At 44.4% G+C, this 117,032-nt stretch overlaps 1 protein-coding gene across 2 annotated transcripts; it reads left to right on the top strand.

Annotated features, from left to right (window-relative positions):
- The first annotated feature begins 28,929 nt into the window (after window positions 1-28,929).
- ASMTL (acetylserotonin O-methyltransferase like) lies at window positions 28,930-91,873 on the top strand. 2 transcript variants are annotated; one of them, XM_083172535.1, is made up of 15 exons: window positions 28,930-29,107; window positions 29,393-29,438; window positions 42,173-42,296; window positions 44,170-44,301; window positions 46,734-46,781; window positions 52,149-52,213; window positions 52,402-52,466; window positions 55,084-55,192; window positions 57,325-57,721; window positions 68,573-68,735; window positions 73,474-73,655; window positions 81,980-82,097; window positions 82,896-83,039; window positions 91,201-91,323; window positions 91,419-91,873. In XM_083172535.1, the coding sequence occupies exons 3-15, from the start codon at window positions 42,204-42,206 to the stop codon at window positions 91,622-91,624; spliced, it is 1,845 nt and encodes a 614-aa protein (XP_083028661.1). In that variant the 5' UTR covers window positions 28,930-29,107; window positions 29,393-29,438; window positions 42,173-42,203; the 3' UTR covers window positions 91,625-91,873. The 2 variants fall into 2 exon arrangements, with proteins under 2 accessions (XP_083028661.1, XP_083028662.1); XM_083172536.1 differs by lacking the exon at window positions 29,393-29,438.
- Window positions 91,874-117,032: the final 25,159 nt, after the last annotated feature.

Here is a 117,032-nt window from a genome sequence, read left to right as displayed (position 1 = left end):
ACAGACAGGGACAGTGGCGTAACTAGATATATGTAGGCCCCATAGTAAAAGTTTGTAACGGCCCCAATTTACCATACAATGGTTAAAAATGTATATAGCACATTTTACTTTGACAGGGAAGGTGGGCTCCTCTCCGCTCTGGGCCCCGTAGCAGCTGCACCCCCTGCACCTATGGTAGTTACGCCCTTGGACAGGGAGGGTTTTTTTTTTTACTAAGATGGGAATTCCTTTTCAGATGGGATGTTTCCCATAGCCACCAATAAGAATCTACTTATTTATTTAGCACCTTCCAGAAGATAATAGATATAATCTGATTGGTTGCCCATAGCTACAGTACATCCCATCTTCAATAGAACTCCCATCTTATTAAATAAACCACTGGGAGTCTGTACCTGCACATTAAAGTTGATACCTGTCAATTTACTACAAAGAATAACTAACTAAATTAAACACCTAGCTGGAAAATGTTACTGATAAAATAAAAATGACAATCTAAATTTGCAGCATTTATATATATATCAGACATAAAGATCCACTGTACAGTTTATATTTGTTGGCATGTAATATACAGCTTGATGTGCCTAACCACTTTTCTATAATGTTGGAAATATCATTATAGGATGCTTGTTCATGTTATGTTTATGAAACTTTTGACAATATAGGTTGAGTATCCCTTATGTGAAATGCTTGGTACCACGAGCATTTTGCATAAGGGATTTTTACGGTTTGGGATTTTTTCTTTTACCTGGTCCCATGGCATCCCCTGGCATCGTCAGCATCCCCCAGCGTTCACGGCGGCCCTCATCGGTCCCAGGGGTGCATTGCAAGAGTTTGCAAGCAGTGGCGTAACTATAGCTCTGCAGCCCCAGCGGTGGCGGGGGGCGCAGAGAAATTGGGGGCGCCGCCGGGGGGGCTGCGGGACTATAGTTACCCGCGGTCTGCGTCTCGCCCGGCTCTCTGTCGGGACCTTCCTGACGTCACGGTCCCGGCCGGAAAATTGACAATTAGAAAATGGCTGCCCCCATACTGCAGACAGTTTTCTGTCTGCAGTATGGGGGCAGCCATTTTCTAAGAGTCCGTTTTCATTGTAGCAGCAGGAGCCGGCCGGGATCGTGACGTCAGGAAGGCCCCGACAGAGAGCAGGGCGAGAGTCGGACGCAGACCGCAGGTAAGAAGGGGGGGCAGGTTAGGTGGGGGGCGCCGAATAAAAGTGCGGCGGGGGGGCGATAAATAGTTAGTTACGCCCCTGATTGCAAGCTTGCCAGTGACGTCACCGGCGCACCCGCGCAATGCACGTCTGGTTCCGCTGAAGACGTTGAAGAAGATCCTGAAGGCCACCGTGAACATCATGGGACTAGGTAAGTATGAAAAAAGGGGCAGGGGGAAACAACAAAACAAAAAAAAATCCAGAATATTCAATAAAACCATGGTTTTTGGAATATTCCGGATAAGAGATCTCTGGATACGGGAGACTCTACCTGTTTAAAGATGCAAACTTAAAGCAAACAATGTATAAAAAGAAAGGTATTATTGTGTTAAAACTTAATGTATGTTTATCAAAATAACAAATGCAGGAAATGTTTTTGCCAGTATTTGACTTGCTAAAATGTTCCAAACCTTCAAAAGTAGGCAATGTTCTACATTAAGGTGTTAAAAATATGCCCATGTGCAAAACTGTGAATCATGTTGAACCGCCATCCCTACAATTTAAAAGTGAAGTTAATGATTCAAATTGAAACCAAGTTCCTAGCATTTACAATAACAAAAAAAAAACCACTTGGAACATTTACTAAGAAGCAGGTTTACAAAATAACAGTGGTGCTCTTTAGTGTCAGATTACATTCTACTTATTATTTCTAGAATACTGTATACCAGATAAGTGAGAGACATAGGCAACCCACACTATGGTAAACTGTATTAACACAGTGGTTCTCAACCTCGGTCATCAAGTACCCCAAACAGTGCACATTTTCCAAGTCACCCGGCAGGTGCACAGGTGCACTCATTACTCACTGACACATTTTAAAAGATCCACAAGTGAAGCTAATTATTTCACTTGCAATTTTATGTGGAGACCTGGAAAATGTGCACTTATGGGGGTACTTGAGGACCGAGGTTGTCAACCGATTTTAAAACCCTTACAATGTAACATTTCTGACAGTTTACTTTCACTTAAGTGGATTCAGGTTTCCTGGCAACAGAGGAATATAAATAACATTACACAATGAACATCTTGATCAAAATGTGATCGCAAATCAATGTTAGAATTAACCTCTGTATAGGTTTATAATTTGACATGGAAAGAAACAAGGAATAATGACTAAAAGCATTACAAAGACCGATGGTGCCAATAAATACAAAAACAATTCAACAAAACAGAATACACACATACATAAAACCATACATATTCATCTTGGGAGAATTATGAACAACAATGATACACTGTGGCAGTATCAGCTATGATCATTAAATTGTTGCAAAAAAATGATTGCCACACTATATCAAAGCACTTCAGAGTTGGCATTTCAATGCATGGTTGCAAGGGGATACGGCAGTGGGCAGGGGTTCAGTGGGGTGACAGGGTGGGCACTCTGGGACTCGGTAGGTTGCGATCTTCACAGCTTACCGTGTCAACCAGAATCAGGCCCTTGGTCCACTGACCAATTTGGTTAGTATGTGGCACTGGGTACACAGTTACCAATTGGCTGACCAATTTGTCTGGCAACTGGAAGTGGTAATCTCAGTGTTGGTGGCTCCTGTGACTAGATATATCTATCACTCTCTTGTACACACAGATGTGTACAATATACTGTATATCTAAAAGATATACTACATCTGCCATGCTGCCACCCTGCCACCCAATATATCTATAAATCGCGTGGTTCACATATATATTGGGTGTACACACAAGCAGATGGCTCGCACAATATATAATTCGCCAAATGTATGAATAGAATATTGGCAAGTGTGTTCCCAGCATAGATCTAACAAACACCCATTTGGCCCATGCATTCATGAATTGGCTTAGTCTATGAGTCTGATGCAGGAAAACTATTACATGGATCTATCACATGGTCGAGAGCACCTACCATGCAGAAAATGAAGGGGGCGGGTTATGCCGCTGGCTGCACCTGACATGCAGACATTCCAGATTATGATATGTCAGCAGTCAGCCATAGCACAAGGGTTGGCAATGCAGAACATAAGATCCACGCAGGGCCGGCGGAACCCACTCAGCGAGGGATGCAAAGCAGGGAGGTGCCGGCCAGTAGAGGCGCTCTCTCTGCTCTGCACCCTGCTCCTGCCGCTGCCTATCACACTACACGACAGACAGCGGCGCCGGCAACATGAGGCACTTACCCGCCACTTATGTCCTGCACGCAGGAAAGGGTGAGGCACAGACACGTGATGAGATCTGCAGAGGATGGCTCCGGAGTTACTGCTGACTGCAGTACTTCCAGGAGCCACTAGATGCCCCCGGCTGATCCCACTGTGGAGCTCTGCCCTTATCAGTGGAGAGAGACAGCCCGGGGCATGGCTGGAGAGAAACTGGCAGAAGTGAGTTTGTTTTTGTCTGTCTGTTTGTCTGTATCTCTGTCTGTCTATATCTATATCTCACTGTCTGTATATGTATATATCTCTCTGTGTATATAACTACAGTATATCTCACTCTGTCTTTGTCTACAGTATATATATTTACCTCTGTCTATTTCTATCTATCTGTCTGTCTGTCTGTCTATATCTGGGGTGGATATACATATAGGGGGCTTTTTATAGTAAAATGGCATTTTTATTCCAAATACTGACACAAACACTTATCAACCATTTAAAATCCTGGGAAAAGGATACTGTACCAAAAAAAATAAATCAAATCGAGTTATCCCTTTATGGGCAACGGAAGGGAGGGCGCAAAATTTCAGTTTGCCGGGGGGCGCCAGGCACCCTAGCACCGGCCCTGGATCCACGCCCAGTAGGGCATGCCCCTATAGTGGTAGCAAATAGAGGCATGGCTACAAGCATTCCTGTGAGGCCACACCCCTTCTTGAGTGCTCTCATGGATCTCGATTTACCAAACATCAATGTTGGGAGGTATGTAGGTACTCACTTTTTTGTGTATATTAATATTTTATCATTAAGTGGAGAGGTTCAAACACAGAACCAAAACTTTTCCTACAAAGTGGTGTCAAATTATATAAAAAGAATCAAAACAGAGAAGTGCAAACTATTTTGGGGACTGGCCTACAGAGCAGAAGAAGGAACTGGTTGAGACAGACTGCAGCTTACAGTAGCAGACAAGAAAGTAAGGAAAATGTTGTGTCATTATAAAGACACTTAATTGACTGCAAATGTAACCTTACACATTGACTTAACCATTTGTTTGTGCATGCTTTGTGCTATACTGTAAATGTGTCATCCTGATATAATGATAATGAGAGCTCATTTAATGCACACCCGCAGCCAGGGCCGGTGCTAGGGTGTCCGGCGCCCTCCTGCAAACCATAAATTTTGCGCCCTTTCACATTGCCATTGCAACAAGCTTCAGCCTGATTGTGGGAGCGTATATGCAGCATGCCATCCTATGGAGGATTTCAGGTGCATGTACATGTACACCATCTCAGTGCTGTGTCCGCAAAATATTGCAGGCACAAAAGGTGCCCATATACGCTGTGAGAATCGCATATGTTATGGGCTAGATCGCATCGCACGGCATGCATGCAATGTGTGTGGGATGTGATCCGAAACCAGTACAAAAAGTATGTGCAGCACATACTTTTTGTACTGTGCGATGCCCGCAGGAGCGCACATCACGCGCTGCTATTGCAGCGTGTATGGCCACCTTTAGGCACATAACCCAGCCCATTATTTAAAAAGTGTCTAAAATAATATAAAAAAATCTACAATTATTAAAAAATTTGTAATAAACATGTATAATAAAAGTCTCACTGTTATTTTGCTGTTTAACTGTTGTGCAGTCCCTCCTCTTCTATCTGCGCAGGCAGGACGCTGAGGACGCCATTACACCCCTCTCGTGACTTAGGGGGAAAGGAGGGGAGAGAAGGAGGAGATGGAAGAAGAGGGGAGGAGATAGAGGGGGAGCGGAGTGTTGAGGACTGGCAGTGGCACTGGCACAGCACACTGAGAAGAGGGAAGGAAGGGAGGCGCTGCTGCCTGTTCGTCATTTGATTTACAGCTGACAGGCGCAGGGAGCAATGGGTAAGGGGCGGATCCGGACATGTCATCCAGGCATTCACAGACAGCGTTACATGCCTCAGCGCAAGTGTCCGTGAGGAAGAGGGGGCAGGTCGTAGGAGGAGGACAGTGTGTGCGTGATGCAGGGAGCTGCTCAGCCTCCCCATATTGCCGTCCGCTGTCAGACAGGCACTGCGGGCGGCATGCAGGCTGTGTGCACTCGCAGTGGGAGCAGCTCTTTATACTGCCGCCCGCCCGCTGTCAGACAGGCGCGCAGGAGGCAGTGACAGTGAGGGCTGAGGCAGCTTTAGCAGAGCAGGGAGGGAGACAGCGCCTTTTCAGCATGGCGCCTCCCTGCTTTGCAGGAGCTGCTGAGTGGGTAGCGCCGGCCCTGCCTGAAGCTTCTTGTCTACATTACATACTGTATGCCTAGAATATGCAGCATGGACATTATTACATTTTGGGAGCTGAGTGGAAATGTAACTTAAGTAACTTATTTAATTTCAACATATGGTTGAATGATTAAAAAATAAAATAAATATTTCTTGTCACCGTACAGAAAAATTGTAAATGTTGTATACATGCATCACTCCAACACCGATCAACAGCATCTTCAAGATCACCACCCCCACATCCATAGAACAGCAGGACTTCCAGTATCTGCCCAATTAGAACAGCAGCACTTCCTGTATTCCCCACCCGCAAGTAGAACAGCTGCACTGTCAGAATCACCTCCCAACACACACACACACCACCATATAACAGCAGCACTTACAGTATCACCATAGCCACCCTCCCCCCCCTCATACACACACACATGGAACACCCTCCCTGTAATCTCCGCCTCCCATAGCAGAACCTTCAATCATGAGATTTCATGAGATTTTCGTTAAGGAACGAATGCTTACTAAATAGTCATTTAAGAGCGGTGCAGACAGTTCTGGACAGAATGTCAACATTTAACATGTGTACATTCTAATTATGTCAACATGGTGTCAACATCCTAATGTTGACATTGTGGTGCCATTGATTGTATAATCAATACTTATGATACACCTGAAAATATGTTTAATTTAGAAATTACTCAAATTAAAGTCCAATATAAAACCGCATTATGGGCAGTACAGTGTAATGGATAGCATTACTGTCTCACAGCACTGAGTTCATTGGTTTGATTCCCACCATGGCCCTAATTGTGTGGAGTTTGTATATTCTCCCCACTCTAGCGTGGGTTTCCTCCAGGTACTCCGGATTCCTCTCACAATCCAAAAATATACTGGTAGACTAATTGCCCCCCCCAACCCCCCCCCCCCCCCTAAAATGTCTGTGTGTGCGTGTACATGTGGTAGGGAATATAGACTGTAAGCTCCATTGGGGGCAGGGACTGATGTGAATGTTCAAATACTCTCTGTTAAGCGCTGTGGAATATGTGTGCGCTATAAAAGAAACTGTTAGTAAATAAATAAATAAATTCCACCTTCTTCATTCAGTTTATTTTTTTAATTAATCTCCTAAACTCCCACTAAATCTATTCTCATTTACAGTATTTCTTAAAGGAATCATGTGAGATCAGAGAAATAGCACTGTACAAAAATATGCAAAAGCAGCATGAGGTGTCTTGAGTTTAGACACCAACTGCCCGCTTGTGTGATCCGCAGATGAAGCATTAGAATACTTGCATAAACATCGGGAATGTGAGTAACCCTCTGGTTAAGCAGGATGGCTGTTCCCTTTGCTGGGGCCAGGGAATCTACATCCGGAGATGCAAATGGAGGCCACGTCACTACCAGATTCTAGTACAAAACACATGCCAAATGAAAAAGTACTCTGTATTACAAGGACAATACCTACATTTGGGGAAGGGTCTTCCTGGGCCCATGATCTGTTGCCAGTATAGCAAAGCAGGGGCCTCTTTTGGGTATAAAAGCATTGAAGCACCAAATCTGAAAGGAGAGTAGGAGTCCTGAGAGAGAGAACTTCTATGTGGCATGTGTACATGAGGGTAAGCATGAGCAGTGGCAAAACATAAATCATTGCAGGGGGGGGCAGCTACTAGGCCTCTAGATGCGGGCGACACATGAACATTGCACACAGAGGCGTACCTATATATTCGTGGGCCCCATAGCAAAAGTTTGTAAGGGCCCCCTGTTTAGCAACTGATGGTGATAAATGTATGAAAAACATATTACTAGACAGCAAAGATGGGCCCCCTTCAGCTCTGGGCCCCATAGCAGCTGCACCCCTTGCACCTAAGGTGATTGCACACTTAGGAGACACCAGTTGATTATTCCTGAAAATCGTAATATGCCTATTGCACCCATTTTCCAATTACCACAGGTACCTATGTTCCTAGTTAATACGTTATGGAACTGAATAAAAAGCAGGCAATATATTTTTTCTGGCAAAAATGTGAAAGATTTTAATCTTGACTTGGAAATCAAGTTGTATTTCTAAAACTTACAAATAAATAATGGGTAACAAACAGTATAGGTTTTTATTACTGTCCCCAGGGCCGGTGCAAGGCACCGGAGCGCCCCAGGTGGGGGGGGCGCCCCGGCGCTCACCCGGTCCACGGAGGAGGAGGGGGGTGCGAGTATGCGGTGGCCCGGCTATGTGCTACACAGTAGCCGGGGGAGGAGAGGTGTCGGGCGGCTGCTACACGGAGCGGGGGCGAACGGGTGCCAGGCGTGCGTCGAACCCGGCTACTGTGCTAAACAGTAGCCGGGGGAGGGGGGTGTCAGGCGGACACTACACGGTGGGGGAGGAGGGGAGTGCCGGGCATGCGTCGGACCCGGCTAGTAGGTGTTTAGCAGCTGGTACACGGGGGTTGGGAATGCTCTTGCGGACTTACCCCAGCCTGGCGTGTCACTCCACGGGGGGCGGCGGTGGACGATGCGGCAGCGACAGGGGTGGAGGGGGGGACAGCTGTTCCAGCTTCCGCCCTCCAGTGGCCGGCGCCCTAGGAAAATGCCTAAGGCTGCCTAGTGGTGGCGCCGACCCTGACTGTCCCAAATACAACGTTTTGAGCTTTAAAATTGGCTAGTTATTGCATTAGAAATAAAAAAAAAAAATTCCATTTAAATAAATATCTCAGTTCATTTTGGGCAGCATAAGAACAAAACAAAACAAAACATCTAAATACATTTTCTCTAATATTTGGTTGTCCATAAACAAAATCTCTTAACCACATGAATGAACAGTCTGCAAATGTCTTTTCAGGTTTTATAAACAGTAATCCATGTGATAAAGGTGGCATGACTATTTTAGTTTAGACATAAGCTGACTACATATACTGTATTTCATCGGCAAAGGCAGGAACCAAGATGTCATATTAACACTACAGTATTTATTTAAATATTTATTTCCAATAGACAGATCTTTTTTGTTTGCAGCCTGGCTTTTTTCTCCAGGAGCTATTTGTTCAGAGTCTTATGGCTACAAAAACTAGGTCAAGAACAAATCTATTAAACATTCTCAAACAAAAAAAATGGTATATGTTATTTTAATCAGACAATGGCCAATTTAAATATTGCTTAAATGAACAATAAATATTACCATAAAATATTCCAAGTAGTGTGCAAGAAAAATATACATAACATTTATCAATTAATTATTAAATGCTATAAAATTCATATTTTTTTACATACAAAGTTATGTGGTTTTTTTTTTTTTATGATAATGCTGCAAACATTATGTAACTAATATCCAATCTCACATGTTCTTTCATTTCTTAATTCAACTACATCTCAAAACTGCTGATGATTGGCCAGGGAGTTTCATGGTCAACAATAATATTAAAACATACAAAGAAACAAAAAACTACTTTTAAGCACAGTGGGGAACATATTAAATAACACAATGAAAACCAAGAACGAGAACCAATAATACCCCTTTCACACTGCACTTTTAAAACGGTATATTGCCGTTTTTTTTTCCATTTTAAAACGTTTAAGGCTGCAGTGTGAAAGTGCCAGAGTTGATTTACCGGTTAAAGTTAACTGGTATTTCAACACGTTTAAAAAGCAGAGTCCTACATGTTTCGAAGCCGTTTTTTAGGCAGTGTGAATGGCTCTATTTCTATGGCTTGAAACGTGTCCCTTGGGGGTTAAACGGGTTGAATGTGTGAATGGTATTAAATGATTTTTAAAACGGTTTTCACCTGCAATATGAAAGGTCTTCAGCTTCAGACCCGTTTTAAAGTCCCATTTAAGAATACAGGGTTAATACCCGTTTCTGCAATGTGAAAGCAGTATAAGTTACACTTCGTTTCTTACTTCTGTTTGTTTACGCTTTAGGGGAGAATAGCATTAAGTATTCAGGTCACATAACCAACTTTTTTTTTCAATTTCTGTAATAGGATATGTGTAACGTTTGATGTTGTATGAGGTTAGTTAATTACAGTAGATAAGAGCGTGGCAAAACTTGTCTGTATCTGACCAAGAAGAGAAAACACATTGAGAAAGCCTCCGTGGCGAAACGATTGTCTGTGAATGATATGCTGATTTACAGCACTTAGGAGACACCGGCTTACTTACCCAGTGCCTCCTGTCACCCATACCCGTACATCCCGCTGATGTAATAGACATGCTGATTCACAGCACGTAGGAGACAACGGCACATTTACCTAGTGCCTCTTCTCACTGGCACAACCGTGCACTCCGCTGAGGGCTTCCCCGGCTGACAGTCTCTGACTTGCGGCAGCTCTAGAGACAGACGCTGATTGACGGCGGCTCTGGGAGACGCACACACCCCAAGCGGCAGAGACAGCGGGGATCACGCACCTCCTGACACAGCGGCAAACCCGGCGGAGATCAAGGACTTGATCCCCGGGGTGAAAGTAGAGGTATTCACTGTCTCCTCCACTCCTCTCTTCCCCTTCTCCTTCTCCGTTTTTCTGTACTTACCTACACTTCATATCTACCTTAAACTGCTAACAGCCAAACCATAGGCTGCATGCCGCTCATCCTCCACCTATACAACTATTTGCAAGTGGGGGACAGCAGCGCAATCCAGCCCTGAGCACCACAGCTGTACTTATCCTACCTATCTTTTCAATGGAAACACTCACCCTTGGGGATAAGGGAATGATTCACCCTGCACTGGTTTTATTCTAATCAGGGGAACGTACCCCACCCCAGGGACAGCAGTTTTCTATACATTTTCTTTTCTTTTTCTTTTGTTCCTCTCTCTCTGCAACCCCTATAACCAGGACTCGCTCACCCGCAATACCTCTTACGCCCCGGGGCATCATATGCTAAAGGAAGCTAACCAACTTGAGGTAAACCTGAGTACATAGAGGGGGGAGACCCCACTGAGGAAACCGGTGTACCCCCATTTGGTCATAGGTATATAGAGCTGGGCAGCAGCAGCCTTGTGGGGTAGAATCAGAGAATAAGCTGTTAAAGAATACCAAAACCAAAGTTTTCAACCTAGATTGAAACACCGTCCTCAATTCCTCCACTGACAAAAAATTGGACAACAAGATTGTGTGGACCCAAAAGTACACCACACACAGCCAATCCCTTGTTAAATCAGCTAGAAGAGTCTGGCCAATTATCGCCTTAAACAAAACTTTGCCGAGTCTGAAAGACAGCCAGTTTTTGCCATCCTTTAGGAGAGGCAAAAATCTCAAAGATTTTGTCGTCCATAACGACATTGGCAACTTTAACCCCAGCCCGCAGACACATTTCCTCACCCGAAAAAATGGCAACTACAAATGTTTAGGTTGCACCACTTGCGCCAATCTTGAAACAGGTGAGAATTTCTTCCATCCCCGGACTGGAGAAAAGTTTAAAATCAGATACCCTTTAACTTGTAGGTTCGTAGTCTACTACATAAGATGCCCGTGCGGCTTATTCTATGTAGGTAAGACCGCCACACAATTCAAGGAACGAATTGCCAACCATAGATCCGCAATCAGGGCGGCATTGGATGGCAAAGGTTCTGAACAACCGGTGGCGAGGCATTTCAGAGACTCCAAGCACACCCTGCCATCCCTCAGGTATAAGATGATTGATTGCATACCAGCAAACAAAAAAGGAGGTGATAGGAATAAAATGCTATTAAAATGCGAAGCTAAATGGATACACCATCTGCAGACAGTGCACCCGCTTGGTCTGAATGAGCAGCTCTCCTTTACCTGTTTTTTTGTAGTACGCTGACATCCCCGTCCACCCTATATTTCTTCAGCACCATTTACCACAACATAACAGCGACATCCTGCTGTCGTGTCATTTCCTTATCCATCCGACTACAGTGACAGTAGTCTGCCCACTAATTGTGGAGTTACGATTTATAGTCAACAGTATTTGACTCAATGCGTTTGTCATTACTTTTGCTGTCCAGGGATGCATCCTTAGTTGCCGTTCATTATTACAATGTTGTTATATTTATTAATCAGCTTATGTAGCGCTAACATTTTTTGTTGTTATTTTCTCTTGATTGAACATCATGATTTATGATGTTATTACGTGGGTACGTGTGTTTGTTTTAACCTTTCCAAGTTGCCGTATATTACTTTGAGTGCCGGGCATTGCAAGCAAATATATATATATATATATATATATATATATATATATATATATATATATATAGCAGTCCAATCCCCAAGGGGGGAAGCAACGGCATTCAGGAGATGATATACAGAGAATAAATTGTATTGAAAGTTACATGGGGAACGTTTCGGGGGATAATCCCGTCCTCAGCCCCAACCTACAGCAAGGAGGTATACATCTGAAATACAATTTATACTTACCAGACCCCGGCATCTTACGGACTCGTCGGTTGCATGCGTCCAGCCACCGGAAGTGGTCAGCGCACTACTTCCGGGAATCGCCGCCGCCGGCTGGTTGCCAAGCAACCTCCAGTGTGTGTCTCAATTGGCAGGAAGCATTGCATTCCATCCTCTCCTCGCAGCAGACCAATGTAAATCAGCGCAGTACGGGAGCACCACTGGCGCACTAGCTTTTAGGGGTCCCCCTTCACTCCCACCCCTGCTCCTGTCGTCCCCCCTCCGTTCCGGCGATTGTACGCCAGAGCTCCCCTGCCGCCAACCGCCAATCACTATTTGTATCAGTGACATAGGCGACAGGCTCGGGGGATGGTCGGCGCAGCTTGGGGAGGACTCGGGAGAGTTCAGGCGCCAGAGTCTTCCCGAGCCGCCGCAAAACATCCCTGAGCCTGCTGTCTGTGTGATGACTGACAGGCGGCAGGGGGAAGCGGCGGCAGGGGAGCTCCAGCGTACTAACGCCGGAGCGGAGGTGAGGGTGGGTGAGGCAGCTTCCTGCATCCTGTGGTGGGTTTTGCTGGGGCAGGACAAACCTGCCCAGGTAGGTTTGTCCTGCCTCAGCAAAACCCACCACTCAAGGGGTTAAAGCTCCTGTTTTGACAAAAAATCATTCCGTGGGACATACAAGTCAAGCGCCATAATTTCCACGCTTGTTCTGGAAATATCTGCAAGTGAGATTACAAAGTGGTCCTCCATTTGGATTTGAGGCTGCAAGGACTGATAGCGCCTTGGGACTTTTTTACACTTTTTATTTTTGCCTACCCAGGATTATGTTGTAAAAGTTGTATGACAGTAGGTATGTTATTCTTATAATGTACAATATGATAAGCATCATTAGACACAGTAATCATTACCACATCCCTTAGTGCGTTGAAGACAACATTGCACAAACTGAATTTCCTGGCACCTGCTCCCATCTATGAAAATGCAGGAACTTCTGCTTTCATTTTGCCAGTAAAATGTAAATAGTGCAACTGGCACATAATTCTTCTTCTCAGATGTCAGCCTAAAAAATCAACTGAAAACAGCAACCACAATAATACTTAATTATGTCTCTGTCAGTAATAAAAGGGGTCAATATACACGAAGGTCAAATAATAGGCATTTAGTTTAAAGGTCATACTGTAATTGGCAAGGGGGTGGGCGGGTGATAGTATGGTGCATATGAGATTGGGTAAGGTAATACATATATCTCAGCTGTCCTTCATTGGATTCCAAACTTCATTCCGATCAGTCCCTATTATTATCATGGTATAAATCCAATGGATAATCTCATTCATTCACTGTGAACTGTATTGGTGTGTAGCAGACTTTGTTAGTTAAATAGGAATTTAGGGCCTTATTCTGGATTTCTGCGCATGTACATATGCTGGGTGCGAGCGGGCATGGTGAAGTGCTGGTTTTCCACCCCATTCGCACCCATCAGTGTAAGCATGGGGCGGCAGCGATGGGCTGCACCCATGGGAATGCCCAGCATTTCATTGGTGTTCCCATGAAAATGCTGGGTCTTCCCATGGAAATCAGGCAGTGACGCGGTTGATAGGGGTGGACAGCTGATGTCAGCTGCCCACCCTCTTCCCCTACAGGGAGCACACAAAGCTAAGACACCAGAGAGTGTCTTAGTTTTGCATGCTCTTACCAAATCATTCGATGGTCGGTGAACATTGAATGATTTGGCCCCTGCACCCAAGACTGCGAATGGATGTTTATGCAAAACATCCATCTACCGCAGTGCGGGGAACTCGCCGAGCGATAGGGCGCAGCTGTGCAAGCAGCCGATGATGTTTAATCTGCACGCAACAATGCGAAATTTGCAGCATTGCGTTTGGACCAGAATAAGGTCCTTAGTGCATGTGTAGAGCTAGAGTGTAGTTTACAGGATTGCAGGCTTTTGAAAATTTTTGCACATGAGGCCAAATAATTTGTAATGGTGCTACTGTCTCTATACACCTTTCTATAGGTTTCCTGGTTAATGTTTTAATGACAACAACAGTACAAACAAGAAATAGTTAAATACTGTATGCAATCTACATACTGTAATTCTATATTTAGTAATCTGCTGCTTCCAATAATAGTAGTTGCCATTCCTTTATAACAAGGGTGGCCAAACATCCTCCCGCGATGGTGGGGGACTGTGCATGCACATAGGTGCTAAGGCGCATGGGCAGACACCCGCTGTAATAATCATTTGCAGGGGCGCTTGCTGCCTGATTGACAGACCGGGGGGGGGGGGCGTTTTGGGTTGGATACAAAGCGTTTCATGGGTGTGCCCACGAAAACAATGGGCGTGCCCATAGAAATGCTGGGTGGGCCCCTGTGAACACAGGCATTCCGCGGCCTGCTTGAGGCAGGCGGATGACATCACATGACAGAAGCGCACACCCAAAATCGAAGGAGAACGTGCAGCAGAAAAGTAAGTCCTGGGTTACTTTCCTGCTGCGAACCGAGGAGAAGTCATTTGATGGTGAGCAACCAACTTATGATTTCTTCTCTGTGCGTCAGCGTAGTGAGGGGATTTGGGCACGCATTCCCTGGGGCGTCAGGACCGCGTTAACATGCTCGCTAGGCTCTGAATATATGCAGCCTAGCGAGCAGGTCTGAATCAGGCCCTCTGTGCTGATTGTATTAGCATAAGCTAGCCCATGCCATGAGCATTGGTGATTGGTTCACTAATCGGGGAAGGGTATGGGTTATAAGATAGACCCAATTAAGGTTGACAGTCAATCGATTGACCACTATTCGTCGACAGGCCATGGGTCAACCCACTTAAAATGTTGACATGGCTTAGGTTGAAAGGTTCACCCAAGCAATAGGTCGACATAAAAAAGTTGACCTATTGACTGTCGACCTATTTATTGTTAGCCTGCTGACTGCATCCCTGGCGTGCTTTTTTTTATAAAAATGACATTTGTGATAGACTGCAAATGTATTTGCTGATGACAACTCTCATCAGCACAGATTTTTATAACATGATTATGCCATAGAAATGCCTCAAAAACAGCTTGAGGCATGTAATACACAAGAGAAATTGGGGCGGGCGCGGACTTCATGTGACGTCAGCTGCCCAATCCGAGCAGGCATCTACACGCCTGTGTTCACAGGGAAACATCCAGCGTTTTTATGGGCGTGCCCATAAAATGTTAGGCATTCCCTTGGTCCAGCCCCTTGCCTGCCTCTTTGCCACCCTGCACAGAACGAACACCTCAGCAGGCTGACCGAATGTAGCCCACTATGGGCGGTTTGACCCCCCCCCCACAGTCTCACGTAGGAGCTTGCATATCAGGATTTCCTAGCCTGCGAGTTGTTGGCAGAGTATATAGCTGTGCTTGTGGGGTTGTAAGACGTTAACCAGGAAGCTTAACCAGGAATGGGGTTTATATGAGTGAGCATAGAGTTAACAGTTATCAAAGTGTTAACTTTACAGGTAAGCAGTATATAGCATGTATAACATCGCAGACAGGTGTACACAGTGTATGGTTGGATGGAGGTAATGGAGGTCTCTTTTGAAGCAGGGAAGTCTGCACAGCTTGCAGACTAATTGCTGGTTTGTGAAAGTTGTCAATTGGGCTAGCGCTGCAGGCGCTATCTGCAAAAACTCTCTGCTGAGGTAGTGATTGACAGGTCAGCTCCCAGCGAGGATGGCTGCCTGGGGGTCAGAACGCGCTGAGGACTGTGGCGCCATCCTCTCTCCTCACCAGAACAGCACTGTCACACTCTGGCACACACTATGCTGAGGCTGCAGTGCGGGCTTCTCCTCAGCAACATGGGACACACACAGGTCTGACAGTGCAGGCTGCTCCTCACCACTCGACGCGCGGACACACAGTAAAAGGAGCGCTAACTGCTGATGGGCTGAGCGTGCTGTCACTCAAATGAAACAGCATGCAGGGAGACACTGGGAAGCAGCCTACTGCTGGATGGGGAGCACAAGGGGACAAGCAGCCTGTGGGCTGTGGGGGACAGGTGCAGAACGCACCATACTAACACTCTCCCTCGCTCAAAGCTGTCTCCGGTTACATATAAAAGAACATGACATTTCAACGTAGTCATACCTGTAACCGAAAATATGTGGGTTAGGAGAAGAAAACAGTTAAAAAATTGAATCAACAATAGACATATTCAAGTCCACAGTCTTTTAAGAATGTAGTCAGCAAGTGTGTCGACAGTCCTTTTGTCAACATGTCAGCAATGTTTTCTTCACTTGGAACATACTGTATTCCACACTGATGGACTTGTTTTCTACTAACTCACGGATGAAGTGGTGTCTTATAGCAATATGCTTAGACCGTAGTACTATGTAACATCCATTCGCAAACCCCTGCAAGCGAGTAGCCCTTGCGAATGGGTCGCGCCAGCCATCCATTCACAAGCCAGAGTTTGGTGGACTCGCAAGGCTGAAAAAACCCCCAAGTCTCCTTTATCCATAGTGCTTCTTTTGAAGTTTCTGTGAGGGACATATATAAGGCTTCCATTGTAGAAAGGGTGACTGTGGGTTGTTTCCTACTTGTCCAGCTGACAGCTGCTCCTGCCAGTGCAAATAGGTAGCCAGTGTAGGAGCGATGTTCGTCCTCATCTGATTCCCAGTCGGCGTCACAGAAAGCTTTTAAACTGGAGTTACTTGATTTTGTAAATCTCAGCTTCAAGGAACTTGTACCTTTCAGGTACCTCAGGATTCTTTTCACTGCAGTCTAGTGTTGCCTCCCAGGGTTTTTTGCAAACTTGCTTGCTCGACTCACTGCATGTTTGATGTCGGGGCGAGTCCCAATACTTGCATCCATTAAACTTCAACTGCATTTTGGAGTGCCTTGCATCTCCTCTATCTCCCCCTGAGTAGTTGGTGACATGGTTTTAACCATCTTAATACTCTTGTCAATGGGAGTACTCACTGGTTTTGAGTTTTTCATTCCATACTTTGAAATTATTGGCTCAATGTATGTTTGTTGGTCAATTGTGACGGATTCTTCTTGTAAGTTTTGCACAATTCTCATACCTAAGAGGTGACTTGCAGGGCCTAGATCTTTTAGCTTGAACTTTTGTTTCAGTTGATGTTTTACGTCAGTAATGTGATTTTCTTCACCTGCCATTAGTAAGTCATCCACATAGACAGCTATGATAAATAGTTTCTCTTCCAGAGATTTGCTTTCCTTTTACACAGCTCTCGCACACAGGTCTTTCAGCATTGCTTACGGTGATTCCTGTTACCATTCTATCCATCAGTTTTTAGACGTTGTCATATCCCTGATGACCTAAATGTTCGTGCCACAGCTCTATTGACTCACTGTTGTCAGAGTATGTCATTGCTGAACATTCCTCTGTCCAAGACATACTGTAGAGTTGGCTGCATCGGGTTGCTAGAGCAATTACCGCCCCTCTTTTGTTATGCATCATACACATGCCCTTTTCAAATTGGACTTTGTAACCCTTTTCTTCCAACACGCTGATGGCGATGAGGTTACATCCCAAATCTGGCACGAACAACACATCTTGGTTGTCTGTTAACTACTAAGAAGTCAAAGTCTGTGGTCAGAGTCTGCAGCATCACCATCGCTACTTCTTCCTCGTCCACCTGTGCTCCCACAGATGACAATTACTGAGCTATCGATAAGATTTTATCGATGTAGTCGTTCATGTCCTTGCAGGCACTCAACTTCATTCCATACAGCCTGCGCCTCAAACTGATTTGTCTCATCAGAACTTTATCTTCATACGCACTTTGCAGGACAGTCCACATGTCCCTAGTGGACTCTTTCCCACTAATTAACAAACAGACATGCTGCTCCACAGCTAAACCTATCGTTCTGATGGCTCTGTCTACCTCGTCTGAGTTTGACAGTCCCCTCTCCCTCTTAAGCTGCATCTCCATGGCGAACTTCCACATAGTGTAGTTCTCTGAACCTTTCAGTTGAGCAAAGTTCATATTGTGCCCTGTGTTATACATCTTAATAACTCTTCTATATAAAAAGGTCACTTCAGAGTTATCTGTTTGTTCTTTTATATAAAGTGCTACCACTCAGGTACTTTAGGGGGTTAGTCTTCTAAGCATGCAGGGCCTGGGCCCATAACCTGTTGGCAGAGTATATAGCGGTGCTTGTAGTGTTGTTAGACGACACACGTTTTGGAAACTTAACCAGGAATGTGGTTTGTTTGAGTGAGTATAGAGTTAAGAGTCATCAAAGGGTTAACTTTACAGGTATGCAGTATATAGCATGTATAACATGCAGGTACTGTACTTATCATATCCTGGGTATGCAGCCAATGGTTGGATGGAGATAATGGAGGTCTCTTTTGAAGCAGGGAAGTCTGCACAGTGTGCAGACTAATACATACTTTCCTATGTGACCCTCTCCATGCAGGAGAAAATGCTCTCTTTCTGGTCTTCCCTGGTAATGTATGATTCCCTGGTAATGTATGATTGCCATCACCTGTGGGGTGTTTCACCACAGGTGATGGCAATCATACATTACCAGGGAAGTCCGGGAGCAGAGCATTTTCTCCCGCATGGAGAGGGTCAGGTAGGCAAGTATTGACTAATAGCTGGTCTGTGAAGGCTGTCAATGGGGCTAGCGCTGCAGGTGCTATCTGCATAAACTCTCTGCTGAGGTGGTGATTGACAGGTCAGCTCCCGGTGCGGATGGCTGCCTGGGGTCAGGGCGCACTGAAGACTGTGGTGCTGTCCTCTCTCCTCACCAGCACAGCACTGTCATACTCTGCCCCACACTATGCGGAGGCTGCAGTGCTGGTTTCTCCTCAGCAATGTGGTACACACACAGCTCTGACAGCACAGGCTTTTCCTCAGCACTTGGCATACGGACACACAGTAAAAGAGGCGCTAACTGCTGACAGGCTGAGCACGCTGGGAGATGGCTACTGCTGGACAGGGAGCGCAAGGGGACAAACAGCCTGTGGGCTGTGGGGACAGGGGCAGAGCTCACCATACTAACACTAGACAGGTGGCAGAGGTAAGTCACTAAACCAACTAGTAGAATATGAGAGAAATAAATCAGGATCAAGGTAAATTATTGTCAAGATCATCTTTAAACTTTCCAGTTATACATTGTACTAGGGTGCCATCTAGTGGAAATGTGTGATTAATACAACCAGGTCTTGTCTGTTACAAATCATTTTATTATATATTTTTTTATTCTATTTATTACCAGTTATTTATATAGCGCACACATATTCCACAGCGCTTTACAGAGAATATTTGAACATTCACATACAGTAACTCCCTGCTGCAGTGGAGCTTACACTCTATATTCCCTACCACAAGTACACGCATATACATTCTTGGGTTAATTTTGTTGGAAGCCAATTAACCTACCAATATAATTTGGGATTGTGGGAGGAAACTACAGTAGCCTGAGGAAACCCATGCAAGCACGGGGAGAATATACAAATTCTGCACAGTTAGGGCCATGGTGGGAATTGAACCCATAATCTCAGTGCTGTGAGGTAGTAATGCTAACATTACACCGTCCACTTAAAACAAGAATTTATAACTTCTTTGCTCAAAAGACATGTTCACATGCTGGCTATGATTTGAATACTGGACAGATCTGACAATTGTTCTCCTTATTTAGCATAATGCGTCTCCTCTCCAGTAAAAGACAATATTATTAGGTCCTACCCATGTTGCAGTAAAAATCAATGGTTTACAAGCCAGTATGGGAAAAAGGGACACATTTTTAGCCATGTCCCTTCCACACAGCTCCATATTATTTTCCCATCCTGTCCACTTTTATAGAAAGGGTGTGGGATATACAGTCAGGGCTGCCATCAGGAATTTTGGGGCCTGGGACTCATTTCCAGTCCAGGCTCCCCTCCTCATTTGACTTCCTCACTGTATTTCCCAACATACATATACCCACTGAGAAGCCGGGATTGGCTGGGCAATTATGACAGTGAACCAGACTACACCAGGGTTGGCTACCCTCCCGGAATGGCCGAGAGGGTCCCGGAAATCGGGTCCCCCTCCCGGCCCCCGGAGAGGATGGCAACCCTCCCGCATTGTCCTGCATCTCCAGCGGAGGGGGGGGGGGGCGTGGTGGGTTCCGTGGGTCAAATGACGCGATCTCGTCACTTAAACCCCGCTCCCTGCAGTGCAATGCATAAAATACCGGCATTGCACGGCGGGGGCGTGGCTAAAATGACGCAATCGCTCTAGCCATGCCCCTAAACTGTTAATGACAACTGTGTAACCGCTGGTGGTGTAGCGGTACTCTAGTACACGGGGACACGCACTGTACTTCCTGGTTCAGCATTGCTCCCCGTACTGTCATCAGAAAGAGCCGGCCAGGGTTGTGCCTGCTGTGGATGCAGTTTGCGGCACACCGCACACAGGCACAGTGCACCCGTCCCCGGCTGGCTCCAGGTGGCTGCGCGCACACACAGCGCGCTGTGTGTCCATTTCACCATGCTGGGTGCCTGCCAGACTACCAGTGTGGGCCTGTTAACCATCTTTTAGCCGCCCTTAATAGGTGCCGCCCCTAGTCCCGTGCCTCACGGGCCTAGTGGCAAATCCGGCCCTGTCTCCAGGAGGACACATTGCTCTGTTTCTGGACTTCTCTCATAATGTATGAGTGCCATCACCTGTTTCACACAGGTTAATTGATTAGAAAGGTGCTTCAACCAGCGCCGGTGCAAGGCACCTCAGCGCCCCAGGCGGGGGGGGCGACCCGCCGGCCACCGGCGAGTCACTGTACGGGGATGGGGTGGTGCAGGTGACTTGCTCTGGCGTACAGCGCACGGTCCACGGGCGGGCAGCATGATGCATGGCCACGGACGGGAGGGGAGGGGGGTGCGGGTGCCGCAGCAAGTCAGAGGTAGTGCAGGTGACTTGCTCCGGCGCACGGTCCACAGGCGGGCGGGGGCAGCATGTCAGCGGTGGTGCGTGTGAGCGGTGCTGGTGGGGCCTTAACTGGATTTCTGGGGGGGATGAGCCTGGTGCAGACTCCACTCACCTTGCTCCACACCGCTGACCTGCTCGCAAGTGCCGCCCTCCAATGGCCGGCGCCCCAGGCAAATGCCTAAGGCTGCCTAGTGGTGGCACCGGCCCTGGCTTCAACACAGGTAATGGCAATCATTAATTAAGGGAGAAGTCCAGAAACAGAGCAATGTGTCCCTCCTGGAGAGGGTCATGTTGGGAGGTATGCTTCAATCTGGGTTATTTCCTGTTACACTCAATATGGATCAGCCCTGCCTTTCTTGCTGCTGTCATTAAAAATGGCTTTTTTGGGCTGTTTATGATGAGGTCGCAAGAAAGGGAACAGGAAACTCTTCAAGTTTTTTTTGCTTTATTATGCTGAAAATGTCAGGTTTGGGGTCTGCCAAACAGTCAGGCTGATGGTGAAGCTGTGGGACACACTGCATTACAGCCAGTGTGTGATGCTGCAGTTGAGGCTTTAAACATACTTTGGAGAGTGCTTGCAGAACAGGTTGTTGCTGTAGTGTAGAGAACAGTCTGGTATCGCTGCTTCTGCTGCTCTGGGCAGGTCTCCGGCAGTTGACATCATCTGCCAGAGCCACAGAAGCACCAATCAGCTTCTCACGACGTTCTCCGGGTCAAATGACCTGGGTAAGTACCATTTGCACAGCCTCTAATCCCGGATAAGCCCTGTGTCTGACCCTGAGCATTTCCCGTGTCAGATTGCCGGGGAACAGGACCCGCATTATTATTTTTTAGCCCAATTACACCAAGCCCCGGCCCGGACTGGAGCGGCAATAACTCGGGTCAAGGCTCTGGTGTAAAAAGAGTATTACACACATTACAACATTTACTACCATAGACTATTAGGGTTACTGTTGCATTGTCTCATCACATACATCCTCCTCTTTTCTTATGTTATATAAAAGTTCTTATTTACAGGGACTCTACCAGATTCTAAAGACGTATCCCTGGAAATGAACCTGCTTCTCAACATTCATCAACTGCACAATAAAACTTTTTTGCATTTCAGATGCAATTCTTTTTAATCTAATATTCTTCCTGGTTATATAGAGCAGTGATTTTCAACCTTTTTCAGGTCGCGGCACACCAGACAAGACTTCAAAATTGCCAAGGCACACCAACATTTTTTAATCAGATATTCCAAAAATATTGCGCACTTGTAAGTAGGGTTACCACCTTTTTGTTGAGAGATTCCCGGACATTGGCCCACCCCCTGACCCGCCCCAGTCCCGCCTTATGTTGATTTTTTTAAACCTTTGCTTCAATTTCATTCTTGATTTTGCATACCATAATGCCAGTTACATGTTATATCACACACATTAATGGCCATTACAAGTTATGCCACACATCGTGATGCCAATTACAAGCTATGCCATATACCGCAATGGCCATTACACATTATGCCAGGACTCAACAAATTTCTTGCAAACGAGGGACAATAATGACAGTGCGCGCCGAAGGCGCGTGCCAAATTTTTCAACATAATGCCAACACACCGCACACCCATTATATAGTATACCACATGCCATAATGGCCATTACATGTTATGCCACACACCGTAATGCCCATTGCACATTTTAGTGAACTTTGTAATTCCGATTACACATAAGCCCACACATGATGCCCATGACATACTATGTAACACTCCGCAATGCCCATGACATACTATATATCACACTCCGCAATGCCGATGACATACTATATAACACTCCGCAATGCCCATGACATACTATATAACACTCCGCAATGCCCATGACATACTATATAACACTCCGCAATGCCCATGACATACTATATAACACTCCGCAATGCCCATGACATACTATATAACACTCCGCAATGCCCATGACATACTATATAACACTCCGCAATGCCCATGACATACTATATAACACTCCGCAATGCCCATGACATACTATATAACACTCCGCAATGCCCATGACATACTATATAACACTCCGCAATGCCCATGACATACTATATAACACTCCGCATTGCCCATGACATACTACAGATAGGGCAGGCCTTATGCTTGCTGGCGAATCGCCAGCAGCATGCTGCTGGCGATCCGCCAGCAACACGGCGCGCCATCTGACTGAGACGCGCGTGCGTCCCCCACGCACGTGCGTCTCAGTATCCGGGCGGCCGGCGGGCGAGGCGGACGCAATACTGTCCGCCTCCCGCTCGAGGGGGGCTGGGGGGACCCGAGGAGGCTGTGGGGGGGTGCGGGCGCCCGGTGTGGGCACCGGGCGACCGTCGGAAGGGGACGGCAGCACCGTCGGAAGGGGACGCGCGCGCACCTCGTGCGTGCGCGTCCCCTTCCGACACACAGATGGCGCGGGAGCAGGGAATGGCGAATGGCGTCGCCATCGCCATCCCCTGCAAAGATGAGCCCGGCCCCATCTGTATATAACACTCCGCAATGCCCATGACATACTATATAACACACCGCAATGCCCATGACATACTATATAACACACCATACACATTTGACACATAAGTGCCACTTACCTACATGCTCAATGCCAGGGCCTTCATGCTCGATGCCAAGGTGGACTGAATTTGCTCGTTGCCAAGGGGGACAGAACTGTGCAGTGGCCCACTCCTGGCTCCCGTCCGCTATTTGCAATTCAATGCACCGCCAGTAGTGTGCGGCAGGGAGGGAGGGTGGGAGCAGTAGGGTGGGAGGGTATCTGCAGTGGGGTGGGAGGGTGGCTGGGAGGGTATCTGCAGTGGGGTGGGAGGGTGGCTGGGAGGGTATCTGCAGTGGGGTGGGAGGGTGGCTGGGAGGGTATCTGCAGTGGGGTGGGAGGGTATCTGCAGTGGGGTGGGAGGGTATCTGCAGTGGGGTGGGAGGGTGGCTGGGAGGGTTTCTGCAGTGGGGTGGGAGGGTGGCTGGGAGGGTTTCTGCAGTGGGGTGGGAGGGTGGCTGGGAGGGTTTCTGCAGTGGGGTGGGAGGGTGGCTGGGAGGGTATCTGCAGTGGGGTGGGAGGGTGGCTGGGAGGGTATCTGCAGTGGGGTGGGAGGGTGGCTGGGACCCCTCCCCCCTGTCAGTGTGCGTCCATGTGCGCACCGCCCGCCCGCTCACGGCTCCCCCGCTATGTACGAGAGAGAGACTTGCTGTGCTGCTATGTAATATTCATATCTCTGCTGGACCACTAGCCAATGGGCGCTTGCAGTCCAGCAGCCACCAGTTGATTGGCTGCTGGACCGCAAGCGCCCATTGGCTAGTGGTCCAGCGGGATATATGATTATTGCATAGCAGCACAGCTTGTCTCTCGAGTCCCGGACAGTGCACAGCGGGGAAGCCGTGAGCGGGCGGGCGGTGCGCACATGGACGCACACTGACAGGGGGCGGGCGGGGAAGCATTCCCGGACAGCCACTCAGCGCCGCGCAACCACACACAACCCACAACGTCCAGCATGATGCCAAACCGCCTGCCCGTCCCACTTGTCAAAGTGAAACTCCGCTGGTGAGTCGCCGTGACCCGAGGCATGGCGGCACACCTGTCAGCTGGCCGCGGCACACCGGTTGAAAATGTCTGATATAGAGCCTACATATTACAGTGTTTTGCAGAGTGTCTACACCAGGCATTCACCAACTTTTTGCTGTCCATAGCAACCAATCAGATTATGTCTATCATTTCTCTATTGCAAACTAGAAATTGATAAACAGAATATGAATAGTTGTTATGGTCAACATCACCTATTTTCATTTTTAGCTTTAGTAAATGTAACCCCTAGTGCAGGTTTTAGTGATTTCCTGGTTTTAGCACAGATGGTTAAATCAAAATAACTGAGGTACTAACTAAACCACCTTTGCTAAAGCCTTTATATCACTGAATGTAATGCTGGATACACAATAGATGATAGTGTGAAGTATTTTGCCAATTCGGTCGGGTTGAAACAACAAAATAAAAAAATCCTTTAGTGTGTATGCACTATGGGGGTTATTCTGGTTGACTTGTTTGAGTCGCAAGGTGGATTTGCATACATGGCTTGCGAACGGATGTTACACAGTAACATCCATTCGCATCCTTGTGGTATCCGCCCCCATCATTCGATGATCGGTGACCATCAAATGATGGTGAAGGCGCACACAATATAAAAGTGACTCTAAAGTCACTTATTATATGCGTGGACACTCGAGGGGAAGTGGACGGGCAGCTGATGTCAGCTGCATGCTCCCCACACCCACACCATTGGCTATTAGCATGAGAATGCCCAGTGTTCTAATGGGAACGACCATGAATCACTAGGCATTCGCATAAGCTAATGGACAAGGCCAGCGCCCCGCCCCCCGCCCTCCACACACAAGGATGTGAACAGAGTGCACCAGTGCACAGAAATGCGCCTATCGGACCCCGTGCGAATGAGCGGCCACAGCCAACGGACCTGAAAAAGGTCCTATGTCACTAAAGATGCACGCTCCTGCACACAGTAACCGCTTAGTCACTTCGGAGGGAGTGGGGGGGTGCCACTCACTGCCATCCGGGAGGGGGACCTGCTGCAAACTGCCGCCCTCCAGTGGCCGGCACCCTAGGCAAATGCCTAGAGTTGCCTATTGGTAGCGCCGGCCCTGCCTGCACATCGTCAGCGACATCCTCTGTCGGCCCTCGCTCCCACCCTGCTATTGCTCGCCATTGCCGGGATTGAAAAGTTCATATGAACTAGGCCATGCAGGCATCATTGCTGGGTCCGTTGCTCCCAATGTCGTGCTGGGTACACATTATTTAGTGAATACCCAGCCTTAATTTGCTTAAAAGGGGATTCCTGATCTAGACAACTGGAGTTCCGGACCTCCACATCATATACTGTATATATGTTACATTACATTACACTTGGAATTAACCCCGCACAGCTGTATCAATTAGCTCCACTCATCAAGAGTACGGGCAGAATTCTCTAGCTCCAAGGACTTGGGTGGTATATATATATAAATAAAACTTTGTTGTGCCCTTCTCCCTTGTTTTTCTCATTTTATTGATTTGTTTTATATGAACCCATGTTTGGACTTATATGGATATACAGTATCTGGAGCTGTAATATTGTGACTGTATACTGTATTGCAAGTTTAGGCACCAGGGGGAGTGGTAGACTGCAGGGCTAGGGGAAGCAAGGTTTCAAATAGTTACCTGGATCCATCGGCACCTTGACCTTCGGATTTCACAACCTCTAAATAAGCCGTCTGTACTTTAGAATGAATGTCTTTATAACCTGGCCCACATTTAGGAAGCACTGAATTTAGTGCTATTACTTTAGAAACGAATATATTTCTAAAATGAAATTTATACACAACATATCATAGATTAAAAAAGAATAATGATACAAATTTAAATCTGCAGAAAATAGGTTGAAGAGAAATAATAACGACAAGCAGTCATGCTGTCCACTTAAGCCCTGTACACCCTAGATGACCAGCACTGTGTCTGATGTCATAAATAATAATAATGGCCGCTGGTGGACGAATTGAGCATACATGCTGAACATGCAGGTCATTCGCCACATTGCCAAAATCGACCCTCATTTCATGTTGGGGGACGCGAGGGTGGTGGTGGTGGTGGTTGGGGGGGGGGGTGTTGTTGTTAAAAAAACCCACATATTTAATGATATTGAGCGTAACAAAAGATATCGCTCAGAAGGGCCCTTCTAAACGATATTGTTTTCTGGTACTTCCTCATCTTTGCAGCCACCGCTTATGCTACGGAACTTACGTAGCACTATAGTCCCCTCACTTCACTTGCCACGCTTCGGGCTTGACAACTTTACTAATGGTAATACATGGTGTTGCGGACACAGGAGGGTGCCATGGACAAAGGTTCCCTAGCTGAAAATCCTTATGTGGTGGCTAACGTAACTAGCGTAAGTGGTGGCTTTTTTTTAAAGTCTAGTGTGTACAGTGCAATAGAGGAGGTGGTGGCGATTTATAAACAAAGGATGAACATTGATCACAGATGATTAGCTAACACCATTATTGTTTATACTGATGGCCACTGGTGGCAGTCTGATATTAACAGGGCCGGCCTTAGGCATAGGCAAACTAGGCAATTGCCTAGGGCAGGCCTGGCCAACCCGTGGCTCTCCAGATGTTGTCAAACTACAAATCCCATCATGCCTTGCCACAGTTTTGCTATAAGGGAGTGTTAAAACTGTGGCAAGGCATGCTGGGATTTGTAGTTGCACAGCATCTGGCGAGCCACAAGTTGGCCTGTCCTGGCCTAGGCATTTGGAATGCCTAGGGGCATCAGCAGCTTCTGCTGATTAAAATGATATGCAGCATGCCTATATTCTGTGTGTGAGTGAGGCTGTATCTGCATATGAAATAGTGTATATGGAAATCACTGTAACATAGCATTCCGTATGCAGGTACAGCCACAGTCCCACACAAAATATAGGCATGCCGCATATCATTTTAATCATCGGAAGCTCCTTGTGTGTGCTGGTCATAACAATGCAAATAAGACGAATTTTTAGAAAAAAAGGCACCCAACGTTAGCAGAACTGGCCAGGAGCTGCATGGCCTATTGAGTCAAGATGTATGAGGAAACATCTGTATCCAAGCAGAGGCAGAGGTCACAGTGTTAGCGGCTGTGCGAGTGCTGTCTGCGGGTGGGTTGGTTGTGCAATAGTGTTCGGCATATGTGTAAGGGGGCATTATGTGTGTCATGTATTAATGCATTAATAATGTGCGACATATGTGTAACAGGCATTATGTGTGTCATGTGTATAAGGGCATTAATAATGTGCAACATGTGTAAGGGGCATTATGTGTGACATTATGTGTATGAAGGGCATTAATAAAGGTTGGCATAATGTGTAAGGGGCATTATGGTTATAAGGACATTAATAATATGTGTCATGTGTAAGGGGCATTACTGTGTGGTATTATCAGGGGTGCCGAGAGAAAGGGGTAGGGGGTACAAATTACCCAGGCCAAAGTCTGATGAGAGGGCCCAGTGGGGGCCCCGGGCCCCCTCCCCTTAAGTGACAGCAGCAGCTGCAGCTCTTCTCCTCTGCCCAGCACACACTGCTTTGTGCTGGGTTGCAGTGTGGCCATGGAGGTGCTTAAAATACAATATTTTCTCAGGATTTTTTTCTAAGGGTATAATGTGAATAATGTGAGGAGTAATGTATATAAGGTAAAGTGGTACTACTGTGTGATGTAACGTATAAAGTTACATCACACAAGTTGCACTACTGTGTGGCATAATTTGAATTGGGGGTACTATTGTGTGGCCATGCCCCTTCTCAGCAAGAACACACCCCTGTTTGGGCTGCGCACCGAATGTGTGCACTGTTACTATTTAAAATATTGCGGGTAGGAGCACCAAAATGATGACTGCTATGATGAGGGTTGATGGTGCTGGGAAAGGGGAGCAGGGTCAGAGGCAGAACTAGTGGCGGTGCTAGGGGGCACCAGCCAAAATCTTGCCTGGGGCATCATTTAGGCTAGGGCCAGCTCTGGATATTAACAAGAATGAAACATTTATGTCAACCTTTTCATGTGTCGAACTTTTACACACCTTATCATGGGGTCGACCTATCATCTGGATACCTTGAAGTAAAGAAGGTATATTTCCCAACTTATATATTTCTTGGTATTAAATACTAAAATTTGTACTTTACAGTAGATTTGTTTAATATCATTAAATGCACTGCAATTTGGGAACCTCTGTTTGTATAGGAATGAGAAAAGACTATACTGTATTAAGTGTCAGTCTGCCTGTAGCTAATACAGTATTACCCATTATTACACAGAGAAGGAGCAGGCTATGACTTGTGCTCTAGCAGCTGCCATCTAGCGACTTTATCGTCAACAATATGGCGCCGAGCCTCCTGAAATGGGGACGCCAAAGGCGCAAGCAGAACCACGGTGATCTATGCACAATTCTGCTTGCTGTGACAGAGCTGAGGAAAGGATACCGCTAGAGGAGACATTTTGTGGTAGATGATTGCCCTGATTCAGTGAACGTTGATCCACAACAAAATGGACGCCGCACCAAACGAAAGCTCACGAAATGTTACTGATAATTACCATCACATTGCTAACTCTAGTTTTCATACTTTGACAGGGAAAGAGACAGTGACAGACAGATAGTGGGGATTGTCTCTGTCCCGTGTCAGGTCGGTTGTCCTTATGCGCACCGCCCAGCTGTGTGAGAAGCCGGAGAGACTGAGGCATAGTAAGTAATGTGGCTGTTGCAGGTAAATAACTTAACTGTTGCACAGAGCGTTGGGAATGCTGCACGGTGACATGTGCTTCCTACTGTATGTGCTGCTGTATGCTGAGTGATAGCCGTCTGGCACTGATAACCGCAGCCTGTAATATAACCTTTTGATCAGTGTATGTGCTTTAACACCAGTGATTCCCACTATCTTCTCATAGTTACTAATGCATGAATACAGGGTTAAGCACGAGTATTGTATTATAGTGACATCACTAGCCATGTTATGTTTCCTTATCCTAGGATAAAAGTTCCATCTGACAGTACTTCACTCTTCACCCAGACACAGGTATGTGTGATCCATTTCATTGTGCCTCATTGGTTGGCAGTCCAGGTGAAAATCAAGATATGCTAGATGGGCGCGCACACATTTATTTTGTTGCGGACTTATTATTTTTTGGGGAAAAAGTGTTGTTTCTACAAATAACAAAAGCAAAACAATCAATGTCTGAAATTTGTTACAATGTGCATATAAAATTCTGGTTGTTTTGTATCTGTTTAAATTCATAATCTACTAATACTACTTTCAGATCGCAAATGCCGTGTCGCACACGGGATTAGGACACGGGTCCCATCCCCAGAGCAACACGGCAATGCGGTCTGAAAGTTCCGACATCGACACGGCATATTGCCGAGTCGGTGACGTCACATGGGGCGGTGCTGGGCGGCGGCGCGTCATCGGGGGCTCGGGAGGAGGCAGTACTTGGAGCTGACAGTGCTGCCTCCTCCATACTGTGAACGGGACACGGGTCGCTCGACCCAGGCACCCGTTCACACTGCACTTGACACGGGTCATAGCCGTGTTCAACCCTGGTCATTACCAGGGTTGAACACCCGAGTTGCTCGACCCGTGGTGGCCTTTTCAGACCGCACCGTGACCCGTGTTTAGGCCCCGCGAACATGGCAATAAGCCGTGTTCGGAGTGCGGTCTGAAAGCGGTATTACATGTGTCAGAACTACAGTACCATGATCTACCATACCTTCTCACCCCCGCTCCTCATTTTAAAGCTAAATATTTAGCTAAAATCTAATAATAAAATCTCATTGAAAAAAAAAAAAAACTCATTAAAAAAATACGTACTCAATTTAACCTTCCCTCGTAATACATAGTAATGACACACAGCGCCCAGTCAGTATATGTTAGATAGGCAATGAGTACTATTTACAGCACTGGCTGGTTTGCTGGCTTCTCTGCATTCTACCAATGTGAAGTGTCTGGCTAGGAGTTCCTCAATCTGCAAACTACTTGCCATACTACAGGTGTATTCAAATGTTGTTGAATCATGCCATATAGCTTTGCCTTGCAATTCACTGTGCCTAACAAGATGTGGTTAAAATCATCAGGGCAGCTGAGAGGGGGGAGCGGGTACTAATTACCTGGGGCCGGGCTTGCTGGAGGGGCCCGGCAGGGGCCCCAGTCTGAATCCTTCCCCCTCCCCTTCCCCCTCCCCTTCCCCCTCCCCTTCCCCCTCTGTCCCTCCCGTGCAGCAGCAGCACACACCTCTGCAGCATGTGGTGTGCTGACAGCAGGCTCAGTATGAGCGTCTCACTGACAGCGTGAGAGCTTATGCTAAGCCTGTTGTCAGCACAACACATGTTGTAGATGTGTGCTGCTGCTGCTGCTGAGGGGAGGCAATAACACCCCCCCCCCCCTCGACTTTAGAGTGTTTTATCAACCCCCTCTAAGCATTTTGGGTGTATGGCCTAATTGCGGGAGGTGGCCACGCCTTCCATGATTAGGCCACACCGCAACATTTTACCAGGCCCGGCATACCTCTCGGCTGCCCTGACCACCATTAATTGGTTCATATATAGATCTCATTAATAAAAGTGTATTTATGTTCCCCATTGCAGGAGACACAGACTTTAGCCAAGCACATGATGTGTCACTAAGCCCCTCCTTCCCCTCTTGATTGGCCTGCTGCCACTCTTATTGCAGAGCAAAGGGATGTCTGTCGGTAGATGAAACCATTGATGGGGCATGCCATTGATGCTAAACAGTAGCGGCACCATTGATGGTTAATCTTTTGCTAGCCATTTCTTGTTTTAGTCCTCATTGATAAATGATTAAACCAAATGAATGTGAATTTGGCCCATTTATGCATGTCATTGACATTCCAATTTCAGTATATCCAAATTCTGGATATCTTAACATGAAACATAAAATGATTGAAGTATGCATTGTGGTATGTAGTGTGAATTTAAAGATTTTTTTAAAGATATCCAAAAAAGAGAACTGGAAATGTATTTAATCATTGAAAAAAAAAAAAAAAGGTTTGTGTTTATGGAAGATTTCACTTTTTGTGGCCCTAGATTAGGCTGAGTTACATATTTGTAGTCTGCATTGTACAGCAGATTTTGTTTAGGTTCTGTTTGACAATTTAACTGAAGTGTCAGCTAAACGTGCAGTGATTATACAATTGTGTCCACATATTGCAGTGGTTAATATGTAAATATTAAACAGCCCTTTTGTTTCTGGCCATGCATCAGATTTCTAAAAAGTACTGATCAAAGTCTGGTCTGGATTACTAACCTGTAGGGCTGTTGTTGCGTTTCACCTGCATTCACTAGTTGACCTTGTTTCTAGGATATTAAAGAAGCAGACACAACATATTTGACATTTACTTTATGATTGCAATACTACTTATACAAATGGTGTGTACACATGGTTGTCAGCCGCGCTATTGGACCCTGATGCAATCGGATCACATCGGGATCAAATCGCAGGGGAAGCCATGAGACACTCATGCAATTTTGACTATATAGTACAGATCTGTACTGTATAGTCAATGCAGCTCTGTCTATCTGGCTTCGATTTGTGATTTGTGGGAGCGCGCATAGTGATCGCAAGGTTAAAAAACCTGTGAGATCTGCATGCAATCCCGATGCGATTTTGACTATATAGTCAAAATTGTATGCTGAATTGTACCGTGTGTACACACCAATAGTTGTGGCTGCAATGCATTGGTCTAACCAGATCCTTATTTAGGCTACACGTTAACAGTTACTGAGTACCAACACATTTTAGGACACTTAGCTACCACAGTGATTGGAAAAAAATTAAATAAGTGTATTTAATGTCCACAAGTTGCTAATTAACCCCTTCATGACAGAGCCAGTTTGTGCCTTCATGACAGAGCCCTTTTTTTCAAATCTGACATGTCTCACTTAAGTGGGGATAACTTTTTTTTGCTTTTACTTATCCCAGTGATTTTGAGATTGTTTTCTCGTGACACATTGTACTTCAAGTTAGTGGTAAATTTTGGTCGATACAGTCTGTGTTTTTTTGTGAAAAATACCAAAATATCGTGAAAAAATGGAAAATTTAGCAATATGCAAAATGTTAAATTTTCTGCTTGTGAGACAAATAATCATACCACTCAAAATAGTTAATAACTAACATAGACCATATGTCTACTTTATGTTGCCATCATTATTTCAACCCCCTTTTCATTTTTTTGGACACTAGGAGGCTTCAAATATGACTAGCAAATTCTCAAATTTTCAAGAAAATTTCAAACACTGATTTTTTTAGGGACCAGTTCAGTTCTGATGTGACTTTGAGGGACTTGTATGTGAGACACCCCCATAAATGATGCCATTTCAAAAACTGCACCCCTCACAGTATTCAAAACAGCATTTTGGAAGTTTGTTAACCCTTTAGGTGTTTCACAGGAATTAAAACAAAGTGTAGGTGAAATTTCAAAATTTCTTTTTTTTTGCAGAGTTTCAATTTTAATACATTTTTCTAACAAATACAGTAGATTTTACTAGAGAAATGTGACTAAAAATTGATTCCCCCAATTCTTGTGTTTTCAAAAATATCCTATATGTGGCCCTAGTGTGCACGTTGACCAAACCACAGGCTTCATAATAGAAGGAGCACCTACTTGATTTTGGAGCCTCCTTTTTATGAGATTTTTTTTTAGGCACCATGTAGGTTTCTAGGCACCATAAGTGCTAAAAGTTAGGAACCTTCCCCACAAGTCACCCCATTTTGCAATCTACACCCCTCAGGGAATTCATCTAGGGGTATAGTGTACATTTCAAACCCCCAGGGGTTTCACCAATTTTGGTACAACTGGGATGTGAAAATGGAAAATTACATTTTTTTACACAAACATGCAGTTCTGGCTCAAAATTTTTCATTTTCACAAGGAATGAAGGAGACAAAGCACCCCAAAATCTGTGCCCCAATTTCTCCCGAGTACGGCAATGCCTCACATGTGACCAAAAAATACCAGTGGGGCGCATAGCAGGACTCAGAAGGGAAGGAGTGATTTTTGGATTTGGCAGCACAGATTTTGGTGGAATGAATGGTGGGTGCCATGTTGCATTAGCAAGACTCCCAAAGCACCAATACAGTGGAACCCCCCCACAAGTCACCCCATTTTGCAAAGTACACCCCTCAGGGAATTCATCTAGGGGTATAGTGTACATTTCAAACCCCCAGGGGTTTCACCAATTTTGATACAACTGGGATGTGAAAATGGAAAATTACATTTTTTTACACAAACATGCAGTTATGGCTCAAAATTTTTTATTTTCACAAGGAATGAAGGAGACAAAGCACCCCAAAATCTGTGCCCCAATTTCTCCCGAGTACGGAAATGCCTCACATGTGACCAAAAAATACCAGTTGGGTGCATGGCAGGACTCAGAAGGGAAGGAGTGATTTTTGGATTTTGCAGCACAGATTTTGGTGGAATGAATGGTGGGTGCTATGTTGCACCAATACAGTGGAACCCCCCCACAAGTCACCCCATTTTGCAAAGTACACCCCTCAGGGAATTCATCTAGGGGTATAGTGTACATTTCAAACCCCCAGGGGTTTCACCAATTTTGGTACAACTGGGATGTGAAAATGGAAAATTACATTTTTTTACACAAACATGCAGTTCTGGCTCAAAATTTTTCATTTTCACAAGGAATGAAGGAGACAAAGCACCCCAAAATCTGTGCCCCAATTTCTCCCGAGTACGGCAATGCCTCACATGTGACCAAAAAATACCAGTGGGGCGCATGGCAGGACTCAGAAGGGAAGGAGTGATTTTTGGATTTGGCAGCACAGATTTTGGTGGAATGAATGGTGGGTGCCATGTTGCATTAGCAAGACTCCCAAAGCACCAATACAGTGGAACCCCCCCACAAGTCACCCCATTTTGCAAAGTACACCCCTCAGGGAATTCATCTAGGGGTATAGTGTACATTTCAAACCCCCAGGGGTTTCACCAATTTTGGTACAACTGGGATGTGAAAATGGAAAATTACATTTTTTTACACAAACATGCAGTTCTGGCTCAAAATTTTTCATTTTCACAAGGAATGAAGGAGACAAAGCACCCCAAAATCTGTGCCCCAATTTCTCCCGAGTACGGCAATGCCTCACATGTGACCAAAAAATACCAGTGGGGCGCATGGCAGGACTCAGAAGGGAAGGAGTGATTTTTGGATTTGGCAGCACAGATTTTGGTGGAATGAATGGTGGGTGCCATGTTGCATTAGCAAGACTCCCAAAGCACCAATACAGTGGAACCCCCCCACAAGTCACCCCATTTTGCAAAGTACACCCCTCAGGGAATTCATCTAGGGGTATAGTGTACATTTCAAACCCCCAGGGGTTTCACCAATTTTGGTACAACTGGGATGTGAAAATGGAAAATTACATTTTTTTACACAAACATGCAGTTCTGGCTCAAAATTTTTCATTTTCACAAGGAATGAAGGAGACAAAGCACCCCAAAATCTGTGCCCCAATTTCTCCCGAGTACGGCAATGCCTCACATGTGACCAAAAAATACCAGTGGGGCGCATGGCAGGACTCAGAAGGGAAGGAGTGATTTTTGGATTTGGCAGCACAGATTTTGGTGGAATGAATGGTGGGTGCCATGTTGCATTAGCAAGACTCCCAAAGCACCAATACAGTGGAACCCCCCCACAAGTCACCCCATTTTGCAAAGTACACCCCTCAGGGAATTCATCTAGGGGTATAGTGTACATTTCAAACCCCCAGGGGTTTCACCAATTTTGGTACAACTGGGATGTGAAAATGGAAAATTACATTTTTTTACACAAACATGCAGTTCTGGCTCAAAATTTTTCATTTTCACAAGGAATGAAGGAGACAAAGCACCCCAAAATCTGTGCCCCAATTTCTCCCGAGTACGGCAATGCCTCACATGTGACCAAAAAATACCAGTGGGGCGCATGGCAGGACTCAGAAGGGAAGGAGTGATTTTTGGATTTGGCAGCACAGATTTTGGTGGAATGAATGGTGGGTGCCATGTTGCATTAGCAAGACTCCCAAAGCACCAATACAGTGGAACCCCCCCACAAGTCACCCCATTTTGCAAAGTACACCCCTCAGGGAATTCATCTAGGGGTATAGTGTACATTTCAAACCCCCAGGGGTTTCACCAATTTTGGTACAACTGGGATGTGAAAATGGAAAATTACATTTTTTTACACAAACATGCAGTTCTGGCTCAAAATTTTTCATTTTCACAAGGAATGAAGGAGACAAAGCACCCCAAAATCTGTGCCCCAATTTCTCCCGAGTACGGCAATGCCTCACATGTGACCAAAAAATACCAGTGGGGCGCATGGCAGGACTCAGAAGGGAAGGAGTGATTTTTGGATTTGGCAGCACAGATTTTGGTGGAATGAATGGTGGGTGCCATGTTGCATTAGCAAGACTCCCAAAGCACCAATACAGTGGAACCCCCCCACAAGTCACCCCATTTTGCAAAGTACACCCCTCAGGGAATTCATCTAGGGGTATAGTGTACATTTCAAACCCCCAGGGGTTTCACCAATTTTGGTACAACTGGGATGTGAAAATGGAAAATTACATTTTTTTACACAAACATGCAGTTCTGGCTCAAAATTTTTCATTTTCACAAGGAATGAAGGAGACAAAGCACCCCAAAATCTGTGCCCCAATTTCTCCCGAGTACGGCAATGCCTCACATGTGACCAAAAAATACCAGTGGGGCGCATGGCAGGACTCAGAAGGGAAGGAGTGATTTTTGGATTTGGCAGCACAGATTTTGGTGGAATGAATGGTGGGTGCTATGTTGCATTACCAATACAGTGGAACCCCCCCACAAGTGACCCCATTTTGCAAACTACACCCCTCAGGGAATTCATCTAGGGGTATAGTGTACATTTCAAACCCCCAGGGGTTTCACCAATTTTGGTACAACTGGGCTGTGACAATGAAAAATTACATTTTTTTACACAAAAATGCAGTTCTGGCTCAAAATTTTTCATTTTCACAAGGAATGAAGGAGACATAGCACCCCAAAATCTGTGCCCCAATTTCTCCCGAGTACGGCAATGCCTCACATGTGACCAAAAAATACCAGTTGGGTGCATGGCAGGACTCAGAAGGGAAGGAGTGATTTTTGGATTTGGCAGCACAGATTTTGGTGGAATGAATGGTGGGTGCTATGTTGCATTACCAATACAGTGGAACCCCCCCACAAGTGACCCCATTTTGCAAACTACACCCCTCAGGGAATTCATCTAGGGGTATAGTGTACATTTCAAACCCCCAGGGGTTTCACCAATTTTGGTACAACTGGGCTGTGACAATGAAAAATTACATTTTTTTTACACAAAAATGCAGTTCTGGCTCAAAATTTTTCATTTTCACAAGGAATGAAGGAGACAAAGCACCCCAAAATCTGTGCCCCCATTTCTCCAGAGTACGGCAATGCCTCACATGTGACCAAAAAATACCAGTTGGGTGCATGGAAGGACTCAGAAGGGAAGGAGTGATTTTTGGATTTTGCAGCTCAGATTCTGGTGGAATGAATGGTGGGTGCTATGTGGCATTAGCAAGACCCCCGATGCACGGTGAAATGATGAACCTAGTAATCCATCGATGTGTGGTATATTTTGAAACACTCCTTTATACATAGGCCGGGTTTGTCGGGGCAAGTTTCACAGTGGAAAATAGTTTCCTTTCTTATTCCCTTTTTATAGCAAACTTTGCACCTTTTTTGTGTCCTTCCCTTTCTTGCAGTGGAGGGGATTTCGTTGGGAAAATGCTGCCCTGGTACAATACGGGGGCCAGTACTAGAAGTACTGGGGCCCTCTGCCTGCTGGTTCCCAAATATTAGGCCCTTTATGACTTCCTCTTGAAAGTGCATAAATGTCCCCCTCTGGCCGGTAGAACGGAATAGCACGTAAGCGTTATACAGTGCCATCTGGATGATATACACGGCCACCTTCTTGTACCAGATATTTGTTTTCCGCAGGGCACTGTACGGCTTCAGTACCTGATCTGAAAGATCCACTCCGCCCATGTACTTATTGTAATCTAGGATACAATTTGGTTTGGAGGTGTGGGTACTGGTACCTCGTACAGGGATGGAGGTGGTACTGTCTCCATGAATTGTTGTCAGTATAAGGACATCCCTCTTGTCCTTATATTTGACCAACAACATATTTTCGGTGCATATTCCCCTGCTTTCACCCCTTCTCATTACTTGGGCAATGTGTGTTTTGGGGAGGCCTCTTTGGTTCTTGCGCACAGTACCGCAAGCTGCTGTACCTCTTGAACCAAGGGCCTTAAACAGGGGGATGCTGGTGTAAAAGTTATCCACATAGAGGTGATAACCCTTATCCAGGAAGGGGTGCACTAAATCCCAGACAATTTTGCCACTAACACCTACGAGGGAGGGGGGGCATTCTGGCGGTTCAATTCTTGAATCCTTCCCTTCATATACCCTAAACCTGTGGGTGTACCCTGTGGTGCTTTCACACAGCTTATACATTTTTATGCCATACCTTGCCCTCTTACTGGGAAGGTACTGGCGGAATTTAACCCTTCCTTTAAAATGTATAAGGGACTCGTCAATACAAATAAATTTTTCAGGGATGTATAGCTCTGCAAATTTGGCACTGAAATAATCAATGACCGGCCTGACTTTGAATAGCCGGTCAAAGGTGGGATCATCTCTGGGTGGGCACTGTGCATTATCGGTGTAATGTATAAATTTATGGATTGCCTCAAAACGAGTCCGGGTCATGGCCATACGGTAAAATGGGGTGCTGTACAGAACATCTGTACTCCAATATTGCCTAATTTGTGGCTTTTTTACTATGCCCATATGAAACACCAGACCCCAAAACGCCATCATCTCTACTGCATCTACAGGGGTCCACCTAGCAAATGATGACGTGGGGTTTTGAGCAATAAACTGCTGGGCATATAAATTAGTTTGGTCCACCATTAAATTTATAAAATCATCAGAGAAAAATAATTTGAAAAAGTCAATTTCTCTGAGACCTGTGGAATCAAATTGGATTCCTGGCATGGCCAAAAACTCAGGAACCTGGGGCTCAAAATTGTCTGGTGGTGGGGTCCATACGAGATCAATTATTGGGGGGGGGGGTCTCAGCTGCTCTACGGGGGCGTCTTTGAGGGGGTCCCTCATCACCAGAGGAGGAAGAGGAGCTTAAGACGAATCCTTCAAATTCCCCGCTTGCCTCACTGGCTGTGTCAGAATCAGAGGCAAGCATGGCATATGCCTCCTCCACTGAATACATTCTTCTGGATGACTGGGATGACATTTGGGATGACATTTTTATTTTTGTGTTACTGGTAGTGAAATGTTTCAACACGTGTATAGTGTAGGGGGGGGTACAAACTTTATTTCAACCCGGGAGGTATGTAGTGTGTTGTGTGTATGTAGTGCAGAACAAAAAAAATACTTTATACAAAAAAAAAAAAAAATGAAGGGGTTAAAAAAAAAAAAATTGAAGGGGTTAAAAAAAAAAAATTGAAGGGGTTAAAAAAAAAAAAAAAAAGGTCCTGCGCCAAAAATTGAGCACAGATGTTGGTCAGTAACGTCTGTCACTGAACAGCGCTCAAAGGCAACAGGAATTTGATAAAAAAAAAAAAAATAGATCAACCCTGTGCCGAAAAAAGCTGATCAGTGATGTACGTCACTGATCAGCGCACAGTGGCCACAGGACACCCACAAAATCACAGTGTGTGTAAAAAAAAAATTAAAAAAAGACCACACAGCACCCACAAAAAAAAAAAAAAAAGGTGATCAGTGATGCGACACTGATTACCAGTGAGGGGCAGCAGGTGCACAACCTTTGGTGCAACTGGCAGCAACTGACAGGTATATATAAAAAAAAAAAACCTCTGCACCCCCAAAAAGTTGCTGATCACCTCAGATATAGTGATCAGCACAAAAGGCAGGGGTAGCAGACACAAAATATACACTCTCTATCACTCTCTGTCACTATCTCTCTCTATCTCTCACTATCTATCACTATCTATCACTATCTATCACACTGCAGCAGCAGCACTGACAGTTATATGTATAAAAAAAAACCTGCACCCCCAAAAAGGGGGGGTAGCAGACACAAAATATACACTCTCTATCACTCTCTGTCACTATCTCTCTCTATCTCTCTATCTCTCACTATCTATCACTATCTATCACTATGACACTGCAGCAGCAGCACTGACAGTTATATATATAAAAAAAAAACCTGCACCCCCAAAAAAGGGGGGGTAGCAGACACAAATCTCTCTATCTCTCACTATCTATTACTATCTATCACTATCTCTCACTATCTATCACTATCTATCACTATGACACTGCAGCAGCAGCGACAGTTATTTATATATAAAAAACCCCTGCACCCCCAAAAAGGGGGGGTAGCAGACACAAAATATAGCTCTCTCTGTCACTATCTCTCTATCTCTCTCTATCTCTCTCTCTCTATCTCTCTATCTCTCTATCACACTGCAGCAGCAGCAGGAAGTCCCAAGAAGTCAGATCCAGGAAGCGTCCAGCACGCTACAAGCAGTGATCAGGTAATCAGGTAAGGTATTTGCAAGGATCAGGTAAGTATGAGCAAGGATCAGGTCAGTATAACGGCAGATAGGCACGGTGACCGCTCTGCACGCTACTCCAGACCGGAATGGCGTCTGCAGCGCAGTCACCGGTAGTTTAAATGTCGCGCCTTGGCTGTGATTGGTCCGTGGGTCCCACGGACCAATCACAGCCTTGGGGGCAGGTGGGGTGAGGGTGGGGTGAGGTGTCATCGTCACCGATGACCCCCTCATGCCCCCTGACGCCCGGCGGTGATTGACACCTGTGTTACCAAGCGTCCGATTCGCTGGTAACACAGGAAAACGCTGTGAATGGCTGTTCACACTGAACAGCCAATCACAGCGATCGCCGACGGGGGGGCGACATCGCAGCCCCCCCTGGGCATGCAGGGACATGTCTGCTGTCAGGGACAGCAGACATCGTCCCTCTGTCACTGCGTCTCGAGACGCAGTGACAGTTTAAAGTCATGACGTATATATACGTCATGTGTCGGGAAGTACATCCCGGCCATGACGTATATATACGTCAAATGTCGTGAAGGGGTTAACAAAGCCGAGGGGGCATTTTCAGTAGGGTCCAAGGTTTACCAGAGGTGAGGGATGCATTCTGATCTCTGAATTTTTTTAAGTGGCGATCATTTATAAGGCAAAACCAACCTCATTTCAACCTCATTTTTACCCTGTAAGTCACATGTCTTCAACCTGTGACCCTCCAGATGTTGTGGAACTACATGTCCCAGCATGCCCTGACAGGTTTGGCATGCTCTTATAGGAAAAAAATGTGGCAATGCATGTTGGAACATGTAGTTTCACAACATCTGGAGGGCCACAGGTTGAAAAACCCTGCTGTAAGTGATGGCCGATTAATACAAATTCTGCGATCGGTTTGCATCCCACACCTCGGGCATACTTGGACCCCGTTATTTATGCCCCAATAAGTCTACTAAATATTAAACAAGCACAATAACATGTATAGTAAGGAAGAAAAAAAACATCAGCCATGTAATATGTGACTTTTTGCTTCTGTGGTGTAAAGTCATAATCCAAAGGTTTGCAAATGTCCTGGAGTTTATATCACTACCTTCCAGCTAGCAGTAGGCTACAGCAGGCTCCTAGAGACTTCGTGAGCCATATTCAGTTAGCCACATTAGGGGTCATTTAGGTGCGGTTGTTCCTGTCCTATCAGATGTTTTCTACTCTGCACATCTGCAGGACCGGTCCTGCATGGGCATGAATGAGTCCTATGATGTCGGAAGCAGGAGGCAGCAGAATGTCAGCTGTTGCTAGGGGGACAGGGAGGGAGCGGTGAAGGCCACAGTATGTAAAAATAAAGGTGTGTTGCCACCATTTCCATCTTGGGAAGAGTACAGGGATCTCCGTCGTGGGCCATAGATTTCCTGGCCTCTGCCACGAGCAGCTTGCACTGCTCCATAGCTGCCCAATGGTGACTGAGTGATCTGATGATGCAGCTGGAGGGGTCTGCTAGTAATAGATGCCACCTGCTGCATTACCATATAACGCTGTGACACCTGAATAGCACTGTATGGTAATAGCACTATATAGCAACTTTAACCACATGTGAATTAGGCCAATTGTGGGACTTTTTGCACCATGGGGTACACTCTGGGTTTCGTAACCAAATCCCTATGCTTTGATACAATTGTTTTTCATACTATGCACCTGCTCAGGAACTGCAAACTAAAATCTGTGTTTACTCCCAAAGGAGACTCACATTAGCTTAAGCTGGCTTTGTAATTGCACAGGAAAAATGTATTTTACATTTGGCTAATTGTATTTAAGCCGTTGTGTTTGATGGGGCCATTTTGACTAACTAACTGGATACAATTGCTCTAGTGGCATCTATATAATACCTACTGTTCAGTTATCTACAATTCTTTTCACATGAAATGTTCAACTCCTGACTCCACTTACCCACAAGGAACGCTATCTCACCAACATTGCCAGGATCGCTTATGGTCTAATTCCTTGTGAGTGTTTGATTGCCATTCGCTAAGGTTCTGTATGCCCACAGCAGGATTGACATTTCAGTTTTATTTCACCACAATGTATATTCATTAAAAACTGTTTTTCTTTTATTTATTTTTATTTTATTTTAACTGAAGTGAATAAATTCTCTGTTTTATGTTATTTCTGTTTAGGAAATTAAAGTCCTGCTTTTACAGAATACAAATGTTGTTACACCCAGTCATTTCAAAGCTGGCGGGGAAGAGGGTGGTACTGGCCAGTGCATCTCCACGGAGGCAAGACATACTTTCCAACGTGGTAAGTCCCTGGGATTGGCACAGAGCAACATCTTGCAGCAACTCTTGTCTGACCTTACATTCAAAGGTTTATTAAGCGAAGGATAGCAGAACATTATTAATGCTTGTTAGAATTTTCATTTTTTTATTATTGTATATTAAGCACATTATGTATGTTTGTGTAGCCTTCTTGCATCTACATTCATTCATTGTGGGGTAGACTTGTGTGAAAGCACTGGAAGTACATATTAAGGGGTAGATTTACTATCAGTTCTATCAGGGGTTGCTCTTAAGAACAGATCAGATTCTAGGAGGTAAATTTACATAAAACTTCTAAATGGTGATGTTGCCCATAGCAACCAATCAGGTTCTGTCTATCATTTTCTAGAATGCAATAGAGAAATAAAAGACAGAGGGGCGTATTCAATCCCCGCCGCTATTTTTGACGGGGGAAATGGCAGGGGGCATCTATTCAATGCTGTGTTTCCTGACCGCATTGAAAAAGCAAATCGATAGAACTGGCCCGTTTTGCTTATATCCGCTGTGAATTGTCGCGATCACTGCTAAGTCTCGACAATCCACGGCAATTTACGCAGACACGCCCCCTTTTCGCCGATCGGAAGGCGGGACATTGAATCTCGCCTGACGAAATGCTGTCAAGAAAAACAAAAACGGGCCAGGGTCACGGGTGTCGGGACGGATCGACATTCATGACCCAGGATTGAATACCCCCAGAATCTTATTGGTTGCTATAGGCAACATCGCCTTTTTTAATTTTTAGAAGCTTTAGCAGATTTACCGCTAGCCAATTTTTTCTAGAATGCAATCGAGAAATTATAGGTACAATCTGATTTGTTGCTATGGACAAAACCACAAATTCTCTGTTTCAGAATTGCCCTTTGTATTATTATCCCTGTGATGATCACAAATTTCTTGTTTAGTTAATATGCGACATGGTAATAGCATTATTTATATTGCTGACTGTTTTGAAAATGGCATCCAATGTATTCTAATGTCCTGATTCTACTTGGGAGTCGGACTGTATACTTATATATATGTATATTGAAACCTATTGAAAGTGATTCTAGACTCCCTATTTGGTATGACTAACAAGCAAAGGCAGGATATTCACATACAATGCAGTTTTTTTTTTTTTATTTGTGCTCTCCCCAAAGCAGAAAACAATGTGTAAATAGTAGTGACACCAGTTTGGTTAACAAATATGCCGCTTTTTCAGTAGCCGATAGACCATTATAGTGCAATTTTAGCCTTGTGCGGCTTCACAGCTTATGAGACAAGCAATTCAAGCCTTAAAACATAATTTCATCACTCACTTCTAATTGTGATTATCGAGGTGTTAGAAGAAATAAGGCTAGGAGGCTCTACTGTAAGTGCCATTTACAGCAAAGACCACTTTCATAAATTGAATCTGCCCTATCGTCTCAACAAAACTATAGAAAACCTAGAAATTGCTTATAAACATCTTAAAAAACTCTAGTCAGTGAAAAACCCCTAGCATTTCTGTCCACCTGTTGATTTTTTTTCAATTATCTTAATCTTATGTTAATGACATTAATGTGCATATTGTGTAATGTGTACACACGACATTAACGATGCGTGCTCCCATGGGTCATTAGCGTTGTCCTCCATTGTCTGTACATCCTGATGCTGCCGATATTACGCTGGGTACACATAGTCTAATCTGTACCCAGCTTAAAGGAAAGAGCATTAGATGCTTATCTATAATTTTCTCCAACACACTCTGTAAGCGTTTTATTGAACTAATGAAGGGTTTTTGTGTGATATTTTGTTTTTATTTTAGTATTTCCTTTTTATTATAATTGAATTCTATTATTTTAAGACTGTGTATGATATTTCTTTTTATACATATGCAGGGCCTTCGCTTTGAAGTAGTACCTTCTTGGTTCAAAGAGACCCTTGATAAGTCTTTGTTTGGTGCACCCCATGAATATGCTGTTGAAACCGCTAAACAGAAGGCATTGGAAGTCGCCAGGAGAATGCATGTGGTTAGTATGGAGTACGTCTACAAAATGGGAATGGGAATTATTTTAGTTGACTCAAGTGTGTGTGTGTGTATGTATGTGTATATATCTATAAATCTATATATATATATATATATATATATATATATATATATATATATATATATATATATATATATATAATCTCAGTATAACTCTATATAGTATAACTCTATATACTTCCACACAGCAACACAAATAACAACATATTTTATAGGGTCAGATATAGAGTCTGCAAGTATCTTTAAAATGGCGCTGTTTCACTAGTATACCCCTTTAACATCACACAAACAAGAAGAGTTAATCCCGAGTTGGACCCAGGTTGCTGTGCAGTGTCAACGGGTAACCCGAGTCCCTTTCACGCTATAGAGAGGAGGTGTCTGCTCCAAGAGCTAGCCCCCCCCCCCCCCCCTCATGACGTGCCACTGCTCCACCCCCACTTTGTTATCAGTGACCTGGCTTATTGCAGGGTTGCTGTGTGGTCTAAACATTGCAAATGCACAAATCCCAGGGTTCAACTGGGCATTTGTGATGTGAAAGGGGTATAAGTTAGTGTTTTATTTGTGTTGGAAAATGCAGACTAAAGCACCATCCCAGAATATTTTGTTCACAAAAGCCTCTGTATTATGATGTCTTTTCCTCAGACTTCCATGCCACAAGTCTACATCTGTGCACCTATGACAATTGCCTTTTATTTTAGTCACATATTTTTTATTTTTACGCTAGACAAACAATTGGAGAGCTGGTCCTTTTATACAGCTCATCTCTAAGAATGACATGATGTAAACTGCATAACTAACTCCCTATATACTCTGTGACTAAGATTTACTTGAGCTGTTTTACATTCTTTTAGTCACCTAAAATAAATAGAAAAACGTATGGGTCCAGGAAAATGTCAATAATGTTTTTGAGGATTAATGCTCCTTTTTATTTGCCACAATACAGACAAAACATATTGTAATTTAAAAAAAAAACAAGTCTATTCCAGAGCGTTAGTTCATAAATGCATGTATTCCGAAGATTGTCTTCAGTCTGTCGTTAGTATAGTAAACAGAGCCATGACTTTGATTTGAGCGTCATATGGTTTCCAAACACAGTGATTGAGTTTTTGGATTATATTTGGGTTCACCTAGAATAGGTATTATGCCATCATTCTTATATGCCATATACACATTTTTTTTGGAGCAACCCAATATTGTCTCCCGACCTTTGCCCCACACAGTTTGAGTTTTGGATAAAGAAAAACATTAGTGGACTGATCTTTTTTAACTTATATTAAAATAATGATAGGTATTGCCCTTTTTTTTTTTTTTTTTTACAAAAATTATAGCTAAAATCTTGTTGGTTTCTAAGAGTGATATGATCTCTTCAAACTTCCAAAAAGGAAGAAATCTGCCCACATTTTAAATTATTTTTACATTTTCAGGGACACCCGACTTGTCTGAGTGCTATAGAATCTGTTTCTTCCTAATCTTGCTAAGAAAGAGGCCACATATGTTAGTAGAATCTTTTCCTTTTTTAGTCCAAAGGCCTTATTTCTACCCCAGACAAGGGGGTGTATTCAAAGCGGCAGTGAGTGGTGGCAAAGGGGGTTTGTATGGAAAGGATGGCTTATTTTCTGCAAGGAAAAGCCAACCTTGCCGTCCAACCAACCTCGCCATCTTCAATGTTTGTGAGAAATCCTCCCAGTCAGAGGACATCGAGGATCCTCTTAAAGGGCGAGGTTCGCCACAAATGCAGTGGGTCCCCTGCATTTTGTGGCGAGCCCCACTGTTTTAATGGGCACACTCGCCGTTTTCACTTCGCTGAAAAGAACCAGCAGGGTGGAAACGGTGTGTGAAGGGGAGACAGTTGCATACTCTGAATATGAGCTATGAGCACTGCTCGCTGTCATAGCTCAGCCGTCAGAGCATTGAATACCGCCCATGGTCTTACTCTTACATCATAACGGTGTATGCCTAGATGCATCAGTTGAAACCTAAAAGCTTTTTATGCTTTAAGATCTTAAATGTTGTTTGTGATTGATAAGAACTCAACCCCATTTATATTAACTGTTTTGAAATTGCATATTCTGGTCAATACTGTCTAATAGGGCTCATGAATGAATGTATGATCGTAAAGTTGGCTTTTAAAGCAAAATGGAGGATATTGCCAATTTTAAGCATTTGTTTTATTTAATTAACCTTATTTCTAAGCTATGGGTTACATTTGGTTTATTTTTTTTTTAAATCTTAAGCAGCAGAAGAGTAAAAACCATTTTTCCTCTATAATTTCATAAGGGTGATCTTATTTCTGCCACATATAGGATTTTTTTTGTTTGTTTTGGGGAGGAAATACTAAAATGCCTATATATTATTTGTACACTTGTTTCGCTATATATTAATTACTGTGTTCAAATGATTGGCTCTTGTTTTTAGAAACACCTTAAAACTCCAGATATTGTCATTGGCGCAGACACTATAGTGGTAAGTTTGGAAATTAGTTTACTAATAAACACACACCTTTCCTTTCCTCTTGCCCAATTAAGAGGCAGACACATTTATATAGAGTATGTATAATTAGCACTGACAAATACATCAAGCACCTGTACATTTTAGTCCTCCGCACCCTGGTTTTACACTATATTAATTAACCATGCCTGGAGAAGTGTTATGTTTATTGATACTAGTATGCTGTTAATTGACTACTGTAACAAACCATGGGGAAATTCAGTTAGTATTGATAACGCTTTAAGCACATATTGCACAATAATTCTGCTTATCCCCAGTAAGCACGCTCCTGTTTATTGTGCAATTCAACTAGAATGCATAATCGTCATTTGCATGATAATTAGTGCATGCGTTACAGGTGTTAAGTAAAGGTGACAATGATAAATCTATAATTGGCCTTAAGAAAAATATTTGGGGTTCTTAAAATGTGTCAAATGGCTGTCAAGAGGGTGGAGGGAGACTGATGCTCTACTTAAAGTAGTGGTACATAAAAATGGGTAATGGCATAGATATGGGTCACTGTGAAAATTGCAAAAAAAACGAAAAAAAAAAAAATTAACTCCGACCTGCAAGCCTAAAGACAACTATCCCCCTCCTAATGCACCACCATATATCTGCCCCATACCTTTTACCCCAAATGCCTACATATTTTCACTTTAAAATGGCATGTCATTATTGTTCAAATAGAAATGATTAAATAATTCTAAGTGCCTAATTAGACATACAGGGAGGTATTCCTGTGATTCTGAACCAAGGGCATATTCAGACCTGATCGCACATCTGCTAATTCGCAGGCTGGGTGATTATCGATCAACTGTGCCTGTGCAAAGCTCTCCGTACAGATGGGGAGGCCATCCTGCAGAATATTTTTTTAAACGTTGGCTGTACGCTAGTTGATGGACAGGAAGTCGGCATTTGCGGGTGTCAACCAGCCGCTAACTGGGAGTGTCAGGGATAGTGCGGCTAGAGAGTAGAGTTAGGTTGTCACAGGCTAAGGTATAATTGTAATTGGAGTTAGTTTAATTTAATTTTGTAATAACCAACATGAGACCAATAAGTTTAAGATAATCTATTGTGGTGCTTGGTTGGTGGTGCTCCCAAAGGTTCAACAAGTACGTATACTCAAAAGAGATGTCTGAAGAGGAAGACAGAGGATGAACGAAATAGGTTTTTTGGGGCACACTTAAAGATTTAATAAGTAGTGAGTGAAAAAATTAGGAATGAGTTCAAACATAACCTTTATTTCATCACTTAAAAAGATGTCACATTTACCAAAGAAGGTGATGTGATAATATAGTATCAAACAATATATAAATGTACAATATACAATGGCAGTGCCAATCAGGTATTGTAGGCGAAAATTTCTTAAAATAAGGTATCCAGATTTGAAGGATTAATGGCACACACATGTGCTGGTACATATACTTTTTTTTTTTAAATTATTTTTATTATTCTTTTCACAATATAATCACATAACACAATATGCATATTCCGCATTTACATCTAACATATATATTCCATTCTCCCCTGTTGGCTTGATGTTTCTTTAACCACCGACATATATCTATATTCACATCTGTAACTTTTCTCCCCTGGTACATATACTTTTATCAACTCTCCATCTGCTGTACAAACCAAACGTGGATCCCTAGGAAATATCTGCACCTCCAGGCATCCAGTCCGGGGTGTATATGTACCAGCACATGTGTGTGCCATTAATCCTTCAAATCTGGATACCTTATTTTAAGAAATTTTTGCCTACAAGACCTGATTGGCACTGCCATTGTATATTGTACATTTATATATTGTTTTGATACTATATTATCACATCACCCTCTTTGGTAAGTGTGACGTCTTTTTAAGTGATGAAACCAAGGTTATGTTTTGAACTTATTCCTCATTTTTTTCACTCACTACTTAAATCTTTAAGTGTGCCCCAAAAAACCTACTTGGTTCATCCTCTGCCTTCCTCTTTAGACATCTCTTTTGAGTATAATGCAGGTGTGCCCAGACATTTTTAGAGCGGTTTAGAGAGGTTTTAGAGAATCTGGGAGGAGTATGGAAAAGTTTTGGGGAAAGCAATAAGCATAGTCTTGGGCATGTTGACTATAAAAAGGTTCTGAGATATCCATGAAGAGGTAGAAGAGACAGTTGTCCCCATTTTTTGGGAGTGCCAAGGCCAGTGTTACGCAGAGTTACTGGCCTTGGCTACTTATGTGAGACGGCCATTCTGAATAAACCTCAGGTATTTTAGATGGCTGATGTTCTCCCAAGTGGTCTGATGCTACATCCTCGGACATAGCAGCAGATCACGCAAAAATGTAGGATGTGTCTGTTAATACTGTACAAGACACCTCCTGCAACATTAGCCTCATCCAAAGATTGGATAGGTATTCTTTATATTTAAGTAACCTCTCATTAGTGAGCAAGATTTTCCTCAGGTCCACACAAAAGACTGGCTAATATATACATTATCACAACTCGGATTTTTCAAATATTTGAATATTCTACCCTTATACAACACTTGTGTAACTTTTTCCAAGGCCTCAGATAAACAAACTCTTAGATTTTTGTACATGCTGGGGTCAAATGGAAATCTGTTGCCACCTTAACCAAAGGAGTAAAATTACAAATAGAAAGCTAAAGTAAAATTATTAACAAGAAGAGGTTGGAGAAAGAGTAATTTGATTATTTGTAGATTGAGAGAAGATTAGATAATGGGAAGGAGCTATTAGATCAAAATTAATGTATATCTTGAGTCGGCCCGAGACGGTCTAGCGCGCAGTTAAAACCTCAAGGGCTAGTCCTCCCAACTATTATTATCCCCTTCCCGACATATGACGTATATATACGTCATATGTCGGTTGGGGGTGAATCAAGCCAGCTCACGGAGTGAGCTGGCTTGATAGAGAGCAGGTAATGGCTGTATATTACAGCCATGTCCCTGCTCTCACGGCCACGAGCGGCGAGTTCGCCGATCGCGGCCGTTTAACCCTTTAAGCACCGCGGGCAAAGCGCCCGCAGTGCTTAAATAGCTGATCGGAGGGGGGGCGCCCCCCTCCGGCGCCGATCGGGGCCCCCCGCAGCGCGATCGGAGGGTGCCGATCGGTTGCCATGGTAGCCAGGGGTCTAATGTAGACCCCTGTGCTGTCCGTGTATTCATACCTATTACATCCTGCCTCAGGCAGGATGTAATAGGAAGTGAAAAAAATCACTACGTTCAGCCATAGAGCTCTATGGCTGAACCTAGTACAGGCGATCGCGCCCCCTAGTGGTCAAGTACACTAGGGGGCCTTGTAGTAAAAGTAAAAAAAAAAAAAAAATAAAGTTTAAAAATAAAAAAAAAATAATAAAATATTAAAAGTTCAAATCACCCCCCTTTCCCCATTTCCCAAATAAAAATAAATAAATAATAAAAAAAATAAACATATTTGGTATCGCCGCGTTCCTAAAAGTCCGATCTATTAAAATATAACATTAGTTATCCCGCACGGTTAAAGGCGTAAACGGAAAATAATCCCCAACGCCAAAACTACGCTTTTTGGTCGCATCGCCTACCCAAAAAAAAATAGCTAAAAGAGATCAGAAAGTCGCCCATATCCCATAATGGTATTAATTAAAAAGTACAATTCAGCCCGCAAAAAATGAGCCCTCACCCAGGTCCGTAGGTGGAAAAATAAAAAAGTTATAAGCCGCAGAACATGGCGACGCGACGCAAATTCGAAAAACCGTAACATTTTCTATTTTTTTTTTTAGTGGTAAAATGTAACGAAAACTATATAAGTTTGGTATCACCGGAATCGTAACGACCCATAGAATAAAGATAACCCATCATTTTAAACGAACTATGAACTCCAAAAAAACCGTAACCAGCGCAAAATTGTGGAATTGCGTTTTTTTTTTTTTTTACCCCACATTGAATTATTTCCTGATTCCCCAGAATATTATACGGTATAGTAAATGGTACCATTAGAAAGTACAACTTGTCCCGCAAAAAAAAAGCCCTCATGTGTCTATATAGCCGGAAAATTAAAAAAGTTACGCTTATTTGAACACAAGGAGGAAAAAAAAAAAAAAAATTACCTTAAAAGGCAATGTCGGGAAGGGGTTAAACATGCCTTATGTCGGGTATGATTTGATGTGTAAATTTAGGAGACAGTGGTTGAGTTGTAGAGGATAAATTTACTTTATGATATGTAATATGTGTCATTTAAATATTACCTTAATTGCTGTTGGATTTTTTAAAGCAGCAGCGTAACACTGCAAAACTAAGAAACAATAACATTCCAAGGGGCAGCTCTCAAGCGTCCACGAATATCCATCAGAACCACTAAAATCCCAGTAAGCATGGTATAAAAGAAATAGAGAACAGAAACACACTGAAATAAGAATGTTAAATGCTATCCGCAAAAAAGTTTACAGTAGAGTCCCCAAAGGATAGATGACCCCCCCCCCCCCCCATTTTACATCTTCCAATGGATTTCTTTAGCCCAATTTTTTTTTTTTTACCAGACTTTATTAAAAATAACAGCATATCTCTAGTTAAATATGGTCAGAGATGGAACCAGTTAATGAAACCAGCAGAGATTACAAGGCTAATGATATTGTTGTGCTTTGTTCATTTACTTGTCAGGTTAATGCTTTGTGGGGAGTGGGCAGAACATTAGTCACTAATCAGTTGATAAATCGAAGTTCCGATTACTGTGACTTAGGGGCACATAAAGGGCCTAATTCAGGTTGGCTTGCAAAATCTCTAATGGGCAAACCTTGTGCACAGCAGATTTGGGTGGGGTGTGTTCAAACTGAAATCTAAATTGCAGTGTAAACATAAAGCAGCCAGTATTTACTCTGCACAGAAACAAAATAACTCACCCAAATCTAAAGGTGGCCATACATCTACAGATCGATTGTCAGATTGGGCTGGTTGGAACAAAAACCTGGTAGTATCTGAATGGCAGTTTGGCAGTTCAATTCAAAGCAAATGGTCAACTGTCATTTGCTCTCATCCATTACCAGGATTTTGTACCTTAACTCTCCCTGCACATGTTACATCTGCCCCACCTACAGTGTACATGTCCATTAAAGAAGGAGTTTGCTTTTGCAAACCAACCTGCATCATCCCCATAGTGTCCACCAGTGAGCAGTTTCTCCAGCATAAACCAGTGATTGTGAAATAACTTTAATTTAGCATTCATATGTAAATGTGTCTAACATGCTACCTTTGTGACAATTATATTGCCGAAAGAGCATTCATATTACATAACCTTAGCTTCTAATCTGCTCTCTTGTATGCAGATTTATTATGATGACTTTCTACTCTTTTTTTTTATACATATATAACAGACCCTGGAAGATGCAATCCTTGAAAAGCCATTTGACAAACAAGATGCCTATAATATGCTGTCAAGGTCCGTAACTAGTAAACGACGAGTTCATTTTTACCTTTCCTTACTTGAATATATTTCTCACGTGTCATCTTGAAAACAATTAAGGCAATGCATAATCAGAACATTATTCTTGCTAAAATGTTGTTTGTTTGTTTTCTGAATGGTATAAGAAAGGTAACACAAACCATTCTTTCTGCAATATCTTGTAGGTTAAGTGGCAAAGAACACAGTGTCTTTACGGGAGTTGCAATCGTGCATTGCAGAAGTCAAGATGGTATTATTTATTTTATTTTTGTAGATTTATCTTGGCAAGTTATTTAAGAACTATTAAGCCCGCTCGAAGCAAAGGCTTCGAAAGCTAGTCTTCTATCTTGTGATTGCCGCTTTGTGTGTGCATGTGGGAGAGAGAAAGAGCTGTAGTTTCTCTCGCTGCCAACAGATGGCAGTGTTTCAGTTACACATGGACACACATATATATAATATATAATTATTGTTAAGTGCCTAGAACTATTGAATTAAAGACCTGCTAGCAGTGTTTTTATTTTATGTGAAAAAAATTCCGTTGCTACATATTTCATGCCTGCTAATATAGTTATGCCCGGTACACACCAGGACGATGGTGCTCGTGAGCGGGTCATCACAGGAACGTATAACCTGCTCCCGAGCTGATGGTGCCTCCGACCTGACGCGAAAATACCCCTAATGTGATCGCGATCCAATCGCGACCCCCACCCACTACAATGGTCATTTCTGAGATCCTACCTGCAGCTGGTAGGATCTCAGAAAAGATCGACCGACCCGCACATCGGATCGGGATTGCATCAAAAGGGCAGCGAAATGGCCCAAAACACGGCCGATTTACATACAATCGGTCAAGATTGTATCTAAATTGGCTAGTTTTGGGCCATAACGTCCTGGTGTGTAGCCCACATTACAGGTTTGTCTGTGTTGAGAGAGATTACTTTGGAAGGTCCTTTTTCAGCGAAACACGTTGTTTGGGAGTTTTTGTCAATTTGTTTGTTTCCCTATCTAATTCAAGACATCATAAATTGTGTTCAATGCCAGTTCTACATTCTTTTTGTGGGTATGCCTGCCCGACAGTGGGTTTTACGACAGTCAGTATACTGGCATTGGAATCCTGATCGCCGGTAGTCCAACAAGGTTCGAGAGCAAAGAAGCCCCTTGCGGGCTTGCTGCACTCACCACTGGTTTAATTCTCCATCTATGGGGGTCGTGGACCCCCACAAGGGAGAATAGCCCCTGTCAGTCATGATCTTGACTATCTGGCATTTAAACAGTCGGGATTTGGATGTCAGTATACTGACGTCTGAATCCCGACTGTTGGGACGTCATCCGGTACCTCTTTTGTGCTGATTTTGTCTCCAGTTTTTACTGTTGGTTTAGCTGTTTTAGTATTTTTTTTTTTTTTTTTGTATTTGGATAACCAGTTTACACATTTAATGTCTGTAATTGCTACCTTATCACCCAATACTCTTTTCTCTCCCATATAAACCAAAACAGCCTAGTAAACATAGAAAAAAATTCTGATCTTAAAGTTACCGAGTAATTACTTGAAATATAGCCATATTTTGTTTCTAGACTGGTTGGTTGCAGACTGTGCTACAATGACGGTTGCAGACTGTGCTACAATGACGATTGCAGTTAAAAATTAGAATTGTATTAGGGGTTGACCGTAGAAAACTGAGGTTTGAGTACTTTTGTTTTGTTTAATTTTTATTAGTGTTATAGAGCTGGATTATGCAGACAATGTAAAACAGAAGAAATTAGCAAAACAATTTTATTATTCAAATTGAATACTATGCAATTCATCCTTCTATAACATTTTGCTATTATTTTATTAGGTTCTGCTTCTATTTACTCTAAAGGGTAGGGGACATTGGGGTAAATTCAATTGTTATTACCGCCTGATTTCCCATCTAAATGACGGGAGGTTGCAGGGCGATGCTCAATTGATGGCAGATATTGCGCTGATCGTGCTCATTATGGCTGGGTTTAGCCGTACATATAACACCCCTTTAACACCAGCCAAATTTCCCAGGTTGGGCCCGCGACAAGCGCTGGTGTGAAAGGTTCCCGGGCCAAAATTGCAGCAAAAATGGAGCAGGGTTGTTCCCGAGTTCAACCCGGGGACTTGGCCGGTGTAAAAGGGCTAGGGGGTACTTACCCGCGTTGCCGGTCCTTGGTGTGCTGTCAGGCCGGGGATCTACACAGGCGGCGGAGAGCTGTGTCCTCTGCACCCACCATCTGACCTGTCATCTGCTCCCGCTGCCTATGTGGATCCCCGGCCCGCATCGAGGACCAGCAACCGGGGTGAGTAATCGCCTCCTGACAGCCTCCTCCTGCCTCCTTCCCGCCCCTTCACACACCAGAAAATGCAGGGTCATCATCCAGGGACAATATTCTTGGGAATGTCCCTGCATTTTCTGGTGTGAAAGGGGTATAACCTAAACCCGACCAAAATAATGAGTGAGATGGAAAAGTCCCTTTTGGGTACTCAAATGGGTAACATTTCACCTATTACAGCTCAAGGGAAGGCAGAAATGCTGGTGCCAATAGCCAATTGAGTCCGATCAGAGCTACAATTGAATTGCTGTGTTGGGCGCCATCTTCTGGCAACCGGTGCTCCTAACAATTGAATTCCACCATTGTCTGCTAACATCAAGGAAAGTCTTAGTATCCTTAGCCCTTTATGTCACCTTAGACCTTTATGTCAGCATTAATCTTACTAAACATCTGCCCAATATACAGTGTAATTCACAGGCAGAAACTGCTTGGACAAATGTATGTAACCTTACAAATGATGATTTATAATTTTAATGTTCACCCATATTTATTGTTAATAGAATATTCAGTAATTTCTCATGTTTCAGATAGCCAACTGGAGACTGATATTATTGATTTTTATGAGGAAACCAAAGTGAAGTTTGCAGATCTATCAGAGGATCTTCTTTGGGAGTATATTGACAGTGGTGAGCCAATGTAAGTCCTTGTTTTTGAATAACTGTATTAGAGGACATTGTTCTGTTAGGCTACCTTTTTGCTCTGAGACCCCATCAGATAATAAAAATTATTACAGGACCTAAGAAGTTACCTCAGATTGGTCTCCACATACACAGTAGCATTGCAGAGCCACAAAACAAGTAGAATGACCGATAACGCTAATGTGACAGGAAAGTAGGGGGTAATGGGGGATGGAAGAGGCAACATCTGTGCTCAGTGATCCCCTGATTATTCAGACTCCTTGGATCACTGACTGAGATATCAGAGGAGTTATTAGCCTGACGGTCAGCAACATGGAGTCGTGACCCAATGCTGAGATGGGCAGTAACCACAGTTTGGTAACCGCTGTAGGTTATATGCACATCTTCTCTTTATGAATGCCTAAGTGAGAATCTGGAAAAAAACTGAATAATAAATATGTATTTTATCATGTTAGTTGGAATTATCACTATAAGTCAAGATATTAGCCAGTATGTTTAACAAAAAACAAAGTGATAAGGACAGCATTCAAATGTAATGAGAAGTTAATTTAAACCATCAGCTCAGTTTTTTTTTTTTTTTACCCTCTTTTCGCCCAAATGCTCATCTTAATCGATGTAACCCCCCTTGTAACTAGTCAGCCCTAGTCAGATTCCCTGGCAGAGTAGGAACCCCTCCACCTTGAGGCACCCAAGGTCAATGCAGGAGCCCAGAGACAGTCCACTGGGCTGTGGGTGGCAAGTTTATAGCATTCATTTGAGAGTTTGTGTAAAATATTATTGCTGTTAATGGTGGATGACAGGTCCCACATACAGGCCGGTAGTTGGAAAACCACAAGTAACAGTATGTGGTTGCTGGTTTCTAAAGTCCCCCTGTTTAAAAAAAAAGTCTTAAAGATAGTATGTGGGCATTGTTGAAAGTGCAAATTTAATATGCACCCTTGTACACTCACACATGCCTCCTCTTGTCCATATAGGCATCACCAATGTCTGTAAAAAAAAATCCATACTCCCCTATCCTTGGTGTAGATCACATTCTCTTCAGTCCACATAGGTATCCACGGCACCCTTGCAATTCCCATTATTGGATACAGGCCTGAATCGGGTTCACTTGCAAAAACAAATTCTCTCTCTAATGGACAAAACCATGTGCACTTCAGGTGGGGCAGATGTAACATGTGCAGAGATAGTTAGATTTGAGTGAGTTACTTTGTTTCTGTGCAGGGTAAATACTGTCTGCTTTATTTTTACACTGCAATATAGATATCGGTTTGTACTACAAACCCCATCCAAATCTAACTCTTTCTGCATGTGTTATATCTGCCTCCCTGCAGTGCACATGTTTTTGTCCATTAGAGAGAGAATTTGCTTTTGTGAGTGAACCAGAATCAGGCCCATAATGTAGTGCTTCCTACAATTGAAGCCTATGGGGACAATTTGATTGACCTCCTTCAGGGGTGCTCACTAATTGGCTGATGGCTCCTACAATGACAGGGTCACCTGGTCCCGCTCATTCGCACCGAAGAAGTGTATGTGCTTTTACAGCTATCATTGATGCCTACATGGGCAAGGGGACATGAATGGCTACAGGTAATGTAGGTAAATATATGTGAGTAGTGTTTTACAAAAACTCACACGTCAATGCTGTCAACTTAGCAGCCAGGGGTACTGAGGATAGCATTGCAACATAATGTGACTAGGACGCGCAGAGGCTGCTAATTTGATATGACACTTGTATATCTGTGTCCGAATGAGTCTCCGAACCTGTTTACGAAGTATAACATTGTAGCAGCCACAGCTTTTTTCCAATACAAGTTCTGTTCTACTCTGTATACAGACTCAGTCACAAACAATATACAAATGTTGCGTATCAAATTGATTAGCAGTCTCCTTGTTAATCCTAGTTGCATTTTCAGCAAACAAGATGGCCATTTTTAGCAGAGTTGCATGGACCATTTAAACTTGCTCACATCAGACATCTCGCACTGCATGGGGTATTGAGACTATATATAGAAAAATATTCTTTCTACAATCATCAGTATGGACATTAAGTCAATTAAATGTTGTGCCTATTTATTTAAGCTTGCATTTTGTTCAGTGACTTGCAGTTTTACTAAAATAATGTTTTTGTAGGGACAAAGCAGGTGGCTATGGGATCCAGTCTCTTGGAGGAATGTTAGTAGAGAGTGTACATGGAGACTTCCTAAATGTAGTTGGTTTTCCCCTGAATCACTTCTGCAAAAAACTTGTAGAGCTCTACTACCCACCACCTAAACAAGTCATTCAGAGGGTAAAGCATGACTCTATTCCTTATGTTGAGAGCTTTGAGAACCTCAGTGATGTGGAAAAAGACTGCTCTTCACCCATCAAGACTCATGAGAGGAAGAAAGGGCTTAAGAACTTAGCCTGTAGTTCTGGATCCCTTTTACCATGTACTACAGTGCTTCAAAATGGCATTGAAGAAAGGACTAAACAGAAGCAACTACCCTCAAAAATAAATGAACTTCTGGATGGCTTTAAAGCATCTAAGGTACTGTTTTTTTTTTTTTTGCTTTAAAGATTTCTAATATTTTAAAGATGTACAAACCAAAAGGTGCTATTACGTGGCATGGTTTAGGGGGAAAGGCCACCAAGGGCTATTCTAATCATTACAAAATATAAACAGCAGCTCTATAAAGCATTCCAAGAACCAGGCGAAGAAAAGGGAATTGCTCCTTTGTTGGGACACTTTGTAATTAAGGGGTACTTTTTTCCTAGCAGGGTGCCCAGATTTCCTACGGACGCTCAGTAGTTAATTTAGTTAATTTATTCACTGCACCCTGAGTGAAATCGCATTGCATGGCCCTTTTTTGTGGCATGAGATGAGATGTGCGATATGCGATCTCAGTAGTTCATATGGTAAAACACATAAAACACCACCACTCTCCACCCCGAAACGTGGCGAGCACAGCGGAACGCGTCCTCCGCCCTTTTCATACCCCCACTATCCACGTCGGCGTGGAGTTGATTTTATATAGTGTGGAAAGCGGGCGCGGAATACATGTAAAGTAATCCACGTACGCTCGCCACGCTTCGGGCTCGGTTGCTTGCTGCGCTCGCCACACTATATAAAATCAACTCTACGCCGACGTGGATAGTGGGGGTATGAAAAGGTCGGAGGACTCTTTCCGCCACCCCTCGCGGGGCTCGCTGCGCTCGCCACACTTCGGGGTGATGTGGAGAGTGGTGCTGTTTTAGGTGTTTTACCATACGAACTACTGAGATCTCACCTCACATCTCACCTCACATCTCACCTCACACCTCACATCTCATGCGATGTGCGATGCGATTTCACTCAGGGTGCAGTGAATAAATTAACTTAATTAACTACTGAGATCGCATTGCACACATCGCAAGGCACAAAAAGCCATGCGATGCGATGTGCAATGCGATTTCACCACGCAGAATAGCCCACTAAGCAAATAGCGGTACTTGTGTAGTTTCACGGCGCCAATAGATCGCATGCGATTTGACATCCGATATTTCATTACCCCACTATCCACTAGGGCAGTGGTTCCCAACCCTGGTCCTCAAGTACCCCCAACAGTGCACATTTTCCAGGTCACCTGGCAGGTGCACTCATTATTCAGGCACATTTGAAAAGATCCACAGGTGGAGCTAATTATCTCACCTGTGATTCTGTGTGGAGACCTGAAAAACATGCACTGTTGGGGGTACTTGAGGACCAGGGTTGGGAATCACTGCACTAGGGCGTGGAGTTGATTTTACATATATAGTGTGGCGAGCGCACCGAGCCCGAAGCATGGCGAGCGGACACGGGTGTTGTTTCAAAGCGACTCACGATATTGCATACCATTTGCATGCAATTCCGTCAAATACATTCCATGGCCCCTCGCTTCGGGCTCGCTGCGCTCGCCACACTATATAGAATCTACTCCACGCCCTAGTGGATAGTGGGGTAATGAAATGGATAGTAAATCGCATGCGATATCAGATGTCAAATCGCATGCGATCTACTGGCGCCGTGAAACTACACAAGTACCCAAATAGCTTAGTGGGCGCCCTGCTAGGAAACAAGTACCAATTAAGGTATAGCTTTGAAGCTGTTTGCAACCCACGTGCGAACAAATGCACAAATGTACTGTATGCAGTATGAGGTGACATTGTATAAAATACACAAAGAATGAAATTTAATAGGATGAGAGATTCAAAGAGTAAGAGATTTGAAAAGAAATCTCCAGTTTTTTAAAGCGGCAATCATTTACACTGCAAAATGAGTTTGATTTTGCAGTGTAAATGATTGCCGCTTTAAAAAAACTGGAGATTTCTTACCAAATCTCTCACTTTCTGAATCTCTCATCCTATTAAATTTCACCCCTAATGTAGTTTATGGTGCTCACAGATATATCTGATACAATGGGCGGTATTCAATGTGAATACCTGCGAGGTGCAGCGAATCCTTTTTTGGATTCGCTGCACATTCGCCACGTTCCGGAGCCGGCGGGCTCCGGTATTCAACGAGTCAGGGGCAGCGAGACCCTGACTGGCGAATATGAGCTCCTGCGGCGATTGCCGCAGGGAGCCTGAGGACGGTGCCAGGCAGAGAGATGGTAGTCTCTCTGCCTAGCCCAGACCTTTGTGGGGGGTTAGGTGGGCTCCCCGGGTGCCAGGCAGCACAGGCTGCCCCCCCCGGGGGTGCCAGCAGGGGGGCGTATATTCACTACACACGATCGTAATGATCGTGCAGTGAATATATGAATATGTAATGAGCGGCTCGGCTCCGGCGCCCCCTGCTGGCTGCTGTGTAAAATAAATAAATAAATAAAAATATATATATTATTTTTAAAATTAAATATATATTCATGTGCTTACAGCACATGAATAAAAATAGCATGCCCCTCCTCAGAATAAAATTCCTGATTTTTTTTACACCAAATGTAAAAAACAAAACACTTTATTTTAAAAGTTCACATTCCACTTCACCATAAAAAGATAGCGATTGCTACTCGGTGAATCATGGCGAAAAAAACCTTCAAATGTATTCGCCATGTGGTCATTGAATAGGGTGATTCACCGTTTTTGTCAGAAATTCGCCAAACAGCACAAATTCGCCATAAAAACCTGGCGAATCAGGCTCATTGAATACCGCCAATAGTGATACTAGTCAGTGCCCTTTAGTGTCAGGGACCCACCAAATGAGGTCACCAAGTTGCAATTGGTGGGCCAGTATTTTCAGACATTTTTGGGATATTTACAAGATTATCACTTGGAGAATGCAAATGTCAATTTATACACTACACACATATTAACGTATGTCATGTTAAATGCATATTTATTATTTGTAACTAAAAGCAATATACTGTAGCACCCACATTGATTTTCTAGAGTCTCATTAGCTGATCACTGCTGCGTGGACAGTTGAATGTAAAAGGAAGTCATTGCAGTTACTAGACAGACTTCTTCTTTTGTGCTTTAAGCAAGACTATGGGCTAAATTTACTAAATATTCTAAAAATGAAAAGAGGTGATGTTGCCCAGATTCTAGCTATCACTTTCAAGGAGGCAATAGAGAAATAATGGACAGAATCTGAATCGTAGCTTCATTTATAGATGTTTTAGTGAATATACCCTTACTATCCTACAGATTCTGGGCAAGATGTAATAGGGTGCGATTTATTTTAGACTGCTTAAATCTGCACATGACAATTTTTAGACCAAGCCAGAAATCACTTGCAGTTTCTGGTGATTTTCTTAGTAATGGGAGTGTGCATTTTTGTGCAATTTTTTTTTTTAACCCCTTCCCGCTGCAGCCTGTTTTTGCCTTCCTGACAGAGCCCTTTTTTTCAAATCTGACATGTATCACTTAAGTGGGGATAACTTTTTTTTGCTTTTACTTATCCCAGTGATTTTGAGATTGTTTTCTCGTGACACATTGTACTTTAAGTTAGTGGTAAATTTGGGTCGATACAGTCTGTGTTTTTTTTGTGAAAAATACCAAAATGTCGTAAAAAAATGGAAAATTTAGCAATTGTAGGTGAAATTTCATAAATATCCTATATGTGGCCCTAGTGTGCACGTTGACCAAACCACAGGCTTCATAATAGAAGGAGCACCTACTTGATTTTGGAGCCTCCTTTTTATGAGAATATTTTTTAGGCACCATGTAGGTTTCTAGGCACCATAAGATGCTAAAAGTTTGGAACCCCCCCACAAGTGACCCCATTTTGCAAACTACACCCCTCAGGGAATTCAACTAGGGGTATAGTGTACATTTCAAACCCCCAGGGGTTTCACCAATTGTGGTACAACTGGGCAGTGAAAATGAAAAATTAAATTTTTTACACAAAAATGCAGTTCTGGCTCAAAATTTTTCATTTTCACAAGGAATGAAGGAGACAAAGCACCCCAAAATCTGTGCCCCAATTTCTCCCGAGTACGGCAATGCCTCACATGTGACCAAAAAATACCATTTGGGTGCATGGCAGGACTCAGAAGGGAAGGAGTGATATTTGGATTTTGCAGCACAGATTCTGGTGGAATGTTGGTGGGTGCTATGTCGCATTAGCAAGACCCCCGAAGCACCAATACAGTGGAACTCCCCCACAAGTGACCCCATTTTGCAAACTACACCCCTCAGGGAATTCAACTAGGGGTATAGTGTACATTTCAAACCCCCAGGGGTTTCACCAATTGTGGTACAACTGGGCAGTGAAAATGAAAAATTAAATTTTTTACACAAAAATGCAGTTCTGGCTCAAAATTTTTCATTTTCACAAGGAATGAAGGAGACAAAGCACCCCAAAATCTGTGCCCCAATTTCTTCCGAGTACGACAATGCCTCATGTGTGACCAAAAATTGGCAGGACTCAGAAGGGAAGGAGTGATATTTGGATTTTGCAGCACAGATTCTGGTGGAATGTTGGTGGGTGCTATGTCGCATTAGCAAGACCCCCGAAGCACCAATACAGTGGAACCCCCCCACAAGTGACCCCATTTTGCAAACTACACCCCTCAGGGAATTCATCTAGGGCTATAGTGTACATTTAGAACCCCCAGGGATTTCACCAATTTTGATACAACTGGGCTGTGCAAATGAAAAATTACATTTTTTACACAAAAATGCAGTTCTGGCTCAAAAATTTTCATTTTCATAAGGTATGAAGGAGAAAAAGCACCCCAAAATCTGTGCCCCAATTTCTCCCAAGTATGGCAATGCCTCATATGTGACCAAAAAATACCAGTTGGGTGCATGGCAGGACTCAGAAGGGAAGGAGTGATTTTTGGATTTTGCAGCACAGATTCTGGTGGAATGAATGGTGGGTGCTATGTGGCATTAGCAAGACCCCCGAAGCATGGTGAAATGATGAACCTAATAATCCATAGATGTGTGGTATATTTTAAAACACTCCTTTATACATAGGCCGGGTTTGTCGGGGCAAGTTTCACAGTGGAAAATAGTATCCTTTCTTATTCCCTTTTTATAGCAAACTTTGCACCTTTTTTGTGTCCTGCCCTTTTTTGCAGTGGAGGGGATTTCGTTAGGAAAATGCTGCCCTGGTACAATACGGGGGCCAGTACTAGAAGTATTGGGGCCCTCTGCCTGCTGGTTCCCAAATATTAGGCCCTTTATGACTTCCTCTTGAAAGTGCATAAATGTCCCCCTCTGGCTGGTAGAACGGAATATCACGTAAGCGTTATACAGTGACATCTGGATGATATACACGGCCAGATTCTTGTACCAGAAGCAACGTGGGTGTAAAAACAAAACCCCACTGCACTCTCCAAAAAAAAAACAATTTAAAAAACTGCAGAAAAAAAATTATATCAACCCTGTGCCAAAAATGCTGTTCAGTGATGTATGTCACTGATCAGCACTCAGCGGCCACAGGACACCCACAAAAGCAACGTGGGTGTAAAAACAAAACCCCACTGCACTCTCCAAAAAAAAAAACAATTTAAAAAACTGCAGAAAAAAAATTATATCAACCCTGTGCCAAAAATGCTGTTCAGTGATGTATGTCACTGATCAGCGCTCAGCGGCCACAGGACACCCACAAAAGCAACGTGGGTGTAAAAACAAAACCCCACTGCACTCTCCCAAAAAAAAAAACTGCAGATCAGTGATGCAGTGATGCAACACTGATTAGCAGTGAGGGGCAGCAGGCACACAACTGTGGGTGCAACCTGACAGGGTATATATATAAAAAAAAAACCCTGGACCCCAAAAAAGGTGCTGATCACTTAGTTTATACTGATCAGCACAAAAGGGGGGGCAGCAGGGGGGGCGGCAGTTAGTTGCACAGGCAGCACAACCTTTGGTGCAACTGACAGGTATATATATAAAAAAAAAAAACCTGCACCCCCAAAAAGTTGCTGATCAGCACAGATATACTGATCAGCACAAAAGGGGGGGCAGCAGACACAAAATATAGCACTCTCTATCACTGTCTGTCACTATCTCTCACTATCTCTCACTATCTCTCACTATCTGTGACTCTATGACACTGCAGCAGCAGCACACAGGAAGTCACAAGATCCAGGAAGCATCCAGCTGCTGGCAGCACGCTACCAGCGGTGATCAGGTAAGTATCAGGCAAGGATCAGGTCAGTATATCACGACAGATTGGCACGGTGACCGCTCTGCACGCAATTCCAGACCGGAATGGCGTCTGCAGCGCAGTCACCGTTAGTTTAAATCACGCGCCATGGCTGTGATTGGTCCGACGGACCAATCACAGCCTTTGGGGCAGGTGGGGTGAGGTGTGGTCATCACCGGTGACCCCCTCACGCCCCCCCCCACCCGGCGGTGATTGATCCCTGTGTTACCGAGCGTCTGATTCGCCGGTAACACAGGAAAACGCTGCGACTGGCTGTTCACATTGAAGCGATCGCCGACGGGGGGCAGGCATCGCCGCCCCCCCTGGGCATGCAGGGACATGTCTGCTGTCAGGGACAGCAGACATGTTTAAACTGTAGACGCGGTGACAGTTTAAAGTCATGACGTATATATACGTCATGTGTCGGGAAGTACATCCCGGCCATGACGTGTATATATACGTCAAATGTCGGGAAGGGGTTAAAGAAACGGGAGGGTTAGGTTTTTGGTAAAATTTTTGAAACAAAATCTCGTTGAGACCCCCCCAGCATAACCAGCCCTAGGCTCTTTGAGCGAGGTTTGGACCTAGTTATTGATTTGGTTCTCAAACTCTGTCCCCGGGACCCCACACAGTTCATGTTTTCCAGGTCGCCTGTTGATTTTTTAAATGTTAAAGTTAGTAATACACAGTACTCTTACTAGGTAACCTGGAACACGTGACCTGTGTGGGGTCCTGAGGATTGAGTTTGAGAACCACTGGTCTAAAACAATGATGGTGATTTTAATATTTTAATATATTTTACATTTCTATGTGGCGGATTTGGTTTTAGTAACTTGTCAGGGGTTATGGTAAAACATAGACTGACTCATGATAGACAGTCATATGGTCGGCCACTAATGCTCAACAGTCACAAGGTCTACAGGGTCTAAAGGTCGACAGGTAAAAGGTCGACATGGTCAAATGGTTGATATGGAAAAAGGTTGACCTGAGTTTTTAGGGTGTCTATGTTGACATAGGTCGATAAGTATAAGGGTACCGCTTGCCCTCGCCATGCTTCGGGCTCGCTGCGCTCGGCACACTATTTTATTCTCTAATGCACATGTCGGCTGAAAAATTTGACCATGTCGACCTTTTGACCTTGTCGACCTTGTGACTGTCTACCAATAGTGGTCGACCATATGACTGTCTATCATGAGTCAGTCTATGATCAGTCAAGTTACCTATTCGAAAGGAATTACTATGCACCTCCTAATATATTTAGCCCTATTATAAAAATACACCTAGATTTATCATGTGATGCGGTATTGGAGGTTCTATGAATTTATCAGCTATTCTCTATCCAAGTATGATAGATACAGTAATACACCCACCAATACAGAAGCGGAAACCATTTTTTTTTAATATGAACCAGGTTCAATGCTCACCTCTATGGGGGTGCAAAGTAAAAGGATCCTGCGGTGTGCCATCATTACCTGAATTAACATTCCGTTACGGCAGCCTTTTAGGCTTTGCATTGAGTTTACTTGCCCTAGTTGGTGTGGTGTGCACCACAAGTCTGATAATAATGTTTTAACACAGTAACAAAAGCAAGGACATTTGTTACGGGATGTGCAGAGAGTAGATTTGAGGGAGTTTTTTGTTTCTGTGTAGGGTAAATACTTGCTGCAATTTAGATTTCAGTTTGAACACAGCCCCATCTGCAGTGTAGCATGGTTTTGGCTGCACTAACAGGTCCGAATTAGGCCCACAGTCTGAGTACACCGGAGGTGTGGCATGCCAGTTCAACTCAGGACTTTTTTTTTTTTTAAACCGCAATAGTTTACAATGCAAAACCAAATGATTATAGCTTTTACAAAAAATAAAAAATACATTTGAGTTTGGCTGGTTTTCTGCAGCTCCGGCTATTTTGGTATTGATGTTACAGTTTAAAAAAAAGCTTTATCTTTACACCACAGCTAGCTATGCAACATGACGATCAGGTGATGGGCACTGTCATTGGATGTAAGCAAGCACACAACACATGCTTTTATTAGATTTTTTCTAGCACTTTTGAGTAAACCTGATTTACAAATATTTGTTTACTTTCATTGGTGAGGTTCTAGCCATAGCATTTTAATTAGAAGCATCAAATTGAATTGGGTTACTGTGTATCGTTTTAGGCACCAGGTTATTTCCTTTTGTGTATTTCTTAGATTCCTTCCACGATACAAGCTTAAACATACCCAGGTGCCCAAATATAAGGTTAGCTGTGTTCTCTCTATTACTTATAGCAGGGGTCTTCAACCCATGGCCCGTGGGCCACGAGTGGCCCGCGGAGCTGATCTCAGTGGCCCCCTGCCCGCCGGCCCGCCATGCACAGGATTTTTATTTTTTTTTAAGTAAAGGAAAATGCTGCCGAGGGAGGCAGTGTAATGGAGTCCCGCCTACCCGATTTCCATTGGCTGCAGGCAGGGCAGAGGAGTGGATCCAGCGCGGCTGAGGGAGGAGGAGGCATGTCTGGTCACGAGCTGGGAAGTTGGGACCCGGCGAAGCTGCGGGAGGAGGAGACGCAGCTGGCGGAAGCAGGGGACCCGGCACTGGAACTGCAGGAGGAGGAGGCACAGCTGGCGGAGGGGACCCGGCGAAACTGCAGGAGGAGGCATGGATGGTGGAAGCAGGTGACCCGTCAAAGCTGCAGGATGAGGAGGTACATCTGGCCGGGAGCAGGGGACCTGGCAAAGCTGCAGGCATTACTGGGGGCATTGTGTGTGGGGCATTACTGGGGGCATTGTGTGTGAGGGGCATTGTGTGTGAGGGGCACTGCTGGGGCATTGTGTGTGAGGGGCACTGCTGGGGCATTGTGTGTGAGGGGCACTGCTGGGGCATTGTGTGTGAGGGGCACTGCTGGGGCATTGTGTGTGAGGGGCACTGCTGGGGCATTGTGTGTGAGGGGCACTGCTGGGGCATTAGGTGAGGGGCACTGCTGGGGCATCATATGTATAAGCAGGAGTACTGCTGGCATTATGGTCTGTGGCATAATGGGCATCAGTGTGGGGCATAATGTGCAATGGGCATAATTTTGTGTGGATTAATGTGTAATGGGCATCACGGTGCGGCATAATGTGTAATGGGCATTATGGTGTATGACATAATGTACAACAGGTATTACGGTGTGTGGCATAATGTCTAATGGACACTATGGTGTGATGCACAATGTGTAATGGGCATTACGGATAAACAGTGTAACAGTGTATATTGATTTAAGTAGCCTTTCATTGTTTGGGTTTGATCTGTGAGGCATACTATTTCACTGTGTGGGCCTTCATGTTTATATGTCACTGTGCAGCCTTCAGTTAACTTAAGCGTGTGAGGACAAAGACCATTCCTGCGGTAACCAATGTCTGGTCATGCAGGCTGCAAAAGAGGTGTCAGGTAATTGTTTTCCTGCTAGTTCACACTCGTTATAATTAGACCACGCCCCTTATAATTAGGTCACACCCGTTTTTGGGAGCGCGCCTACGGCGCGTGCAATTTATTTAATATCACATTATATATGGGGGGGGGGGGGGCACATATTTTACTGTTTGCACTGGAACCCAAATTGGCTGCTGATAACTATTAGGGTGTGTGTGTTTGTTTGTGTGTGTGTGTGTGTGTGGGGGGGGGGGGGGGGGGGGGGTTATGTGCTGAGTATGGGCGGCTATGCCAATTATCTATGAAGGACTGTGCTGACGTTATAGGGGAGCTGTGATTCTATGGAGCTGTCCGAAATTCCGTAGGCGATTTTAGTGGCCCCCGGGCTTCACTGGATTTTTTTAGGTGGCCCACGCTGTCTTAAAGGTTGAAGACCCCTGACTTATAGGATATGGGTCATTGGGTCGATCCCTATTAGGTCCACATGGCTTAGGTCGATGCATAAAATAGGTTGACAGGGTTGGAAGGTTGACACAAGCATTTGGTAGACAATGGGAAGGTCGACAGTCAAAAAATGTGTTTTCTCACGGATGTTGACATAATCGACATGGAGACCGTCTATTTTATTCTCCCGCCACACCGTAGTGGATGGTAGGGCATGAAATATTGCCTGTCAGCACACAAAAAACATGAAAACTCATGTCAGCCTTTTGACTGACGACCTTCCCAGTGTCAACCGTCCAACCCTGTTGAGCTATTTCATGTGTCAGTGGTAAACCCAATGCACGCCGACCTAATGACCGTATTCCTAATTATAAGAGTGAAATGCCAAAAATATGCTGTCATTTCTGTGTAGTTTTTATGGTATTGAATCATTTGTGCTGAATTTGTCGGTGACCAGTTACTTGACATGTTCCTTTCCACATTATTCCAATCCTGTAAGTATTAATGTACAAAACAGATAGGACTATAGTTGTGTTGCCAGAGGTACCTAAAATAAAAATACCAAGCATTTTCCTGAAAGAGAAGTAGTGGATTTTTGAAAGTAGAGAATAGGTTTAAAACCTTTTTTTTTTTTATCGACTTATAATTTTGTTTTTATTTTTTTAAGTATTTTATTATTGAATTATTTTAAACAAAACTTACAAAAGGTACATTGGAGACAATCGCTGTTGTGTACAAACACACACGCACACACGCACACACACACACACACACACACACACACACACGAATATATATAGAGCTAGATATATTTTTATAGCTAGAAAATGATGTCTTTTAAAGCCTAATCTGTACACACCTCCAACAGTCCTAACCTTGTCCAGCTGCACAATGTAGATAAATGCGAGCCCTCTCCATCCTCTGCTTGTGCTCTATTTTTTTTTCTAGACATTGTTTGCAGCATCTAAACTGAAGGTCTTTGATAAGTTGAAAGATAAAGGTGCGCTGAAGGCCATGGAAATTGCGGAAAAGATTAATGCTTCTGTACATGGAACTGAAAGGCTTCTTGATGCCTGTGTTGCCCTTGGCCTGCTAGAGAAAACTCATCAAGGTGAATCTTAGTGGTAATTTATTTCTCTATAATGTTAAAGTCTTGAAGACTTCAAAATCAAAGCAAAAAATCTGTCAGAAATCGGAAGTATTGTAGTATGGAATTGTTTTTTAGAAGCAAAACTGTTACTAAACTTCTCAGTGTACACAGATTGTTCATATAAAGTTTCCATAGCCAGCCAAGTGTACAGTATGTTCCTGATACCTGGCATACAGTTAGACAAGGTGACACTGCCAAGGTCCGTAGGAACTGTCGCTAAGATTTACATCTGGACCTGTACAGCAAGTCTTGTTAAGCCACTGTTATACAGTATGGCTTTATGTGGTATGAATAGTTACTTATTTCATCTATGTTATCATATACTTGTTATGTTTGTTAGTAGGGCAAAATGCACACTTGTTAGATTCACTTATCTATGGTAAAATGGTAGTGAAATTTATGTGTTACTAGCCTTTGGAAAGGTATACATCTATACGACACCGGGAATCCTGACAGTAGTCAGGTAAGTACAGTATACTTCGCCCGACCCCCCACCCTAATCCTGCCTTGTAGCAGCCTAAACCTAATCATCCCTCCCCACCACCTAACCTCCAGCACACACACACACACACACACACACACACACACACCCGATGATGATAATTAATATTATATTAAATTGTCAATCATCAAATCAGGGCTTATAACCAATAATTGAAAACACTTAAACTGCATGGGGTGGGGGTGTGATGGCCATTGTACCTAGGGGAACCCTGTCCCATAAAGCGTGTAATCACTATTTTGTTTTTGAACCAATTTATAACAAGAACACAATTGTAGGAACAGACAGAAGTTGTATGGAAATGATGCAATGTGGATTTAAAGTCTTTTAGAATTGCCTGGTTATATCCTTATTCGGTAATTTGCAAGTGGGGGACACATTATAAAAATTGATGTGAAGTATTAAATAAAAATAAATTGATAAAAGCGACATGCCGAACCTGTGGAGCCCACTGTAAATATTCTACAGTGTGTGATTAGAACATTGAATAGTCTAATATTGTGGAATGTGCAGAAGGAGCTACAGCTGGAAGCGGGTGAGCGCAGTCACTTGCAAAAAGGTATATGTACCCCCTGTAGTGGGTTCTCAGATAGTCTGGAATTAGCACATAGTGTTATCAGTAAACATTTCATGCCACTTTACAGCACAACCCCCAGCAGGCAGTACAAACATTTTCACTTACGCTATTAAAAATTGGTGTATTTATGCTGAAGTCTTCATGCTATCCGCGATGTTTAGATGAAAGCCTAGACATTAGTTTTGGGAACTAGGATATAAGATACTGAATGGTACTCCTAATTCTGTTACACTTAAAGTCTATTAAGATATAACATAGGATACTACAACCAGCGCTGGACTTTGACTACTCTATACAGAAATCCACAGTAACTGTCTAGTGTGCTGCAGGCTAAACATAAATCTGACCAGGAGCACTTACTGACCCAAAACAATATGCACAGTATTTATTCATTGAATGAGTACATATTGCTGCATCCTTATGTGTATATTAAGAATGTATGAACAGTATTACGGGTTTTTTTTTCACACAAACGCTCATTCCCTCTTCACTTCAGCATGTCGCCACAAGTGAGTGAGCACTTACCCACGCTGTCCTTATTTTAGCAGAGAAAGCCCCTTATATGACAGCATTCTGCAGCATGGCTCTAAGTAATGATCTGCTAATGATGCACAGATGACAGAGGGGGTTGCGGGATTGAGCATCTTTCGTCAGGTAGAGCGTACACACTATGCAATATAATGAACAAAATCGCTCTGAAGATCCAAATCGATCATTACATTGTCTAGTGTGCATTGCTGATATCATTAACTATTGTCGTGGCCATGGGTGAAAGCTATAGTGCACACATACTGAATGATATTGTTTAGTGAGGTCACCTGGGCTACTCCTAATGTAGGTCATTGGTTATATAGCCAAAATTGACCTGCATGTTCATCTGACGGGAGTTCATAACCAATGCGCTGGAGCGTGCATCATTAAAGACATTGAGCGTACACACTAGACACGTTTTTTAAAGATATTGCTGAGAAGGCCCCTTATGAGCGAAATCTTTCAAATCTTGTCTAGTGTGTATGGGTCTTTACCCTCTTGCAGTGGCTATTTCTAAGTGTAATACAAAATATTCATAAAATAAGGTCCGAGACAAACAGCAGTCGGACATGTAGTCTGATCCAGGAACAACAGCAAAGAATTATTATCTACTGAAACACTGCTACATATAAAAAGGAAAGCAAGTGTGTTCATGTTGCCGCTACTATATGAAATTCTGCTGCCTGACAATGTGCAAGGAGGATAATGGATAAATCTTTGCGCTAATTGCTGCCTATGGACTGAAATCAGTTTGTATGAATCAACAATCACACAGAGATAAACATATACAACCAAAAAAATACTGTCCTAGGCGCAGATACTGCTCTCTAATGTTCTTGTTTAATGTGCCCAAAAAACAACAAATGAGAGAACATTAATAGTGCAATACAGTAAAGCATGTTAAAACATAATGCTGAGGAGCCATTCTCAGATGGTTGTGACTCGTACCCTTAAAGTCAGTCTACTTTTCAAGGTAGACTTAGATCGCTTGTTTGGGGAGCGGTAACGTCACCATTAGATCCCGAATCCGATGTTGCATGTAAATAAAACGAAAAGCTGGTATGGTGAAGTACCGCTTTTAATTACAACAAATATTTACACTAAAAACAAGGTGTAACACAACTGACTCACCAAGTGATGTTGTCTACAAAAGGAAAGTAGACCATACAAGCAGATGTTTAGGGCAACAAACAGGCGTCCCTGTAAGTTGATCACCTGGGTCGGTCAGAAGTTCACCTTGTCCTCCACACGGCCTTGTCCTTCAAATGGCAGTGTGGAGGACAAGGTGAACTTCTGACCGACCCAGGTGATCAACTTCCAGGGACGCCTGTTTGTTGCCTTAAACATCGCTTTATTTACAAGCAACATCAGAAATAGGAGGATTTCAGGATCTGATGGTGACGTTACCGGTCCCCAAACAAGCGATCTAAGTCTACCTTGAAAAGTAGACTGACTTTTAGGGTACGAGTCGCAACCATCTGAGAATAGCTCCTCAGCATTATGTTTTTATGTGCTTTACTGTATTGCACTATTTTTTGTTCTCTCTCTCTCTCCTTGTTTTTTGGGCACACTCAACAAGAACATTAGAGAGCAGTATCTGCGCCCAGGACTTGCCAGTATTCTTTTGGTTGTATCTGCTGCCTGACAGTTGTCCTATCAATTAGCACAAACCAGAAAGGATTTTCACAGTACCTACTGCGCCTTTGTGCAGCAATAATAACCACCAAAAGGAGGAATAGTTCCAAACCCCCAAAAAATACAATTCAGAAAATTCAATAGGTGAAATTGTAATCACGCACATATAATAAAAAGGATATATAGTTACGTATCTCTGTATTGTAACTTGAATTGAAAAATGTAATGTTGTTCACTCCCAACTCCTCCAATATTTCTCATACAAAAAAAGAAAAAATATACATAGTGTGATACTGTTTAAAATTAAACCAAAAGTCTTCCAGATGAAATAAAATCCTTTCAGTATGGGTCTTCGTGATGCTATATTCTTACGGGATCACCCTTTGTGCTGAATCAACAATAAGGTGCTTACAATAAGCTCACATTCACAATACTTCATGAAAACATATAAAGGTATCTTTAAAATTGATGCTCACGTGGTCTTACTTCATCTTAAAGGTGTATCCTCCTATAGCGGTTTCTTTCTCCAAAGGGAAACAGCACCCAAGCAGATCAATCATTCCAATAGTGGTTTTATTGATATAACAATAAAATGGAAGGCATTTAACACAGATAGGAACAATGAGTGAATAACAAAGAGCCTCTTTGTTACGAAGACCCATACTGAAAGGATTTCATTTCATCCGGAAATTTTAACTAGAGACTTTTGGTTTAATTTTAAACAGTATCACACTATGTATATTTTTTTCTTTTTTTGTATGAGAAATATTGGAGGAGTTGGGAGTGAACAACATTACATGTTTCACTTCAAGTTACAATACAGAGATACGTAACTATATATCCTTTTTATTATATGTGCACGATTACAATTCCACCTATTGCCTTTTCTGAAATATCAATTAGCACAGCTGAGGTCACGCCTCTATTTCCACAATGCTGTGTAATTTAATGTTGAATCCTACAGTATGCAAAGGCCTCATTCTTCATTAAATAAATCACATTTGGGCTATATGTAATAGCCTGCAAGAAGCCTGAAGTGGGGGACTTTGTTTGAGAATGCCCTTATTTTTAATGCGATAATCACTGACAAGGCAAGACCAACCTAGCTGCACAAAGTTCCGCACATGCGGCTTCTTGCAGGCTATTGCTTTTACCCACTGTTGGTTGTTTCCCTAGCATCCACAATTCATATTCTATCAAAACCGCTGGATACATTTGGACACTTATGTATCTCAGCTTGGAAAAATACTATGGCTATAGGAAGCTCGCCATCGTATAGAATACAAAGAAGGTAATGTTCTGTGTGTTACTTTGGTACAAAATGATTAGAAGGCCACAGGATCTATGTTTTACATCAGCCATTTTTCATTCTGTATAAAACCTTTGCCAAAGTAAGATGTTCTATTTTAGGTCAAGCTATATGTATCTGTAACCTTGTGCTTTTCTCTTCCTAGTGTACCGGAACACAGAGTTAGCCGACGCTTATCTGGTTTCATCTTCAGAGCTTTCCATCCATGCGTATATAATGCACTTAAATTACCATTTGTGGTTCCACTTTACACATTTGGAGTCTGCAGTGGTGGAAGGAAAAAGTCAACAAAAAAACACCTACGAGAAGATGTCTGAGAACTTGCATGTAAGAACATAATAGGATTCATTCATCTCCTATTGGACAAACATATGTGTAACAGTAATGTTTTAGTATCATGGGTACTTCATTTTTAGCTTATATATAAGCATTGGGACAACAAAGCGGATACATTAGACCAGTGTTTTTCAACCACTGTGCCGTGGCACACTAGTGTGCCTTGAGCTGTTCTCAAGCGTGCCCCCACATCTAGAGATGCCCAAACCCATTTACAGCCACCACCAGTTCAAATGTTATTTACTGGTCTCTTCTTTTCATGTGAAGAGCCAATGTATTTTATTTTTGTTACCTGTGGGGACCAGTGTGATTGTTTTTAACCCCTTCCCGACATTTGACGTACATGTACGTCATGGCCGGGATGTACTTCCCGACACATGACGTACATGTACGTCATGACTTCAAAGTGCCACCGCGTCTACAGACGCGGTGACAGAGGGACGATGTCTGCTGTCCCTGACAGCAGACATCTTCCCTCATTGCCCAGGGGGGGCAGCGATACCCCCCCGTTTGGCGATCGCTGTGATTGGCTGTTCAATGTGAACAGCCAATTACAGCGTTTTCTGTGTACCGGCGAATAACGTTCGCCGGTGACACAGGGATCGGTGGTGATTGGTGCTGTAAAGTACAGCACCAATCACCACCGGGTGTAAGGGTGACACTGGTGTCACCCCACCTCACCCCACCTGCCCCCAAAAGGCTGGGATTGGTCCGTCGGACCGACGGACCAATCACAGCCATTACACCTCAAATGAGGTAACGGAGACAGCCCTGCAGCCGCCATTCCGGTCAGGAACAGCGTGCAGAGCGGTCTCCATGCCCATCTGTGCCTTATACTGACCTGATCGTTGGTGGCATCCGTGCTGCCAGCTCCTGGTGTGACTTCCTTGTGACTTCCTTGTGTTGCTGCTGCTGCTGCTGCAGCAGCGTCATTGTGGCAGAGATTTAAATTGTGTGCTATTATTTTGTGCTATAATTTTGTATCTGCTCCCCCCTGCTGCCCCCCTTTTGTGCTGATCACTATAAACTAAGTGATCAGCACCTTTTTTTGGGGTGCAGGTTTTTTTTTTTATATATACCCTGTCAGGTTGCACCCACAGTTGTGTGCCTGCTGCCCCTCACTGCTAATCAGTGTTGCATCACTGTGTTGCATCACAGTGTTGCATCACTGATCAGCAGTTTTTTTTTTTTGGAGAGTGCTGTGGGGTTTTGTTTTTACACCCACGGTGCTTTTGTGGGTGTCCTGTGGCTGCTGAGCACTGATCAGTGACGTACATCACTGATCAGCATTTTTGGCACAGGGTTGATCTAATTTTTTTTTTTTTTTTTATCAAATTTCTGTTGCCTTTGAGTCATCAGCAGTTTTTTAAAAAATTTTTTTTTTTGGAAAGTGCTGTGGTTTTTTTTTTTATTGTTTTTACACCCACGGTGCTTTTGTGGGTGTCCTGTGGCCGCTGAGCGCTGATCAGTGACGTACATCACTGAACAGCATTTTTGGCACAGGGTTGATATAATTTTTTTGCAGCAGTTTTTTTAAATTGTTTTTTTTTTTTGGAGAGTGCTGTGGTTTTTTTTTTTAAATTGTTTTTACACCTACGGTGCTTTTGTGGGTTTGCTGTGGCCGCTGAGCGCTGATCAGTGACGTACATCACTGAACAGCATTTTTGGCACAGGGTTGATATAATTTTTTTTCAGCAGTTTTTTTAAATTGTTTTTTTTTTTTTGGAGAGTGCTGTGGTTTTTTTTTTTTATTGTTTTTACACCCACGGTGCTTTTGTGGGTGTCCTGTGCCCGCTGAGCGCTGATCAGTGACGGACGTTACTGACCAACATCTGTGCTCAATTTTTGGCGCAGGAGCTTTTTTTTTTTTCTTTTAAACTTACACGTGTTAAAGCACTACATACCCCCCGTGTTGAAATAAAGTTTGTACCCCCCCCTACACTATACACTACACTTAAAAATAATAAAAATGTCCCAATCATCGCAAAGACTGTTTTCAGCGGAGGAGGCATATGCCCTTCTTGCCTCTGACACTGACACAGCCAGTGAAGTAAGCGATGAATTGGCATTTGTCTTAAGCTCCTCTTCCTCCTCTAGTGATGAGGGACCCCCTCAAAGACGCCCCCGTAGAGCAGCTGAGACACCCCCCCCCCCCCCCAATGATTGATCTCGTATGGACCCCACCACCAGACAATTTTGAGCCCCAGGTTCCTGAGTTTTTGGCCAACCCAGGAATCCAATTTGATAGTACAGGCCTCAAAGAAATTGACTTTTTCAAAGTCTTTTTCTCTGATGATTTTATAAATTTAATGGTGGACCAAAGTAATTTATATGCCCAGCAGTTTATTGCCCAAAACCCCACGTCATCATTTGCTAGGTGGACCCCTGTAGATGCAGTAGAGATGATGACGTTTTGGGGTCTGGCGTTACATATGGGCATAGTTAAAAAGCCAGAAATTAGGCAATATTGGAGTACAGATGTTCTGTACAGCACCCCACTTCATCGTATGGCCATGACCCGGACTCGTTTTGAGACAATCCTTAAATTTTTGCATTACAACGATAATGCACAGTGCCCACCCAGAGATGATCCCACCTTTGACCGGCTATTCAAAGTCAGGCCGGTCATTGATCATTTCAGCGCCAAATTTGCTGAGATGTACATCCCCCAAAAATTCATTTGTGTAGACGAGTCACTTATACATTTTAAAGGAAGGGTTAAATTCCGCCAGTACCTTCCCAATAAGAGGGCAAGGTATGGCATAAAAATGTATAAGCTGTGCGAAAGTACCTCGGGGTACACCCACAGGTTTAGGGTATATGAAGGGAAGGACACAAGAATTGAACCGCCAGAATGCCCCCCCTCCCTCGTAGGTGTTAGTGGAAAGATTGTCTGGGATTTAGTGCACCCCTTCCTGGATAAGGGTTATCACCTCTATGTGGATAACTTTTACACCAGCATCCCCCTGTTTAAGGCCCTTGGTTCAAGAGGTACAGCAGCTTGCGGTACTGTGCGCAAGAACCAAAGAGGCCTCCCAAAAACGCACGTTGCCCAATTACTGAGAAAGGGTGAAAGCAGGGGAATATGCACCGAAAATATGTTGTTGGTCAAACATAAGGACAAGAGGGATGTCCTTATACTGACAACAATTCACGGAGACAGTACCACCTCCGTCCCTGTACGAGGTACCAGTACCCACACCTCAAAACCTATTTGTATCCTTGATTACAATAAGTACATAGGCGGAGTGGATCTTTCAGATCAGGTACTGAAGCCGTACAGTGCCCTGCGGAAAACAAAAATCTGGTATAAGAAGCTGGCCGTGTATATCATCCAGATGGCACTGTATAACGCTTACGTACTATTCCGTTCTACCAGCCAGACGGGGACATTTATGCACTTTCAAGAGGAAGTCATAAAGGGCCTAATATTTGGGAACCAGCAGGCAGAGGGCCCCAGTACTTCTAGTACTGGCCCCAGTACTTCTAGTACTGGCCCCCGTATTGTATCAGGGCAGCATTTTCCAAACGAAATCCCCTCCACTGGAAAAAAGGGCAGGACACAAAAAAGGTGCAAAGTTTGCTATAAAAAGGGAATACGAAAGCAAACTATTTTCCACTGTGAAACTTGCCCCGACAAACCCGGCCTATGTATGAAGGAGTGCTTTAAAATATACCACACATCTATGGATTATTAGGTTCATCATTTCACCGTGCTTCGGGGGTCTTGCTAATGCGACATAGCACCCACCATTCATTCCACCAGAATCTGTGCTGCAAAATCCAAAAATCACTCCTTCCCTTCTGAGTCCTGCCATGCACCCAAATGGTATTTTTTGGTCACATATGAGGCATTGCCGTACTCGGGAGAAATTGGGGCACAGATTTTGGGGTGCTTTGTCTCCTTCATTCTTTGTGAAAATGAAAAATTTTGAGCCAGAACTGCATTTTTGTGTAAAAAAATGTAATTTTTCATTTTCACAGCCCAGTTGTACCACAATTGGTGAAACCCCTGGGGGTTTGAAATGTACACTATACCCCTAGATGAATTCCCTGAGGGGTGTAGTTTGCAAAATGGGGTCACTTGTGGGGGGGTTCCACTGTATTGGTGCTTCGGGGGTCTTGCTAATGCGACATAGCACCCACCATTCATTCCACCAGAATCTGTGCTGCAAAATCCAAAAATCACTCCTTCCCTTCTGAGTCCTGCCATGCACCCAAATGGTATTTTTTGGTCACATATGAGGCATTGCCGTACTCGGGAGAAATTGGGGCACAGATTTTGGGGTGCTTTGTCTCCTTCATTCCTTGTGAAAATGAAAAATTTTGAGCCAGAACTGCATTTTTGTGTAAAAAATGTAATTTTTCATTTTCACAGCCCAGTTGTACCACAATTGGTGAAACCCCTGGGGGTTTGAAATGTACACTATACCCCTAGATGAATTCCCTGAGGGGTGTAGTTTGCAAAATGGGGTCACTTGTGGGGGGGTTCCACTGTATTGGTGCTTCGGGGGTCTTGCTAATGCGACATAGCACCCACCATTCATTCCACCAGAATCTGTGCTGCAAAATCCAAAAATCACTCCTTCCCTTCTGAGTCCTGCCATGCACCCAAATGGTATTTTTTGGTCACATATGAGGCATTGCCGTACTCGGGAGAAATTGGGGCACAGATTTTGGGGTGCTTTGTCTCCTTCATTCCTTGTGAAAATGAAAAATTTTGAGCCAGAACTGCATTTTTGTGTAAAAAATGTAATTTTTCATTTTCACAGCCCAGTTGTACCACAATTGGTGAAACCCCTGGGGGTTTGAAATGTACACTATACCCCTAGATGAATTCCCTGAGGGGTGTAGTTTGCAAAATGGGGTCACTTGTGGGGGGGTTCCTAACTTTTAGCATCTTATGGTGCCTAGAAACCTACATGGTGCCTAAAAAATAATCTCATAAAAAGGAGGCTCCAAAATCAAGTAGGTGCTCCTTCTATTATGAAGCCTGTGGTTTGGTCAACGTGCACACTAGGGCCACATATAGGATATTTATGAAAACAAAAGAATTGGGGGAATCAATTTTTAGTCACATTTCTCTAGTAAAATCTACTGTGTTCCTTAGAAAAATGTATTAAAATTGAAAATCTGCAAAAAAAATGAAATTTTGAAATTTCACCTACACTTTGTTTTAATTCCTGTGAAACACCTAAAGGGTTAACAAACTTCCAAAATGCTGTTTTGAATACTGTGAGGGTTGCAGTTTTTGAAATGGCATCATTTATGGGGGTGTCTCACATTCAAGTCCCTCAAAGTCACAGCAGAACTGAACTGGTCCCTAAAAAAATCAGTGTTTGAAATTTTCTTGAAAATTTGAGAATTTGCTATTTATATTTTAAGCCTCCTAGTGTCCAAAAAAATTAAAAGAAGGTTGAAATAATGATGGCAACATAAAGTAGACATATGGTCTTTGTTAGTTATTAACTATTTTGAGTGGTATGATTATTTGTCTCACAAGCAGAAAATGTAACATTTAGAAAATTGCTAAATTTTCCATTTTTTAACGACATTTTGGTATTTTTCACAAAAAAACACAGACTGTATCGACCAAAATTTACCAATAACTTGAAGTACAATGTGTCACGCGAAAACAATCTCAAAATCACTGGGATAAGTAAAAGCAAAAAAAAGTTATCCCCACTTAAGTGATACATGTCAGATTTGAAAAAAAGGGCTCTGTCAGGAAGGCAAAAACATGCTGCGTCGGTAAGGGGTTAATGTGGGGGCCAATATGTTTTTTTTTTTCCTGTGGTGGCCAATGTGTTTTGCCCTGTGGGGATCTCATGGTGTGCCATGGCAATTGTTTAAGTCTTATTTAGTGTGCTGCAAGGTAAAAAGGTTGAAAATCACTGCATTAGACTATAGTTTCTCATCTCTAATTTCAATGAATGCTAAACAGCGAAGTTAAATTAGTTATGTGCTGTTATATACAGGGTGGTAATATTTCCTTCCCAGGGTTTTGGAGGGTTCAGCGGCCTTTACATTTGCTGAGCGTTCTGCTATATTGCTCAGAACGCTCAGCAAGATCGCTCAGCACACAGAGACGTGTCAGTGCTGAGTGATCTGTCAGGGCCAGTGTTTTCCGGTGAAAACTCTGGCCCTGACCTAGGATTAACTAGATGTATCCAGCATGATGGATATTAATCGCCGGGCAACAGCAACGTGCGGAGGCCACGCATCGCTATCACTATGGCCTCTACAAACTGAGCAATGTAGGGGCATTTTTTAAAGCGATCTAGTCAGATCACTTAGAAAATGCCCTGAAATCACCCTGTGTGTAGGCCCCAAAAACCCTTTGCAGTCCAAATTTTTTTTTGTAATTCAAGCAGATTGGCCTAAATGTTTTAATTAATTGTAACTTTTTTTTTAAAATTTATAAATGGTCTACATTGAATGTTGAACGATGTTAATGTTCTTATTTTAAAATGGCTCACCATTGGATCTGCTACTAGCACTAGGGCTTTTGAGCCTGACCCTGAATGGGTTAAAGTTACAAACTATGACAAATACAGGAAAGAAAAGTTTCATATCGCTACAGAGAATAACGTCAAGTTTTGGATATCTTTTTAAAAAGACTCAACCCTTTGCTTGCCAACACATCTGTGAGAGATGAGCAAAATACCTGCTAAAAATACCAACATCTCTTGAAAAATATTCAAAATATTAGTGTCAACATCTCTGTGAGAGATGAGCAAAATATTGGCTAAAAATGCCAGTATCGCTCAGATTTGTTAAAATGTTGTGTAAAAAAAATTATATTTCCTATATAAGGTAAACATTACAGGTCTTTATGATGAATATGTTATTTTAGTTAATTAAGTAAAATATTTAATTTACTAGTTAAATGCCATATCCACTTTGTGCAGCAGATGACTATCATATTATTTTATACCATACCAGAAACATTCCATTTTAAACCATATATTTATTTATTACCGTTTCTTATATAGCGCACACATATTCCGCAGCACTTTACAGAGAATATTTGAACATTCACATCAGTCTCTGCCCCAGTGGAGCTTACAATCTATAATTCCCTACCACATGTACATGCACACACAGACATTCTAGGGTTAATTTGTTGGGAGCCAATTAGCCTACCAGTATATTTTTGGATTGTGGGAGGAAACCGGGAAAACCCACGCAAGTACGGGGAGAATATACAAACTCCTGGTGGGAATCAAACCCATGACCTCAGTGCTGTGAGACAGTAATGCTAACCATTACACCATCCATGCTGCCCCAATATACAGCCTCTGTTTATCAAACCTTCTCTTCCCTATGTTTTTATAGTTGTTAAAGTTCTTTCCAATAGATAGGCTGGGAATGCCTTAATAATGGGGTGAGGATATATGTATAAAACCGCTCCAGCTCCTACATGTGCAAAATCAGTTTCCGTTTTTAGGTGGTGAGTAAAGCCATTTTGGCTTCATTTTGACTACATGGTGGAGACTGCAGTAGTTTTCCAAGTAGGCCATTCATCTTGTCATGTGTATAAGTTGGAACATCCCTTTTTATATAGATTCAGAAAGGCGTAATATGAATGTGTATCAGTGTTCCATTTTTTACTTTCTTTTCACAGTCTCCTGTACCACCGCTTGTGGAATTAATATTTTACTCCATTAATAACTAAGTGCCTTGCATTTTCTCAAAAAAAGCTTCGGCCTTTACACTTTTTGGAGTGTATTTGCCCACATCTTTGCTATTTTAGAATGAACAATCTGTCTATTACAGACATATTTGGTGAAATGTAATAGGGTGAGAGAATCATAAAGTGAGAGATTTGGTAAGTAATCTCCAGGTTTTTTTAAAGCGGCAATTGTTTACACTGCAAATCCAGTTTGATTTTGCAGTTTAAATGATTGCCACTTCTAACCAAATCTCCTTTAACTTTTTTATTCTCTCACCCTATTACATTTCACTGTTTTTTTTTTTACTGTTTTTCAGATTTTACTTCCTCCATGCTCTGTAATGGTGTCATAGCACGATTTGTGCCACTAGAGGGCGCTGGAATATTTGTAACATTTTGGTAATTGTTGATGAGCAGTTAATTGTGTTTTTATTATTTTTTCTTTTTTTTCTATGTGATATAAATTGAAACTATTTCTAGTTGAACTTTTTAATATTAATGCTGACCTGTCATGAAATAGCTCCCCCCAACACGCAATGTTATAAGAGTACGTACCTTTTTGTGCTTTGTTTTTATTTTGCCTTTGCAATTAGTGTTTTTATGACAAAAAGCTAATTTTGTATTGTTTGTTTATTGCAAGGATTCTGAAGTCAAGGAGCGCTTTATGAGAGCAATGCACTGCACAGTTAAAATCACCGCCAGAGATCTAGCAACAGCATTTGACCTTTCCAAGTACCCTTCCTTTTGCGACCTAGGAGGTATGGTTTATGTTCATACAGTATGCTGCTCTTGTTTCTTTCAGAGTGGGACATATATATATTCAAAAACCAAGGGCCAAGAAAGAGTATGATGAGATATTTAGTGAATGAAATGGGTCATTCAGTTTTGCAGTCTTTGAAACTTCTGCACATTACCCACAATATACCCCTTTAGTAAGTAGAGTACACTCCTCCTATGAAATGCAACTATCGGTCCTGCAGCCCTAACACAAGTTAGGTAATTTAGTAATTTGCATTACATAGCATCTAGTAATGACTGCTCATAGCTATTTGGTTGTCTGCATAGCACCCTGCAAGGGATAGCAGTATAGAGTATTGTCTTACTCAGGTCCCAGGTGCAAGGCTGTTGGTTCACTGGGTAAGCCTGCAACTAGTTTTGTCTGATTTTTGCTTGCCTCTCAGGAGGGTTCGAGCACAAATCTTCTATTTAAGTTGCCCCCTTGGAGAGAAGAGAGCTACTGTATTTAGGCTGCAGGGAACATGCTTACTGTTTATATACTGCGGCAGTGAGCAGCTGCAGTATGCCAGAAGTAAAAGGGTGCAAGCTGGCCACACATGGTGAACAGTGTACAAAGGGGAATGTGGGTCTTCCAGCATGGTACAAGTAAATTATGTATATTAGCTGGTTGTAAGAGAAAATAATACTACCTTCAGTAACTATAAGTGCTTTCTCCTGACTCCTTGTACACCACTGTTAACAAGAAACTAATAATATATTAACAAATAAAAATGTAATAACTATTTCAACTATTCATTTATTTTTATTTTTTTATGTAGGCTGCACCGGTGTCCTCGCTCATGAACTGGTTCAGATATACCCAGCAATGAGAGTCAATGTATTTGATTTACCTGAAGTTATTAAACATATTTCTCCCTTCCAGCCTGAAAAATTGGATTCCAGTCATGTGACATTTACTTCAGGTAGGAAAAATGTTTTACCTGAAACTAGCAACCGGCCCATGCTTCACAGGGGTAAACTTATTGTAGTTAAAGTAATGACATTAAAACAAATGCATCACAGACTTATGAAATCTCTCCCTGAGTGGGATTCCCACCCGCCGGTCGAACCTGCATAACTGCACATTATGGGGCAGATGTATTAAGCTTTAACAAGAGATAAATGCAAGGGTGATAAGGGGCCTTATTTTGGTTCATTCTTTCTGACAAAATCCTTCTTAGATGGACAAAACCATGTGCACTGCAGGGGGGCAGATGTAACATGTGCAGAGAGAATTAGATTTGGGTGAGTAATTTTGTTTCTGTGCAGGGAAAATACTGACTGCTTTATTTTTACACTGCAATATAGATCTCACTTTGAAGTAAAACCCCACCCAAATCTAATTCTCTCTGCACATGTTACATCTGCCCCACCTGCAGTGCACATGGTTTTGCCCATCTAAGAAGGATTTTGTCAGAAAAAATGAACCAAAATAAGGCCCAAGGAGAGATAAATGTCCAGCCAATCAGCTCCTTACTGACTTTTTTCAAACACAGGCTGTAACATGGCAGTTAGCAGGTGATTGGCTGGGCGTTTATCTCTCCTTATCACACTTGCATTTATCTCTTGTTAAAGCTTATACATCTGCCTCAATATGCCTAAGCACAGTTTAGAGCTTAAAGCAAAGCAGGGGCCTATTTAAAGGTTGGGGGTGGGAAAGCTGTAGGGAGTGATACCTTGCATTTTAATGCTAGGAGTGAAGTCTAAGTTACACAGGGTGCGGTGACCAGCAGCCTGGTCTATTTTGTTGGTTTATACGGTATGTTAAAAGCTTTATTTTCCTTGCTTCCCATCCCTATACATAAGTTTCAGGGGAAACTTCCATGCGTAATAGGGCAAAGTAGAGATCATTTTGTCCAGCGGTTTGCAAAATTACTGCGTTCGGACAGAGATGCTTCCTAGACTTTGCTTTATACTTTGCCTTATTTTAGTGACCAGGTGTTTCATATGCCACTTGTGTTCTTTTTATGCATTAAATAAAAAGGTACTTGTTTCCTAGCACGGCCACAACGATCTTAATCGCGGTCATCGGGGGTAAAATCGGGGCCATCGGGGCCATCGCGGCCGCTAAAAAATCGGGTGCGATGGGCCAGACGCGATGCCCGCGATTTCCCCATAGAGAACAATGTTAAATGCCTCAATTTACCCGCGATGACCACGATTTCCCATAGGAAACAATGTGAAATGGCTCAATTTAGCCAAATTATCATAGGAACAATAGTAAATGGGCCAAAAACACCCCATAACATTGAAATGTCCCCCCAAAAGTAGTTGACGCCACCCCGCCATCAACGTGAACCCGAAGCGTGGCGAGCGCAGCGGTACGCGTCCTCCGACCTTTTCATGCCCTACTATCCACTAGGGCGTGGAGTAAGAATAGAATAGTGTGGCGAGCGCAGCGAGCCACCGAGCCCGAAGCGTGGCGAGCGGATGCGGATACCTTCACAGTTATACGCGTCCCCTCGCGGGCTTCCCAGGTGTCCATGGCGACGCGGACACCTGGGAAGCCCGCGAAGGGACGCGTTTACCTGTGAAGGTATCCGCGTCCCCTCGCGGGGCTCGCTGCGCTCGCCACGCTTCGGGCTCTATTCTATTCTCACTCCACGCCCTAGTGGATAGTAGGGCATGAAAAGGTCGGAGGACGCGTACCGCCGCCCCTCGCCTCGCTTCGGGTTCACGTTGATGGCGGGGTGGCGTCAACTACTTTTGGGGGGACATTCCACTGCTCTGTGGGTTTTTTTGGGGTTTCTGGCCCATTTACCATTCTTCCCTATGCTGATTTGGGTAAATTGATCCATTTAACATTGTTTCCTATGGGAAATCGTGGTCATCGCGGGTAAATTGAGGCATTTAACATTGTTCCCTATGGGGAAATCGGGGGCATCATGTCTGGACCATTTAAGCATTTTTATGTGCACACGACGCGACCGACCCGATTTTTCACTGTTTTCAATGCATTTCAATGGAAAAATCGGGGGCATCGCGTCGGTCGCGTCGCAGGCCACTAAAAATTACCCCCGATGGCCGCGATTGTGGCCGTGCTAGGAAACAAGTACCAATAAAAATGAGGTGCCTACAAATGGATTGATGCACACACAATACTGTAACAAATATTCTTGGTCTGTCGTAATTGTGACCATTTATCTAACTCCTTGTGAGTACTTATTTTGCATGTTTTTCTTTTTTTTTTTTTTTTGCATAAAGATACTGGGATACTGTCATTATCTGTAATGTGAGCAGCCAGATATAGTGACCACACATCACAAATGATTGAATAACTCCTGTAAAGTACACTAATATTAGTACTGTTCAAATGGCTACCTTTCTTCCTACGATTCCCATGGCAGCCAGTATACTGGGATATTCCCCTTTCCAACCAATCAGACAGGTGATCTTTTGCAGGGACCGCCCACTCTGGGTACATCAGCTCCCTTCTACCTCCCCTCAGTGTCATTTTCTCCTGTCTCCGTATAGACAGTTAGTGCAGGGTCATTTTGTTTATTTCAGAGGCTGCCTCGTTTGGAGGGGGATAGGTCCCCCGGGGGGAAGAAGGATACGCAGGGAAGGACCTTATTTATAAGCCCTTTCCCTGTAGTATGGTGCCTGCCGTCCCGTTAGCCACGAGTGCACGCTGCGGGGGTGAGTCTTACCTCTTCCCTCTGTTAGGTGCAGAACAGCGCGCCTCGCGTGTGTGGTGTGGTAGCCAGCCGGCATTTCCAGGTGCCCGTTGGCTTCAGAGCGCTCTGCCTCAGAGCGGGGAGAACGTGGCTAGTGCAGTCACGCCGCCGGCAGGAGATGCGGAAGTGCGTCAGACGCGTACTTCCGGCCGGTGTTTCCTATGGGTGCGCAGTCTAAAAAGTGCCCCCCGGAAACAATGCATGGACATATTGGTTCCGCTTGCCGTTCTCAGCTGTGGAAAGCTGGGACAGGAAGGGTTAAGGCGCGGTATTTAAACCTAGCCTCCCTCTGTGCAAAGTGGCTTGTTCATCCTGTTCCAGTCTGGTGTTGCAGCATGGATGCGCCTTCCCCCCAAAGACCTGATGGTGCCCCCAAGAGGTATGCCTGGTTTTGTGGCACTTAGGTACTCTCTTTTGTTTTAGTTAGCTTAGTTAAACTTTCTTATGTATTTCATTTATACAGTGTGCCTTCTTCACCTCCTAAGAAGAGGACTTCAAAGAAAAGACATGTTGTTTCTCGGTGCCTGGCATGTGATAAAGAGATCTCTGCTGCAAATAATAAGTCAATTTGTGATGAGTGTGATACCTCGCCTAAGCAGGATAAGGAGCCTAGCTCACGAGATGACCTGGTACGGAACCTTATGGACTGGATGAAGAAGTCATTCGTGTCCAAAGAAGATCTTGCCCAGATGCAGGTCGTTAAAAGGTCAAGGTCCATGGCGGGGTTGTCCTATGAGGAAGCTGAGACCTCCACGGAGGAAGAGGTAGATGTGGAAGGTTCGGGTGCAGAGTCCGGAGAAGTGGAAGACACCAGATCATTTGACCTGGAGATAGTTGACGCTTTATTGAAAAATATATATAAAGCGATGGACTATAAGGAAGATGGTGCGACTGCTGACAAGGACCCACTGTTCGAGTCACGAGGAAAGAAGGGTAAAGCCTTCCCAGTACATACAATAGTACGAGATATTATAGTGAAAGAACATTCGACTGTGGAGAAAAGGATGTCGATGGGCAATAGAATTGATAAAATGTACCCGTTCAGGGATGAAGAATTCCTTAACTGGTGCCTGATTCCTAAAGTGGATGCGGCGGTAGCTGAGCTCACATCAAAATCAACTATCCCCGTAGATGACGCAGCGGCTTTCCGTGATTCCATGGATAAAAGAATGGAAAATGCATTCAGGAAAGTACACTCATCCTCAGCAGTGTCCCTGAAAGCTGGCGTAGCAACAGCCTCGGTGGCCAGAGTCCTCCGCCTGTGGTTAAACAATCTTCACACAGATGTGGAAGAGAAAATCTCCAGGCAGTATATTCTGAGGAACCTTAGTATTATGCAGAAGGCAGTGGAGTATCTGTGCGAAGCCTCGCTAGACTCAGTTCTGTACGCTGCTAGGTCCATGGCAGCAGGGGTCTGTGGAAGAAGAGCGCTTTGGTTGAAACCATGGAGCGCGGACGCTAGCTCTAAAAATACTCTAGCGGCTCTACCCTTTCAGGGGTCATACCTGTTTGGCCCTAAACTAGATACTCTGATCCAAAAGCTGTCAGGGGGTAAGTCTATCAGACTGCCCCAGGATAAGAGGAACAAATTTCAGAATCCCTCAACCTACAAGCAGAACTATAAAGAGGCCAGAGGCTATAGGCCGGGCAAACCGTTCTACCGAAGAGGCAATCCGAACACCTCCAGATTGGGGTCCCGACAGCCTTTTCGTAGAGGAGGAAAAGCATGACTATGCGAACGTGATGGGCGTAGGCGCCAGACTTCTTCGGTTTTGGGAAAGATGGGAGAAGTCCATTTCAGACAAATGGGTACTGCAAATTATTTACAAAGGCTACAGTATAGAGTTCCTAGAGGTGCCCTACCAGAACAGATATATAAAATCAACTATTCCGAGCCAAAAGATCCTCAGAGACAACCTGAGGTTAAAGGTTCAACAGCTTCAAGAAATAGGAGCAATAGAAGAAGTTCCTTTTGCCCAAAGAAGGAAAGGGTTCTATTCAAGGCTATTTCTAGTGGAAAAGAGCTCAGGAGGATACAGGATGATATTGGACCTGAGACAGCTGAACGAATACATAAAAGTAGTAAAGTTTCGTATGGAGACTATGTCTTCCATCCTTGCCGGTCTAGCAAAGAACGAATTTCTAGCATCGGTGGATCTCAAAGACGCCTATTACCACATCGCTATAGAACATCGGGACAGAAGGTTCTTAAGGTTCTCCGTGGGTCACAGTCACTTCCAATTTACCTGTCTACCCTTCGGGTTGAAAACTTCGCCAAGAGTATTTACGAAAGTCCTGGCCCCCCTGTTAGCAGAGTTGAGGAAGGAAGGTGTGCAGATCTGGGCGTACCTGGACGACCTGTTGATAGCGGGGAGGTCGCGTCAAGAGGTTCAGGAGAAGATTGCCCGAACGACCGAGTTCCTGGGTTTCCATGGGTGGATCCTGAATATGGAGAAGAGTTGTCTGCAGCCAGTTCAACTAATTCAATTCCTAGGGGTCAGGATAAATACAAGAGAGTTCCATGTGGCTCTGTCGCTGGAGAGAGCAGTGAAGATCCAGTCTCTAGCAAAAGAAATGTTAGGGGCGAACAAATTCGGCCTCAAAGGGGCGCTGAAGCTATTGGGAATGATGGCTTCTTGTATTCACGTGGTGCCTTGGGCACAATGGCGAATGAGAGGCTTTCAGTGGCTACTGCTTCCCCTTCTAAGGAAAAGATGCGACGACAGAAAAATGTTGAGCTGGTCTCCAGCCGCAAGAAGCTCGGTTCGCTGGTGGATAGAAGATCTACACTTGAGAGTATCAAGCCTGGAAAGCCGACAATTCCGGGTTCTAACTACGGATGCAAGCAGCAGTGGCTGGGGAGCTCACATAGAAGATATATCGGTCCAAGGACGGTGGTCAAAAAGAGAAAGAGCTATGTCGTCCAATGCAAGAGAGCTGTTTGCGGTTTGGGAGGCAATCAAGCAAGTGCACTGGAGAGTCAGGAAATCTCATTTGAGGGTGATGACAGACAATGTGACAGTGGTGTCGTATATCAACCACCAAGGGGGCACAAAGAACAAGAGGCTCATGGGCATAGCAGGTCAAATTATGGCATGGGCAGAAGAGAATCTGTTGTCGATCTCAGCCGTTCATATCCCTGGGATGGAGAATGTAGAAGCAGATTTCCTAAGCCGGAAGACGATGGATCCGGGCGAATGGGAGCTGAACACAGAGGTCTTCCTCGAGGTGGTCAGAATCTTTGGACAACCAGAAGTGGATGTAATAGCGTCTTTCAGCAACAGGAAGGTGAAGACATTCTTTACAAAATATTATCACCCACAAGCCTCAGTCCTAGATGCCTTCTCGATAAAATGGGAATTCAGGCTGGGGTACGCATTTCCGCCGTTCCCCCTGATAGCCAGGACTCTGAAAAAGATCAGAGAAGACAAAGTAGAGATGGTGGTAATTCTCCCCTACTGGCCAAGGAGATCGTGGTTCACGAATGTCCTGAGAATGGCGAAAGTCTCCTCATGGTCCCTCCCGGCCAGGAAAGACTTATTAAAGCAAGGTCCTCTGACCCATCCAAACCCCACAATGTTATGCTTGAGGGCATGGAAATTGAGCGGCAGATCTTAAAGAAAGCTCAGGTTACCGACGCAGTATCAGATATGTTACTAAAGGCAAGGAAAACAGTGTCCTCTCGCCTGTACTACAGAGTCTGGAAGAAATTCATCTCATGGGGTGGATATGAAGGTGACTTCTCGAAGATACCCATGGCAGAGGTGTTGCAGTTTCTTTATGAAGGCTTTGAGCTGGGGCTCGCACCGGCGACCCTAAAGACTCAGATCTCAGCCCTGAGTGTTCTGCTGGAGCGTAGACTATCAGAGAATAACCTCATCATTAGGTTCTGTAATGCTATGAGAAGAATCCGTCCTGCCAGGAAACCCCTAGTTACTCCTTGGGACCTAAATTTAGTTCTCGAATGTTTAAGCAAAGAGCCATTCGAACCGTTGGAAGAGGTACCTGGGAAATACATGACTTGGAAGGTCATTTTCCTAGTGGCCATTACGTCAGCCAAACGGGTCAGTGAACTACAGGCCTTATGGATGGAGGAACCCTACTTGAAGTTTCTACCTAATAGAGTTGTGCTAAAGACTAATCCAGAGTTTCTGCCGAAAGTAGTCTCGGAGGCCAATATCAATCAAGAGATTGTCCTACCAGCCTTTTGTCCAGATCCTAAGGATGACAAGGAGAAGTCCTGGCACTCACTAGATCTGGTGAGAGCAATTACTATCTATCTTAAGCGAACAGAATCGTTCAGGAGATCCAAGAGTCTGTTTGTAATACCGGTGGGGATCAGAAGAGGTCTTACACCGTCTAAACAGACCATAGCTAGGTGGATTAAAGAAGTCATTCAATTCGCCTACAGTAGCGTGGGAAAGACAGTTCCACTGGTGATTAAGGCACATTCGACCAGGGCAGTAGCGGCTTCGTGGGCTAAGAAGGCTAACGTGTCAGCGGCAGAGCTGTGTCGGGCAGCTACGTGGTCTTCACTCCATACGTTTTCGAAGCATTATGCTCTCAATGTGTCTTCCGCCCACTTTGGGAATTATGTGCTTGAAGAGGCCCTCCTGGGTAACTCTGTGTAAATAAATTGTTTAAGCAGCATCTGGTTCCCGCCCTATTTTTTTCAGGGATTGCTTGGGTAAGTCCCAGTATACTGGCTGCCATGGGGATCGTAGGAAGAAAAATGCGAATTATACTCACCGATAATTCCTTTTCTTCTGAGATATCCCATGGCAGCCAGGGTTCCCTCCCTATGTATGTGTTCTTCTGCAGGGACTTTGTTGGTCCGGAGACACTCGAATGACACTGAGGGGAGGTAGAAGGGAGCTGATGTACCCAGAGTGGGCGGTCCCTGCAAAAGATCACCTGTCTGATTGGTTGGAAAGGGGAATATCCCAGTATACTGGCTGCCATGGGATATCTCAGAAGAAAAGGAATTATCGGTGAGTATAATTCGCATTTTTTTTCATAATCAGTTTGTATTAAAGTTTCTCATCAGATGAGAAAATTTGTTTCTGAATGTGCAAAAGGTTCTCCCTTCACCTGTCACTTCCATGATAAAAGCTTACTGTGTTATGTACAGAGTCTATGTTTTACTGTGTGTGAAGGTTAGAGTGGTTAGCTCACCCACTCCATTACTATTTTGCATCTGCGCTTTGTGTACCAGAGAAAAAAAGAATGAGGAATTATATATTATTCAGAAAAAGGAAGTTGCATAAATCTGTTCACTCACATTTGTTTGAGTTCTCAATTTCTAAATAAAAGTAATGGTATTGGCAACAGTATATGTATTTCGCATGTTTTCCTGGTAGTCATTCTTTAACCCTATTGTTGTGTACTGTTTGGCCTGTTGCAATAGGTAACTTCTTTGAAGATCCACTTCCTGAGGCCGATCTGTACATCCTATCGAGGGTCTTGCATGATTTGCCAGAGACCAAGTTAAACCACATTTTGACAAAGTTATCAGTAGCTTGTTGTCCAGGTAAAAATACATAGGTAACAAATAACATAGCTGTCAATTATTTATTCCGTTTTATTTTAATATGAAGGTAATGATGAATATTTTGTGATCTGTAGGCAGGAATGCCTTGCTTATTGCAGAAATTGTCCTTGATGAAGACAAAAGGGAGCCAAGAGCACTGTTACAAGCCCTCAGCATGAGTAACGGGAAACAGAGAAGTGGAACGGAGTACAAGAAACTTCTAGAAAGTCATGGATTTAACAGTGTGGAAATCAAGAAAACAGGAAATTTATTAGATGCAATCCTAGCTATAAAAAGATAATTTAGTTAGTATTATCGTCGGAATTCAATTATCCAAGATAGATTACCGTGGGTGAATTGATTGCAAGGATTTCATTAGCCCTGATGCCAGGAGTTATCATGGTTATCTTTTCATCCGCCTCAGCGGGTCAAAAAAATAAAATTCTCCAGTAACTCAGAGGTTAACTGATGCCACGACTCCGCTTAAACACACTTTTCTTAACTGATAATGGGGCAGATGTATTAAGCTTTAACAAGAGATAAATCCAAGGGTTTTAAGGAGAGATAAACATCCAGCCAATCACCTGCTAACTGCCATGTTACAGGCTGTGTTTGAAAAAAGTCAGTAAGGAGGTGATTGGCTGGACGTTTATCTCTCCTTATCACCCTTGCATTTATCTCTTGTTAAGGCTTAATACATCTGCCCCTCTATGTGTTAATGCTCCTTAACAGGCGTTAACAAGTGTTACCTGAGGCTTCCTCCTGTTTTTTCCTGTGGTAATTTACCATGAGTAATTGAATTCCCTGCTAAGGCTGGGTACACACTAATAGATCTATCTGCAGATCAGCTGATCTGCAGATATATCTACAGATTGATTAGCAGTGTGTTCTCCATACACACTCACCTTTCCGTCGGGACTTGGCGGGCATATCTGCATGTGCCCTCCCATTAAGCTGTCAAGCCGGCTCTGGTGCAGATGTATGGGCAGTCGGGGGATGTAACGCAGTGCATTACACAGCCGATGCGATATGTCTGTCAACAACAATGTTAAGTCATATCGCTAGTACACACTGGCCAATCAATTGAACAGGCAATATATCGGCCAGTGTGTGCGCAGCTTTAGTGTTTTATATAAGTGGACATTGTCTTTGGAACATATACTTTAATAAAATCATTTCTGTAAAAAATCCAATTAAAATATACATTTGTTGTGGGGGGGGGGGGTTTGTGTGTGTGTGTTATAGAAAAGAGGATTTCGTTTTAGAAACATTTTACCAATATCTTTGTTATATGTATTTTATTTCAAATTGTTCAGTATTGTAATGAGCACTAGAAAAAAAATACATATGAAAATTTATAGGATGATGTTAAAATTTCCTGTCCTGTTTGAGGTCCCTTAAATGTTTGCTGCAAATTCAATGCGCAGTATTTCTATACATACAAAATACAGATATAACTACAATCCATGTAAGTCACATATGCAGAACTGGATGGACCAATACAGGTACAAAACTTTAGTTCTCAGCAATTACTGCCTTATTGAGAGATATACCAGTATATTTACTGTGACATTGTGGGGTATTCAATCACCTGCTGCCATTTCCGATGGGGGAAATAGCAGCATGTGCCTATTCAATGCTGTCTTTCCCGACAGCATTGAAGAGGCATCTCGGCAAAATGAGCCCAACTTTAAAAGCAGTTGGCTCGTTTTGCCTTTTCAGCACTCGGCTTGCGGGACAATTGAATCCTGCCTGCCGATTTGCTGTTGAGCAGGCCGAGAATGGGACAGGGTGACCCTGGATTGAATATCCCTCATTATTTTAACTGTATTGTCCTATTTCCTTAGGAGAATTATATAGTACGTATTATTAATGGATTAGTTTGCACATATATGTGTATTTTTCCTATTCTGTACTAATTTTTGCCAAACTAAATGTACTAAATGTGCACCCCCTACCAGTCTATAAAATCTGTGTTCAAAGCATTATACATTTGGTAGATCTAGAGAAATAAATTAGTACACATCTAAGGGGCTGACTCAGGCCTGTTCGCACAGGTTTGAATTCGGCCCCATCCCCGATGGTGGGGGTCTGCACATGCGTGAAAATTTGCATCTGCAAACCCCCTCAGCAAGCGACTTAAGCCAATTTTTTAAATTGCCTGGGCGCTCCCTGCCTGATTGACAGCCAAAGGGGGCATGCCACAGAAACTCTGGGCATGCTCCTGCCTGCTCTGGGCTGGCGGAAGACATCACATGATGCCAGCGCCTGCCCCCAATTTGCAGAAGGCCAAGCAGAATAAAAGGAAGTCCTGGCTTGCTTTTATCTGCAAACAGATGAAAAATCATTTGATGGTGAGTAACGATGGAATGATTAAGCCTCTGTGTTGGATCATGCGAGAAGATGTGTAGGCATACACATTAGCTCACATCGTAGTGGGGATTTGGGGGGGGGGGGGGGGGGCATGCCTTTGGCGGGGTGGTGTTTACCTGCTCACGAGGCAGAGAATATATACAGCATAGCGAGCAGGTCTGAATTACCCCCTAAGTGTCTGCAGACAAATGATGAGTAACACAATAGGCCTCATATTAGAAGCATAAACTGATTGAGGTGCAGTGACATTTCCCATTGCTTTGTGGTGGTGCTGGAATTTGCAGTGTCTTTAGTGAGAAACTGGACATTGTGAAGCTTGATGCTTCTGAATTGAGATTATGAAAATATGATAAAGACGTGATGCCAGATCATCTCTTTAATAAGTGCTCACATGAATTACACAGGTTCTTGACTGTTAATCGGATGTAATGACAGTTGGGATGAACTCTGACCCCTCCCAACCATACCAACTGTCATTACAGCCGATGAGCAGTCAAGGACCTGTGTAATTCATGTGTGCACTTATTAAAGGAAGGATCTGCAACCCAGTGTAGGAGTCCTTGCTTTATACACAAGCAGTTGCATTTAGTTTCAGTTCTAAGATGGTAGATAGGTTCCCTTCCTATATATCCCACTATTGGCCTATGTTTAAATTTGGGGGGGTTATTCAGACCTGATTACAAAGCTGCTTTTTTTCTCAAATGGACAAAACCATGTTGCCCTGCAGGTGTGGCAGATGTAACATGCAGAGAGACTTATATTTGGTTGGGTTGTGTTGAAACTGAAATCTATATTGCTGCGTAAAAATAAAGAAATGAGACTTTGGGTTCTCTGCATCCAGTAGTACCTAGTTTTATACTCCTCCCGCTTGCCTTGTTTTAAAGTCATCCCAGATCTTATTCTTGCAGCATGCTTTGCTTCCATACAAATATAGGGCTGGGTGTCCTTGCTCTAATAGTCAAATAAGGGAAATTAAGTATTCCTGCAGCTGAAACATTGGATTTTTTTAATCTCATGTGTAGGGGGCAAGTATGAACTCATCTATGAGTTAAGGACATACACACGTGGCAATTTAAGCCCTATTTCTAAGCGATCTGACCAGATTGCTGAGAAACTAAGCAAGGATCACTCCATGGGGTGTATTCAATGCTGCTGGCGAGCTGTGACAGTGAGCAGCGCTGCCTGCACACTCACAGCTTGCAGGGTCAGTATTCAACTGACCCCTGCATACGCCAAAAACGGAGCAAGTGGGAATCGGCGTATGTGGCCGCTAAAACAGCGAGACTCGTGGCTAAATGCAGTGGGCTCCCTGCATTAGCCGCAGACCTCGCTGTTTGGGGGAATTCTCTATCCTGTGACAGTGAGGATTCCCCCGGAACGTAGAATTGAGTGAGCGGCTGGGGCGGGGGTTAAACAGCGAGGATTGCTCCTTTTCTGCGATCCCGGCTGTTTAACCCCCTCGCTGGCTGCATTGAATACGGGCCCTTTGTTCACCTTATAGTGATGGCGATGCACGGCCCCCTTTGTCGCTATTGCCCAAAGAAAGAAACAGTGCATGCACTGTCTCTCCTGCTTAAATCACGATCTGTGCAGAGCAGAGTTTTGCCTGTGCTCATAGGCAAAACACTGCTCCACACAGATTGCTCAGCACACATCACAGGTATGCAGTGATCTGTGTTCACTCAGCATGCAGTACCATCGCCCAGTGACAGATTAAGGTCTAAGTGGGCCTGGAGCTGAAAATTTTCAAGGGCCTATTATGCGCAATAATAGGGATTGTGGCCAGCACCTAATAACTAATTTAAACCATAAAATTCAGGTAAGAAAGTCCCCAGTTTTCAGTGACGTAAGCAAAGACGTTGTTCATCCAAAGGGCGTATTTATTTGTTTCTTCGGATGTTTGTACAGGATATAAAAATTGATCCTCAATCAAGGATACATAGCAAAATCCCTTATTTTTCTGATGTTTCTCTGGCCCTCTTGGACTCTACAGTGTTTCCCCGATAATAAAACACTGTCTTATTTTTTTTTTCATCAAAAAACACCATAGGGCTTATTTTTGGGGTAGGGCTTCTTAAAAATGCCCCCAGCCCTCGTTCTTTAACATGCCCCCAGTCCTCCTTCTTTAACATGCCCCCAGTACTCCTTCAACATGCCCCAGTCCACCTTCTTTAACATGCCCCCAGTCCTCCTTCTTCAACATGCCCCAGTCCACCTTCTTCAACATGCCCCAGTCCACCTTCTTTAACATGCCCCCAGTCCTCCTTCTTAAACATGCCGTCACAGTCACCAACATTAAAGAACTCTCCAATTCTTCTTGGCTGCACCACTGCTCTGTGCAAACTCTCCAGTTCTTCTTGGCTGCACCACTGCTCTGTGCTGTGCTGCAGTCGCATGATGACGTCACGCGCCACCCGCAGTGCATAACTGGGACCAGTAGCTGAAGCGGAGGTGAGGGGGGTTAGCGGGGGTGGTGATGGGGTAGAATTTAGTGTCTGAACTCTGTATAAGGAAATTTTACTAGGGCTTATTTTCGGGGTAGGGCTTATTTTGGACCAGTGTCCAAAATCAAGGGTAGGGTTTAATTTCGGGGTAGGTCTTATTATCGGGGAAACACGGTAGTGGTTGGGCTGCCATATTGTGAACTATTAGTCTATTCTCAAATTGGAAATAGGAAAAATGCAAAGGGTTTAGTATAGGGTGGAAAATGGCAAAGAGGTTGGCATATGCAAGGGCCTGGCACAGAAAAGAGGGACAATAGAATATACTTACCTTCCAGCGGCAGCTGCAGACTTTGGGCTTCAGTGCTGACCATGTATCGCCAGCACTGAGAGCATCGGATGATATATACCGTATGCCCAATCCCTCCAAATCTGGGTTACCCCATTAGGGGTGATTCCATTCTATATGGTCCAAGGAAAGTAGGTGGCACACATAAGGCTCCAAGTTTATTAAGAAAAGTGCTGGTGCAGTTTAATGCATGCATATATAAATTACAAATGCCGACACTCACAGGATGCAGGGAGATTTATTGCCGGGTGCCCTCCTGCAGGACGCCAATGCCCTAAGATACTTGCGGCGTGAGGCAGCATTCCAGTCTTAAAAAAAATACTGAAGGCCAAAACTTGGTAGACAACATTTCAGCACCTTTTATGTGCTCACCTAAGTTTACCACACCATATATCCCTTATACAAATCATGCAACACAATAGTAACCTCCTAATACTATACTTGCCTCTTACACATTATGCCACATGGAATGAGCAAAAATTCACACCGATTGAGCCAAAATTCACACTGTGGCACACGGATTGAGTCAAAATTCACCTTATGCCACACTGATTAAGGCAAAATTAACATTTCGCCACATGGATTGAGCCAAAATACACACTATACCAAACGGAGTCGAAATTCACAATATGCTACACAAACAGGGACATTGCGCACCAAAGGCACGCATTAAAAATTTATACCATAATGCCTATTACATGTTAAGCCACACACCATCATTTCCATTATGTATTATGCCAAACACCATAATGCCTATTAAAAAATGATGCTACATACTGTAAGTGCTGCTTACCTACGTGCTAATTGCCAGGAGTTCTATGCTCGTTGCCATGTGGCATTACATGGTCATTGCCGCCGGGCAGAATTGACAGCCGGGCAGAGAGCGGGGGGGGGGGGGGCGGCGCCCGGCTGTATTGAGAGCACTGCAGGTCCTGGCTATTTTAAATAATACCTTTCACACCAGAAAATGCAGGGACTTACACAGGAATATGGTTCCAGGATTATGCAGGGACATTCCTGGGCTGGCCCATTTTACACCAGCCTAGTCCCTGCATTTTCTGGTGTGAAGGGGAGAGAACCCCCCCCCTCCCCTTTAACCGGCTCTATAATTTAACCGTCTATATCCTCGGAACCAACTGACTCATTTACACTGGTATCATATTGAAGAACTTTTAAGTGGGCTTCAAATGAGTTTGGTCCCATGAAACTGGGCCATTAGGTTCCAGAGAAATCTGCCCTCAAAGAACATGAACAGCCATGAAATTATCGGTGTATCCATAATATCTCTGGAACCAATTAACCAATATAAACCAGCCTGGTATCAGATTGAAGGCCCAGCTATTTTGCTTCAAATGAGATCAAACGAGCCCATGCTGCGGTCTCGGTGGCTTGCTACGCTCGCCACGCTATCTAAAATCAACTCCATGCCAACATGTATAGTGGGGGTATGAACTATCCATGTTGGCATGGAGTTAAGTTAGTTTATTTTAGATAGTTTGTGCCGAGCATAGAACTCGGAAGTAGCACGGCGCCATGCTGGCGACGTGAAACTACACAAGTACCCTCATTATTAAGGTTATGATGACAAAAGAGAGAAAAAACAGTGCTCTTAATCACTATACGACAGGGATGTTCAAACTATGGCCCTCCAGCTGTTGTAAAACTACACATCCTAGCATGCATGCCATAGTTTTAGTATTACCTAATAGCAAAACTGGCAGGGCATGATGGGATTTGTAATTTCACAGCTGGATGGCTATAGTTTGGACATGCCTGCTCTAGGGAGTATGGGTGCTATCATGGTTGCTTCCAGGATCATCCTACATTTAGATGATGCTTGTCAGTATATCTATTCCTTGTAATACTAGTTTTGAAGGAGCTAACTTCTTCCAATGAGAGGCATGAATCCACGTTGTATTATTTGACTTTCACGTCCATAAATGATGTCGGCAGCATCAGATACGGGTCGTTGCCATCGATCTATCAAAGATATACAGTATCGTCAAAATCATCTTATGATTACATTTCCAGCACTTATGGAGTAACGTGTGAAAGGCAGTTTCATTTCTATTCCAAAAAGGCTCCCTCTGTAGGAGAGAGATGGGAGGATAGCTATGCACAGGTCTAGCTGCATTCGTCTTTAAAGAACACAGGCACACACTTACCATACCTGTCTTACCCACAAATGTCAGTCACGACTCAGCCAGTGCAGGCAGAAGAGATTTGGGCACCACTAGTTTCTCCGCTGTACTGCACCAAAGTATATTCTATACACATGATTTAATGACATTTATACGCATATGGGACTATCTAAACCCAGTTCCTTATCCTCTGGTAAATATACATCTTCCTCCATCTGAGACCTGACTTCATGCACTTTACTTTAAGTGCTTGTTCCAGCATTTTAGTATTTATCATGCATTGTTGTATTAAATGTCATTAAATCATGTGTATAGAATATACTGCACTATGATTTATCATTTTCTTCCACATGCAACATCGATGTATGAGGACCATTGCATATCTGAAAACTAACAAGCGCCTGACAGGTTCTGTTCCGATTTTGTTTCTATGGTGATTTGGTGAAGGTTTGAGGGACCTTAAAGGGACATATACCCATTGGCAGCTTGTTTGCGCTATTGATAGATTCACTACCATTTTTCTGCTACTAATTCTATATAGATGTATGTTTTATTTACAGTTAGTCTTATTCCTGTTGTGTACCAAGAAGGTGAGCACATTTCTGTATCCTGCAATGAGGCCTGCTTAGATAGAACACAAAGCAGATCATCAACACATACCTCCCAACAGTCCCGATTTTATCGGGACAGTCCCGATTGTCAGGGCCTGTCCCGCTGTCCTACCCGCGGGCGGCAGTGTCCCGTTGTGTGGGGGGGCTGTTGGGAGTCCCCCCTGTCAGCCGCTAAGCAGCGGGGAATAAACGCTGTGCGCAACCAGGGGGCTGGGGGCATGGCTAGAGGCTCACAGAGCCTCTGGGTCATGCCCCCATAGCGGCAAAATGGGGGCGTGGCCTCGCGGGGGAGCCGCGAGTATAGGCCATGCCCCAAAATTAGGTCACGCCCCTGAAAATTTCAACACGCCTCCGGCGCGCAGCAGCAGCTTCCCGTCAGCCGGGCTACAAAAGTTGGGAGGTATGTCAACATCCTCTAAATTTTTATTTTAAACAATAAATGTATATTGCAGATGTAATTACTGTAACCAAAATAAAGGTGTAGCCCACACCAATGTTAATCTGAATAGTTAGGGAGGAAAGGCAAAAAGATGATGCCTATTTCTGTCATTGTGTTAAATCATATGATACAGTGTCCTGTGGAGGTGGAAGGTACAGGATGAATCATCTGGACTTCCAGCAACTATCAGCAAAATGTCTCTTCCCCTGACAGTTGAATTCCTGGCTTATGGCGGCCACATCCTGTTATGGCTTATTTCTGTGTCTATTGCATCAGTGACTATCCAGTCCTATTGCAAAACTACAAAACAGCTATAGCAAAATTATTCACATGATTGCCACTGTGTTCTGGAATATTCTCTTATCTGAGCCAATACTATCAGTTTTTTCTTTCTTGTGCTTCCTTGTGAAACACTGACTAAAAATCCAATCACTGGTGATAGGTAATTGCATGGGAGGCTAATAAAATGAGAGGCGGCACAAGCCACCTTGGCAGGTGACAACATCCCTGAATGTGGGACCATGGGCTGCAAAACAACAACAGGTTTCGCTGATCCTGGGTTTTCGGGAGAATTTTTTTTTTCAAGGAATCTAATTGAATAGTCAATAAAATGAAATAAAGGATAAAAAAATCTGGAAAATTACAAAAAAACCTGCTCCTGATGTTTATATGCACCTAATTGGAAACACCCCTAGAGTTGTTTAATTATACAGGCTGAGTATCCCTTATCCAATATGGTCGGGACCAGAATAATTTTGGATAACAGATTATTCCGTATTTTGGAATATTTTTATATTTGAATGCAGTATCTTGCATTTATGTTGTATAGGCACAGCAAACACATAAAATACACACAAATGTGTTTTATTTGTGCATGAAACAAGGTTTTTAAACGTGAAACAAAGTTGGTATAGAATCTCAGGCACTGAATTTAAATGCCAAGCTGCCATGTCCTTGCACATATTTAGTGCCAGTTACATGTTATTTCCGCAGTAGCGCCACTTACAGATGTAGCCAGTAGGTTTTTAGCAAAAAATAGAAAATACAATTACATTTTGGAGTCTATGGTTTTCGGAATAATTTGGATAACGGATATTTGGATAAGGGATACTCAACCTGTAATGATATGTTTTTTTGGAAAAAATGTTATTTTTATTGAAGCGTAAGCATCACAGTTCCACATCAGTAAGTAAAAGGATCACACAAAACATGTTGAAATGATGAAACCATGCCATTGCACGCATTTCAAGAAACCATAAAATACATATGTCATGCTATGAAAGTCAACAATGAGATTGTAGAAATGTGCAGTTAACAGTAATGTGATGCCAAGCTTCCTCTACTGTTATTTCTACAATTCAGCTCTGCACTTAAGCACTCACTCCTCCTGCTATACAGTAAGTCACAGAATTATTATTTTAGTCTCATCTGTGTGCATTGTCTGCTAGGAAAACTAGCAGTGCCTGTGTCAAGTGTGCTTGTTCAAATCATTAACAGAATAATAATGAATGCATGAGTCACAATATGGTCACATGGAGTTATACATTTAGTCAAATGGTTCTGCAATGCTGGGCTTATGAAGACTTAAGCTTAGCCAATGTGTACCCAGCGTGATATCGGTAGTGAAGGGAAACGTCATCGGCAAATGCATACACTAGCGATATCCCCTGTCATCCTGCATGTACAGACGACGGTGGAGCATGCATCAATATACAGATATAGTGCATACACTCTAGATGATATACACAAAAATATAGTTAATGATGGTTGTTATTGTGCATATTGTTTAATATATCGTCTAGTGCGTAAGTGAATTTAGAACACCTCACACCCCAACCCCCTCCCCCTCCATCCTGGAGTAATATGGTATAACTACTGTAGATCAATATATCATGAACCCTGGTCTTCTAGACCAGGCCTGGGGGATCATTGTAAGTGGCGACCCTGTTTGAGTGGAATCCCACTTCCCTATCAATTCCAGGCCTGGGCTGACCAGTTTGGGATTGGTTTATGTTATGGCCAGGGGAGCCTGTAATGTGTGTCTCCGTGGTATGGTGCCTTCTGCTGACTAATTTAAAATAGTGTGGACTTCCTAAAATTTCTGAAACCAAAATAGGTTGAGAGGTCCAGGGTGTTTATGGATTTAGTGGGGACCACATGCCATGTTTTTTTAAATTTGACTTTTATTGCTTTGAAGCCTAATGTGATACACCAAGGTAAGCAGAAATGGAAAAATTCTAACAAGAGTGACAAAGCTAATAAAGGGAATGGAGAATTTAAGCTATGAGGACAGAGTGAACAAATTGGGATTGTTTACGCTAGAAAAGAGACACTTAAAGGGGGACATGCTTAACATGTACAAATATATCAGGGGCCAATATAAGGAACTGTCAGGTGCCCTTTTTACTGTAAGGAAGTTTAGATTAGAGGAAAGAAGATTTCATTCCCTTAGAAGGAAAAAAAAATACGGTCAGGGCAGCAAAACTATGAAACTCTCATCCAGGTGAGGTGGTGTCGGCAGACACAATAAATACATTTAAAATAAGATTGGACAAACATCTATTGGTTAAAAACATCCAGGGGTACAAACAATAATCATCTGTCTTTAAAGACATCAGAATACACTACGTATAACAAGGGATAAGCTAAAAGATTATACTCACTAAAACCAAGGTTGAACTCGATGGACACAAGTCTTTATTCAGCCTTAACTACTATGTAACTATGTAAGTATACAGATGGAGCTGGGCTCCCTCTTGCTGGCTAATCGCCAGACTGTCTCCGCTGGCGATCCGCCAGCAGCGAGGCGCTCCATCTGACTGAGATGCGCGTGCGTCTCAAACGCACGCGCGTCTCAGTTTCCGGGCGGCGTGGCGACAGGAACCCTGCTTCAGGGAGACGGACAGGATTAGGGGAGGAGCGGGGAGGCGGTGGGGATCCCGAGTGACCGCCGGCAAGCCGGCGGTCACCCGGGGGAAGCGCCGTCGGAAGGGGACGCGCGCGCACCTCGTGCACGCGCATCCCCTTTCGCAGAGCAGATGGTGGCTGGCGATTCTGCCGCCATCCCCTGCAAATACAAGGCCGGCTCCATCTGTAGATGATGTTGTAGTGTGAGGTGTGTATGCAGATAAGTTGGAAACTTATGGTGGCTTTGTTATCTTGATGTAAAGGATCTCTGTCCTCGGTGCAGGTTCTTTTAAGACACATCAGAACGGTAAGGTGGACATTTTAACACAAAAATGTCCTATCAACTTCTGAAGAGTGAAGTTGTTTATTCAAGAAGGAATTTTCTTCAAAATACTTGCAGGAGAACAATGGACACAACTTTTGACAATAGAGGAAGAAATACCAAATGGTACATTTGCAATGACGTGTAACACAAAAACAATAAACGGAATTCTTTCACTCAGAGCCGGCCCTAGCCTAAATGACGCCCTAGGCAAGATTTTGGGTGGTGCCCCCTAGCACCGCCACTAGTTCCGCCTCTGACCCTGCTCCCCTTTCCCAGCACCATCAACCCTCATCATAGCAGTCATCATTTTGGTGCTCCTACCCGCAATATTTTAAATAGAAACAGTGCACACATTCTGTGCGCAGCCCAAACAGGGGTATGTTCTTGCTGGGAAGGGGCATGGCCACACAATACTACCCCCAATTCAAATTATGCCACACAGTAGTGCAACTTTATTCACATTATATCATGCGATGGTGTCCCTTATTCATGTTACATCACACAGTAGTACCACTTTACCTTATATACATTACTCCTCACATTATTCACATTATACCCTTAGAAAAAAATCCTGAGAAAATATTGTATTTTAACCACCTCCATGGCCACACTGCAACCCAGAACAAAGCAGTGTGTGCTGGGCAGAGGAGAAGAGCTGCAGCTGCTGCTGTCACTTAAGGGAAGGGGGCCCGGGGCCCCCACTGTGCCCTCCCATCAGACTTTGGCCTGGGTAAGTTGTACCCCCTACCCCTTTCTCTCGGCACCCCTGATAATACCACACAGTAATGCCCCTTACACATGACACACATTATTAATGTCCTTATAACCATAATGCCCCTTACACATTATGCCAACCTTTATTAATGCCCTTCATACACATAATGACACACATAATGCCCCTTACACATATGTTGCACATTATTAATGCCCTTATACACATGGCACACATAATGCCCATTATACATATGTTGCACATTATTAATGCCCTTATACACATGACACACATAATGCCTGTTACACATATGTCGCACATTATTAATGCATTTATACATGACACACATAATGCCCCTTACACATATGCCGAACACTACCAACCCACCCGCAAACAGCACTCGCACAGCCGCTAACACTGTGACCTCTGCCTCTGCTTGGATGTATCCTCATACATCTTGTCTCAATAAGTCATGCAGCTCCTAGTCAGTTCTGCTAACGTTGGGTGACTTTTTTGCTGACAATTCGTCTTATTTGCATTGTTATGACCAGCACACATAAGGAGCTTCCGATGATTACAATGATATGTGGCATGCCTATATTCTGTGTACGACTGTGGCTATACCTGCATACGGAATGCTATGTTACAGTGATTTCCATGAATACACTATTTCATATGCAGATACAGCCTCACTCACACACAGAATATAGGCATGCTGCATATCATTTTAATCAGCAGAAGCTTCTGATGCCCCTAGGCATTCCAAATGCCCTAAGCAATTGCCTAGTTTGCCTATGCCTAAGGCCGGCCCTGCTTTCACTGTGGGGTAAAAGTACAGTACATGTGATTCTGTCCACCGAAATGCAAATATAGCAGGAGGTATATATATATGAAATACGCACCTCCTACTTTGCAGATGCTGCCTGGGATCAGTTTGTCCAGGCTGCATAAACTGAGGCCACATGTTTTCAGGAATATTATCTCCAGTCCCCAGAACTTTATCTCAAATAGGCAAACACTTTCGAAGCAATTTTTCCAACAGTCAGTGTTGTGAATTAAAACTGGTTATAAATACCCATTGGGATTTCTAGTTATCACTCTTTGTATCTCCAACTTTTGTGTCTGTGAGGTTTTTTATATCCGATGCAAAGGCTTCTTATATTGCCTTCATCAATATCTGTCTTCTATAGAAACATTTTTAAGAAGTTTTCTTCCATTTCTTTGTCCTTTTCAGAGAAAAATATAACTGATAGTGGAGTTTCTTTGTAAACATTGGAATTGGTTATGCAGAATGGAGTCCACCCAGTCAGTGGCGTAAGTTCGTCCCAATCGCCCGGAGGCTAGATACATTTTTATGTTCCCTGTCCTGTAGATAGATAGATAGAGCAAGCAGTGAGGCAGCCTTTACAGCAATATTAATACTTTGGCTAGCTGACTTTGGTGCAGAAACTCATAAGAACTGACTGCTGTGTCCCTAGTGTGTCTGTCCACTACAGCCAAGCAGCTGAACTGATTAACCACATAATCCTTCATATGTGAATTGTTGATGTCAGCGTCACAGATATTGCAAGGTTAGGCAGCAGGAGCGCAGGTTAGGGAATAGGCCAGGTAAGACTGCCGGAGGCAAAGTTATGAGGGAGGGTATGGTAGCAGGAGGGAAAGCTAGAGGGGAAGTTAGGGTAATGCCCTGTACACATGGGCCGACCTGGGAATACATATGGAGCGAACCGTGGTTCTTTTCTAAGGGATCTAGTCATCCATGTGTATGCCCTTAAGGCTGCAGGAGGGGAGGTTAGGGTAAGGCTGCAGGAGGGGAGGATAAGTGAGAAGTTAGGGTAATGTGGCAGAAGGGGAGGTTAGGGGAGAGGATAGGGTAAGGCTGCAGGAGGGGAGGTTAAGTAAGAAGTTAGGGTAATGTGGCAGAAGGGGAGGTTAGGGGAGAGGATAGGGTAAGGCTGCAGGAGGGGAGGTTAAGTGAGAAGTTAGGGTAAGGCTGCAGGAGGGGAGGTTAGGTGAGAAGTTAGGGTAAGGCTGCATGAGGGGAGGTTAGGGTAAGGCTGCATGAGGGGAGGATAAGTGAGAAGTTAGGGTAATGCTACAGGAGGGGAGGTTAGGGGAGAGGATAGGGTAAGGCTTCAGGAGGGGAGGTTAGGTGAGAAGTTAGGGTAAGGCTGCAGGAGGGGAGGTTAGGTGAGAAGTTAGGGTAAGGCTGCAGGAGGGGAGGTTAGGTGAGAAGTTAGGGTAAGGCTGCAGGAGGGAAGGTTAGGGGAGAGGATAGGGTAAGGCTGCAGGATGGGGATGTTAGAAGAGAGAATAGGGTAAAGCTGCAGGAGGGAAGGTTAGGGGAGAAGATAGGGCTATGGTGAGGCTGCAGGAGGGTAGAGGTTTGGGGATAGGTTAGGGCAGGAATGGGGAACCATCGGCCCTCAGCAGTTGTTGAACTACATATCCCAGCATGCCCTGCAACAGTTTTAGTATGGCCAAATAGCAAAACTGTAGCAGGGCATGCTGGGATGTGCAGTTCATCAACCGCTGGAGGTCCGAAGGTTCCCCATCAATGGGTTAGTGTGAGACAGCAGGAGGCGAGGTTAGGGGGTAGGCTAGGGTGAGGCTGCAGGAGGGTAGAGGTTAGGATATAGGTTAGAGTGAGGCTGCAAAAGGGGACAGGTTAGGGGATATGTTAGGCTAAGGCTGCAGGAGGGGACAAGTTAGGGGGTAGGTTAGGGTGAGGCTGTTGGAGGGGAGAGCTTAGGATATAGGTTAGAGTGAGGCTGAAAAAGGAGACAGGTTAGGGGGTAGGTTAGAGTGAGGGTGCAGGAGGGGAGATGACTCTGCAGCCAGTTTAAATTTTGATGATAATGCAAACTATTGATGGTTTCGGATCTGCCATCAGAAATTGTGGGGTCTAGGACTGACAAAATAGTCAGACTATCACTCCCTTCTCAATCTTCTTTTTTGAGGAGACAATTAAATTGTAGGTGCTTATTGAAGTAATTGGGTCCTGGTGAGAGAAAGAGATGGATACATGGGTGGATGGAGAGAGAGACAGCCCTTTTCTGATTGTATTTCTTCACTAAGTTTGAGAAAGAGTTCATTACCCCTGTCTTCTGATTTTATAATAAGGTTTTTATTTGATTTAAAATTCTTTATAGCCTCTCATTCTATTGTGGTTAAGTTAGGCTCTACTTTTCAATAAAATCCCCATTCACATAACCAGGGTTAGAACAAATTCCATCTTAAAAGTTGTGCTTTTCCCTGAAGGAGTGAAAATATCCATTCACTCTCTTTGGCTCTTTGGTCAGAAAAACTGGCTGATTTTCTTACTAATTTTTGTATATCTAGGTAAAATCAAATATTAATCTTTAGTGACAGCAAATTTCAAGCCCTTTCCTTAATAAGGATAATTCATATTTATTTAAAATTTGAGTACTCAAGTTCAAAATCTTCATTGTCTCTTTATCCCCCTCAATGGGTTCTGATTCCTCAGAATTTCCAGCTGGAGTTTATCCCTACTGGTCACAGTGTTTGAGTGAAAGGGTTTATCTGTCTGTCTCTGGTAAAAAGGGTGTCTTATTCAGTATAATTTTAGGATCCCAAACCCTCCCATTAGCCTAACCCTTAGTCCCCTCCACTAGTACCTAAATTGAACCCCCCCTCTATCACATGGAAATCACTGGTATGCTGGTATCCTCTCTGTATTGTGTGTGTTCACTGTGACACTTCCTAATCATATCAATCAGTAGGATGCTCTGTTTGCTATAGCTGTTGATGGGATGGTCTTTCTGATTGTCATTTTTTACCTCTGTCTACTATGGTGTGCTGCATTGGCCTAATCTACAGTATAAGAGTTGTGGCTAGAGATGATGTACCGGACCAGAGTTCTTCTGTGTTGGTCACGTCTATGGTTAATTTAGCCACAAATGCATGGCCTCTTTCAGCCCTGAATGTACAGTATAAGCCTGCTGCAATCATGTCTTCTCCTGCGCCCCTCTGTTAGCAGTTAGTTACAATTAAAAAAATACTTTCTGCACATTTGCTAGGTTATGTTTGCAGCAGTGGTGATGGCGGCCACAAGGGGCCTTGGTGGAGGGCAGGGAGTATGTGTCTGGGAGTTAGAAGGTCAGCTGAGCAGGGCAGTGGTCAGTAAGTGGTAACCCGGCATATGCATATATCCGGCTACCTCATTGTATATGGCAGAGTGGGCAGTGAATAGTCAGCGGTGACCTTGCATATGCATGTTGGGTCATGCTGTTGTATATAGCAGTGGCGGGCTTTGGGGCACATACAACAGCAGAGTTGGTGGGGCATCAGATTTTGTTTCCTCTGGGCTCCTCAGATTATCTGGATTGGGGGCCTACTGTTGAATGAGCGATATCAGTGGGTGTGTGTGTAAAGCAGCATCGGTGGTAGGTGAATCATGAAGGCACAGGGTGAGGGACAGAGCAGTGGCAGGGGGTTTGGAAGACAAAGTAGTGGAATATTCACCTCTGAATGACCAGCATGAGTGAAGGGGCAAGGAGAATGGAGAGCAGATGGGGAGACCGCATCCTTCTCTGCTTTTTTTTGCACTCACCGACCTCTTTACGCCATCCTGAGAGGGCAACATTTTTCTGAGAAAAAAACAGAAAGCTCAGCTTTTGTTTCTAAAGCCTTGTACATGGCATGACTGCTTAATCACGATCGCTCAGTATATCGTTGCACTGCCGAAGCACCCCGCCATGCTGTGTGCTGAACGATTGCACTGAGCAGGAATCTATCAGGAAACAAGGTGCACTGTCTTTCCCTGCAGGCGATAGCAACGTGCGGGACTGTGCTTCAACATCGCTGCAGGGCAAACAGACAGAGCGATCATCGCTCAATTTCTAATCTAGTCAGGTCACTTAGAAATGGGCCTGAAATCGCCCCGTGTGTATGCCCCTTAAGAACAATTCTCCCAATAATAGTGTATAGTCCAGGGGTACCTCTGATAACATTTGAGATTTCTCCATGGTAAATCCCATCTGTGAATAGGAGGAAGCATGGATTATGTGACATGGGATCTGGAACTTATCCTGGATCCTATGATTTCGTCTAGCTGTTTAGCACCAGAAGCATCTTTAGCATTCTTCTATACTAAAATGTATATATTGGTGATATAGGGCCTGGTTCACCTTAGTTAGCAAAGAAAAAAAAAAAGCAAGCAAATGGGCCTAACCATGTAGCACTGCAGGTGAGGCAGATGTCACATGTGCAGAGGGAGTTAGATTTGGGTGGGGTGTGTTTAAACTGAAATCTAAATTGCATTGCTAAAATGATGCTGTCTGAATGACATCAGACAGAGCGAGGGCCGCATAGGCTGGAGGGAATATAAGAGCCGGTGAATTTGTTGTCCACAAGCAAGTGTAACAGAATCATCTATGTGAAGCCCTATGGAAATAGCAGTGAGTGGCAGTTAGTTCTGGCCAATGGGGTAACAGGGGGGCGGCAGCCAGAGAGGGTTATATCAGGGATCATAAAACAGGAAGTGAGCCTCTTTGAGTCTGGATCTGGTGGACGGAGCTAACTGAGATAAGTGAACCACTACTTTCCTCTCACTGCTTTTACTACTGTCTCCTTTCCTTCCTTCTCCTTTCCATTTCTCTCAGCTCTGTCTGGCCAGACAATGTCCGGGCGCCCAAAGCGTTCTGCCCCCCCCCCCGCTGGCTGGCGGATTCGTCCCGCCCGCTCTCTACTGTAGCGGGCCGCGGCGGCGGGAGGTCACCGGTGGGCGCCCAGTATGCGGTGTCCCCGGGCTCACCTGCTTCGGCGAGGCGCCGCAGCTCCACTCCAGTCCCGGGTACCTCCGCGAGCAGCGCCGGAGCGTCCACACGTCCTCCGGCGGCTGCGCGCTGTGATCTCACAGCCCCGTCTAGCAGGGCTGTGGGTGACCGCGGCATAGAGGCGGAGAGGGGAGAGGCAAGCGCCGTGGCTGCGGCGCTGGCTGTCCCCAGTCATGCACGTGGCGCCCATGACGCGGATGGGGCTGCGGGGAGTGTTCCCCAGGCCCCACCGCCGGACGCTGTAGCCACGTCCGGGTCCTTCATCCGGGCACAGGGTACCCCGGTAGCCAGCCGGCAACGGGGGGGTGCGGCCCGGATCCCCTGGCGTGTCCACGCCACCAGCCCCATGCAGCGCATCACAGGGGGCCCCGCTGGGGGTGCCATTCCCCTGCTAGCCCTTCAGAGCGTGGGGGGGGCGCACATGGCCCAGGGTTTAGCCATTTTGCCAAGCAGGCACACGCCTGCCGGGCAATTTTACCAGGTCCCTCATGTGCCAGCGGGTCCTGCACAGGGCCAGGCGCCAGCGCCCATGCCAGCACCCGTTTTTGCGCAGCAGCAGCCATGGTTCCCTGGTACTGCAGGGGGTCCCGGCCCGGGCGCCGGTTATAGTGGGGCAGGTCACCACACACAGGCCCCCCAGGCATTTGGGGCGTCGGGAGTTCAGGCCGGGTATTACCCGTTCCCCCTGCCCTCAGCCCCTCCTCAGGTCCCACAGCAGTGGCCATTTCCGTCTCCTCTGAATACTGCGCCCCAGGGCTACATGCCCGCCCCGCAGCAGTTCGGGCCTCAACCCCTCTGGACGCAGTCCCCGGGTTTCCCCTACTTCTCCACCGGCAGTGGAGTGGCTGGGGGGTCCTATGGTTACCCCGGGCACGGTTACCCGGCTTAGCCTGCGCCGTACTGGCCACCCGGCCTGCAGCAGGCTCATGCGGGAGGGGCGTACGCGCAGCAACACGCTCACCAGCAGTCGCTAGTGCCACCTCACCCTCAGGCTTCCTCCTTGGGCGTAGGGTGCGGGGGGCGGGTACACGGGGGTGACCTGGGGGACTCGTCCCTTTCATGCTCAGCCACTAATGTGTTGCCCTTGTTTTCCGAGATTGTCGCAGGTGCTGGTCGTGATTATGAGGCTGGCAGATCTTCCCGCAGTGGCGACAGAGCAGCCTCAAGGAGCGCAGAGCCTACAGCTAGGCAGACAACGCCGACCGCATCAGCAACAGTCAGCCGGAGGGGCGCACCGTGTTCTACAGCGGGTGATCGGCCCGGCTCCCCATTGAGGGTACCACTGTTGGCATCCACCTCCAGGGCCGAAGATCCTGCTCCTGTAGTACCTTCTCCAGCCGATCAAGGGGAGACATCCATGGGTGGTGAGCATACTGAGTCTTCTGGTTGTGAATCCTCATCAGGTCACTCATCGGTTAGCAGCGATGAGTCAGGGTCCCCCACGCGCCCGCGCAAGCTTGCCAAATTAGTGGCCCGAGCTGTGGCCAAGAAGGTTGGGGGTAGAAAGCGCACCAAGAAGCAGAGCGCCCAGGGCGATGTTCCCTCCTCCGGGGACATGGTGCACTGCTCCAACACGGCAGTGTCGCGCGGTTTGCGCAAGGGGATAAGGGATAAAATAAAGAGGGGGAAGTTTGTAGACCTTTTCTCTCTCACCACTGACATGAAAAAGGACCTGGACAAAGCCAAGAAGGCCGCAGGCAATGGGGAACTCGCATTTAAGAGTTTCCACAATTGGCTGAAAGGTTTCCTGGTTTTCGCCTCGTGTTACCTCAGCACTAGGCCAGATGAACATTTAAATGTCCTTCGTCACCTATTTCTGGTAAACGAGACATTTATTTCTTACAAAGGCACCGCTTGGCGTGACTACGACGAAAAATTTTGTCTTAGCCACGACGGGTCCAAAACCATGCCTATGGGATGTAAACATGTCGAGATCTGGCTAGAGGTTATAGGCAAGGGCCAGCCCTCCACAGATCCCGCCCCTAAAAAGTCCTTTCCAGGGGGCAAACCCGGGGCCAAGCCCGGCGGCAAAGGGAAGTGCTTTGCGTTTAATGACGGCAAATGTGACCGAGGCGCAAAATGCCGTTTCCGTCATGAGTGCCGTTATTGTGGGGCGGGCCACCCGGGAAAGTCCTGCAGGGCTCCAGGCCGCCACGCTGAGCAGGGTGAGCCCAGCACTAGCAGCAAGTAAGGCCCCATCCCCCATAGTTGTCCCCGAGTTGGCGCGCCGGCTTGCCGGCTATCCAAATAGGGACGACGCCGCATTTTTGCTCCTCGGTTTTACCCATGGTTTCCGGCTGCCCATTCCCCAATCCGTCTCGGTGACGTCTTACAGGAACCTCAAGTCTGCGAGGGACTTCCCCGAGGTGGTAAGAAGCAAAGTGCAAGCTGAAATCCGGCTCGGCCGGATGGCAGGGCCTTTTGGAGCAGACCCGCTGCCCGGGATGTGCTTCTCCCCCCTTGGGGTGGTTCCGAAGAAGACCCCGGGCAAATATAGACTGATTCAGCACTTGTCTTACCCCCACGGGGCGTCCATCAATGACGCTATCCCCGAACAATATTGTAGCGTCCATTACCAATTGTTTGATGAGGTTCTCTGCATGGTCCGAGGTTTTGGGAGCGGGGCTCTTATGGCCAAATTGGACATAGAGTCAGCTTTCCGGCTCCTCCCCTTACACCCTGAATCTTTCAGGTTCATGGGTTTTCATCTAGACGGGGGAGTATTTATTGACAAATGTTTGCCCATGGGATGCTCGGTCTCCTGCTCCTACTTTGAGAAATTCAGTTCCTTTTTACACTGGTGCATTCAAGACGTCACAGGCTGTAGTGGCGTGGCGCACTATTTGGACGATTTTCTCTTTGTAGGGCCAGGGGGCAGGACACATGCGCACACATACTGGCCTCCGCCATCAAGGTCTTGACGTCATTAGGGGTCCCCATTGCCGCGGATAAGACGGAGGGCCCCGCTACGGTGCTGTCTTATCTAGGCATCGAGATAGACACGGCCGCAGGTTGCTGCCGGCTCCCGGAGGACAAGGTATGCAAGCTGCAGGCTCTCATTAGGGAATGTAGGCACAAGAAGAGGGTCAGGTTGCGGCTCGTACAATCCTTGCTGGGCTCCTTTAATTTTGCCTGTCGCATTATACCTATGGGCAGGGTGTTTTGCCGTAAGCTAGAGAGGTCCACGGCGGGTGTTAGACACCCCCATCACACAATCAGGCTATGCCGGGAGATGCGTGATGACCTCTTAGTTTGGTCAGTTTTTCTAGAGCGTTTTAATAGGGAGCTCATATGGCCTTCTGACCCCGCCTCTAATGTGGAGCTGCAGTTGTTCACAGTTGCGGCGGGATCAACGGGTTTTGGGGCGTACTTCCACGGGGAATGGTGCGCCTCCAAGTGGCCTCAGTCGTGGGTTGATCGTGGTTTCACGGTCAACCTGCTACTTCTGGAACTTTTTCCTATTATTGTGTCCGCGGAGCTGTGGTGCTCCCGCTTAGCTAACCGGAACATAGTGTTCTGGTGTGATAACCTGGGGGTGGTGCATGCTATTAACAATCAGAGGGCGGCCTCCCCAGAGGCTCTGCGTCTGCTACGGCACTTAGTTTTGCTCTGCTTACGGCAAAATATTCAGTTTAGGGCCAAGCATGTCCCGGGGGTGGATAACAACATAGCAGATGCCCTTTCGAGGTTTCAGTTCGCGAGGTTTCGTGAGTTGGCCCCCGAGGCTTCACCACTAGGGCTTACTTGTCCCCCTTTTGTGTGGCAGATCATAGAGCCGGCATGACGGACCTGGCTCTACTGTCCTTGGCCCCTTCCACTCGTAGAACTTATGGGGCCGCATGGCGGGACTGGGTGGAATTTCAGGGCTCCCCCGAGGCCTGCGGTAAGTCGGTCGAGGACCGGTTACTCGCTTTTGTTTGGGGTCACCATAGGCGGGGCAGGTCAAAGTCGGCTATGGCGGCGGCGTTGGCAGGCATCGCTTTCTATTCGCGCTTACGCGGCGATCCCGACCCCACAAAGTCTTTTGTACTGTCCAAAGCCATGAAGGGGTGGGCCCAGACGTGTCCGGTTCCCCCTGATTCGCGCAAACCCATAGACTTGAGCATGCTAGGTGACCTGGTGGTTTGTTTAGCTAAAGTCGCAGAGAGCCCTTACGAAGTTACTCTTTTTAGGGTCGCGTTTACGTTTGCATTTCATGGCGCATTTCGCATTAGCGAGCTGGTGGCAGCCAGCAAACTCTCCCGCACGGCATTCTAGGGGAGGACGTAGTATTCCGCGATGGACAAGTGCTATGTAAGATCAAGCGGTCCAAAACGGATCAGAAGGGTAGGGGCCAATGGGTTACCCTTAATGCACAGGCTGACGCGGCTGTATGTCCAGTTTCCTGGGCTAAGGAATACTGCTCCCGCAGACCGGAGGCCGCCTTGCAGTTCTTGGCGCATGTTGACGGGCTACCGCTGACCCGATTCCAGTTTTCGGCTGTGTTTCGGCGATGTCTGGTAGAGTTGGGTCTGCGGGAGCAAGATTTTGGAACGCATTCGTTCCGAATTGGGGCTGCTACTTGCGCAGCAGCGGCAGGACTTTCACCTTCTGCCATCCAGGCAGTTGGCAGGTGGAAGTCCTCTGCTTATAAGAGTTATGTAAGATTAGATAAGTTAGATAAGTTGTAGTTCAAGCGCCTGTTGCGCCGGCTCAAAAACGATTGTTTACAATCGGTTCTGGAATGACTAGCGTTCTGGAATCGACGGTGTGAAGGGAATTTTTTACTTTTTCCTTCATTGTGGACTAATTCAATTGGCTGTCCCCTAAAGTTCACAGAAGGTTTTTTAAGTTTTTCACCTTCACTTGGGCCGTAGTTATGCATTTTGTTGTGTTTACAGTTTATCATGATGTTAACCACTAGGTTTTTTCTTTTTCAGCCCCTCCCCTTTCCGACATGACTCTGGGTAGGGTTTGGTTTGTAGGGCACTCTTTCCTTTTTTGGGCTGCTAGGCACCCACTAGCCTCCAGTGCTCCCGTTCTGGAGAGGGCACTCGCTGTTCAATGGTTTGGTGTTAGGGGTCTACTCTGGGATAGCCTATGGGAGCTTTTATCTGCCAAAGCCCACAAGTGGGGCCGCCCTGATACTTTGGTCATTCACTTAGGCGGCAATGACCTGGTTAAGAGGACAGGCATTGACCTTACCGTCCGTATTAAGACGGACTTAGTGTGTATAGCGGAACGCTGGCCCGGTGTGAGGATTGTGTGGTCCGACATAGTTCCCCGCATTAACTGGCGGGGTTGTCGGAATGTGAAAGCAATCGAGAGGGCCAGGAGGAAGTTGAACCATGCGGTGACTAGACATGTTGTGGCTCAGGGCGGCACAGCGGTTAGACATCCGGCCATCATTAAGGAATCTGTAGGTTTGTACAGGTCGGATGGTTTACATCTTTCTGACTCAGGCATGGCAGTGTTTTTGCAGGACATTTTTTCTAGTTTAGTTTAGTCTAGCGTAGGTTGTTATTTGTTTAGGATGGCGGGGCCTGGTTACGCGTGGTGACCCCGCGGGGTCTTTGTAACACAGGCTGTGGCGAGAAGGCGCTCTCGACCAGCAAGCAGGTGGGGTGTCAGGTGGTCTCTGTGCGGTATTGCCCCTCCTTTGCCAAGAAGGCGGGCGAGTCCCCAGCTCCGGCTGGGGGCGTTGGTCCTCATAGAAGGCCCACGTCATGCAATAGAAGGGGGCGGTATGTCCGTCACAGCGCAGGCTGTACCCACAAGAGGGGGTGAGGCCATTGGCGGGCGCTAGGTCGTTACCATGGCAACACCCGGTTTTTGTATGCTGGTCTCAAGCGCTTTCTTAGCCATCCCTTATACAAATAGGGATCATACCACTTAAATAAACAACTATGACCTTTTTAACCTTACGCAGTTGGTGTCAGTGTCGTTATTTTTAGATAAGGTGTTTGTGTAATTTTATTTCTAGGCATAAGTGTTAAGTAATGGTATGAGTTAACAACAGCATAATTCAATAGGCGCCTTAGACAGAGCGAGGGCCGCATAGGCTGGAGGGAATATAAGAGCCGGTGAATTTGTTGTCCACAAGCAAGTGTAACAGAATCATCTATGTGAAGTCCTATGGAAATAGCAGTGAGTGGCAGTTCTGGCCAATGGGGTAACAGGGGGGCGGCAGCCAGAGAGGGTTATATCAGGGATCATAAAACAGGAAGTGAGCCTCTTTGAGTCTGGATCCCCACCCTCTCTACCCTTTTTCTCTCTGTTCTACCTGGCACGATGCCACATCACCAAATTGGTTCTCCATTTCCATAGTTTTAGTTAACAATCGGCGAGAAGGCGCTCTCGACCAGCAAGCAGGTGGGGTGTCAGGTGGTCTCTGTGCGGTATTGCCCCCCCTTTGCCAAGAAGGCGGGCGAGTCCCCAGCTCCGGCTGGGGGCGTTGGTCCTCATAGAAGGCCCACGTCATGCAATAGAAGGGGGCGGTATGTCCGTCACAGCGCAGGCTGTACCCACAAGAGGGGGTGTGGCCATTGGCGGGCGCTAGGTCGTTACCATGGCAACACCCGGTTTTTGTATGCTGGTCTCAAGCGCTTTCTTAGCCATCCCTTATACAAATAGGGGTCATACCACTTAAATAAACAACTATGACCTTTTTAACCTTACGCAGTTGGTGTCAGTGTCGTTATTTTTAGATAAGGTGTTTGTGTCATTTTATTTCTAGGCATAAGTGTTAAGTAATGGTATGAGTTAACAACAGCATAATTCAATAGGCGCCTTAGTGAAAAACTTGTGTCGACCTTCTGTCAATGCCAACCTATGGTATGTCAACCATTTCCAGGTGTCGACTTAGGGGGTTATTCTGATTCACTCGGAAAGGCACAATCACTCTCTAATGGACAAAACCATATGCACTGCAGGTGGGGCAGATGTAACATGTGCAGAGAGAGTTAGATTTGGGTGAGTTATTTTGTTTCTGTGCAGGGTAAATACTGGCTGCTTTATTTTAACACTGCAATATTTATCAGTTTGAAGTACAAACCCCACCCAAATCTAATTATCTCTGCACAAGTAACATCTGCCCCACCTGCAGTGCAGATGGTTTTGTCCATTAGAGAGTGATTGTGCCTTTCCGAGTGAATCAGAATAACCCCCTTAGTCACTGTCGACCATTAGGGGTCACACTGTTGACCAAGACATGGACGACCCAAAGACTGCATACCCTATCAATGTTGTGTGAAATTTTTGGTGGATAAGGCTACTAAAGCCCCAACTAGTAGCAGTGTAAAAGTAAACATATGCAAAAGTACTGTCAATTTCCAGCATCATTCTTCTCACAAAACATCCAATTCGCTTTAGCGCTTAAGAAACTGTTTCCAATGATTCTTCTCACTATGTACGGGTGCCAGATGATGTCCTGACATTTGAGAATCCGACAGTCAGTAGACTGGTGTCGGAATCCTGACTGTTTAAAAGTTAGGATCCTGTTTGGATCCTGACCTGTGGTGAGTGCAGGGCAGCCGAGAGGAATGCCGGGCCCCGGTAAAATTTTGGGGGTGTGGTCTAAGTGTGTGTGGTGTGGGAACCTCCCACACTTAGGCCACGCCCCCAAAATGTTTAGA

This window comes from Crinia signifera, chromosome 2 (assembly GCF_055691185.1).
Source record: "Crinia signifera chromosome 2, ASM5569118v1, whole genome shotgun sequence".
In the NCBI taxonomy this organism is placed as follows: domain Eukaryota; kingdom Metazoa; phylum Chordata; class Amphibia; order Anura; family Myobatrachidae; genus Crinia; species Crinia signifera.
This window is presented reverse-complemented; position numbering and strand designations above follow the sequence as displayed.

Excerpts from the sequence above, each read along its gene's own strand:
- ASMTL (XM_083172536.1), top strand. The coding sequence starts at position 42,204 with ATGTTGTTACACCCAGTCATTTCAAAGCTGGCGGGGAAGAGGGTGGTA. Across the intron at positions 52,214-52,401 it reads GCCTATAATATGCTGTCAAG|GTTAAGTGGCAAAGAACACA; the intron begins GTCCGTAACTAG and ends AATATCTTGTAG. Across the intron at positions 68,736-73,473 it reads GCTAGAGAAAACTCATCAAG|TGTACCGGAACACAGAGTTA; the intron begins GTGAATCTTAGT and ends TTCTCTTCCTAG.